The sequence below is a fragment of the Neofelis nebulosa genome, chromosome 9 (genome assembly GCF_028018385.1).
Source record: "Neofelis nebulosa isolate mNeoNeb1 chromosome 9, mNeoNeb1.pri, whole genome shotgun sequence".
In the NCBI taxonomy this organism is placed as follows: domain Eukaryota; kingdom Metazoa; phylum Chordata; class Mammalia; order Carnivora; family Felidae; genus Neofelis; species Neofelis nebulosa.
In genome coordinates, this window is record NC_080790.1 from 129,660,354 (window position 1) to 129,793,190 (window position 132,837).

Consider the following 132,837-nt stretch of genomic DNA (forward strand, 5'->3'; position numbering starts at 1 on the left):
CTGGTGGGTGGCTTAGGGAAGTAGACAAATAGGAAAGAGGTCCCTGCTTTGCGGAGAGCCTAGAGGTAGGAGGAGGGGAGGTCGGGGAGTAAATCTCTTGCTCTTAATTCTAGAAAGAGCAGGGATGTGGAAAGATGTTTGACAGCCAGGGGCGCCCGGGTGGCTCAGTCAGTTAAGCATCCGACTTCAGCTCAGGTCACGATCTCGTGGTTCACGAGTTTGAGCCCCGTATTGGGCTCTATGCGGACAGCTCAGAGCCTGGAACCTGCTTCAGATTCTGTGTCTCCCTCTCTCTGCACCTCCCCCACTCACACTTTGCCTCTGTCTCTCTCTCTTAAAAATAAATAAACATTAACAACAACAAAAACAGATGGCCGATAGCCAGATTCTACCTTCTACAACCAGAGCTCCACAGCCTGGAGAAGTTCCTTCACTTCTCCGTTTCCTTCGTTGTTAGAGAAAGAGAAATTAGATAAAACCAGGGGTGGCCCATAGTTTTTGTAAGAAGGACAAATTGAAAAGTTGGGGCGCCTGGGTGGCGCAGTCGGTTAAGCCTCCGACTTCAGCCAGGTCACGATCTCGCGGTCCGTGAGTTCGAGCCCCGCGTCAGGCTCTGGGCTGATGGCTCGGAGCCTGGAGCCTGTTTCCGATTCTGTGTCTCCCTCTCTCTCTGCCCCTCCCCCGTTCATGCTTTGTCTCTCTCTGTCCCAAAAATAAATAAAAAAAAAAAAAAAAAAAAAAAAAAAAAAAGTCTAGGAATCTGGGTAGATAGCCATCCCATCCCATCCCCCCCTCCTACACATACCTCCTGTCTCTCTTTCGGTTTCTCTCTCATTCAACACATTTTTTTAGAGTTTATTTATTTAATTCGAGAGAGTGTGTGTGTGCAAGCGTGAGCAGGGGAGGGGCAGAGAGAGAGGGAGAGAGAGGATCTCAAGCAGGCTCCAGCACGCAGCCCGATGTGGGGCTTGAGCCCACGAACCGAGAGGTCATGCATGACCTGAGCCGAGATCAAGAGTCTGAGGCCTAACCGACTGAGCCACCCAGGCGCCCCATTCTACAGATATTTTCACCCCATGTACTGGCACACGGAGCTGTGGATGGTGGGGAGTGTGCAGCTTCTTTGTCGTCCGGAAGCTTACAGTGTCGAGGGGGGAGGCAGCTAATAAACCAGTGAACGACCAAATGAACAAGGAACTTCTTCTAATGACGTGGTGTGAAGAAAAACTAGCCAGGACGGGGACGGTCAGCTGTTTCAGACTGGGTGTTCCGGGAAGACATGTATCATATCTGAAATCAAAGAAGTGCTCCCAGCAGAGGGAGAAGCACAGGGAAACCCCCTGGAGGCTCATGTCCCAACGTCAGCTCTACACGCATTCCAATTCTTTCCCTACCACCCTGCACACGAAGTGTCGGGCTCACGTACAAAATTTAATACTTTGTACAGGAAATGAATCAGTTAGGCAAGAAACTGGCACAAGAAACTGTCAAGGCCAGAGGGTAAACATTGTATTTTTAAATGTTTATTTATTTTTGCAGAGGGAAAAAGTGGGAGAGGAGCAAAGAGAGAGAGAAGGGGACAGAGGATCTGAAGCGGGCTCTGTGCTGACAGCAGGGAGCCCGACGCAGGGGCTTGAGCTCACGAACGGCAAGATCGCGACCTGAGTGGAAGTCAGACAACTTAACCGACAGAGCCACCCAGGCGCCCCAATAGTGACTATTTTAGATATGGGGGCCATACGTAGTCTGTCACAACTGCTCTGTTCTGCCACCCTCCCTTGAGGTAGCCACAGACAACTCGTAAACAGACAGGCATGGCTGTGTTTCAGTCAAAAGTTTATTTACAAAGACAGGCGGCCGGCTGGCCATAGTTTGCTAACCCCTGAGTTAGGCTAAAAATATACAGAAAAGTGAGCGGTGAAGGAGGGATCACAGAACAAGGAAGGAGTCCAGGGAAAATAAACCCAAAGATCTGTACTGGCTGGTTTATCACCGCGTAACACATAATAGGAGTACCGTGGAAGGAAACTGAACCACCCGACAAAGAGAAGAAAGACAATTGAGGCTCTGGCAACGCAAGGGAAAAGGGAGCGACAGAGAAGAGTGACAGGTTACACAGAAACACGGAAAAGCCAGGCTGACGGGGGAAGAAAGGCCACACCACAGGAAGGACGTGCCCGTTAGAACATCGAAATGTAGCTTCTTTGATCCTGGCACGTGGCTGAAGAGAGAGCTACTGGAGATTTAGGGCAAGGAGGGACATGACTTCTGTGTCTGCCCGAACCAATGACCAAAACCAACGTCGAGGCAAAATAGATTTTTAAAAAATGTACCACTTAAGGGGCGCCTGGCTGGCTCAGTCAGTTAAGCATCCGACTTCGGCCCATGTCATGATGTCACAGTTCATGGGTTAGAGCCCTGCATCGGGCTCTGTACTGATGGCCCAGAGCCTGCAGCCTGCTTGGGATTCTGTGTCTCCCTCTCTCTCTGCCCCTCCCCTGCTTGCACCCTCTCTCTCTCTCAAAAATAAACATAAAAAAAAAAAAAAGTGGAGGTAATGGAGATTAATAAGAATTTTATCATTTTTTAAATTGTGGTAAAAATATGCATAACGTAAGAGTAAATCTTCACCATTTTTACAATGTGTCTAGTTCAGTAGCACGAGGTATATTCACGGAGGTGTGCGGCCAATTTCCACAACTTCATCTTGCAAAAATGGCATCGTACTATCATCGAACACCACTCCCCCTCACTTCTGAGACTCCAGGTGACCTGCTTATGTCCGTGTACGTGGATTTACATGCAGCCGTGTTCACTGTGGGGCATACGATGTGACAGTGGAAAACGGAAAACAAATTCCATGTCCTTCCCGAGGGAAAGGACTAAATAATGACATTGGTCCACACAGCGGTTACTCCATGTGGCCATTCAAAGGAAGAAGACAGCTACGTTCAACAAAGATTTAATGAGCACCTACTATGTGCCTGGGCCAGTTCTTGGCACTAGGGATAGAGCAAGAACAAAGCAGACTCTACTTGACAGGGGCTACGTTTTAGTGGGTTGACAGTCAATGAGCAAAGAACCAAGAAAAATATGGGATTCAGGGCAAGAAGTCTTGTGGAAGAAAATAAAGGAGACTAGGGAATGAACCATTTTAGCGTGGTGCTCACACAATGCCTCTCCGAGGAAGGGACACTGAGCTTTATTTGAGGAAGCCTTTCAATCACAGAGAAGATATCTCCAAAAAATAGTAGGATAGAGGTGCCGGGGAGGGCTCCATCGGTTAAGCGTCCGACTTCAGCTCAGGTCATGATCTCACGGTTCGTGGGTTCGAGCCCCGCGTCGGGCTCTGTGCTGACGGCTCGGAGCCTGGAGCCTGTTTCAGATTCTGTGTCTCCCTCTCTCTCTGACCCTCCCCCGCTCACGCTCTGTCTCAAAAATAAATAAACATTAAAAAAAATAGTAGGATAAAAAAACAAAAAGTTATTACAAGACAATTTATGTTGTTTTTCTAAGCATACATGTCTTTACCTCCCCATACATACGTGTAGGCAGACAGGCATCAATTATAGACACCAGCCAAACTGCTACCATTCAAGGGGGAGAGATTTAATACTTTTTCAGTGAGCACATACTCATGTATTACTTTTATTAATAAAAATATTTAGGGGCGCCTGGGTGGCTCAGTCGGCTAAGCATCGGACTTTAGCTCAGGTCATGATCTCACAGTTCATGGGTTCAAGCCCCACATCGGGCTCTGTGCTGACAGCTCGGAGCCTGGAGCCTGCCTCGGATTCTGTGTCTCCCACTCTCTCTGCCTCTTCCCTGCTTGCACTCTCTCTCTCTCAAAAATAAATTTAAAAACATTAAAAAATTAAAAAATATATATATGAACCGTGTCTTAAACAAAAGCTATTAAGAGCACATATACAAAAAAGAAGTCGGACCAGAAGTAGCATAGGGGTTCAGAGCATTTACCTTGGGGTAAAAATGACCCCGTGTTCAAATCCCGGCTGTCTCCGGGTGCTAGTTTTGGGACCTCAAGTGAGCAGTGGCTTTGGTGGCTTCTGTTCCCCAGCACTAGGACAGAAGTGGCAGCCAAGGGATTCTGCTCTCCCCAGGGTCATTTGGCAATGTCTGGTGACAATTTTGGTTGTCACAACTGGGGAGGACAGGGTGCTGCTACTGGCCGGTAGAGGGTAGAGGCCAAGGGTGCAGCTAAATTCTCTGCAGTGCACAGAGCACAGCCACGGCCGCCCCCCACACCGTTGCCTGAACAAAGAATGATCCCGCCCCCCACACCGTTACCTGTACAAAGAATGATCCCGCCCCAAATGTTAAGAGCCGAGGGTTGAGAAACCTTGCTCTAGAAAGAGGGACAGTCTCCCCTACAGGGCTGAGGACTAATTGTGTACAATGTGCTGCGTTAGCACAGCCCCTGACACAGGACAAGCATCAATAAATGGGAACTACCATTTTTAGGACTGTACTTCCCCCAAATTAAAAAAAAAATCATGAGTGGGGAGGAAGTGTAGTCACCAGGAATCAACTCTGCCTAATTCCAATTCTGGTGACTCACTGAAAAGGAACCTTGTTTTTTTTTGAACAGCTGTAAGGATCTTTCACAGGGTGTCGGTGCCTGCCACGTAGAAATGACTAGGAAGGGGTCCTAATTCCTCTTGGGTTTTGTTGAGTCTCCCCCCCTCCCCCGCCAGTAGCCCAGGTACATTCCTGCTAAATTAGCCCTTGTGCCTCGGATACTCAGCTCTCTTTCTCCCGTCGGCGTCTCCCTGCGGTTCGAAAACATACTCAGGTTTCTCTTGTTGGAAAACCAAAATAAAACCCTCCTCGAGCGTCACACGCTTCCCTCAGCTACCAGCCTTCTCTTTTCACCCCTTCACATGGGATTTGAGAGATGCCTGCACCCACTGCCGCCTCGCCTTTCTCGGCCCACCCCCTGTGGGACGTCCATCGCCGGCCTCCTCCTTGCTCCCCGTGAGTTTCAGGCCTCATCGTACATCAGGTCTCTGTCGACCACTCGCCCTCATACATCTCTTCCCTTGACTTTCCCATCCAACCCGCTGCTGGTTCCTCCAACCAGTCTGAGTGAGCCCTGCTCACTCACCTTCTTCTTCTCAGCCGGTATAAACGGAGCTCTTCGACGCTTGGGCCTGCTCCTGCTCTACTCGGCACCAAACCAGCTGGCTCCACTCCTAGACCCGCACTCCTCTCCCACACGGGAGACTCCTGATCCATCCTGGTCCCCACTGCGCTTTGCAGTCCCCAGGCTGGAACATGTACAACTGCTTGTTGGCCATTTCGGCTTGGGGGTCTCAAAAACCCCCCGAACTCAACATGCTCACAACTGATCTTGTGGTCTTTCCCGTGAACCTGGTCCAGTTCCAGTGCCCTCGTCCCAGGGAATGGCCTTGCCGTCTACCCAAGTGGGGACGCCGGAGGCCAGGTCACGTTCCCCCAGCTGCCCCCCAGCTCCTCTCCTCCATACTGTCCCCGCGTGACTGCGTGCACTTACCCGATCCCCCTCCTTCTCCTTTGCTTCTCTACAGCACCCATTTTCCCTGCAGCCAGAACCATCTATCAAAATTACTACTGAGGGATGTCTGGGCAGCTCAGTTAAGCATCTGGCTTCAGCCCAGGGCAAGATCTCATGGTTCTTGAGGTGCAGCCCGGCCTCGAGCTCCACACTGGCAGCACGGAGCCTGCTTGAGATTCTCACTCTTTCCTCGCTCCCTGCCCCTCCCCCGCTCACGCTTTCTCTCGCTCTCAAACTTGAAAAAAACAAGATAAAATAAAACTAATGACATCACGCACAGCTCTATCTGCTGGGAACTCTTGAGGCCATTGCTCTAAGGATAAAACCCAATCTCCTTACCTCGGCGCACGAGGCCCCGAAAGGCATTCTGGCTTCATCCACCTTCCAGCCTAGCAGTCCCCAGGGCAGCACTTTACTGTCTGCACCGGCCTGATGCTTTTCTGTTCCTGCAGTTTACTGGGTGACCCCACTTGTCTCCTCTGAGCTCATCAACATCCCCTCGGGAACGCCTTCCACACCTTGTGCTCACGTCCTTTGTAACACTCCTGTGGTTTTTAATTTTAATCCTACCCTCCACGGGGGCGGGGGGAGGGGGGGGCTGTGTGAGGCAAGAGGACAGTAAGCTTTAGGAGGCCACTGACCCTGTCCTTTTTGCTAATCATTATATTCCTAGCACCTGGGCACGGAACTTTATACTCCATAAAGATCAGTGAGTGGTAAACACTCAACAAATAGAAGCTATGATTACAATCTCCAAGCGGAACCAGGCAGGCAGCAAACTGTGGACTGGCCCCAGAGGACCTTCGATCTGGACTCCATCAACTTTCATCCTCTCTGTGCCCAGGTGTCTTGCTCGACTCGATGGGCATCACCTGGGCCAATTCTGGAAAGACATTGTGGGAGGATGCCTGGGCAGCACGGAGGGGTTCGGCGCTTTTGCTCCAACGGCTGAGTCTCGGGGGTCGGGCGGGCAGGTTTTCTCTCGGGAGTACCCAGAGGCCGGGGGAGCAGCGTGTGGAAGTCAAGCTGCTTGAAGGAGCACACAGGAGCTGAACTCCCATGAGAAAAGGAGAAGAAAGGCCCCCGAGAAGCCAAACGGTTCTAGGTAAAGACAGATGACCACCAAGGTTTGGTTCTTGAATATGTATTTTTTACTGAAAAAATCATTCATAAATTAACATACAAAAATGTACAAACACATGAGTAAATAATGTAATGACAAAGGACTATTTCTGTGAAAAGTGTTTTTAAAACATCTTTAGATTTCAGTGCAAAAATGTACCCCTGGCACCTCTTAAAACATAAGAGCAAGCTCAAAAAAAAAAAAAAAAAAAAAATGTAGTGATGGAAGGGTGCTAGCTAGCTACGTTCAATGCCATCGTCAATGGTGAGTGGACACGATCAGTACATGTGGCTGCTGCTCAGCTATTAATGTCTGTGGCAAAGGAGCTGCAACAAAACAGTCCCTGTAATGTCAAAAGAAATATTTTTGCAATAACTCCTCCCCCCCCAGAAAAACCGCGTGAAACGAGAAACCTTTCCCTGCACGCAGCAATCAAAGACGAGACTGATTTAAGGGGTCGCCCGTCAGTAGCCTTAAAGAATTTCAGCTGCCAAAATACTCACAAGGTCACATTTGGTTCTTATTGTTCTTTTTTTTTTTTTTCCTTTTTTTTTTTTAACATGAGACTCTTACACCATTAACAGCTCACGGGCCTGGTTGTATATTTTGCCTTTTATATTTCCGCACGACACTCCCAACTTGGTGGGTAAATGACTCAGCGGCACACGGGCAAAGCGATTTCACGCGATTTCACACTAAGAGAACAAACTCACATGTGATCGCAGACAGTTTCAGTGACCTTACTTCAAGCAGTGAAAAGAGACCTTTCCTCTTGTCCTCAAATCAGCATTTTCTTTTTAAAATCAGGTGTTTCACCTCTTGCCAACATTTTGTTCTCGGTGGCAAAGATGTTCATGAAAAACTTCGAACGAGACCATTTTACGACACTGCTGGGTACACACACATCGTCCTTAACCAAGGATCGGTGTATCCCAGCAAATTCTTCCAAATGACATCATATAGTTGTGTCCCACTGAAAGCGGCTCACGGCCTTCAGTGACGAAGGAGGACAGGAGAAGGACCAGAAGCGTCAAGGCCAGCACACAGGCCTGGGGGAGGGGAGGGCGGAGAAATCTTTATTGCTCTATGCACCAGACTTCAAAAAGGAAAACCAAGTGAGCTCCTGGGTGTGATGTTCCCCCGTGAAGGTCTTTCAAAGCATGAGATGCTCAACATTCTTTTAAAACCTAGGATACAACTTACCAGCATTTTCAAGGGCAACAACCTGCCTTCTCATATGAGCTGATAAGAGCTTTGTAATGCTATTTTCTATATATACCATTCTATCTTCAAAAGAACAAAAAAGCAAGAACAAAAAACAAGGCCCGGCCAATCACTCCCACAGCTTGTGGGGGTCATAAGTCCATGGAACCAACACATGCAACGGAGAAAACCCCCAACCCGCACGCGAATACACAAATATACCCCCTACACACACATTCATGTAAACCATGAAAATTAAGGAAGTTGAAGGCAAACAAGGCAATTAAAAAAAATATGAAGTACTTTTCAGGAAGTACTCCTAATCACGATATATAAATATGTTTTATGGAAAAGGAGAGGAAAAAGACTGGCATTTGTCGGCGTCCTGCAGAAGCCAACAGGAACTCTAACTTGAGGGATTTGGCTCAGGGAAAAACAGAGAGGCACAACTTCGAGGGCAATTTGGAAACTAACTTCAAGAAGTGCATGGGATGTGAACACAGCGCATGGGCTTGGGTCCTTGCATCCTGGAGCTTTATTAGTCTGCTTTGCAAAGCTCTGATCGGGGCTAACCAGGACCCTAGCTAACCCACGGCACACAAGTGTCACCTGCACCCCAGCTGAATTCTTCATTCCATCGCTCATTATTTCTATGTACTAGTTCATAATGTTGACAAACAATCTTTCCAGAAACCCAAACAGGGAAATATTCAGAGGAATCACTGAAGCTAGTTAGTAATTTAGGCACAGATTTCAGGAATTGTGGCCAAGTTCCACAAGAGCAAAAACAAAAAAACAAAAACAAAGAAAAAAAAAAAGAGGAGAAAAGAGGCAGAAAACCCATCCACCCCACCCCATCCCCACCTCTCTCAGTGATGAAAGGATAAACACTAGAGTCCAGAAATCCAGGGGCGTGTGCACAGGGAGGCCCCCGAGGGCTCCTGTTTAGCAGGCGGCTGGATGAGGGCGTGCGTGCCCAACTCGGGAGAGCGCGTCCACAGCAAAAGTCAAGAGCAAAGACTTTCGGAAGAGGAGGATGGGAGGGGGCAGGAGTTAGCTACCAGTGACAGACTGGACCGGCTCGTTCTGTAGGTGACATGCCCTGCATCCTCTCCCTTCCAAAGTGACAGCAATTTGGGAGGGGACATTCTTCCACTTCCCCTGCATTTTTAACGGAGTTCCTGCATTTGCCAACCAAATAAGTGAGCTAATGTAGAAATCCTCGGTTCGAATTGGAGCCAGCTATAAAATTAAATTTAAAAAAGGCATTTTACATGGCTTATTTACAATTATACTTCTTCAAGAAGTGATCGTTATATGTCTATTTATCTTCCCCAATCCCTCCCCCCCCACCCTCAATCCCCACCCAAAGCAGGTAATCTATGTATCTATTTTTTTCCTTTTAAAAAAATGAAACCGAAGAGAACACCAGAGATGGAGAAGAATGGTGTGTGGAGTTTCATTTGCGCTGCCCTGGGGTGGGGCTGCCTCTTTGCTCCAAAGGCCATTCGTAGGAACGGGCTCGGCGGTGGGACCGCAGTGGATCTCAGTTCCGGGTGTAGAGATCCTGGCTGAGACGGGACGCTGGGGCAGGAGACCGGGGGAGCAGAGCAGCAGGACAGACGTCGTCTTGTGGAAATAGAAAGCCAGTCCTCATGAAGGGAGTTCCCAAGCCACAGTGAAGGCGTTTTGTGCGTGGACACTGTTCACATTTTTTTTCCCCCCTCGAACCCTGTGATCCTTCATCAGACACTGTATTTCTACTCTCTTCCTGTGTGGAGCCCCCAGACCTCACACCAGGCTGCCTTCTGGGTGGCGGCGGGTAAAGCACATACAGCCTCTCCTCCTCTCAGTACTCGCTCACCTGAGCCAGCTCGGGCGTCAAGTTGACAGTAATGTTTTTATACAAGGCGTCGTATGTGATGTTTGCAAAGTAGTTCAAGTTGCTGAGGCCGTCCAGCCCTTGCCGTTCTTTGGACTTCCTCAGCAAAGCATACCTGTTGGAGCAGAGAACAGAGGGGTGGCTCTGAGCGAGGGGCTAACCTCCTCCTGGCAGGGGATGGGGCGGGGCAGACACGGGAGGGGACACAACCCAGGGCAGCAACGCTGCGTCCCCTGGCGGGTGACTGGCCCACCCGTGCGGCTGCTCCAGGCCAGACGTTATTATGGGAAACACCTCCTACTTCACGCCAGGTGCTTTCCTTATGACATCATTTCAGTTAACGTACCTGCCCCGTAGCAAATGAAGAAGCCAGGGCTCATGATGTTAAATGACCTGCCGAAGGTAAGGGCAGGGGGCAGGGGAGTGGCAGGTAAGATACTAAAAATCCATCAGATGAGAAGGTCAGGGTCGGCATTCGGTGCCTTCCTGCTCCCATGACAACAGAATGCATGCAGTGAGAACTGATGGTCCAGAGAACAGGCCTCCTCCCAGGTAACGAGACAAAAAGCTACTCCTGGAAAGGCAGAGATGTCCCTCCATCTACATGCCCCAATCAGTCCAGTATGGAAGCTTCTTACCAGAAGCAAAGGTGATAACAAAGCAAGTACAAACGGAATTTCAGGGGCCACCCTTCCGGAACCGGAGCTCGCAGGAAGGGCGCCAGTCTGCTCTGTGGTGTGGGTGTAGGTTACACAGAGACCTTTAACGGGAGTGGATTTTTCTCCAACTCCCTGAAGACCACAGAAGAGACCATGAAGCTTAAGCTGCCAAGTGACCGATTTCCTTAAAAGATCTATGATCAAGTTTTGCACCGATAATCTGATTTCACACAAGCGCCTGCCTCACGGGTAAATGAACATCTCTCCAGGAACTATTCGACAGCCACCAGAACCGGACCTTAGAGAGGAGGTGGGGAGGAAGACAAAGGGTTGCCACATGCTCTGGGACATCTGCAAATGCAAAGTACAGAGGGTATTTGTGAGAAGGATAAACACATTGCACCAACCTTCCAAGAAACTGGACTTCTCCTCGATGGTGATGAGGAATAGATTTGTATTTCCCGGTGTCGCCTTCTGGCCGGCTCACGGAGTAGCCTGCGTTCTGTACTCTGTCCGAGACAAAGAGAATGGGCTTTTAGACCAAATGATCTAGCAGTGCAGGTGTCCACATCTATGCCGAGGCTGAGAAACCCCAAGGTGAACAACAGAACTTCTGCACCTAAATATTCAATTGCCTACCCTCTGGGCAAGCGCGTGGTTGCAGACAAGAGGTCTACAATACAAAAAAAGTTTTGAGAAAGAAAAGAAATTTAAAATTCTCGAGAGTGAGGTGTGCTGCCAGGTCCCCAGGGACAGGTACATCGGTGAGCGTCCCCCAGGGGGTGAGTGCACACGCCCTCTCAGCCGGCTTGTTCGGATCCTATCAAAAATATTTTTCTCACTGGTGGACAAAACACTTTTCCTTTCCACCACCTGCTATGACGCAAGTCAGGAAAGTCAGAGTTGCACTGTGCTTTCCTGGTTGTGAACTTAATTACTCTGCCCAACTCCCCCGTCACCACGGAGGTCAACTCATTTGTAGGACATCCTCTGATCTAGATGTAAAACTTCACAACACTATGGGGACAGCAGCATTTAAGGAGGTATTCGGTTATTTATCCTTACTATGAAAAAGATAGGATTTTGCAAGCTGGGTTTACTGGAAACTTGACGGGCCTGTAAGAAACTATGAACACATGGAGGCAGACTTTGGAGAGCTGTGTAAAATTGACGGTTGTCTTCATATGTCAACACTGCGGGAGAGTATTATTTCAACATCCTCCTCTTGACTCCAAATTACACTCTCCTTTTGATACAGGAAAGTGTGTTCTTACTCTGAGTTGATAAATACATATAGGATGCCTACTGTGTGCCTGGAATTGTGCAGCACACTGGGGGGAACCAGCCCCAGATCCTGCACCCAAGGGGGTTCCTGCTGACCTGGGGACAGTGCCAGCGGAGAACTGACAGATGTCCTGAATTGGAGTTTGACTGGACTCAGGGACCAGTCAACCAGTAGGTTTGTGGCAAAGCTGTTCATCCTCACCGGGTTCCTAAGAAACCCGAATTAATTAAAAGGATGAGATGCCATTTTTATCTCTCAGACTGAGAAAGAATTGTCTGGAGCTCCTCTGTCCGGTATAGCAGCCCGGGCCACACGCGGCTGCTGAAGGGCCGAAATGTGGCAAAACGTAAAAGGTTGTTTATAGCCAATGTTGGCCGTGATGGAACGGTGATGCACCATGGCTTGGACTCTTTCTGCAATCTCTTCTGGAAGAAAATCCTGGCGATTACTATCCAAATTCAAAAGAGCAACTTACCTGACTCTGCCGTTCCACAAGAAGGAATTTAAGCTACAGAAATATCTGCACACGTGAACAAGGATATTCAAAACTGCGAACAACAATGTTCATCGACGGGAGAGGATTAAAATAAATTCTCGTGTATCCACGTAAAGGAATACCATGCCGTTGCTAAAATTAAGGAAGTGGCTCTCTCTGTATTAACGTGGTTGGAGAAGGCATGGGCCTGGGTTATTTACGTAGGAACAGAAAAAAGTGGGGAAAGAAACAGCCTGTTCGAAATCGCTACTTCCTAGGAATGAATGCACCTTTGTATTATGTGAATTTTTACGGGCAAGTATTGCTCTGTAATTAAAAAGCAACACGTAGCTTTCTTTTTTAAAGCCAATTTAGAAAGTAAACAGATACAAGGTAGAAATTCTTTTGCTTCTTTGTTCCTTACTAGGTTACTACTCACTTACTCTGTAAAAAGACTAGTTGATGTACTCAAATACAGCACCGTTCACCCAAACTTGTACAACGCAAGCCTGACCTGATGGTACGGATAAATATGTGTACACACCACTAATATGTGACCTCTGGTTTGGGGAGGTTTCAGTGAAATGTGCCAGGAGTGTAAAATAAATACCAGATTTCAAAGACAGACGGGGGAAAACAGATGAATGTGAAGGGTCTTGTCAACATCTTATACTGATTATATGTTGGAAGGATATTATTTCTGATATATTACGATAAATACACTGTTAACATGTTTTATTAATAAAATAGTGAAATTAATTTCCCGTCTTTTTCTTTTTTAACCTTTTTAAACGTGGCTGCTAGAACACTTCACATTACCTCCGTGGCTTGCACCCTATCCCTCCTGCGTGGCGCTTGTCTGGGGGAGCCTAAGGCAGTGTTTCTAGAAGGCACCGGAAACTGGAAAAGGGGGTACCTGTTCCATAAGTCATCATCTTCTCCACCCCAACCCCAGAAAGCGTTTGGGAAGCCATTGATCTTCCGGAACTGTTCCACCGTTAAGCCGCTCACTCCACCAAAGAACTCGGTGTAAGGAAGCCTGGAAGGAGACGTACAGCTTCAGTCATCTGTGCGTCCAAGGGTGGTTTGTCCCCAGGACAGGCCGCCATCTCACCGGAGAACCACACAACGTGAAACAGCGCTCTCCGCACTGCTGTCCTGACCCATCTGCAACCGTTTCCTTGTGCTGAGGCACGTCGCCCTCCGTAGCTAACTGCATCCTTCTCTAATTGTTTTTTCATAACAGCTTTATTGACACATAATTGGCGTTCCATATAATTCACGCATTTAAAGTACACAACTTCGTCGTTTTGGGACATTCACGGAGTCGTGCCACCACGACCCCAATCCATTCTAACACCTTTCATCACCCCAAAAAAGAAGCCTTGTACCCATCAGTGGCCACTCTCCGTTCCCCCGCCTCCCCTCAACCCTAACCATCACTGTCCTTTCTGTGTCTGCGGCTTTGCCGAATTCTGGGCAAGTCATGGAAATACAATCAGGCCAACACATGGCCTCTGGTAAGTAGCTCCTGCCTCACAGCGGTGCTTTGAGGGTTCATCCACCTGCCAGCGTGTCAGGACTCCCTTCCTGTTTGCTGCCTAATAGCGTACCATGCCGTGGCTGTGCCCCATTTTGTTTATCCCTTCGCCGGCCGATGCACACTGGGTGGAGCTAACTGGGTTTGGCCACCTTTGCATCTCTCAGCATCCTTTCAGATTTGACCTCTTCCAGGGGACGTGATACTCACAGGTACATATACTTGTCCAACTTGGTTGCGAAGTGTCTCGGCATCTGCCCGCATCCATAGTAGTTCCGATCGCTTTCTGGTATATGATCCACATCATGAAAAATAAGACAGTCCCAGTCCAGATCCTTCATTGCTTCTTGAAAACCGACGTTGAAAAGCATGGCTCGATTAAAAGGCTGGGTGCCGACCTAAAAGAAGCAGAACTTTATTTTTCTTTTGCTCCCGGAGCAAACTCTTTGCTGTCCCAGCCCTGCCTAAAGGAGCGCTTACTGAACCCGACGGGGAGGGACCCCTGGGGGCTGGGCCAGCACGCTCATCACTGCCTCACAAGCCACTTGACATCTCGCCCCGGTTTCCTTAGAAATCAGAGGGGTGATGACTCTTTCCCAAGACTGTCCTAAAGGCAGACATTCGACCCATAACAGCATTTGGAAGTCCCATAAAGGGAGGAAAGAACAATACAGCCACTTCTACTCACGGCTCCTTATCCTTATCTTAAGGGGAGTTTCCTGGGTCTGGAGACTGAAGACACCACCCAAGGCAGCTCTGACTCAACCCCCACACAAGGAGCCTTTGTTGAAGGGCACACAGAGTTCCACCCTGGACTCGGGTCTGCCCGTCTCGAGGGACACCTCAAACCCAAACTGCTCTCTCTGCTCTCCCTTTCACCTCTGGGTGGCTCGATCGTCAGATTTCCGTTTCACTGGCTCTGCACTCCAAAGGTGGACTCCAAACTGCTGCCTCAGAACAGAGAGAAGAGGGAAGGAAGGGCCACTCGCCTGTTCAACCACATAAAACGCGAACCGCAGACGCTGGCGCTGGAGCATGGGAATCAGGTGTCTGAGCAGGACTGGGAGGTGCTCGTGGCGGTTCCGGAAAGGGATGAGGATCGCCACCTGGAGAGGGTCACAGCGAGAGAAGCCGCCCCGTGAGTCCCCCCGACTTCTGCTTTGTGGCACGAGGCTGCTGCGGAATCGGGGGACCGGCTCTTGGGCTATTCTGGAAGGCTGCCTTGTCCGCAGCCTCTGCTGAAGGAGCAGCTGTGTTGGCAGGTGGACCCTCGGAAGTAAGGGGACTTTGTCCTCACACACACCATGCTGTGTACATAGTGCACCTGCTGAGTGAGTTCTTTCTAGGCCACAACCCAGAGGAAGACGTTCATCCTCCACCAAGACCTGTCCCACAAACATGTCCATGGATACAGAGGCATACAACTAAAACACGCTCCACAAAACAGTACTTCCCCTTAGAGCGTGCAGCGCACTCTGAGATAGATATATATGTATATATCTATCTCATCTCTTAGTGCTGGTCATACGCCCAGTGATGGGCTGGAAATGCCCGTCTATTCCAGATCTGCCTTGTTCCTTGCAGGACCGGCACAGAAACAGCACTTGAATAAATACTTGTTGAAACACTGGACTCAGGCCGGTGTCATGAGCCAGATCCACACGCTGATGCCTCCTAACTACAGTCATGCAGAAAAACAACCAGAAATTCTCAGTGTCAGGCTGGAGAACTCCGCTCTTGGTCGCACTAAGCTCAGAGTAACAATGCCGAATGAGGCACGTGCAGCCCCGGATTTGTGAAGATGGCTTTTGCTAACATGGCCCAAGAGACCTACCAACCCTCCTCCTTGCTTAGCCAAGACGCCTATAAAGAAGACCAAAGGGTCCCACTCAGCCATGTGGACGACACACACTTCGGAGGCTGCAGCCTGTCCTTAGGGAAACCCACGCCTCCAAAGTGTTTCCATGAACTGCAGATACTTTGCATCGGGCAGTAGGGTGCAAAGCACAGATTATCACGGTCCGTGAATCCCACGGCGACCTGGGATGATGGCCAAGTCCAGGTGGGCCTCCTGGCATCTGGTCTGACTTCACAGCCTACCTTCCATCGAGGCATGCAATCCGAAGGCTTCCAGTGACCTCCGAGCTTGATGGCTGGGTCTTTGGAGAAGATTTCATGGATGTCGTCCATTGCGATTTCACTCATGTTTATGTCTATTGGGCCCTCTGAACAGAGAAAGGGGTGGGGGGGAAGAAAAAGAATTAAGAGGCCAGAAAATGACAGAAGTCTCCCCCCCCTCCCCATGTCCAGGGTTTCACTCTCTAGGGAGGTTCAATGCTTTTTCAGCTGACTGCCATCTTTCACAGTGCTGGGAGGCCCTTCCTCTGCTTTGCAACCCCCTGTATTTCACTTCATCACTATTACTGGGCAAAGCAGTAAGTCAAGAAGTTAAGACTTTAGAGCTTTGGCTCTGCCAATGGAGTGGAAAGAAACTGAGACTGAGTGAATGGCAGCTGAACGTCTCAAAGAGGAAGGAGGAAAGTGGCTGTGCTTGAAGCCTCTCTGAGGGCTCCCGAGGCGAGCACCCACGCACGGCCCCACCACCGATCGGTGATCCCAGGTGATCATGCCCAAACTCAAGACATTCATCTTCTGCTCAGGTCATGATCTCTCGGTTCGTGAGTTCAAGCCCCACATCGTCCAATCCTCTGCAGCCCCCCCTCTCTGCCCCTCCCCCACTTGCACTCTCTCAAAAATAAAACATTAGGGGGAAAAAAAACCCTCTCACTCTTATTTTAATCAGATAAAAAGGCCCGTCAGTCTGCAAAGTCAGGGTGGCTCTACTCACTCATGGAAGGGAGCCTCTCAGGGCAGGTATGGTTTGCAAAGTAGGTGAAGTCTTCGGGAAGAAACGTTGTGGTTTGTAGGAAGGTTTCGCTGTGGTTCAAGTCAAGAGGATAATCTAGAGAGGTAAGAAAAAAAGGCACATGTCCTCAATTCTGCAATTCTCAGAGGCCTACCAGAGAAGTATTTTTCTTAGACAGCATTTTTTTGTTTTGCAGAATTGGGACTCTGGGCTAGCTGTTTACTGCAGCTAAAAATGTGAACACATCAATAAACAGGTTAACAGACGATCTTATGCTAACCGGTGTTTCTATTCTTATTGTTACTACACTTTTATATGCACCTCAGTGTGCAAAGAATTCTAGAACATAATTTAAAAAAAAAAAAAAAAGAAAGAAATGAAACAGTGTCCCCCTCTCATGTCTTATTCTCTACAGGAATTATTTTCACTTCTTTCAGACAACTACTGTGGTATTAACTTCCACTGACAGCTGTTCCAGGAGCTTCTGTTTTAGGTCTGTGGGTTTTGCTCTCTTCCCTCCCTGCCCCCACGACACACACACTCTTTCACCCTCCCATCCCCCAACATATATGATCACTGTGGTTCACAAAATCCTTAGTATGTACACGGAAGGATTTATTCCTCAGATACTATTTGTAGCTAAGAAATGTGGAAGGTTAGGATTCCTTTTCTTTTCCTGCATAATTTTTTCCTGGAGTGACTGTTTCTGTTTGCTTAGTTGTTTTTTTTTTTTTTTTTAAGTTTATTTATTTTGAGAGAGGGACAGAGAGAGCAAGTGAGTGGGGGAGGGGCAGAGAGAGAGAGAGAGAGAGAGAGAGAGAGAGAGAGAATCCCAAGCAGGCTCTGCACTGTCAGCACAGAGCTGGACTTGGGGCTCGAACTCACAAAGGCACTGTCAGCACGGAGGCCAGTGTGGGACTCGAACTCATGAACCGTGAGATCATGACCTGAGCCAGAGTCGGACACCCAACCAACCGAGCCACCAGGTGCCCGTTTGCTTAGTTTCATGTGGTGTCACGACTAAGCCGACACCGTGCCCTTTGCCACCACATTCCCACTTAAGACATTCACAAGCCTCACGTCTTCCCTCAACTCTGTCATCCCAAAGAGGTCCTGCACCTTCCGACCAGTCTGGACTGGCTCCCCGCTGTGCCCGCTGTGCAGATGCTGTCCTGGGGTCTCCCCTCCCCTCTCAGCAGGTGTGGAACCTCACTTTTCCTTGGCTCAATTTCTCCCTCTTTCTCGCTAGAATACATCTCCCTCTGGCTTCCTAAGCAGGGGAATGGAAGTACATCTGTTTCTAGTCTCTCTCCCTTGATCCATAGGCGGGCTGGGCTTACAGAATTCCGGGCTGGACACAATCCTCCCGGAGAACCGGGCAGGTGCTTGACTCCACGCCTCCTGCTGAACCTGGAGCCATTCCAATTCCAGGTCCCTGTAAAGGTGACCGGGAATTGCTTTCCCAGAGTGTGATGAACTTCCTCTGGGGTCAGGAAATGTTACATTTCTATTTTGGGGTCTATTGTCACCCGCTGTGTTGACCATTTGGTGGACCTTTACCGTGTAGAAATTCATGTCCTCCTGTTCTAGAATTTGGGGGCAGGAAGAGTAGTATTTTTTTTTTTTATTTTTTTTTAACGTTTATTTATTTTTGAGACAGAGACAGAGCATGAACGGGGGAGGGGCACAGAGAGAGGGAGACACAGAATCGGAAGCAGGCTCCAGGCTCCGAGCCATCAACCCAGAGCCCGACACGGGGCTCGAACTCATGGACTGCAAGGTCGTGACCTGAGCTGAAGTCAGATGCTTAACAGACTGAGCCACCCAGACACTCCCCGCACCCCCCGCCTGCCTTTTAATGTTTATTTATTTACTTAGAGAGCATGTGTGAGTGGGGGAGGGACAGAGAGAAGGAGAGAGAGAATTCCAAGCAGGCTCTGCCCTGTCAGATCAGAGCCTGATGCAGGGCTTGAACCCATGACCTGTGACATCAAGACCTGAGCTGAAATCAGGAGTTGGACACTTAACCGACTAAGCCCCCCGGGTGTCCCTCTCAACTCTTCTAACTCACCATCTTGCCACTTTTCTGCTCTGCCTTCTAAAAGGTTTCCTCGTTTTACCCAACCCTTCTTTTTAATTATCATTCCTGCTATTTTTTATTTTAACAAGTCCTTTTTACTTCTGAATGTCCATTTCTTACAATATACTTCTTTTCATGTTTGCAATCCCTTTCCCCACACCCTGGAGAACGTATGTGATAGGTATTCTGAGTTTTCTTCTCCCAGCATGGCCTGTTTTCTCCTGATTTGCTGCTGCTTGTCCGTTTTGATTCCTAACACAGTCTTCCTTGGTTATCCGCTTGTATTTCAGAGGGGACTAACCAGCTACCTGGCAGGGCTTGGACTGAGCTTCTGCGTTGCAGAATGTTGTGGCAAGAAGTCTGGTTTGGAAGCCTCCAGCGTCAGTTCCTTAGGGGCTTTCTTCTTGGTCCAATCAGATTCCCCAGAGAACTCTATTCTTTTATAAAGATTTTTTTAAAGCAACCTCTATATCCAACATGGGGCTCGAACTCACAACCCTGAGATCAAGTGTTGCACGCACTTACCAACTGAGCCAGCCAGGTGTCCCTAGAGGACTCTGCTAACCTCCTGGCAGAATGGTTCAGTCCCTGCCACAGGCACATTGGGACTGAGGAGAATAGGGCACCTAAGCCAAGCCAGGTGCCCTCAAGTTGAGGGGCCTCTGTCTTACCACCTCTGAGGGTTATCAAGTCTCTAGTTCTTTGCCAGGATAGGGGAGAATCTGGGTTTCTGACTGCTTTTTAAATAGCCTTCAATCTATCTTTACCTAGGCTGCCACTTTTAGTCTTATCTGCAAAAGTACTTAATATTGCTAATTCCTGAGCTTCTGGGGGATTCTGGGGTCGTTTTCGGCTTTCCCTGCAGCCGCATTATCAGTCAGTTTTCTTGGGTCTTTTGAGCCCTTTATCACTGGTCTGTCTGCTTTCCAACTTCCAAAATTTTTTGCTGTGGTCTCCCTTCTTGTTCTCCTCATTCTTCAGGGTTTATGCCATTCAACACACACACACACACACACACACACACACACACGCACGCACTCTTTACTGTCATTTTAGTGAGGAGGCTTTAGGAGTGTGGAGTTGATGCCTCTTTCCTGGGATCTGTATGAAGGGGGCCCTCCAACTTCTTCTTATTTTTTTTTTACAGAAAAAGAAACCGTGTCTACACAACTGGTACAAGGAGACCTGGCCAGTACATGGGTAACTCTGGGTTAGTGATCTTTCCATTACACTGTACTATTTTTTCAGAGTATTAAAATCTCTCTTACCGATCCTTGGGGATTCATGCAGCTTCTACGAAATTAAAACTTTCTACTCAAACTCACTTTTGTACCTGAGAATTATACAATCTTCAACTCATATTTTTTTTAAAAAACACTGTGAGATGGTTTCCAAGAATCAAACAGTGAGTAAGTACAGGGAACCCTTTTATACAGGCGCAGGGCTGTGTACTCTATAAGCGCTCACAGGACACAACTCAGTGAGCGTTGACTTGAAGAGAACTAAATTTCTTAATAGGGGAGGAAAAGAACAAAATGCTTTCTGTCCTTTTCACTAGCAGCTTTCCTGAAAAACACCAAGCCTGCATCATATCGCCAAAAACAAAGCCAGCACGAACCCTAAAGGCAAAATCACATTTACAACAGAAATGAGTTCAAAAGTCCTCAGCTCATACATGTACACCTGTCCTAAACTGATCCTTTTTGAAAGTATTAACATTTCAAACCTCCAATACTAATCATTACTCTGGATAATCCTGATTTTACTTCTTAATCATGTAGATATATGTAGATATATGTAGATATACATATGTGTGTGTGTTTAAATCTATAAACGATTCTCTTTAAGAAAAGTTTTCATGTGTACTAGAAAATGTGTATTTTGTGATATGTACATGTGCAGAGGGAGAAGCTTCTTCAAAACAGCATCACAGTAACTACATTTGCCTCTCTGAAGGAGAAGAAATTCCCAGGGGCAATGTAATAGCATTTTCATAAGCAAATAATAGTAATAAAACACACACACAGAAGAGAATAATAATTCTGGGCAATGACAGAACCAAGCTTTAGAACTACAGCCTAAACAGGAAAGAAGAAGAAAAAAGATAACAGTTACCATGATGTAGGAGAAGAGACAAGACACTTTCTAAACCTAATGATCCTATAAAGCCCCTTCTACTCTCTTCAAACACTAATAAACCTAGTAGCAACGAGCATGAAACAAACAAGACCAAATCAACATCACTCATTTTTTCCCTTCTGATTACTATATTAATAAACTATTTTTTTTAACCCCCACAAATAAACAACTCCTAAGTAGAAGTAACCTTGCCCTACACCGTGAGGGGGGAAAAGGCCCACAAAAACCTTCATTTCCTCATTTCTAACTTTAAATTTTTTACATAAACATTTAAGTAAAATTTGCTTTCGCACCGGTAGAAACCTTTCAAAGAAGTGGAAGAGGCAGAGGAAATTAGCTGCTCGTGACCTGGTAAAACTATGTAGTTACCGTGGGTGCCCAGTCCTCCTCTCCAGCTGCCCAGAAACGGGAGCTTCCAAATGACAGCTTCTTCCTCTTCCTCTCTTTTTTTGAAGACTTTATTTTTAAGTGACCTCTACACCCAGCATGGGGCTGGAACTCACAACCCCGAGATGAAGGGTCGCACGGTGCTGACTGGGCCAGCCAGGAGCCCCTTCCTCTTCCTCTCTGCTGAATGAGGGAGGGAGCAGCTGGGCGGGAAAACAAGCTGGCTGACTTTCTCTGGCCGAGGCTTTGTGTTTTCAGTCGAATCTGTTTTAAATCAGGACATATTCCTCCAGCAAAGGAGACAGAAAGGCAAAGAAGGTACTGTTTTTGCATTTATAAAACAGGAAAACAGCAGATAGCCTTCGTACCTACAAATTCAGATGGCCTGCTTACTCAACTTTGCTTTCCAGCAGGGCTTCGGCAGCCACATCTGCACATTAGAATCGTCTATGAAGCTTGTAAAAACCCTAATAACACACAGGCTGTTTCCCAGACTGATGAAGTAAGAACCTCTGGGGGAGGGGTGCAGGCACCGGTATTTTTTAAAGCCCCAACCCCTGGGAGTTTCCAGTGTGCACTCAGGTTGGCACGGCTACCCCAGTGTTTAGGAGGGGCAAACGTCTGCCCTCTCCCTTATCTTGCCAAAGCCAGTTGAGCTGGGACTGGGAAATGCTGACCAACAGATCCCAGGAAGAACCACCACTTTCCCCTTCCATTTGAGAAAAGACCAAACACTCCCCCTCTCTGCTTGAAAAATGTGGAAATGTGTATATACTAGCAAGCTGTCATCAGAACAAATATCTGTAAAATACAAAGAATTAGCATTTTTCTCGAGTTAACAGGCCTAAGGATGACCTTGCACCTGCTGGGGGAGTAGACACAAGGAAGACCATGGACTGAGCACCCAAAAACCAGACAGAAAGAGGGGCACCTGGGTGGCTTAGTCGGTTAAGCGTCTGACTCTTGATTTCAGCTCAGGTCATTATCTCGTGGTTCATGAGTTCGAGCCCTGCATCAGGCTCCATGCTGACAGTGTGGAGCCTGCTTGCGATTCTCTCTCTCGTTCTCTCTCTGCCCCTCCCCTGCTCGCATGAGCGCGTGCACTCTCTCTCAAAACAAACAAACTTAAAAAAATTTTCTTTTCCTAAAAAATAAAGAAAAACAACAACCAGAGACAAAGAGGTTAAGAATATCTAGCTCACTGAATCTATTGCACAGTGCCCTGGCAATGACTTTATTCACTTTATTTGCCTATGGCAACAGATCTGTTTCCAAGGATGTGGACAAGAGAACATTTTTCTGAGCACGTGACTATAAAGGGGTTGGGGCTGTAAGTGTGGGAAGGTCTGTGTGCATGTGCGGACACACGTGTGTACAGAGGCAAGAAATCTCCCTCTGGGTAAAAGTTACCAAGTAGAATGGCACCTGCAAACTCATATTTAAGGATGAGAAAGGCCCGGTCCCCCAACCACTCGCCTCATTTATAAAACTAAGTGGGTGGGGACGCCCTGGCTGACTCAGTCAGAGGAGTGTGTGACTCTTGATCTCAGAGTCATGGGTTTAAGCCCCCATATCGGGCATAGAGATCACTAAAAAAGTAATAAATAAACTTAAAAACAATCCTAAGTGGCTAGAAGACATGAACCCAGATGACCCATTCTGATGTCAATGTTCTTTGAGCATCTCCCCTACTGCTCACAGTAAATTCTGCAGGATTCCTGAGGTCACACACACACACGGCACAGAGAAGCCTCCTCTCCAGGTTATTATTACTTCAGGTGTATCTCCTGGCTCACAGTCCTGATCCTGACAAGTGCATTCTTTTTTTTTTTTATTATTTTTTTTTTAATGTTTATTCATTTTTGAGAGAGACAGAGACAGAATGCGAGTGGGTGGGGGCGGAGAGAGAGGGGGATACAGAATCTGAAGCAGGCTCCAGGCCCTGAGCTGTCAGCACAGAGCCTGATGCGGGGCTCGAACTCACAAGCTGTGAGATCATGACCTGAGCCAAAGTCGGACGCCCAACCGACTGAGCCACCCAGGCACCCCTGACAAGTGCATTCTTATTGGACAATCACCACTTTGGCTTTCAAGGATAAAGCCAGCATTATTTAAATGCCACACTAAGCTTTTTGGCTACACTTGGCCTAATGAAAGCCTTTGAAGATGGGCATGGGCCCCAGCACTGTGTCCACGGTGGGGCAGTGGAGCTCGTGGGCCACCTCCGTCCTGCTACCCTAGTCAAGCCCGTGGTGGGAGTGGTCGGGTCAGAAATGACGGTCACCCACTATCTCAGCAGGATCAGGTCGAGAGTGCCCTCTCTGCCTGGCACTGCTTTGAAATGAATAAAAATGGTGGGTTTTCACTGGATACCTTTCCAATGAAATGATATTTCCTCTTTAAAACTCACTCCCCAAGGATGTGCCAGGAACATGGAAGCCAATTAAGATGGTAATCTCAGAATTAGGTTACAACACTTAAAATGTTTTGTTAAATCTATTCACTCACACACTCAAAAACCACTTCCTGAGGGCCTTCTGTGTGCTAGGCGGTGTGCAACGTGCTGGGGCTTCCAGACCAGAGAGGCCGCGAAGGCTGCCGGCATCCGGAGGTCGGCAAGCCCTACCCCACAGCCCCACCGAGCCCTGTATTTTACCTTCTCATCCCTAAAGTGGGAACGCGGCAGTCGCCTTACTGAGTTCCTACGACAAGTCCATGAGGCAGTGCAAGCAAAGTGTCGAGTGCGTAGTAACACAGTCCCTGACAGCTAAAGACTTCCAATTTATAAGGGAAACAGACACCATGGACACAAAATGGGTGACTATTCCCACCAGAGGGATGCTGGGAAGAATTATTTTGGTCTATGACAATTTGAAAATAAACACACGCAAAGTCAAATCACAATGGGTCCCTGGATACGTCTTCCGAGGGCACCACTTGATTTTCAAGTTTCAGGGTGATTAGTGAGATCCTGTGCTTGTAGGAAGGGCAGCTGCCTGTGGCCCTCTAACTTCTGAGAGAGAACAGACTAACTCACCAAATGCCCAGATGGACGTCCCAGTATCATCTAACTTTGGAGAGGCATGGAGACTTGGACCGGATAAATGTCATGACAGCACAAATGTTCCTTTTTTCCTGACTGATTCATCAGGGGGAAGGCTGATGAGTAGTCAAAGGACTCCCTAGTTTCATCACACAACGAAAAGCAGGTTTGGGGCAGGGTTCGGGCAAAGTCACCTGAACAAGTCACTCCAACGCTTCTAAGATTATTTGTGCTACCTGTGCAAAATGGAAGTAACATAAAATCCTGTCCACCTGACAGGATGCTTGAGTCAAGGGTGATGATGTTTGAGCAGATTATTTGCAAAATCTAATGTCATACACGATGAATTAGGAAAGTGTGCTCAGCCTTCTCTCATGCCTTTAGAAACTGTATGGATTCCTCTTCCAGATCTGGTTCAGGGCTCAGGCCAATTGTTTAATGAAACCACAATTTGGCCGAAAGGCTCTGAAAAGCCAATCACTTGCTCTTTGCAAACAAGAAGAAAGGAAGTATTAAAGCTTTGGTTTGCTAACTGTAGTCCTTTGTTGCTAAGTTGGCCAGCAGGCCAGACTGATGATAAACAAGGATGTGGTCAATTCTTTTAAGGATTTCACTTCCCTTTGAGAGGCAATGCTTTCTCCCGAGATCCCAAGCACCACAGAATTTTCATTTGCAGTGTTTGCAAAGCAACTTCACATTCTACAGTGAGCTCTGGACAATCTCAGAACTTAGAGAAGGCTGATTTGGAGGCAAGAATATTTCTTCAACTATACTCATTTTATGATATTGCACTAGGCTTGAGTGAAATTGGTAATAAAGCCACAGGAAAGCACATTGGGTCTCAGTTAAAGAAATACAAAGGCAAATCATAAATGCTTAGCAAAATAAAATCTCGGGGGTGTCTATTTTTTAAATAAAATACATCCCTGGCCAGACAAGAGACGCCTCACGACCGTCCCATTTAACCATCTGGAAATACTTTCTATGTTCAATTTTTGGAGGAGTTAAAAAGAGAGACCAAAAAGACAGCTTTCAAAGGTGAAGAACTTGCTGTGTATAGCCTTTATAAAAATAGTTAGAGTCAAAACCATGATTCAGGAACAAGCTCTTTTCATATACTGTTAGGCAAGCCATCTAACCTCTGTGTTCTTTTTTCCTCTTTATATAATTAGTGCTTGTAAGATAATAAAAGCCACAGGTAAAAGTTCCAAAAGACTGAGAAGGCAGAAATGTTCACTCTTGCGTCCATCACTGCTATCTTTAGCTGAATAGTCTCAAAAGCTTTCTGCAAAGCTGAAGGATTCTGACTACCAAACTCAGCCACATAGCTGGAATTAAACCACAGGATGAAAACCACACCTGACTAGGGAAGATAAACCAGGCAAACTATTGAACATTTCTTCCAGAAGTGGCTGTTAATTTGCGGAGGCTGTCCCAGATGATGTGATTATTATGAAATGGAAATCTGTTAAGTCTCAATTAAAGCACTCATAACCAACGAGGTAAGCAAGTCCTATGGGGCTGGCGAAATTCAAGCACAGTCCAACAGGAAGAACAGAGTTGGAGCAACTCTTCCTGTTTGGCAACCACGGCCAAATTTACTTTGAAAATACCGTGGACCACCACTACGTGCAACTAACGAGACAAAACCAACCCACCAACCAACGATCCAACCAACCCCACAACGTTGAGCCATAAAATGAGCAAGTGTGAGGAAGTCCAACCAAGTTCTGTTTTTCCTTGTTGGCTGTATGGAACATTTTTTGAAATCAAATTCTTTCCAGAAACAACTGTTTTGCTGGTGTCCTAAACATAAGCTTAATTTTAGTCCCCTCTTAGAGGCTGAAAAAAGGGGTCTTAAAAGATATTCTTTACCCCCCCAACCCTGAAAAGTATCAGGAGCAAAACTGGAGTCATCCAGTCACCTTGAGTCTAGTGTTGGCAACACGAAGAAGGATTCATTTTGCAAGAACCTCTTTTTTAGGAAGAAGGGAAGGCTCGGCCAAACCTTCTCTCTTTTACAATGCACTTTTTCTCATCAAAAATAATTATTCGAACCAAATTTACCTCTCTGGGGAGGAGACATTCTAATCAGACCATCTCTTGACTAAAAATATACCTGAGTCATTCACGCTGCTGTTCCTCTTGGCATAAGCACTCCGAACCACCTGCTCATAAACCTGAGCTCCGATGGTTCTCATGTTGTCCCGGATCAGAATGCCTTGAGCCTGCATCATGAAGAGGTAGGTGTTCACTGCAGAAAACAGAAGAGAAGGGGAAAAGAGGTGAATTCAAAAGCCATCATGAAAACAAAACAAAATAAACACACATACTTTGGCTCACTTGCTTTCCTTCTTTAAAAAAGTTTTTTCAGGGGCGCCTGGGTGGCTCAGTTGGTTAAGCATCCAACTCTTGCTTTCAGCTCAGGTCATGATCTCATGGTTCATGGGTTTGGGCCCCACATCGGGCTCTGTGCTGACAGCACGGAGCCTGCTTGGGATTCTGTCTCCCTCTCTCTCTGTCCCTCCCCTGCTCGCTCTCTATCTCTCTCTCAAAAAAACCAAAAAAAACCCCCAAATAAACAAATAAACATTAAAAAAAAAACACAAACAAAAAACCCCCACTTTTTTCAGCTCTGAAACCCCCAAATGCCTTAACTCTATTTTTCATCCTGGGCTCTATGTTCCTAAGACACCAACATTCCTTGGGTAGCTGAGTAGGACTAAGGGGGCATTTCTGTCAATATTCAGCAGCTTGAGGAAAAAAACCCAAACACATAAATTACAAAAATTATATTCCACCAGGTCTTCAAATAGCCAATCGGTATTCTAGCGCTGTGATGATCACAAAACCTTTAATTTAAAGAAGATCTCATCTCGCTTTAAGTTCACCTTCTCAACGCTCACTGGCTATGAAAGGAAACCACTGACCGCTCTGCCTACTGCAAACACTTAGGTCCAGGTCTGGTCTTGGCAACCTTCTGAAAGTGGTGTACTAAGGTCCAGCTACTTTTCTCTGGGGGGTTTGGACAGAAACAGAAGACAGTGAAAGACTGCCAGCAGTCTGACTACCCACCCACCCCAGCCCCGAAGTCCAAAGCAAATGGGAAATGAGCAGGCTGCTTGGTCCGCGTGCAACGGAAACGCACTCCCTTCGTACTACACACGAGTACTGAGCTACGGTGCGGCACGCCCGAGACACGTATGTCAATGACCCTCAATAAGACCAAACCAAAGCAAAAAACATAATCATGACACACGATCATTCGCATTGACTGTCCAATCATCGTCATCTCTGGGGAGTGAGCTCCACTTGCGTTTTCTGCAAGTGTCTCTGAGATGTCAAACTGGGGAGTCACGATCACGCGCGAGCACAGCGCCTGCATTCCCTGTGCAATCTCAACTACCAAGTCGTCCGTTTCCAAGAAATGGTAAGGTTTCAAGACACACATTTGCAAATCTGAACTCCGGCCCGTGCTGGAGACCCTCTGAACACGTGGCTGCCCTCCCACCAAGCCCCAGGCAGGTCCGCTACGTCTGGGCCACTCGGCCTCGATGCACGTGGCCTCGGGCACGAGCCGTGTTTTGTTGACACTGCTTCACCATTATCGTCTCGGTGTCCTGCACACAATGGGCAGTAAATAAGGGCTAAATGGATGAAGCAGAGAAGTCAATTTATTGTATTTCAGGCTACTGTGTTCGCTGCTTGCACTGGTGACGCGAGTGGGGATGGGGACGGACCATCAGGCACAGCTCTCCATGAAAAACCCCAGGTGGCCCGTGTTAAACAGGGACATAAAACACTGCAAAAGATTTCAATGATCCCGAAGGTATATCCGGAGCCAGAAAATAATAAACAAATTAAAAATAAAGTCGATGTTCAGAATGCTTTCGGGAGAAATTAGGTAGTTTCAATGTAGGCCTTGCACCGACAGGAAGACAACCACACATTAACTTCTGGCGTCAGCAGAGAGGAGATCAGAGTGTTTATTCTCTATAGCCAGAGGAGTTACGGCAAAAGATCCCTTCAAATCCTTTAAAAAGTGTAATTCCGTGAAGCCTCTGAAAGCAAGAGTCACATCCCACTTTCTTTTTACAGCAGGTAGACAGCACAATGCCCAGTCACAGGAGGTAGGCAGTCCAGAAATATCCCTAAACAGAAGATGTAAAGTCCATGCAGTAATAAATTTCTAATGTAGTATATACATTATACATATTATATATAACTGCCCTGAAATCTTCCTTCCATCCCCAACATACTACTAAACCAGCTGTCTTCAATAACATAGAAACAAATATTAATTAAACTTTGTGTGTACAGCTGTTAGTTTGTGGGCACTGCAAAAAATCACTGCTTTCCTCTCCCTAAATTTCACAACCTTCTCGGTGCCTGTTACCTCCTACACTGCAAAGGACACTGTTCTTGGCCCCTCTTTTAAATTCTCTCCCTCTCTTTGTTCTGGAATCCCAAGGGCAGGATTCCCTGGGGCAGTTCTCAAACTTTTCCCTGCCCACCACCTTGCAGAGCTACTTGGAGCAACCTCACAGGCGATACCAGTGTGGGGGTCTGAGGACATTTCCAGAACCAGGGCTCTAGGGAAGTGCAGCTACATAATAAATAGTTAAGTTGCATTCACTGAGTGCTTCATTACATAATTCTTTATCTCATTTAATCCTCATAATTATCCTAAGAGGCAAGTAAGAACTATTCAACTTACGGTCAGTTTCTAGACTTCAGGTTCTCTATGCAGCTTCACCAAGGTCAGCTGAGCCACGGACCCGCACAGGTGCACCCATGCTCAGAGGACTGAGCTTTAGGACTTTGCTCTAGCCAACACCTCTCCCTCAAAGATTTCAGGTACCCACGTGGCTTACACGATTCCTGTTAAGGAGCTAGCTTTCCAGTCTTTATCTCCTACACAAAGCTGCCAGATGGATCTTTCTTAATTACAGATTTATCCACACTGCTCCTGCTCAAAAGCCTTCCATCCGGGGGCTTCTGCGCTCCTGTCTACCATGCAAATCTCATTAATCCTTCAATTCCCAGTTACACACTTCTTTAGTCCTCCTCGAATTTCTGTGGTACTGTTACAGATTATCAAAAATCTGCCCTTTGTTTATATTTTGTCTTAGTGTCCTAACAACTGTCTCATGTGTTGGTCTTCCCATTCAAATAACAAATTTACTCAAACCACCTATTAATAAGGCTTTTTCCAATTATCTACAGGAATTAGCACAATGCTGGGGGGAAAAAAAAAAAACAAAACAAGACTGAGGAGATACATTTTGCCAAACAAAAGAAAATAAACACGAATTCACAGACTCAAGATTGGATGAGATTTTGAAAAACACTCCTCAATCAATGAAACCAGAAGCTGGTTCTTTGAAAGAATTAACAAAACTGATAAACCCCTAGCCACTTTGATCAAAAAGAAAAAGGAAAGGACCCAAATAAATAAAATCAAGAATGAAAGAGGAGAGATCACAACCAACACAGCAGAAATAAAAACAATAAGAGAATATTATGAGCAATTATACGCCAATAAAATGGGCAATCTGGAAGAAACGGACAAATTCCTAGAAACATATACACTACCAAAACTGAAACAGGAAGAAATAGAAAATTTGAACAGACCCATAACCAGTAAAGAAATTGAATTAGTAATCAAAAATCTCCCAAAAAACAAGAGTCCAGGGCCAGAGGTTTTCCAAGGAAATTCTACCAAACATTTAAGGAAGAGTTAACACCTATTCTCTTGAAGCTGTTCTAAAAAATAGAAATGGAAGGAAAACTTCCAAACTCTTTCTATGAAGCCAGCATTACCTTGATTCCAAAACCAGACAAGAGACCCCACTAAAAAGGAGAACTATAGACCAATTTCCCTAATGAACATGGATGCAGTAATCCTCAACAAGATAATGGCCAACCGGATCCAACAATACATTAAAAAAATTATTCACCACGACCAAGTGGGATTTATAACTGGGATGCAAAGCTGGTTCAATATCCACAAAACAATTAATGTGACTCATCACATCAATAAAAGAAAGGACAAGAACCATACGATCCTCTCAATAGATGCAAAGAAAAGCATTTGACAAAATACAGCATCCTTGCTTGATAAAAACCCTCAAGAAAGTAAGGATAGAAGGGGCATACCTTGAGGTCATAAAAGTCATATACGAAAGACCCAACACTAATATCATCCTCAATGGGGAAAAACTGAGAGCTTTCCCCCTAAGGCCAGGAACAAGACAGGGATGTCCCCTCTCGCCACTGTTATTCAACATAGTATTGGAAGTCTTAGCCTCAGCAATCAGACAACACAAAGAAATAAAAGGCATCCAAATCGGCCAGGAGGAGGTCAAACTTTCACTCTTCACAGATGACATGATACTCTATATGGAAAACCCAAAAATTCCACCAAAAAATTGCTAGAACTGATTTATGAATTCAGCAGGGTGGCAGTATATAAAATCAATGCACAGAAATCGATTGCATTCCTATTCACCAACAATGAAACAACAGAAAGAGAAATCAAGGAATCGATCCCATTTATAATTGCACCAAAAACCATAAAATACCTAGGAATAAATCTAACCAAAGAGGTGAAAAATCTATACACTGAGAACTATAGAAAGCTTATGAAAGAAATTGAAGAAGACACAAAAAATGGAAAAAGATTCCATTCTCCTGGAGAGGAAGAACAAATATTGTTAAAATGTCCATGCTACCCAAGCAATCTACATATTCAATGCAATCCCTATCAAAGTAACACCAGCATTCCTCACAAAGCTAGAACAAATAATCCTAAAATTTGTATGGAACCAGAAAAGACCCCTAATAGCCAAAGCAATCTTGAAAAAGAAAACCAAAGCAGGAGGCATCACAATCCCAGACTTCAAGCTATACTACAAAGCTGTAATCATCAAGACAGTATGGTACTGGCACAAGAACAGACTCTCAGATCAATGGAACCGAACAGAGAACCCAGAAATGGACCCACAAACGTATGGCCAACTAATCTTTGACAAAGCAGGAAAGAGTATCCAATGGAATAAAGACAGTCTCTTCAGCAAGTGGTGCTGGGAAAACTGGACAGCGACATGCAGAAGAATGAACCTGGACCACATTCTTACACCACACACAAAAATAAACTCAAAATGGATGAAAGACCTCAATGTAAGACAGGAAGCCATCAAAATCCTTGAGGAGAAAGCAGGCAAAAACCTCTTTGATCTTGCCCACAGCAACTTCTTAACTCAACACATCTCTGGAGGCAAGGGAAACAAAAGCCAAAATGAACTATTTCTGCACAGTGAAGGAAACCATCAGCAAAACTAAAAAACAATTGACAGAATGGGAGAAGATATTTGCAAACGACGTATCAGATAATGGGTTAGTATCCAAAATCTATAAAGAACTTATCAAACTCAACACCCAAAAAACAAATCATCTAGTGAAGAAATGGGCAAAAGACATGAATAGACACTTCTCCAAGAAGACATCCAGATGGCCGACTGACACATGAAAAAATGCTCAACTTCACTCCTCATCAGGGAAATACAAATCAAAACCACAATGAGATACCACCTCACACCTGTCAGAATGGCTCACATTAACAACTCAGGCAACAACAGATGTTGGCGAGGATGCAGAGAAAGAGGATCTCTTTTGCACTGCTGGTGGGAATGCAAACTGGTGCAGCTGCTCTGGAAAACAGTATGGAGGTTCCTCAAAAAATTGAAAATGGAACTACCTACAACTCAGCAATTGTACTACTAGGTATTTATCCAAGGGATACAGGCGTGCTGTTTTGAAGGGGCACGTGCACCCCCATGTTTACAGCAGCACTATCGACAATAGCCAAGTATGGAAAGAGCCCAAATGTCCATCGATGGATGAATGTATAAAGAAGATGTGGTGTATATATACACAATGGAGTATTACTTGGCAATCAAAAAGAATGAAATCTTGCCATTTGCAACTACATGGATGGAACTAGAGGGTATTATGCTAAGCAAAATTAGTCACAGAAAGACAAAAATCATATGACTTCACTCATTTGAGGACTTTAAGAGACAAAACAGATGAACACAAGGGAAGGGAAGCAAAAATAATATAAAAACAGGGAGGGGGACAAAACATAGGAGACTCTTAAATATGGAGAGCAAAGAGAGGGTTACTGGAGGGGTTGTGGGAGGAAGGATGGGCTAATTGGGTAGGGGGCATTAGGGTATCTACTCCTGAAATCACTGTTGCACTATATGCTAACTAATTTGGAGGTAAATTTAAAAAATAAAATTATAAAAAAAAAAGAAAAGAAAAACACTCTTCAAGACCACTTAATACTTCCACACCAACCCAAAAGCTGTGCCTTCCAAGAAGACTGAATCAGTATGTAAAACAGAGCCATCTTCAAAGAAAATCCTGCTTTGAGTTGGGTCCAAAATGTTTCCGAATCACTTTTACCCACTGGTAAAATTCACATCTTCGTGAAGTAGATATCATCCTGATTTTTTATTTTAGATAAGGAAGTCAAGTCCTCCAGAAGTCATTTACCCAAGGTCATACAATCAGTGAAGTAAAAAACAGAGACAGGTGAGGTTAGGTATTCTGTAACATTTTGATAAGCTTTTGGGAAAACAGTCCTTCCCAATAATATGGTCTTGATCAACAGTGGCTCAATCACAACTAAAAACAAAACAGAACAAACAAACAAAAAACAAATGAATTTATTTATTAGTATTGTTTTTTTAACCTGATTTAAACTGGCACTCTGTTGTTGAGTCCTCCATTGTGTTAACAAGAATCTACTGAGCGCCTGCTTTCCTGGGTGCTTTTGACAGGCGGTACTAGGTCACTGGGGGCCAAGCATGAGTAAGACAACACAGAGTAAGGTACAGACACAATTAAACAATTATAATGCAGTGTGATAAATGTCAAAATAACATTTACTACAAATTCAGGCATACTGTTAACTTTTTTACACTTTCACAAGAAACCCTAATTATTATCCAGCCCCAGTATCTAGGTTAAGGGATCTCTTATGACCATAAAGCAGTTGAGAAAAATGAGCCCCATTCGGGTGCACACAATTGGAAATTTCCATCCCCATGCCAGTGTAAGCAGCCTTGGGCCATGGCTTTAACTAGAGCGTTTCCGGAAGCAAAGCACTGGGTCTCCTAAACCGGAAGACATACTCTCTCCTCTCCATTAGAATTCCGATCAGCTTCCACATCCTTATGAATCAGGTAAATGATTTTCACTTGAACACACACATTAATAAGTGACTGTGACTCATAAAAATTCCTTACAAGATCTGAAATTCCAGATTAGGAGCAAAATAATTTAAGGAAAAGACAAAATAACAGAATTCTACATATTTAGAGAGTTCATAATTTTTTTAGGCTAAACATGTGTGTCCTTAATGTTGGTTACATCTGGCTTGGTAAGCTAGAAGTAGAAAGAGAAAGCCATTCTTTTTCTGACCGCTCTTGGAGACCTGTGTCTTACCCCCAATACCCAAACACCCCAACACACACACACACACACACACACACACACACACACACACACACTTGCACACCCACAGCCCAATCTGCCTTCCCAGCTTTATTTTCCTAGTTGACACACTACACATTTTCTTCTTTGTCTTGTCTAGGCTACTTCCCTCACTAGAACGTGAGCTCCCTGAGGGCAGGGAGCTATGCCCCTGGTAGCTAGAACAACGTGTCTCGAAAAAGGAAGATGCACAACAAATAATGTAAATAAGTGAATAAATGAGGAGAACAAACAGAAGAATCTTCTGAATGAGGCTGTGCCCAAGGAGGTACAGATACGGGATTCTCAGCCCTTCTCTTATAGTAGCCCTTACTCCTTTATGAGAGAAACCCAAAATGTTCCCCAAACTAACCTGTTCCTAAGAAAAGTTCTGCAATTCCTTTTTACCAACTGAGCAGAGCTGCCAAATTGATTAGTTCTTCCCCCCAAAAATGTTCTCTGGGACTCTCCTTCCTTATGAAGTTGGGTTTTTTTTTTTTCATGCTCCTAATATAACGCACGAGTTAATCAAAACCTTATACATTATTTGTAATAGAAAAACATTGGGAAGAACCTAAATGTGCATCCAAAAAAGATTGGTTGAATACATGACCATACACCTATGTGGATGGACTACTAGGAGGCCATAAAGAAGAGTGAGGAACCATTAAAAATAGCCCCAAACTGGAAAGAACCCACAGGTCTATCTGCAGTAGAACAGATTAAAAATCTGTAGCTCATCTGAATCAGAATCTATACAGCAACCAGAATGAACTACAATTATGTGCGACCACACAGATGGGTCTCTCATACGTCACGTGGAGCAGAGAAACCAAAGGGCGTACATATCATTCCATGCACATGAAGTATAAAGTCAAAAACAGGCACAGCTAGTCTACTGAGTAAGAAGTCAGGAGAACAGGTATCCTTGGAGTGGGCAGTGTGGCCGGAAGGGGGCTTCTGGTAACTTTTTAATTTCTTGGCCTGGGTACTGTTTACATACTGTGTTCATTTTGTGAAACTTTATCAAGCTGTTCACTTATATTGCTTCACTTATTTGTGGATTTCATTAAATGTACCCCCCCCCCAAAAAAAAGAATGAAGACAATCCGTGAACTGAATTTCAGGATATCCTGTTAAATAAATTAAAAAAAAAAAAAAAAAGCAAAGAGAAGTAACAGCATACACATGTGCACATGTGTGATTGTTTCTGATTGTTTAAGTAATAAGGTGAAACTTATACACTTACATTTTTATAGAAAGAAACACATGAAAGGGAAGCCATTATATACCTATCATGTGCCAAGAACTGCCCTCCACTCTGTGGATAAACAGATCACCATAAATAAGATACAGTCCTTGTCACTGTCTGCAGTGCAGGACCCAGGCAAGGAAACCTGTAACTATTCCCGTTTCCAAGGGACAGGAGAGCAGCCACTAAATCCCTCTGTGAGGGCAGGGTCAGGAAAACAGTCTCAAGAAGAGGAGAGTCTGGAAGAGCACTGCATAGGTCTAGGCCAGGAAGAGGGCCCATGAGGACGAAAAAGGACTCGTATTTTTAGTATCTACAACCTAAGTTCCTTAATCAAAGGAAGAAAATTCTTTGGATGAACTGACTAGGGTTCTGACTAGAGTGTGCAGAATCCCACTTGGTTATTAAAAGCTGGGTGTCCAGAAGCACCTGGGTGACTCAGTCAGTTAAGCGTCCGACTTTGGCTCCGGTCATGATCTCACGGTTCGTGGGTTGGAGCCCCATGTCGGGCTCTGTGCTGATAGCTCGGAGCCTGGAGCCTGGAGCCTGTTTCGGATTCTGCGTCTCCCTCTCTCTCTGACCCTCCTTTGCGCGCACGCTCTCTCTCTCAAAAATAAACATTGAAAAAAAAAAAAAAAGTTGGGTGTCTAAATCTTACCAAAGGCCATATTTTTGCTCTACGTGAAGCAGCGGGGGGAATGTCCTGTCTGCCAAAATCTGGGAAGCCAGCAGATGGAGTGAAGATGTCAGGATGGAAAGCTGGGGACTGCTAACACTAACCACACCCGGGGAGAGCTGGCACGGGGGGCAGGCACCTGACAGGCAAAGGTGCCACTTCCCACTGGAGCAGGCTGTCGGACCACGTGTTCTTTCCCTGGATTTACTCACACCGGGCATCTCTGCTCTGACCACCCTACAGACCACACAAATGTGTGACTTATAACAGTGTCAAGGACATTCCAGGAAAACACGGTGACAAATCTATGAACAGATTATACCCCATTAACCCCAATAGGGTTATACCCCATTCAGATGCCCACGCTCTCAATATAAAATGAAGGCCGGTGGGGCGCCTGGGTGGCGCAGTCGGTTAAGCGTCCGACTTCAGCCAGGTCACGATCTCGCGGTCAGTGAGTTCGAGCCCCGCGTCAGGCTCTGGGCTGATGGCTCGGAGCCTGGAGCCTGTTTCCGATTCTGTGTCTCCCTCTCTCTCTGCCCCTGCCCCGTTCATGCTTTGTCTCTCTCTGTCCCAAAAATAAATAAAAAACGTTGAAAAAAAAAAAAAATTAAAAAAATTAAAAAAAATAAAAATAAAATAAAATAAAATAAAATGAAGGCCGGGGAAAGGGAACAGAAGCAGAAAAGGAATTAAAGACAGGAAAACAGGAAGGTTGCTCACTTCCTTTCCCTTCCCCCGTATGTAAGGAACACACACAAGATAACAATGAAAATTAAGGGGAAACAAAGAACAGAGAGGTGTCATAGGAAGTTTGGACTTTGAGTTTTGCCAGAGTATCTGCAAAACCTGCGCCACCTTTTTTGACCAGTATTTTCTGAGAAAAACCAGAACCTGAAAAATAACTGATCTCTACCACCAAAAACAGAGATTACCAGGGTTCACTGCTCCTCACAGAGGAGTTCTGTAAAAGAATGCATTCACTTATTCTCCTTTTTTAAAAGTGTTTTTAATGTCTACTTATTTTTGAGAGAGACAGAGCGCGAGTGGGGGAGGGCAGAGAGAGAGGGAGACAGAATCCAAGGCAGGCTCCAGGCTCCGAGCTGTCAGCACAGAGCCTGAGGTGGGGCTTGAACTCACGAGCTGTGAGATCATGACCTGAGCCGAAGTCAGACACTTAATCAACTGAGCCACCCAGGCGCCCCCGCTTATTCTGGTTATAATATCCATATAATACACACACACACACACACACACACACACACAAGCCCTTACAAAGAGATGGATTCCTAGGAAAAGTCAAGCATTTGTTGAGCCCGTGTGCCAGCACTTTCCTGGATACCTGTGTCTGTCACCTCATTTCCACCTCACACTAAACCAAGGTCGGTTACTACCCTCATTTTGTAGACTGAGGGGACTCAGGCTGGGAAAAGTAACTCAACTGTGTGTAGCCAAGATTTCTCTGTCGCCAGAGCCCAAGTTTTTAACAAATACTATGTTCCAGTTTCTCCGGTTCTCAAATGCCTAGAAATCTCTCGAATGCACACTTACTGTTCCCACGCTTTGCTTACAGATTCCTTTCATCTGGATCCGTAGGGTCAATATCTTACACCTGATTGGCTCCCAATATTACACTTCAGTAGTGGGTGTCCGTGCTCATGATATAGTGTGGTACGTCCCTAAAATTCTATTAAGTTTTGTAAGAATGTACTAAGTTTGAGGCTCTAATGTGAATCCTGAATCTTTGCGTTTCAGATCTACTTAAATACTGGAGGCTTATAGTAGACATTGAGAGATAGAAAGACCCAAGGTGGTTAAGTACACTGTGGCACATATCTAAGAAAGAAAATATAAACTTTTTTTTTAAGATGCAAGGAATTTCTTGAAAATAAATTTAGTCTTTGGCACATCTGTTTTACTGCTCCAGAGCAACTGTGTGGCAATTTTCACACAAAAAGTATTTAAAGAAAACTGGGTGTTATGGGAGGGGAGCATTAAGAGAGTTAGGAATCCCCAAAATTATGGAGGAAAAATTTCAGTCCACAAATCTTTTGCTTTCCTCGTTCTTCCCATGTGAGGCAGAAAAACCACCAAGTCAATTGTAAGTTCCGTTTTTCACCCTCCCTGGTTATTATTCCCACCAATTAAAAAAAAAAAGAGCAAAAAAACCCCAAGTGGTAAAAATTAACAACTATGAAATACTCTGTTAACGTTTCCGCTGCCCTGCTAGTGTATTAGCTGTTAAATTATTAAACTGTACATGAGATTAGAAATGAAAATGCTGCCTAAACAGATATTAACTAGCCAAGCTGCCTAAGGCAATCACTTAAGCTTCAGCTTTGTTCCCCCCAAATTCCTAATAGCACGATTACCAACCTTCAGAGGTACAGACCCGCAAGAGGGGCTCAGCAAACACGGAAGCCCCAGTCCTGCACTGTGTAACCTGCACAGAACCCTGGGTCAGAGAAAACTATGAATGACCCATCTGGCACTGTTCCCATCCAATGCCTGCATCTACCCTGGCTCTGCCTTGGGGGTTAAGTTGCAGAGAAGGTGGAGATGTCACTGGGGGGGGGGGGGGGCGACAGAGCAACACCGCTCTCAGCAGCTGACTCCAGCCAGACAAAGGCTCCGCCCACCTCTTGGGCCTACCCTCCCGGATGACCAGGCAGAACCCCACCTCCTGCTGCGGCTGCCACCTCTCCTGTCTGAATATGCTCCGGTGACACTAAGCTTTAATGGCCCTTTTCACAGTGTTTCCTGATATCATTCCACCCCCAGGATTAGAATGGTCTTGGCTCTTTCCCAAGTGATACATAAACTCTTATCCATGACCCCATACCTGTGAGCATGGCTCTTCCAGCAGGCTGTGGGTATGTGTTACTCTTCCCACCCCCTCCCATCTATGATGTCTGACAAACAGTAGACACTTCACTATTTATTAAATTGATGAATTACAGCTTGGCACAGAGCATGCTGTTATGGCCATTTGGTGGAGGTGACCTGTTTTCTAAAGCTAGATGTACGCTGGTTTTTTTGCAGCCACACTAGAAAGATTCGGCCAGAAAAGGGCACAGTGAGACTTATCCTTGACCAACTTTGCTGCTCTAAGTGTAAATTGGTATAACCCTTTGGAAAAATTACTTGCAGATTCAACGAAGAGCCATAAAAATGCTCCCATCCTCTGCTCTAGCAATTTCAAGCAAACTATTCCAAACCTGAGGGCATTCTACACGCAGGGTCTTTTATTGAATTATTTCTCCAAGCAAAACTTAGAGAACAACTCAAAAACAACAATAAAATAACAGATACGTTAATTGTGATACGTACTCTTGGCAGAACCTATAACTTTACAAGTACAAACTATGAAACCTTATACGCAGAACAAATGTAGAACACCTAACACAGACTATCACCCTTAACCTGAAACAAAGTTCTGTTATATTAGGTAGTTACTGCTGAGGAACGAGCACATGCATGAGGCAAAAGAAGATTAAAAGCAAGTTTACTAACAGGCTTAGGTGTAAACAGTATGTGATCTGATTTTTTCCTTCTATTTTTACAACTTTTCTCTACAACGTGTGTGTGTGTGTGTGTGTGTGTGTGTGTGTGTGTGTGTGTGTAATATGGGGGGAAAAATCAAGGATTCCTCCAGCCAGAGTGAATTTATCTGACAAGAGACATTAATAAACAAAATATACACAATTTCATTCTTTAGTTGTCAGGCTGGCGGGAGCGGTGGTGGGGCGGGTGGAGAAGCAAGCATATAAAGTATGTAGCTGTCATAATTGAATTACCCCCATATCAACATTCTGTTCTAGGAAGGTTGTTAATCACGGCTGCTCAAGTGCTCCCTACCTTGAAGCCCAGAAGAACTTCTTAGAACCAGAAATGTCTGCAGAAACCAAGAATTTACATACTGACAAGGAGTTCTACCTTTCTGTCTTTGGGGAGTAGAGCTTATGTGTACCACACAAATAACAGATATGACGGGAAAGGTTAGAAACCCCTCATAAATATCTTCCTTCTAACGGAAAAGCTGGAGGGGAAGTTCCTGAACTGGGGGGTCCTGGTTTGAGTCCTGTCCCTGGTGGCTCTGTGCCTTCTGGACCTTGGCTGTCCCATCTGTATCATGTTCGTATTGAACTGTATGAGGTTTTCTCAATCTCTTTCCAACCAGGCCACGGCCCCCATCACTGATACACAGGAGAAATGCAGATACAATTATACTAAATGCATTCAAAATACAGAATTATATAATACTGAAAAATTCTGATTCTTCTCCCTTCCCTTGGGACCTTCAGAATCATCGAACTGCTAAGTCTCCTTACCCTTCAAATCTCACGATGGTTAAGTGTGTTGTTTTCTTTCTTCACTTTGGAAAAACTGGCCCACATACACCTCAGATTTACATTTTCTGCCTTCTCTCCTCTTCCTTCCCATAGCTGGTTAGGGTTTGACTGTCCTACACTGTTGGCCTTCATTTCCAGAACATTGTGCTTCAGCCCCCTTCATGGTAAAGCTGGAGAGGGTGCTCGACTGGATGGGAAAGCACATTCCCAGGGCCACCTCCTTCCCCATACACACGGGTCAGGAAATTATAGTGGAACTATCTACAATGAACAAGGGTCATAAAAGGGCTTCTAATTTTCTCTCTCTCTCTCTCTCTCTCTCCTCCCTCCTCTCTTACCACGCTGAAAAATTATATTTTAGTTGTGATTTATAAGAACACAATTCTAGAGCAAAGAGTTGAATTTCTTCACCTCCGAAATGCTATCTGCCTACACCTAAGTTTCCTCTACCCTTTTGCAAATAAGAAACCGGACAAATAGGTGTGTTCAAGGATGTTTATCTCAGTATTATCTATAAAAACAAAACCACAAACCTACCTAAATGTGCAACAAAAGGGACTGGGGACAAAAATTATGGCCAAGTCAACGCCATGGAAAACTGAGCAATCATTATTTCATCTAAACAAGCATACTGTGGGACAGTGTATGTAGTATACCACATTTGTATTAAAGAAAAAGAAACACAGGAAAATACATGCATAAAACAGTGTTACAATTTGCGCATCAAATGTTCACAGTGTCATCTCTGCTCAGTGGAACTATGGGTCATCAGCACTTTCCTTTCTCTGTCACCATGCAGCATTCCCATGGCTGTCAGAAAAACCCTCATATAATAAAGAAGCAACAGTGAAAGTTCTTGCAGCAACCAAATCTGACCACAAATTTCAAGTTTTCCAGAGTTACTGCTACAGCAAATACTCAGCACCCAGGAAGAGACAAGCGGGGAATCAGAAAAGACGGTTTATTTCACACCTGTGCCAGCCGAGTGGTGTCACCTCCAAAGGCTGAGCCCGAACCTCGGCCTTGGCCTTCTCCTAAGGCTGGGATGGTAGGGGGCTGGGAGACAAAAGAATAAGGGGAGGGGGCACTTATGCAGGTGGGTGGTACAGGCAGGAGGCAAGCAAGATTACAGAAGCCAAAAGCATGCAAGGGAGTATCCGCCGTGGACATCTGGCTGGCCCCTTTTATCTTGTATTTACTAGCTTTTCTTCTCATTAGTAAGAATGTCTTTTTCACATAGCACCTATTGAATATCTATGAACACACTCTAGGAATGCTGCCTTTGAATGTGGTTTCTTTCTTTTTCTTTCTCTCTCTCTTTCTTTCTTTCTTTCTTTCTTTCTTTCTTTCTTTCTTTCTTTCTTTTTAATCTATTGATTTTGAGAGAGAGAGAGAGAGAGAGAGAGAGAGAGAAGAGAATGAACCCCAAGCAGGCTCTGTGCTGTCAGCAAAGAGCCCGATGAGGGGCTTGAACCCACGAACCGTTGAGATCAGACCTGAGCTGAAACCAAGAGTCAAACGCTTAACCAACTGAACCACAAGCACCTAGGTGATTGTTTTTTTTAAAACAATCATGCATTTTAATATGGGGAAAAGGGGACACAAAAACACAGCTGAGCTTATGATTTCTCCAACCCCAAACCATTATTCCACCTTCACCTACACCCATGTGATTCCTAATTATCCTAAAATTCTGATCCTTCTAGTTATAACTTCACCAAGCAAGCTTCTTCTGCCCAGTCTACAATCCCAAAGTATTCTTCACATACTCTTCTTTGGTGTCTCTCCTGATCCTCTTTTGGAAAGGAGATTCTTCTCCATGTCCTATGGGGATAATATATTATAATCATATTACTGTTAGCCTGGAAGATTATAACAGACTAATAGGGTTACCCACTCTTTAGGAATTTAAGTGTTTCCAAAAGGCATCATTCTAGCTGACGTTAACACTCACATTGTCAGACACATGAAATCAGAGCCATGATTTCCATAGAAAGGCAAAAATTACCATAGAAAGCCCTTGAAAATGTCTGGACTCTAGGCACAAACACTTAGCAAAGAAAGATCTTCCCTTAACACCCTGTGGGTATGATACCTTCCTCCAGACCAGATGGCTGTCTTTAGCAGACATCAAATTGTAGTCCTAGAAAGGGGTCCTCTGAGCCATGCAGAATGCTGGGCTCAGGTCTCTCATCTATTATACTGTTTTATCTTTCACTTGATCAGACATTAGCACTTCTTTCTGTACCAAGTCCAAAGAAATGGAAGGGCCAACCAAGAATACTCTGGAAAGAGGAATGCATGGTCAAAACTTGGAAGACTGCTCCGGAACATTAAAAAATTCTTCCCACAGATTACTTGATTACAAAGGGCAAAAGGTACAGCTACAATGCAGAATTCAGACAGGGACCACCTGATCAAGGGATCAAAACGGGCATTACTAACATTGGAACAAGCCAACATTACCTTGAGAATATTCTTGGCAGAGACTCATAACCTAAAACTAATCAAGCTTTCAGAACTATCTTCCAGCTTACAAAAATCAGGGGGTTAAAAAACACATCAAATGGACACCAAGCAACTCCAGAATGTAGAACATTCTATAAACCAGTGGCCTGGACTCTTCGAAGTTACTATAATAAGGGATATGGGGAGGGGTGGGACGACTACAGACTGAGACCAAAGAGACATAATCAAATATAGTATGCAATTTGAGGAAGGGTGGCTATAAATTGAGCACCACTGGGGAAATCTGGATATGGTCTGGATATCAAAAGATATTATCAAAGTACTGTTAATTTTCTTAATTGCAATAAAAGTATACAGGAAAATAATAGTATACAGGAACATATCATTTAAAAAAATACTTTTATTTTTGAGAGAGAGACAGAGACAGAGACAGAGCACGAGTGGGGGAAAGGCAGAGACAGAGGGAGACAAAATCTGAAACAGGCTCCAGGCTCCGAGCTGTGATGCAAGGCTCCAACTTGCAAACTGCAAAATCATGACCTGAGCTGAATTTGGAAGCTCAACCGACTGAGCCACCCAGGCACCCTGAAAATATCATTTTTTTAAAGATTTGATTTTTAAACAATCTCTATACCCAACGTGGGGCTTGAACCTACAGCCCCAAGATCGAGTCACATGCTCCACCCACTGAGCCAGCTAGGCACCCCTATCCTTATCATTTTTAAGAGATCCATGCCGATGCATTTAGAGGTTAAATGTCTTGATGTAGCTACAGTTTAATTTCACAGGGCTCAGGGAAAAAGAAAAAAGCCAGAGTTAAAATAAATAAAACAAAAGGTAATAACTGTTGACCCTAGATGAAGGGTAATGTATACATTGTATTATTCTTTAAAAAAAAAAATTTTTTTTAATGTTTATTTATTTTTGAAAGAGACAGAAAGAGACGGTGTGAGCAGAGGAGGGGCAGAGAGAGAGGGAGAATCAGAATCCAAAGCAGGCTCCAGGCTCTGAGTGGTCAGCACAGAGCCCGACACAGGACTCAAACTCACGAACCGTGAGATCAGGACCTGAGCCGAAGCTGGACACTTAACCAACCGAGCCACCCAGTCACCCCTCACTGTATTATTCTTTTAATTTTTCTGTAGGTATTAATTTTTTCAGAATAAAAACCGGGAGGGGGGGTGTCTGATTCTGGACGTATCTAAATTGCCAACAAGATCTAAATTAAAGTATATTAATACTATACGAAGAATCCTGTAAATGGATAAAAAATTGTAATACAGGGAGTAAACACCTAAGTAACGCTCATGTAAGAAGTGAAAACATTCAGCATCTATCCTATACAAAAAATATATTCTTTATTTTGTCTTTGAAACCAACAATTGCATTTACTCTTTACCTATAACTTCATAGGAGAGCTGAGGAGAAATTACAAATAAATTTTCCTGTTGCTTCCTCTATTTATATTTGAATGGCTTTCCACTGCCTCCAAGGTCAAGTTCAAATTCCTCATGCATTGCATGACTTAGGAGAATCCATGAAACTTGGCCTCTGTCTGTGCAATTTCAGACCTTGCCACTCCCCAATCCCACCCTTGATGGACATCAGCAACTCTCTGGAACCAACCAAGATCTCAGACAATGCCGCTCCCTCCTTTTGCCCAGAACTTAGAGACACAAAACCCAAGACGAAGACAAAGCAAAAATTCCCAGGACAAATCAACCATCCAAACAAAAGCAAGTGCTCAGGAAAAGGGAAGGGGAATGAAGATTCCAGTGAACACCAAACCCAGATGTGCTTCCCTCACTCTTTGCAAGTAGTATTCCCGAGCTGGCTTATTTGTAGCTCCTTTTCAAAATTACATTTGCAGGTTTATAGAAAGAAAAGTGACTAATTCCTGAGGTTGGCCTAACTCTCAGGCAAAAATTCGTAGGACTACACACCCTACAATCAAAAAAGAAAAAAAAAATTTTAAGCCTGGGTGGCTCAGTTGATTAAGCATCTGACTCTTGATTTCAGCTTATGTCATGTCATGATCTCACGGTTCGTGAGTCTGAGCCTCACATCGGGCTCTAAGCTGGCAGCAGGATTCTATCTCTCCCTCTCTCTGCTCTTTCCCCGCTGTGTCTCCCTCTTTCAAAATAAATAAACTTAAAAAAAAAAAACAAAAAACTTTATCGGTTAAGAATTAAAACTCAGTATGCCCAAAGACTTTATAAAAACGACCCTCTGCTAACAACCACAGAGCACTGAAATGCCAGAAAAATTAAATTACAGGGCTTTGTAATAGATTCAGCACTTTATTTTTAAATATTAACAAGACTGCCGGAGGGAGTAAGTTTATCAAGGGATAAGAATCCTCGCAGCTCCTAGTTCACTCAGAGGCCAATTAACATTTCCCACCACGCCCAACACCGAGGCGTTCAAAGCGGCTTTAGGGCCCCGTGGGTTTTTCTGCAGGGGCCTCTGACCAATAACCCACTGCAATCAATGCTCTAGGGGCTCAGCGAACAGGAAGCCCAAACCTGAACCATCACAACCTTGTGAGCCGATTTCATGTGCCTGTACTCTGTTTTGCTTCTTTTGCTGTCTGAAGACCCCAAAACCCAATAATGTGGCTCGTTGATTTTTAGTCTCTCTTCTCACCTTGGATTTTTCTTTCCCACAGTTATTTTGAAAATCATCAAATGCCTAACATTCATAAATTGTCAGTAGCCATCTGTGCTTTTCACAAGTAGATCACTGTTTAAAAAGAACAAAATTTTTAGTCCAGACTTTACTTCAACAATCTGGCAAATCATTAAGGGGGTAAGTGAATGATTCCATCTTCAGAGTGGGGTCACTGTACTATGAGGCCACCCTGAAAAAACCCAATTCTTCAACAACTGCAGGTCCTGAGTCTTCTAGTTAGAGAAGGCTCCCCCAACCCCAAATTCAGCTCCCCAAACAAAGCTTCATACTTTCTGGATCCCTGCTCATAAAAAGACCAGTCCACTGATGGGGTAACTGCAAAATTTTTGAGGGGTTAAAAATAATACCAGGTAAAAAAGCAAAAACAAGAACAAGAAGTTCTAAGAAAGCTGTGAACTAAAGAATAGACCGAAAATTCACCTAGAAGGATACCAAAATGATCAAATAACCCCAACTACAACCTTCTACCCAAATGACTCCTCTCAATGGATCCACAAAAAGGTTCTCTTGAAGTGTCTTTTGCTAATTCGTGGTTAGAGCACAACAAACTCAAGAAAATGATGCTCACAGCAGGCCACTAATACCAAGTAATTTTATGAGATTATATCTGTTGTCTGTGCAAATAACTTATTCTGGGAGCAGTAATAAGCAGAGATCAAGTTAAGCTATTGACTGAAGATACTAACCTTGTCAGAGAGAGAGAGACAGAGACAGAGACAGACAGAGAGGGAGAGAGGAGGATGAAAGGAGCACCTGAAGACCCAGCATGATGTAGCTGCCAAATGATCAACTCCCTCTGAAGTCCCGTTGCTCTTACAGACAACACGGTTTGCACCTGGCAGACAGATGTGCCTTGACTGCGGAGGTCCTGCGGTAGGAGGGCTACAGCAGGCATTTAACAAAACCGCTAAGAAGCTGGCTGAAGGGAGGAGAGGCACAACTGGACAGAAGGCAGTGAACAGCTGTCCTGGACCGTTTTGCGGGAGGAAAAGGAAAACCCTGCCCAGCAACTGTCTCACTCTTCAGAAGAACAAGGTTAAATGGCATTCATACTCCATGTTGACGATGACTAGACCTGCGGCCTTCTGGTGAGGAATGTGTTGAATAATGAAGGGGAGTCATTCTGAGGAGCAGAGGATTACTTCTGTGTTCCTCCACCTACAGAAAGGCATTACCATCCCCAAATTATGGGGCTGGGGCATTTGAATACACCCCCTCCCAAGAAGTGCGTGTGCCTTTCTTTTAAGAGGTGCCATCGTTGTGCTGACTTCTTTGCTCCCTGGGGTCTTTCTGCAGCCTTTTCAGAAGCAACTTAGAGTGCCGGCCAGAGGGCACTGCAACCTTCTGATGTTACGTGGGGAGCATGGGCTAGAAAGCCACAGGGCTTCAAAGATGATCAGAACCACACCAAGCTGTCATGGGAAGACGACCCACACTCAAGTCAACTGCTAGCTCTGCCTGAGTACGAGAAGTCTTAAAGTGACCTCCCTCCCCAAAGTCTGGCCCCAAGATAACATGACAGACGCACAGTCTGGTAAAGTGCATGCCACCTCCTTCCACCCGTCGCCCCTGCCCCCGCCGGCACTGCACCTCACTCGTTTCCCAAAGCAGCACTTCCGGGACAGCATCGCCCTTTAAGACACTGCAACTTCAACCGTGGCTGACGTGTACTATTATTTCTCCTTTCTAATCCCCTTTCACACCAGTTACACTGTGAACACTGATCACTGATCCCAAATGCTATAGGTCCATACACTTACTGGCATTCTGTTAAAGTGAGGCTTCTTCGATTCTATCTTTTTCTCACTTCTAAAGTGGACGGTCTGCGTAGGGAAAGAGGGGAGAGTGCTGTTTTATTATGCAGCTGAACGGATGAAACAAAGCTTAAATATAAGCAGAACGCAATACAAAGCAAGAGTTACGCTCTCCAAAATTACATACAGATTTGGTTAATGTGATAAGTGAAATATCTTCTAAGTCATATGTTAGCATGTGCTCTAAAAGATATTTTCTATCACAGGGAGCCTGGCTGGCTCAGCTGAAGGAGCATGCAACTCTTAACCTCAGGGTCGTGAGTTCAAGTCCCACAGTGGATGTAGTAGACATTACTTAAAAATAAATGAATAAAGGGGCGCCTGGATGGCGCAGTCGGTTAAGCATCCGACTTCAGCCAGGTCACGATCTCGCGGTCCGTGAGTTCGAGCCCCGCATCAGGCTCTGTGCTGACGGCTCGGAGCCTGGAGCCTGCTTCCGGTTCTGTGTCTCCCTCTCTCTCTGCCCCTGCCCCGTTCATGCTCTGTCTCTCTCTGTCCCAAAAATAAATAAAAAACGTTGAAAAAAAAAATTTTTTTTTTAAATAAATGAATAAACATCTGGGGCGCCTGGGCAGCTCAGTCAGTTAAGCATCCGACTTCGGCTCAGGTCATGATCTCGCGGTCTGTGAGTTCGAGCCCCGCGTCGGGCTCTGGGCCGACAGCTCAGAGCCTGGAGGCTCCTTCGGATTCTGTGTCTCCCTCTCTGTCTGTTCCTCCCCTGCTCACGCTCTGTCTCTTGCTCTCAAAAATAAATAAACATTAAAATAAATAAATAAATAAACAAATAAATAAATAAATGTTTTTAAAGCTATTTTTCCACCTTATGGCAGAGTCAACAAATTTTATTTCTTTAGAGCAAAGGAGAATGGCAAGGTAGAGAATCAGATGACATTGGAAGTGAGCCTAGATCTCACCCCTCCTGAAACGCCAATCAGATACAGCCTAGGGCTCCTGAGCTAAATTAAAAGATGAAGGTCAACTTGGTTACTAATTTCCCAGAAACAGCCCAAGGGAACCAAGAGAGAAAACCAGAAGCAACCCTGAACTCAAACAGAATTAAATGCACGTCAAAGCATTATTTATAGTCCAGAATAAGTAGATAATAATTTGGCTGGACAAGAGTTTAGGCCTTTTCCTGAGTTGACTAACCTACTGTTCAAAGAATGTAGGTGCCTTCCTATTGTAGCCACAAGCTGGGCACCAGCCGTGAGTCCTTAAGCAGACACACTCAATGGTGTGGACACTGGCTCTGAAAGGCAAGACTTATTATCGGCTGGTCATGAGGTTTTGAAAAAGTCTAGCAATGCATGCTTGATAAGATACATGATCACTGAGCCCTGGAAGCCATCCAAGGGCACACCAGGGCTCTGGGAGGACAAAGTGAGGCAGACAGGTAACAAGGACACGTTCTTTTCAAACTTCTCCTTGCTCAAGCCTTAATTAAGAAGCAAATTAAGATTTAAGGGGTTTCATTTCATTTCAATGAAGTATTATGATTTTCTAATTTTATAGGAAAACAGCTGAGAGTCAATGATTGCTTTGATGCGGCCTAAAAGCTCCCACTAAGCTTGCTCTAAGACCATGGCGATCCTGGGCCTTCGGAAGTACTTCAACACAGATTGTCACTGCTATTACAGCTAACGGGCAAAAATGAAAAGTTCTCACGGTTCATGGCGCCCAAAGCAAAGTCCCCTCCAATCTCCCAGATATATTAATTTCATTCCTTGCCCGCTAGATGATTCCATAAAAGAAAGAAAAGAAAAATTGTAAAACCTAGGGCCAGCCCGAAGACTAACCACAATTCAAAAGGAGAGAACAATGGCTACTTTGATCTTCCTTTTCAACTCCTTGCGGTGCACTGTTTTCAGCACTGCTGGCGTGACTCGATGAGCTTTAGGAAATGACCTGAAAGCTGTACCGGAAACAACTAAACCAGGACTGTGTCCTCAAAACAACCGCTTGCCTCTAATTTTCTTCTCATTTTTTTTTTTTTTTTTTACACAAAGATTTTTTTTTTTTTTTTTGCAATTGCCAGGCTGCAAGTGAAGCTAGAAATTAATTTTCACTCCCCACCCCCCCCCTCATTCTTTGCCACCACAGGGAAGAACATTACCGAGCCTTGTCTAGGAGACTGAATGTTGGTTAAACAAACAACGCCTTGTTCAACACGTTAACTGAGCTTTCAGTGGACTTAACTCCTGAACCCCAAAGGAGGGCCAGGTTCTCCCTCAATGCACTCCCTGCCATGAATACCGCTGTTATCTAGCACAGAGCCAAGAGGTTATTTAGGATATGGCAAATAACACCACAAACGCCTGGAAGCAACAGGCGAACATTACAGGACTTGCCCCCAATCTTAGCAATTTGTTAAATGAGCAAGTTGTAAAGTTATGCTCTCCAAAATACTTCTCATCCCAGTTCCAGAATGATCTACTCTGCCATGATTGCTACCTTTAAGCTGTCACTTTTTGAGGTTTTCTATTTCAAATGAGACAAGCTTGTCCTTTGATTAAAAATGCCACATATAAGGGGCACCTGAGAGGCTCAGTCGGTTAAGCATCTGACTTCAGCTCAGGTCATGGTCTCGCAGTTTGTGAGTTCGAGCCCCGCGTCGGGCTCTGTGCTGACAGCTCAGAGCCTGGGGCCTGTTTCAGATTCTGTGTTTCCCTCTCTCTCTGCCCCTCCCCTGCTCATGCTCTGTCTCTCTCTGTCTCTCAAAAATAAATAAACATAAAACAACTTTTTAAAATAAAAATGAAGTAAAAATAAAAATGCCACATAATATCAAAAATTCATCAAGTCAGGTTAGAGGATAACTCATCCAGCTACTTGATATCACTGTCAGTATTTTACTCGCTGCACCAGTGAGAGTGAGGGTTGCATGGGCCGATGGGGCACTTCTTCAAGTTCTTACAGCTTTCCAGACCCACAGACCCGGAGTGCTCTGGAACACAAGGCTGAGTCACTGAGACCTCTCGAACCCCTTTTCGAAATAGGACTCAAACAAAAAGTTTATGTTAATTATTCAAAAGAGTTAAAAAAAAAAGAATGAAGGCCCTGATAGGCCATGACACAGATGAACCTTGAGGACCTTTTAACCTAAGTGAAATAAGCCAGATAGAAATGCAAATATTGTAGGATTCCACTCATATGAGGGACCTAGAACAGGCAAATTCATTGAGACAGAAAGAAGAAATGGGATTACCAAGGGCCAGAAGAAAGGAGGAGCAGGGAACTGTTGAACAGGTGCAGAGTTTTTGTTCGGGATGAGAAAAAAGTTCCGGGAAGGGACAATGGTGACGGCTGCACAACGTTCTCAGTGAATTGAAGCACTTGACTCTACGCTTACCATGTGTACAATGGTGAATTGTATGCTGTGCGTATTTCATGACAATTTCTAAAAAGCTGTATGTAAGAACTAGAGTTAGTGAGGTTAGAGGTGGTAGAGAGTATGTCGACCCCAAGGGGCACGAAGGTTCCATCCTTAAAGCCCATTTCAGGATGAAAAGAACCACCACTCCAAGCGTAGTGACGCAGTCCAGACAGAGCTACAGCGGCTCCTGCTTTCTCCATCCAGTCTCATGACCCTGAATGCCATTCGCACACTGAAGGCTCCCAGACTGAGATCAGCCGTGACCTCTCCTGGGCACCGACCGGTCTTGTAGGCCAACTGCACCCTTGACAGCCCCACCTGGATGCCTAGCGGTCTTCCCAAGCTTGTCCAAAACCAAATCACCGTCCTCACCTACCACCTGCTCTGCCTGCAGCCTTCCTGTCCTGGTTTAAGGGTGACCGTACCGTCACCTCCCCCCTCAACAGCCATTCTCAACCAGGCGCCCGCGGCGTCCTTCAAGACACAAGTCAACTGATCTCACCCCTCTCTATTCAAAGACCTCCAATGAATCCTCATTTTCTCTGGGAGTAAAGTCCAACTCTGGGCCACAGCTGCTCTCCTAAATCAAGAGTCGGCAAACTTGGGGGCCCAAATCCTGCCCCCCACCTGTTTTTGTAACACGCTATTATCGGAACACCGCCACGCCCGCGCGTTTTGCGTCCGCCACCAAGCTACAAGGTAAAGTAGCTGCCAGCACGGACTGCACAGCCTGGAACAGTCGAGTCTGCCCAGCCCGGCTCCACAAGTGTGTGCCTCTGCCTCCCCTCTGAGGGCAGCTCCGTTTCCTCTCCAACTCACTCACTTTGCTCTAGCCACACTGGCCATGTTGCTGCTCCCAGACACCCTGTGCAAGCGCCCACCTCAAGGCCACTGCCCAAGGGGCTCCCCCCGCCCCCACAACCACTCACCCTCCAGGCGCAACTTTTCACTTCTGAAAGTATTCGGGTCGTCACCTCAGGGAGACCCTCCCAGGCCACACAATGTTTAAAATTGCAACCCTCGGGGCACCTGGGTGGCGCCTCAGTTTTGAGCCTCTGACTTGATTTCGGCTCAGGCTCGAGAGATCGAGCCCCGTGTTGGGCTGCTCGCTGACAGTGCAGAACCGCTTGGAACTCTCTCTGTCCCCCTCTCTCTCTGCCCCTCCCCTGCTCATGCGCAAGTGCTCGCTCTGTCCGTCTCTCAAAACAAATAAACTTAAAAAAAAATTGCAACCCTTGCCCCACAAAAAACACCCATCTGCACTTTCCCTTTTCTGCCTATCCTTCTCCACAGCGCTAATCACTAAATATATATAATTTTCTTTTTTGTCTGACTTGACCCCTACACGCTAGAATATTAGCTCCACGAGGCCAGGGGTTTTTGTGATTTCTATTCGCTTATTGCAGTGCCTAACATACAGTAGCAACCCCAAAAATAAATAAATACTTATAGTTGAAAGAGCGTGTGGTATAGTTAGCAAGCCTAAGGCAAAAATTCACAATTTCTATCTAATGGGGGGGAGGGGTCAAATGATTAACAGAAGAGGGGAAAAATTAGGATTCGTACTTAAAAAGAATCTGAAGACACGATTTTGGCTTATGCTACATTCCAAATATAGACAAATACCTCTAAAGTTAAAGATAAACTTCTCAAAAAAAAAAAAAAAATCAAACACCAGTCTAGAGTTGCAATTAAGTAATAAATACCATATGTGCTCATAATTTGAAACCTGTTTCAAGCTCTAGCTCTCCAATTTACTCATTTCCTACTGAGCTGTATTTTTACTCTTCAAAGTCCACATCTTCATTGATACATATCCTATCCTTCTATTCTTATGTCCTGTTAATACTGCTTTGCCTGTCACCTTCTGAGCCGAAATGACCAGAACTAGGGGGCGGGGGGAGATCCTGTTTGGATGAAGGAGGTTAAAGACGAGGGGTGTTAGCAAATTACACAAACCAACCCGGCGCTGAGAAAACTGACAACTGTAGTTTTTATGAGCAATACGTAAAAGAAGAAAAACGGATCATGCAAAAAAGGTGAAAGATGGAAAGTGGTAGTAAATTCTTTGCCCCACAATCAACGACATCAAGGAAATCTGCTAAGAAATTGGCCTTACGGACAGATAGCTTAATAAATACCATGTTGATATTTACAGCAAGAATAATACACCTGAAATGAACTCAAAAACTAATAATACGTTAGCTTATGTTCAGAGAAAAGCTTAGAAGAATATGCACCAGGCTGCTTAACGGCACTTACTTGGAGGAGGAGGTGGGATTGTGAAGGGCTTTTGATTTTCCAAGATTATGCATTTCTGTAATGTTTTAATTTTCTATACCTTCATATGCTTTTGTCAGAGAAAAATAAAGATAGAAATAATACAGAAGACTGAAAGAAGCTTGTATACAGCAGATAAAAACTCCCAACTAGCAATGATTAATGAAGCAGTTATGTTACAAATAAACTGTTTTGATCTCACAAATAGTTAATGTTCAGATGAGAAGCTACACAGTAGCCGCACACAAAGGTGTTCTGTTCGGCCTATTAGGTATCTTCCGGTTTCCTTTCATCTTTAAACTGTGACTTAGCTGCCAGATAAATAGTTCGTTGGTTCAAAGTATTAACTTTGGGGGCGTCTGGATGGCTCAGTGGGTTGAGGGTCCCAACTTTTGATTTCAGCTCAGGGCATGGTCCCAGGGTCGTGGTGGGATCAAGCTCCACAAGAATCCTGTTTGGGATTCTCTCTCTCTCTCTGTCTCTCTCTCTCTTCCTCTGCCCCTCTCCCCTACTCGCTCCCTCTAATATAACATAACATACATAACAGTATCAACTTTATATGTAAACCACCTGTGGTTAAATCCTAGTTGGCCAAATGACCTTGGGCAAATTACTTAACCATTCCGTGCCTCAGTTTCTTTACCCATAAAAATAGGGGTAACAATATTTGTACCTCATTTAGGATTAAATCAGGTAATATTTGTAAAACACTAAGAAGAAAGCCTAGAACATAATAAGGACTACATTTATTTCAATGTTCGCTGTTATTATTCATCTAGAAAGCCAGATTTCTAGAGTCTCTTGAAATATTGGAAGATCTGGCAAAAACAAGCATGTAATTCCCACCTTGCCTCCCTGATGCAGTCAATCATCAGGTGCTGAGTAGCCCAGTGGCTGTCTCCTTTTAACAGAATACAATCTTTTTAGTTGGCCCTAATCCCCCATTTATGCCCTCTGATCTAGACTGAAAAAGGAAAATACTTTATAAAATCAGAATTTCATGGCTTCTACCCTCCAAGGAGTTACTTTTATTTTTTTTTAATTTTTTTTTTTTACATTTATTTACTTTTGAGAAACAGAGTGAGACAAAGCATGGGGGGGGTGGTGCAGAGAGAAGGAGACACAGAATCCAAAGCAGGCTCCAGGCTCTGAGCAAGCACCTGACGCAGGGCTTGAACCCACAAACTGTGAGATCATGACCTGAGCCGAAGTCGGACGCTCAACCGACTGAGCTACCCGGGCGCCCCAAGGAGTTACTTTCATAGTAATAGAGGCCGCTTTTAGGCAACAGGCTTGAGCAATGGAAACTTGATCAAGGCAAAAGGGCCCACGGTTGACTCCTGACTGAATACAAACTGGACCATCAGGTGACCCACCCCAAAATACCCACAGGCCCTAACTGACCAATGGCCACATCCAGGCACAGCTCCCAAAAGGGGAAATTCCGTATGCCCTCATACCTGCTCCCCTTCCCGCTAGAAATACAGCCCCGGGCCACTGCCTCCTTACAGTCTCTGCTGAGCTGTACCGCCCGTGGCTTCCCTGCAGTGTGTTCAATAAACTTCTCTCTCCTTTGTTTGGCCTCAGCTGAATCCTTTCACTGCCATCACCACTGGCTCCCCGCCCCCCCCCCCCACGGGGTCACCCCGCATCGGACACCACACTAACCAGCCTTCAACATGGAAGTGTCTACGATGGAGCAATGGCGGATCCAATGGCCGTAAAACAGGAGCGCAGCTCAGCGGGTGAGAACTAGACTCCCAAATAAACTATGTGGACTCGAGTGCAAGCTGCGTCACATATTAACTGTGTAAACCTGGTGGTCAAGTTACTTAGAGTCTCTGTACCTCAATTTCCTCACCTAAAAGACAAAGCGAATAATAACTCCTATCTCACTGGGCTAGGAAGACATACAAAGCGCCACGACGGGGCCGTGGATATGATTAACACTCGTGTTAGTTCAAGACGGACTGAAAGGAAAGAAATCGCTAAATTGCACACCTGAAACTAGTATTATGCTGCGTGTTACCTAACTGGAATTTGAAGGTAAAACCTTTTTAAAAATCAAGAAGGAAAAAAAAAAAAGAAAAGAAAGAACAAGCTGGTCCCTGAACTGCCGGAGGCCACGTAGGAAGAACAGAAGTGTAACCGTCAGTATGTGCCACGCACTGTTATTGGTGCTACAACAGAAATCGAGGCATATGTACAGGCCTGAGCGCCACGCTGAAGAGCCACCTGTTCAAACAATTACACCCCAGGAGACAGACAGGAAGCTAAATGGGGTGTGATTAGTCTTTCCCTCAGCTCAGAGGAAGGTCTGAGTCAGGACCCCGTGGTCCTGAACTTCTTACAGTCTCGTGAAGGTTGGAGATAACAGATGTCAGACCCCTAAGTTAGTGATTAGAACAGAGTAGACCTTCAGGAAGTCACAGTTATTATTCTTTTCATATGCCTTCTACTTTAGAGTAACTTTAGATTTACAGAAATAGAGGATTACATTACAACGCGTTCCCAATGATTACTTCTATCCACATTGTTATTCTGATCATAGAGACAGAAATCATCTCTATGCTACTTTTAAAACCCATGACGGCAATGAAGACCGACACTCTGGGAAAATTCTGATTTAAGCACTTTAAATAAATACACCAGACCACATCAGCAGACTGATTTAACAAGTATGTTTAGATGTGTCATGAGATGTGTTTCAAGGCAGATGTGAGTAAGAGGCTACGATGCTCATCACAGATCTAGCAACACCTTACCCAGGCTACCACCTCCCACAGGAGCGTCGCAGGTATGGAAGGGTGGGTACCTCAACTAACCCACAAACCCAGTGGCTTCAAAAGCTCCTCATATGCCCCGCGGGGCCCATCACAACACAGTATTTCCTAACCGACCAGAAAAGGAAAAACTCTATGGCCCAGACAGGCCTGTATTTGAAAGCGGCAGGGACAGCAGTGACTGGGCTCCCAAAGGTCAGACCATCCAGAGTGCTGTGGGCTGGCAAAGGTAGGGGAGAAAAATGCTGGATCTGAGCCTGGATCCAAGCGTTCACTGAACAATTAATTTCCAGGTCCTTTCCTTCATATCTGTTTGACTCCTAGCAGATGCCTATCATAAAGGTAATGTGAAAATATCATTTTGTATTTTACAAAATAGAAATTACAGACTCAGGAGAGACATATCAAGACAGTAGCTAGAAAAGTGGGAAAATAACAGCTATTGTCCCAGAAATCGAACACAATTCGCGTTAACATTCAAACCAACTTTTTTTCTTCTTCTTTTAGACTCACTTTGAAGAGCTCTCAAAAGCTTCCTGTCATAGACCTCTCTGGATAGTTTTTAAAGCCTGTTCTTTAAGAGTAAGAAGAAAGCATCCTCTGAATTGTAGCGTTAAAGCAATTCGTGTGAAATGCTTGCTACAAGATGTAGGTGCAAGAAAAATGGCAGCGTTTGAGCACTGCAGAGGGCTTTTTCTCCTCTTCACCAACGCTGGGGTGAACCCTCTCTGACTCAGCACCTAAAAAGCACCATGGGAAGGGAGTACCACAAAAAGCCATGCATTATTAATACGAGCCTCGGCATTAAAGCAGAGTGATTTGGAAAACAGGAAAATGTCTGCAGCATAACAGAAAGAGTAGCCAGCAGTTCAAATCACTTTTGGTAGTGTCATACCATTCAGAAATGTCCACTCCAAGTCAGTTCTCTTCTTAAGCAGGCTTTTTCTCTTGCAACCCTTAGTTTGAGCTCTAATTTGGATCCCTTTATGTCCTTCCTACCTTGAACTCCAAACGGTTATTTATATTCTCTGGGCAGATTTCTCGGTGTTAATTTGCTCCTGTCGGCTACGTCAGATCACCGTGAGAAGAGATTGCAACCTTCTGCTCTGCAGAAGCCCGAGGAGACGCCACACATAGGCTGGGACGGTCCCCACCACCTAGAAATGGAGAATCTGTCCTCTCAGCTCTAGGACAGGTGCACCAGTGACCTAAACTCTCCATTCACAGCAGGTAAGCGAGTGGTGAACAAACCCACATACTCTTAGTGCCATTTGAAGAGCCCAGGATCTACCATCAAATGATCAGGCAAGAGGGAGGCTGGAAAGCCATCCAATGATGAAAGACAGAGATCTGAGTAACTCAGAGTTCACTTCTCTGGCACTATACACAATTAGGAAAACGACTCCCTCCTCTTAGGTCAGTGCTTTTCAACCAGGGGTGATTCTGATCCCCAGGGGACATGTTGCAGTACTTGGAGACATTTTTGGTGGTCACAGCTCAGGGACCAGTGGGTAAAAAGCCAGGGACGCTGCTAGACCATCTGCAGGGGGCAGGAAAACCCCCAACAGCAAAGGATTGATTATCCAGCCCAAAGCACCAAAAGTGCCTGCAGGGCTACTCCCTGAGAGTATAGGCAAACCAGAGGCAAATCGAGCCCTCCCAAAGCCACGCCCTACCTCTGATGGCTCACTCCCTCAGAGGAGAAATGGGATCAGACCCCACACTATTTGCCTGGCAAATGGAGTGAGCCCACTCTAGAGGATGATGAAACCACACAGGACCACTGTAATTTTTTATATACAACATCCAGTTTTCAATCGAAATTACCAAGCATGCCAAAAGACAGGATCAAATGACTGAATAACAGAAGAAGAACCAGACAACAGGAAAAGGTCCACAGGCGATACAAATATTGGAGTTAATGACTCTTGGGCTTTAACAATAACTGCATCTGGGGTGCCTCATGGCTCAGTCAGTTAAGTGTCTGACTCTTGGGTTTCGGCTCAGGTCACGATCTCACAGGTTCGTGTGATCAAGCCGCATGTCCCGCTCGGTGCTGACAGCATGGATCCTGCTCGGGATTCTCTCTCCCCCTTTCTCTGTCCCTCCTGCACAGACGCGTATGTGTGCATGCTCTCTCTCAAAATAAATAAACTTAAAAAAAAAAACAAAAAAACTACATTCAAGAAAACAGAAAAAAAAGAGAATAAAGATGTGAAGAAAATGGAGAATTTCATCATAAAATTGGACTCTTAAATATCAAGTAAACATTCTAGAACTAAGAAATACAGCAACTGAAATTAAGAAGTTAATAGATGGGTTTAACATCGGATTCGATGCAGCGAAACAGGAAAATTAGCGAACTAGAAGTCAGGGCATAAAAAGTATCCAAACTGAAGTCTGGAGAATAGGAAAGAAGAGAGACATACAGATTTGTACTGAGTGTTAGCCTTAGAAAGTATCTTGGCAAAACACACGTATCCGTTGGATGTGGTATGTAGAAATGAACACAGATGCTAACTGTGATGATTATACAGGGCTTATATTACTTGGGTCATTTCTAGAACAGTAAAATAACCAGAACAGTAATCTTTGTACTCAATGAAGAAAGACACTGAGAGACCCCTAACATAGTAAAGATGAAGAATTCAACGATTCTTACTTTGCTATCAATCTCAAAGTGAAAAACATCAAGGCAGTGGTCAGATTCAAGTGGCTCCATTTCTGCCCCATGGTGACCAGAATCTTACAACATCTTTAAAACCAACATTTTAGGGGCGCCTGGGTGGCGCAGTCGGTTAAGCGTCCGACTTCAACCAGGTCACGATCTCGCGGTCCGTGAGTTCGAGCCCCGCGTCAGGCTCTGGGTTGATGGCTCGGAGCCTGGAGCCTGTTTCCGATTCTGTGTCTCCCTCTCTCTCTGCCCCTTCCCCGTTCATGCTCTGTCTCTCTCTGTCCCAAAAATAAATTAAAAAAAAAAAAAAAAAAAAACCAACATTTTATTATGAAAAATTTCAAACATACAGCAAAATTGAAAGAATTTTATATGTAAACCCATTTCTCACCATCTTGATTCTATTACCTTTCTTAGCAAATATATCCATCTAGCCATCCATCAATTCATCTTATTTTTTTCATGGATTTCCCAGTAAATCGCAGAGATCAGCGAACTGCTCTCTAAATACTTGAGTGTGTCATTAGTAAGAGTTCAATATTTGCATAATTTTTCCCCTTTGGATATAAAGTTTCATGAAATGAGTGTCAATTTGCTGAGTTTTTATGAATGCACACCTGTGTAATCCAAATCCCTATCAAGATAGGAAACATACCATCACCTCTCAAAGTTTCCTAGTTCCTTTCTGGTCAATCCCAATGTTCATTTCCCCCTTCAGGAACAAGTGTTATTTCTAACCCATCCTTTTTCAGAAATGTATTTTGAACAATCTTCAAGTCTATGGGGTGAGGAACCAATCTTAGAAAAGCAATGTTTAAAAACGCCATTTTAATTATAAAATATTAGATGAAAGCACATTCCTGAAGTAAATTTATATGCTTATATATGTAAAGTTAGGAAAAAGTAACCTCTCTAAATTCCTGTAATTCCTTTACATTTAAATACCTTTAAATTCCATGTTAAGTGATATTAATCTAACAGCCAAGTTGCTGCCAGTATCTTTCAATGTAATAATATTTAGCTCCCGAGAAGGCACACTGATTGGTATGCCAATATATGTAGCCTTTATTTAACAACTATTCTTGTTTGCTGAAATTCTATTTTTATTAATTCATGGAAGCACAAAATAGTCTAGGGAAGAATCCTCAGCCACGGATTTCAATTTTATCCATAATTTACATTCCTTGAATACTTGGATTTCCTTTCTGCATATGACCAAAACAAATCTTGCTTGGCAAGAATGGATTGTTCTCTCTGCTGTGAACTATAGTTACCTGGCCTTATCCAGCAACCGGTTAATTTAACATACATTAGCAGACTGCTTGTGCTCTGGTCCTAGAATATTATTTAACAGCAGGTACGAGCTATAACTGATCAAAACAGGGCTTGCTGAGTCAGGCAAAACTTCTTTGAGGATTAATTTATTATTTCAACTTCTGAGACTATTTACAGATGAGGAAATATGAGCCATTCTGATAAAACCAAGGTGTAGCTTCAGACATTACTACTATATAAAAACATACCAAAAATGTCCTTCTATGGCATATGACAAAGTCCACATTTTCATACGGGACTGAAAACCTGACACTCTGCCTCTAGATTATACTTTAACATTTTAAGTTAATATATAAAATCATACATACAATATGAGCTCAATTATGTTTCTGAACAATTACACACACACCAAAAAAAAAAAAAAAAAGACAAGACAAGACAATTCCCAAAATGTGAATAGTAAATTCACTTCAGGTTATGAGATTTTGTGCTGTCTTTCTTTTCTTTATGCTTGGCTGTATTTTCCAAATTTTATACTTTCAGTGCATTACTTTTATAATCCAAAGTAAATAAGAACTACTGGGGAAAATCCCCAAAACCCTGGCAGTAACTAACCTGTAATGATCCCCATCCTATTCTGATTATGGAGCTACAATGCCCTTTGTACGTGTTTTACCTCTGCTGCTCCCCCAAAGATGCACATAACTGGTTTTCGTAACAGCAAAACACCCTGACATCCCACATACCCCATGTCCGTAAGGACAGCACATGGTACTTGAACTGTTTTAAACCTATGCCCCTACAATCATGCTTTCTCACTATCTTCGGTGTATTCCCATCTGCCAAGTTTTTTTGTTTTTTTTTAACTTATTCACTGTAGTCTGCACTATAAAAACAATAGGTGTGTTGAGTGTGCTTTTTCTATTTATACACAAGCCTCTCTCAGCCTCGCCCCCACCAAAAAAAAAAAAAAAAATCCTGCTATTGTCATATCATCATCATCCAATGCCACCTTTATGAAAATCCTTGGTTTAATAACTGGACAAGAAATGAGTTCTAGTCTTGGTATTGCCTGGGAGACTGCATAAATCCTTCACCATCTCTAAAATTCCATTTCCCCACCTGTAATATACAGAGGTCATTCCAGTCATCTTGAATATCCTCTCCCACTCTTTTATGTTGTAATTCTTCCATCCTGTTATGTTCCGTATATGTAGCCTGGTCCGAAAAACACATCTAAGATCAGAATCTCCCAAAATGCAGACTACCAATCACAGTTGTAGCCAACCTTCACTGGGTACACCACTGGCAGGAACCTTGCTAAGGACTCCACTACGAGGCAGGAACTACGACCATCCCGTGAGAATGCTGACGCACACGCGAACAGAATAGTTGGGGAACTTGCCCCAAGTCACAACTCCAGCCAATTGCAGAGTTGGGACATGAGCTCAGAAGGTGTGGCTCTGGAGCTCCACGCAGTTTTTATCTCCTACGTGCAGGCAAATTCCCTCCGTCCTGAACAAAGCAGACACAGTACGTGGGTAACTTGGGTGTCTCTGAAGGTCTGCAAGCCAGATGATTGGGAGACCGACAAACAGATACACAGGGAGAGGAGAGAGAGAGAGAAAGCTAGCTAGCTAGCTTTCTACATCTCTGTTTCAAGGAGTCTAGGAAGTGAGTATAAATATCCTTACTATTCTCATGGTTACACGTCATTAAAAAACAAGCTTACTTTCCTCACCACTTTCAAAAAGCCTGGCTGACAGTATGTTTATTCTCAGATACGATTAGCTCAGCTCCACGGTTAGAGAGCAGTGCAAATGAGGTTACGGTGCCAATTCGACTCCAGGGCAGGCCTGCAGCTTTTCATAAAGAACAACTCTTTGCATAAGGAGTAGCCTGGGGGAAGCTCCCGGTCCCCAAACAGCGACCTCACAAAGGCCTGACACCAGTCACAAGGGAGAGCTGTCACGATGGGGGACAAAGGCACAAAACAATTCATCCCTGCACCTAGAAAATAATTCAAAACCACACGATGGACACCCACTTTCAACTGTTATTAACGATGAGCCACATCACTCCACTCACAGAATAATAACAAGACTGAGACGGGCTGATAAACTGAGTAACCTCTAAGCTGCTCTTCCTTAAAAGCATCAGGTCTTTGTAAAGGACCTTAATATTCACATTCGTTTCCAAAGAGAAGTTAGAAAAGCTGTGATCCTCATTCTTCGAAGTGCCCCTCTGTACGAAGAGCACGGAGTTGTGGCCAGATCAGAGAAGAAGCAGGCTTATCCGGGGTTCACACCTACCACTCCTTTGGGCCCATTCCAGGAATGCCAGCATTTAAGTGGCACTGTTTCCAGGCAGCTAATGGCGTCTATTTTTCTTCTTCCAACTATAACTTTCAAGAGCTTATGCTTCCTCTTCCTAAATCAAAAGGAATCAAAAACAGGGATTGAAAAATTCAGCCTCCTCAAATTTATCCTAATCCTACAGAGGCAGCATCACACAGTCACGAGGATAGGCTCTAGGAAAAAAGCAGGCTTGGATTCAAATTATACTGCTAACCTCTTACAAGTTATGTGACCTTGAACAAATTATTTAACCCCTCCCACCCTTGGTTTCCTCACCTGTAAAACCCGTACATCTCACAGAGGTAGGGCGTTTTAATAGGGTAACACATGCAAAACACCTACAGAGAGGGCTCAGCCAAAGGGGACAGCACCTGCTGCCACTGTCATGGTGGGAGAGGGGAGGATGGGCCACTGAGCTAGAAGGGGAGACACAGAAATGCAAACTACGGACCAAGACCGTCACTTCTGGAAAGCAGGCTTTCTCAAACACTACAGTCCCCATCTATATCACAGGGAAGTCTGAAGAGGGGAGGAAAAAAAAAAAAAGACTCATCAGAATTACGTGGGCTACAGACTTCACCCTCTGGTTAGTTAAAAACGGGCAGCCCGTAGGAAGAAATCAAGAATGATCCTGTGCACCGAGAGACACAGAAAATGATCTAGGTGACATGGCCCCGGGTGAACAATTTTCCCCCCAAAATGTGAATTTACTTAGCAAAAAGTTTTATGTAGACCCCTTCTGAAACAAGTCAATCCTTTTCTTCCAAAACACTTCAGTCCTAAAGCCGTTAGGTGGGACTGAGCTCGGAAGGGGTCTGTGCTGAGGTGTCTGGGGGTGGGGGGAACACAACGCGGGCCACGGATGGAGGCCTGAGCACTGCGGGACGAGGGCTGTCCTGAATGCAGTGTCAGAACCAGGAAGGGTGAAGAGGGCACTCAGCAGAAAGAGGGGGATGCCAGAGTTGGGGTGCCACAGCCCAAGCAGGGCTGAGAGGAGTGTCTGCCCAGGGAGGAGCAAGCAGTCCAGTCCACGGTGTCAGAACCCACGTGGGGCAAAGAGGGCACCCACGCTGGCGGAGAGGCTGGTGCAGAGCATGAGAGCTTAAGTGGGATAAGGACGGAGGAGGAAAGCCCAGCAAAGAGAACTGAACTGTTTGGGGTAAGAAGGATGTCCAAACAGGGACTGGGGATAAAGCAGCAAGGTGCATACAAAGAATTGATCAATTAAGTAAATATATTAAGAAAAACGGGAGCTGGGATTCTCACCGCCAAAGGAAGGAATTACAAATATGGAGAGGGAGAAAACTAGAATGAACCCTGAGGTGTTAGCTGTAAATGGCAGGTAGTGATGTGAAGTCACAACTTTCCATTTACATGCATGTAGAAATATAGATGCCAATGTGGGTATGTGTCCACATACACATATTCCATAGATTTATACACTGAGGCAAGAAGCCTGGACACTCCAATAGCAGTGAGGGCACAAAGGACCTGGATCTTCGCTTCTACATATCGATCCTCCACCAAAAAGAATCAGGATTCTTTGGCGAAAGAGCTGATTCCAGATCTGGGATAAGGAAGGCACAAATGTGCCTAGAACACGTTGTCATGCCAGAAAGTAAAAGAAGTGATTCTGAGCTGAACTATTTTTTTAAATTTTTTATGTTTATTTTTGAGAGAGAGAGAGACAGAGACAGAGACAGAGGACAGAGTGCGAGTGGGGGAGGAGCAGAGAGAGAGGGAAACACAGAATCCGAAGCAGGCTCCAGGCTCCGAGCTGCCAGCACAGAGCCCGACGCGGGGCTCGAACTCACAAACCGAGAGATCATGGCCCGAGTCGAAGTCGAACATGTAATCGACTGAGCCACCCAGGCACCCCATGAACTGAACTGTTAATTATTTTGATATAAAAGACATTATTGGGGCAATTGGCAACACTCTAATGGGGACTCAAGGATTACATGGCCATGAAGTATCAATGTCAATTTTTTTTTAATGCTTATTTATTTTTGAGAGAGAGACAGACACACTGCAAGCGGGGAAGGGGCAGAGAGAGAAGGAGACAGAATCCCAAGCAGGCTCCCAGGCTCTGAGCTGTCAGCACAGAGCACGACGCGGGGCTCGAACCCACAAACCGTAAGATCATGACCCGAGCCGAAGTCAGACGCTTAACTGAATGAGCCACGCAGGCGCCCCCAACAGTTTTGATTGTTGTGTACCTAACTTCATTTTTTCCCCATAAGTTCTACGGCTTTTATTCAACAATTTTGTGTAGCATCGTGTTTTTCAGGAACGCTTAAGTCATGTTATAGCAGAACTAACTGTATTTAATATAACCACCTTAACAAAGAAGAATAAATTGCATGACATCAATGGTATCCCTATTCTGCACCTATAGACGTTAAAAAGAAACAAAGAGGATGGAAAAAGAAAACATCCCATTTAGTTACAACCTAAATTTCCAACAACTCGGAAGCAAAGGAATATCCTGAGTTTTCATTCTGTCTAATGGTTCCACATGGGATCTTCCAACAGGCTAGGGAAGCCCGGTCAGCCTAGAGAAGGCCAAACAAATTAACTTTTTTTTTTTTTAACGTTTATTTATTTTTGAGACAGAGAGAGACAGAGGGTGAGCAGGGGAGGGGCAGAGAGAGAGGGAAACACAGAATCGGAAGCCAGCTCCAGGCTCCAGGCTCCGAGCTGTCAGCCCAGAGCCCGACGCGGGGCTCGAACTCACGGACCGTGAGATCATGACCTGAGCCGAAGTCGGATGCTTAACCAACCAAGCCACCCAGGCGCCCCAAAATTAACTTTAACTACATATCTAATTCCTTTAACTACAGATTTAGAGGGCACGCTGCGTCACACAACTACATTTGAAAAAACAAAGGAAATAACGGCAGTAAAGTATGTGAATGTTTAATGTGGTCGCAGCAACCCACCCTACCCCCTTCGTTTTAAGCTGCTCTGACCTACCTTTGAGTGCCTTCTCAATCATTTCAAGTTTAGTTACTCCTGACAAGCTGGAGAAAACAATACCAGGCTGGAGAAAAATAATCACTAAGTACAACAGCTTTCTGAGAAAGCCTTTCTTTCTGCTTTGTAGAATCCCATCAAAGTAGGAGCCAGATTGAATACTACACTTTCACATTAAATTAGCCACACTGGTATATGAGTTAATGACATATAAAATTCTTCCGCTTAATTTTTATTCGTAATATTTAGGAATGAGATTAAATCAACCTGACACCAAAGGGGCTACAATTTCCTATCTGGTTTTCCATATATCAGTAAACACAGCAAGTATGTTTTCTTTATAGCTCTCCTTTTAAGAACCCCTTGCCAGAAAAAGATCTTTTTTTTTTTTAACGTTTATTTATTTTTGAGAGAGAAAGAGAGAGCACAAGTGGGGGAGGGGCAGAAACAGAATCCCAAGCAGGCTCCAGGCTCGGAGCTGTCAGCCCAGAGCCTGATGTGGGGCTTGAACTCATGACTGTGAGATCATGACCTGAGCCGAACAAAGTCGGGCGCTTAACCGATGCTTAACCAACTGAGCCACCCAGGCACCCCCAGAGATAATCTTATAGCGAGACGTTACGTTTAGTTAGAGTGAGGGAGAGACAGAACTAACCAGGAAAAGATGTTACAGCAAAGAAACTGCAAAAGGGTAATCTAGCACAAAATAGCATTTACTGAATTGCTACCCTTCTCTCCAATCAATTCTCTCAGACTAACAACTCCTAAGGTGCAAAATTTTCAAATATCTGAGTGTGTATAAAGATGAGAAGGAAAACCAAGAGATGAAAACATTTGTGAGGAAAAGATTATGAATAAATTATTGTAATTTCCTTCCTGCATTATTCAAGTGGGTTTAATAGTTTAAAAGTGTTGTTCAACAGCACAAGGGTGGTAACATTTGTGAGACCCTAATTAAATATGATTCATTCTGGAATGTTTCCGGTGACACAAACTCACATAAATAATCTACTGGTACGTTTATTCAGATGTCACAATGAAACGAGTCTGTTTTTCACACACACAAAACAACCCCAAACTGTAGCTTCCGTCTATGCACACTGTTTTACTATTTTATTTATAGAACAATTAAATTAATAAAATAATATTAAAATTAAATTGGTGGCAGTGATGTTTAATTTGTGGATACTGGGGAATGTTACTGAACGCAAACCACAAAACCTATGCCAAAACTAGTCCTAAAAGAGGTATATTTCCCACTTTCCCTTGTAAGCTTGGTACTTCGCTTTGGTCAAAGCTGACATAAAGAGCTACAGAAATCAGCAATACAGTCTCAGAAAATAAGGCCACTGAACCAAGAGAACACAGGTGGAAGACAGGCTAGCAGTTAGTGGTGTGCTCCCAGGGGACCCTAGGGGCCTTCATCATCCTCAGCCATAGCACCTGCTTCTCGAGCTCAGCAGAACCTTCCAGACAACATCACAGGATGAAAAGATTTATCCTTTGCAAACTGACCCTTGTCCTTCTAGCTTTAAATTCTGAGGGTTCAAATAAGAACTGGGTAACAGAAAAAATGAGACCCTCCGGAAACTTTGCTGCAATCAACTGCGTCAGCCCTGGTCTACTACGTACCCCTTCACGGGAATTGGTAACCCTAGCAGGAAGTTCCCCACTTTCCCTTCCCCTCTCTACTCCAATAGAGCACTGTGATCAAGGGGCTGGGGAAGAGGTGGGAACAGTGATTTGTTGAACACCTAACTGGTACCAAGACTTGCAAACATGTGATGATATCCCTCCTTTATTGTCACAATAATCCTGCATTTATGTACCGCTCATCTCCCGTTTTTACATATTAAGAAACACTCATTTGGGCACCTGGATCAGCAAGACATCTAAACAAAAATGAAATCGAATTATCCAAAAGCTTTAAAAATCAGCCTGTCCTTATGTTTTGTTTTGGTTTTGGTTCTTTGTTTGTTGTTTTTTGGAAGGGGGAGTGTTTGGGCCCTTTTACCTTTATAGTTTTCAGAAATACAAAGGTCACATCAAAAAATTACCTTTGTTCATGGCGGTCCAGTATACTATTCACACTGCTTTTGTACAGGTTTGAAATTTTCTGTAATCAAATAATTAAGGGAAAAAAATTATCTCAAACATAAAGCAGACCAAAAAAGTAGCTTCTTACCTACAGTTAACTGCCAAATGAAGTTTGAATAAATGCCAATCTTCTAACCCACACAAATCTTAAGATTTCTCAATACTTAAAACCAGAATGAAGATAAGCCAAGTCAACAATAAAAGAGAAAATCAGGCCAACACCAAAACAAAACATCTCACTTGCCCTATGCCACATACATTCTCTCTCTCTCTCTCTCTCTCTGACACACACACACACACACACACACACACACACACACACACACAGAAGAATGAAGGATTCCAGGGGCGCCTGGGTGGCTCAGTCACTTGGGCATCTGACTTCGGCTCAGGTCATGATCTCACAGTCCATGAGTTCGAGCCCCGCATCAGGCTCTGTGCTGACAGCTCTGAGCCTGGAGCCTGTTTCAGATTCTGTGTCTCCCTCTCTCTCTGCTCCTCCCCTGCTCACGCTCTCTTTCCTTCAAAAATAAATAAACATTAAAGAAAAAATTTTTTAAAAACGAAAAAAAGAATGAAGGATTCCAGTTGCCCCTTCCAGGCAAAGCAAATGATGGGTGCCAGCCTAGCACGATCAGCGCAAGTTTTTATCGAAAACATAATCTTAGCAACAGAGGCAAGGTTATTCCCGCTTTCCATGCACAGAGCACAAGAGACTAGCTACTTCTCAATCACAGACTTGTGCTTCATGCCGTCCGTATGGTCCAGTCTCGGAAGACGCTTTGTCCTCATCTCTCCTGGGATCAAGTAAAGTACAAAACAGTTTCTCATTTCCTACGCGAAAACTACCTCTCAAAATGAAAGATCGGCAAGCAGAGCCAAGACATAAAGGCATAACTTTTATAAGTTTAAAAACACCAAAGTCATTAACCTAGATACTTTTCTAATTAAAAAATTAGAGGGGCGCCTGGGTGGCTCGGTCGGTTAAGCGTCCAACTTCGGCTCAGGTCACGATCTCGCGGTCCATGAGTTCAAGCCCCGCGTCGGGCTCTGTGCTGACAGCTCAGGACCCTGTTTCGGATTCTGTGTCTCCCTCTCTCTCTGACCCTCCCCCGTTCATGCTCTGTCTCTCTCTGTCTCAAAAATAAATAAACGTTAAAAAAAAAATTAAAAAAAAAAAAATTAGAAATGGGGCGCCTGGGTGGTTCTGTCAGTTGAGCATCCAACTCTTGATTTCGGCTCAAGTCGCGATCTCACGGTTCATGACATCAAGCCTTACATCAGGCTCTGCGCTGACAGCACAGAGCCTAAATGGAATTCTCTCTCTCCCTCCCTCTCTCTCTTCCTCCCTCTCTCTGCCCCTCCCCCACTCTTGTTCTTGCACTCTCTCAAAATGAATAAACTTAAAAAAAAATTAGAAACAATGTTCCTAGCAATATATGAGAATCATCGTAGCTGCCCCATCCTAAATCAATCAGGACGGTTTTTCATTGACATGTCAAGTTTACGCACAAGACAAACCATTAATAAATTCATCTGCGACTTCCAATTTCAAAGCATTATCACACACAGACTAGGTAAGACACAAAATGCTTACAAGGGTTAAAATCCTTATTGAATACCAAACGGGCAAAACCTAAAACTACCACTTGTCAGCTGCCCACACACTTAGGCCCACATAAAACCAAACATCTAACTGTGCTGGGCATAATTAATATAAAACCGTGCTCTGTGTCACAGTTCAATTATAATGAACATTTTTACAAATCCATCATGTTTTTATTTGATTCTTTTAGTTCCTCACCCTGAAGTTTTCTTGGTTAGCACGGCAACCTTTAACATTCCCATATGAGCAGGGAACTAGCTAGCTGTACTTTTCAGCACCTCAGATCTGTCCACCTCTCCTTTACTTCCCTAACTTAACAAATAAATAGTGGGGCGTCTGGGTGGCTGGGTGAAGCCTCCGACTTCAGCTCAGGTCATGATCTCGCAGTTCGTGAGTTCGAGCTCCATGTCAGGCTCTAAGCTGTCAGCACAGAGCCTACTTCGGATTCTGTGTTTCCCTCTCTCTCTGCTCCTCCCCTGCTCATTCTCCCTCTGTCTCTCTCTCTGTCTCTCTCAAAAAAATAAACATTAAAAAAACACAAACACATACTGACTGCACACCTTCTGTGTGACAAGACAGTGTTCTAGGCAGGAATACAACAATGAACAAGAAAGGTAAGTCCCATCCATTTAACACTGAATGAGAGAGAGGTCTGAAGATGGGCAGGAGCACAGAAGTCAGCCAGTGAAAAGGAAAAGGAAAGAGTCTAGTCTATGTTGGAGGGACAGGAGAAGAGTGGCATAAATGAGGCTGGAGAGGGAGGTAGAAGGCCTTACAAGTTACGATAGGGAGTCTGAACTTTATTCCAAGAGTAATCAAAGTCACCGAAGGGTAGGAGACAAATTCATTATGTCGAACAAATGCCTCCTGAGCACCTACTCGGTGCCAGACTTGTATTCTAAAACCGACACTCTTCCAGGTGGAAGAGAAGAGGCCTCGGCATGTAAATGTGTCCCTCCTCCACTGGTCCAGAGAGCACTGTTCTTATTGAGAAACATCAGGTCATTGCTTACCACCATCACCATGACTCCATTCAGGAGACACACAGCAGCCACATTCCCTGTAAATGTGACCACCAACCAAAACCAGGCACAACCAATGAGCCCAGTGGGGTAGGAAATCAAATGTGTTTTCAGGAATTTAACTTTTCTGCTGTCTTAAATACCACGGTCTTAAATGTCTTAAATTATATGCACTATTATTTCTGGCAATTAAGGAATGTTAACACCAACTGAACAGCAGTTGAAACTGATCTTCAATTAGACACATCCATCCAGGGGTATCCAATCACTCAAAATTGAAAATTTTTACTACAGGGGAGCTGTAGTCCCTAGCCGAATACTTAAAAAGTAACAGAGCTATGGTGCCTGCCTTATTCATTACCGAACCCCAAAGCCCAGCACACTGCAAGGGTGTAACACAGAGAGTAAATTAATGAAGTTATAGCTCTAGTAGCCAAAGTAGGGAAATGAAAAGCCAAGTTTATGTACTTTTTTTTTCATCACAGAAAAAAAATTTTCTAAGGACCCACCTGTCTTTAATCACCACCATTATCACTCATGTTTACATAAATACATCTGCAGCTGACACCGGGCACAAAACAATAAAATTGCCAAATTTTACCTTGTCAGAGGTACAGGAGTTCAGCAGGTTTTACATATTAGGTTTTCCCTTTTGCTCATTCTTTAGACTCTGTTCGTATTCTGATAATGTTACGAAGTAAACAGGATGAAAAATAAAAAATCCTGTGTTCACACCACACCCCTCCTCATCATGCAGTGACCATCCTGGCAGCGTGTGCCTCACCTCCACCTGCCAGCCTGGCCTGTGCCGTTGACCGGGAGGCATGGGGAAACAGAACGCTCTGGTGAATAAGGAATTACCAATTTTCAACGAATCAGAAGACAAAACAAAAACAAACAAAATGACCCCACATTTCATACCAAACTCAAAACCACGCCTCCATTGTCTTCATTCTAACCACCAGCACCTATTATTAAATAACCAAACGTAAGGGCCTCTGGGTGGTGGCTCAGTCAGTTGACTTTGGCTCAGGTCATGATTTCCCGGTCGGTGGGTTGGAGCCCCGCATCAGGCTCCGTGCTGACAGCTCAGAGCCTTGATCCTGCTTTGGATTCTGTGTCTCCCTCTCTCTCGCACTCTGCTCTCTCAATCTCTCTCAAAAATAAATAAGCATTAAAAAAATAATAACAAAATGTATAAGGTGCTGGTTAATGGAGATTTGGGGTCAACCAAATACCAAGTAAAATTTACTTTTCCCTATCTTAGAAGTCATCAGCCCCTTTCATTTCTGTATGGAAAATAATGAGCCCAGTGTTTCATTAACTATGTTCACCAATCTATAATATTTTCCAAATTTCTCTTCTGTAGCAGATGTTCAATCAGTAATCTGTATTGTCCCCACCACCAAAAATGTGGTATCTCAACACCTGGCCTTGCCTTTACACGGACTTTCAGAGAACCGCGACTCGAAGCAGAAAACGTTTAAGTTATATTTCAGTCCCGCTGGACAAAATAACCAATAAACAAAAAACATCAAATAAGACGTGGATAGTCCCCCTTCCATCAGAAAAAGTCACAGGACTCTTCTAACACTTGAAATACTTAACACAATCCGCACACCGTGTCAAGTTTAGCAGAAAGAGTAACTATTTTAAAGACAGAGTCAGAAGTCAAGCAAGCAGCATCACATTTAAAGAGGTTAAGAGCAAAATAAACCAAAAACCTGTGACTCCTCCTTTCTCAGTAACCAGACCAGTAGTAGCTTGTGCAGGAAATGCACGAAATGCCTTCTGGTAACTTAAGCATTACAAACGCCTATCAGACCTTCACAGGCAGAAAAAGGAATGGGCACGCTGAAGAGAGCAAAAGTTAGCAGTACATTTTTTTAAAGTGCAAACAAAAGGAAAAAAAGAGACAAATTGAACCTCATTAAAATTAAAAACTTTTGCACACCAAAGGTTGCTATCAAGGGTGAAAAGCAGCCCACAGAATGGGAGAAGATATTTGCAAACCACAGATCTGATAACAGCTTAATATTCAGAAAATAGACAGAGCTTCTCACAACTCAACAGACAATCCAATTAAAAAATGGGCAAAGGACCAGAATAGACATTTCTCCAAACAAGATACACAAACGGCCAATAAACCCATGAAAAGATGCTCATTATTTGTCATTAAGGAAATACAAAGCAAAACCACAATGAGCCATCATTTCACACCTAAGATGTTTATACTCAAAAAAAAAAACAAAAACAAAAACAAAAAAAACACCCAAAAATGGAGAATAAGAAGGGCTGCCAGGATGTGGCAAACTGGAACCCTCATACACCGCTGGTAGGAACGTAAAATGGTGCACCCACCGTGGAAAAGTCTGGCCGTTCCTCAAAAAATTAACTAGAATGACCACATCGCTCAGCAATTCCAATCCTAAACATACACCCCAAAGAATTAAAAACAGAGACTCAAGCAGATATTTGTACACTAAAGTTCACAGTGGCATTATTCACATACCCAAAAGGTGGAAATAATCCAAGTGCTCGTCAAAGATGAAAAAACCAAATGGGGTGAATACATACAATGGAATATTCTTCAGTCATAAAAGGAACAAACTTCTGATCATGCCATCACATGGATGAGCCTTGAAAACACTACAGGAGGTGAAACAAACCAGGTACAAAAAGACAGTATTCTAGGATGCCACTTATGTGAAGCATCTAGAAAAGGCAAATTCATAGAGACAGAGAGTAGATTAGGTGGTACCTGGGGCTGAGGAAAGAGGAGAATGAGGAATTACTGTTTACTGGGAACAGAGTTTCCGCTTGAGGTGATGACATTTTTGGAAACGGTGATGGGTGCAAAACTTGTGAATGTAACGAAAGCCACAGGATTACACATTTAAATTACTAAAATACAAGGCAAACTTTATGATGTATATTTTTCTACCACAAAGAAAACAAGTACAAAGTAGTTTGGGGCAAAATGAATGCAAAGCCACTTCAAAACCAGGATTAACAGAAGAAGCAGTCCTTCCCCCAGAGTGAATGCAATCCCACAACGAAAGGCTGATTGATTTACCCGGACGACAGTTTCTTCATTCACGCCATCAAATGCTGAAGTGCATACAACGTGCCAGGCACTATCCTAGACCCCCCAAAAAAATCACAATCCAGAAAACTTCCCCATCAGGACTCTACAGATTATGACGATATGGATAAAGTGAGTTTTTCTTAACAAGTTAAAAGATTAAATGCTTTTATTTAAAATACACAGCTTCATAATAAGTACATCAAAACTCCTAAAACCAGTCTGTTACCATTTTGGCCCACGTGGTTTAATTGAAGTTGCCAATTTGTCACTTTCTTTTTTTTTTTTTTTAATTTTTTTTAATGTTTATTTATTTTTGAGAGGGGGGAGACAGAGTGCTAGTGGGGGAGGGGCAGAGAGAGAGGGAGGCACAGAATCTGAAACAGGCTCCAGGCTCTGAGCTGTCAGCACAGAGTCTGATGCGGGGCTTGAACTCACGAACCGTGAGATCATGACCTGGGCCGAAGTCGGACGCTTAACCGACTGAGCCACTCAGGCGCCCCCCAATTTGTCACTTTCTAAACTGGAATAAAGGACCTTTCTTTCTTTCTTTCTTTCCTCTCTTTCAACAACCCAAACGTGATCACAGCGCAGCATTTAAGAAAATACTATTTTCTGACCTTCAGAAGCCAATGGGCTACCACTCGGAAAATATATACATCACAATCCTGAGTATAATTTAGGCGTGGTGCCTAACAGCAGAACTCCTCAAGATGGGATAATTAGCAGTTCTATGAGGGAAAAAAACAAACAAACAAACAAACAAACAACTCTTGCTTTCCCATCTTTCCCAGCGCATGGTTGTTCAGCAATGAGAACTAAGCAAAAGGTTTAAATGACTATGAATCATAGTTTTGGGACCACCTGGAGGGTGAAGAAAACAGCTCCCCCTTTATGATATTTAAATGTTTTACAGCTCTTTAATAAAAAATAATACACAGTCGTGCTCACTAGCATAGCCTAGATTAATTTAAGTTTTAAAGCACAACACTGAGCTGTCCTACGACCCACGCCTGCTGGTACCTGACGCTCCACAGCATTTTCATCACCATAATTAGGCCACTAATCGCCTCAGAGAACTGTTCATAATTGATGACGGTAACTAAGGTAACTCAGAAACAATGACCAGGTTGCCTTCTAGTCGCTGCAAAGTACCTGGGTATCTGTAACCTGGGAAGGAGCAGGAACAATGCCTACCGTCTAATAATTGCTTACTCAAACCAGCAAAGGGAGGGGAGGGAGGGACACTGGAGAAGAGACAGCATTTTAAATGATTCAGGGTGACTCCCGTGCCTGGGAAAACACTGAATTCAGGGGATCGGCAGGAGGTATGAATGTTCTTCAGGATAAAGCCACAACATAAAAAAGAATTTACTGGGTCAAAATGTGATATTCATTTTCATTTAGCATCCAATTACCTAGAGGACGGAGGACAGAGCAGGAGCTAATGAGTCCGGGGCTATCTCACGCTTGAAAGCAAAAGTGTGATACTAGGGAAAGGACTGATTTAGCAGATTAAAACTTAAAAGGATTTCCCCAAGGACAAAAAAAAAAAAAGGGGGGGGGGAGGTTTTAACATCCCCAAGATATTCCCCATAAAATTCTTTTTAGTTTTTTCCCTTGCCCAAGACAACACACAATTTTTTTTTTCTTTTCCTTGTCACAGTAATTTCAAAGATACAGACTTGAGTGCAAAAATTCTTTTTAGGGCAAAAACTGTCCCAAGACAACAGCACTGCACACAGTGAACTTCTCCATCACCCCAAAGGGGGAACCTGCGCAAACACTTCGCCACCCCAGCAGTGCCACAGAAGCCACGGCTCAGCACCTCACCGAGGGTTAAGCAAGCGGGAAACCCAAATTTTAAAAGATGGGTGCCTTTACGCAACACAAGCCATTATTCCTTCTTCCACATCAAGGTGCCATCCACACTCGCCCAGAATCTTGTAACCTCCGATCTGACAGCATCCCTAGAATCTGTACCACCATCCGTGCCCTCAGTTTACAGACGTGAAGACTGAATAAGGCTTCCTGTCTAGTCATCGGTGATGCCGGACTAGAGCCGCGGTCCTTCCAGCTCCGTGTGGTGCTAGCATCAGACCCTGGAGGACATCTCCCACTTACAAATAATCGTTACAAACCTAGGGAGCTTGGTGTCAAGCTCTGTGCTAAGCCCCTTTACATACTTAATTCCCACCACAACCATGAGAAAGATAGTATCTTCCACTTGGTAGATAAGAAAATTGAAAATAATTTGCCCGGGGGACCTGGCTGGCTCATTGCATAGAGCTTGTGACTCTTGATCTCAGGACTGTGAGTTAGAGCCCCGCTCTGAGCAAGGAGGAAAAGGAGGGAAGGGAGGGAGGGAGGGAGGGGAGAGAAGGGGAGGAGAGGGAGGGAGGGAAGAAACAATGTGCACATTCAGTGTGTTGATTCAAAACCTAGGTCTGGCTGACTTCTAAGCTAATGTTCAGTCCTATTCTCCAGTCCTTACCATGGCTACAGGGTCCTACACAGCCTGACCCCTCCTACATTTCTGAATTCATCTCCTACCACTCTCCCATCACTTAAAAAAATCCAGTCAGGGGCCCCCGGGTGGCTCAGTCGGTTGGGCATCCGACTTCGGCTCAGGTCACGATCTCGCAGTCCGTGAGTTCGAGCCCCTCGTCGGGCTCTGTGCGGACAGCTCGGAGCCTGGAGCCTGCTTCGGATTCTGTGTCTCCCTCTCTCTCTGCCCCTCCCCTGCTCATGCTCTGTCTCTCTCTGTCAAAAATAATTTTGGTTTTTAAATCCAGTCAACCTTCACTCAAACTCATCCCTGCCTCAAGGCTTTTATACGTGCTGGGTGCCCCCATCCCTACCCCGACCACCACCCCCAAACCTGTCAACGATTCATTCTACCCCTCCAAGACAAGTATCACCTCTTCAACAAGGCGTTCCCTAACCACTCAATCTAAAATAGACACTCAGGGGGCACCTGGGTGGCTCAGTCAGTTAAGTGCCTCTTGATCTTGGCTCAGGTCATGATCTCAGGTTGGTAGGATGGAGTCCCACGTTGGGCTCTGTTGGGCTCTGCACTGACAGTGTGGGGACTGCTTGGGATTCGCTCTCTCCCTTCTCTCTGCCCCTCCCCCCACGCGTGGGTGTTCTCACTCTCTTTCAAAATAGCTAAACTTAAAAAAATAAACAAATAAAATACAACAGATACTCCGTCACTCCTACAGCTATCTGAAATCTTCTTGTACATTGGTTGTCTCCTTATTAGGATAAAAGCACCACAAAGGCAAAAACCTCTCACTGAAATAAAAGCGCCAAGATGGCAAAATGTTCTGCCTTATTCATTTCTAGACGACCCAATACCCAAAAGAGCATCAGACCAGAGGAGGCTCTCAAAGGAACCACCAGTTGAATAAAGGAATGAATGCCTTTATTCTACTTTTCCCTAGTTGTTTCTTGTGATTAATCTTATCTTTTCAACCATACTGTATGTGCCTCAGGGATATCTTACAATTCTCACTTTGGGCAAGTTAATGACTCAACTTGGGCTTATACAATCATCTAGAAAGTGAAAGAAGCAGTCAGTCTGGAATTCAGGGGTGCCTGGGTGGCTCAGCTGGATGAGCATCTGACTCTTGATTTCGGCTCAGGTCATGATCCCAGGGTCGTGGGATCAAGCCTTGTGTGGATCCACACTCAGCGTGGAGCCTGCTGGGGATTCTCTCTCTCCCTCCCTCTGTCCCTCTATCCCTCTCAAGCGTGCGCACACTCTCTCTAAAATAAAACATCTTGGGGTGCCTGGGTGGCTCAGTCAGTTAAGCGTCTGACTTCAGCTCAGGTCACGATCTCACGTTCCGTGAGTTCGAGCCCCGCGTCGGGCTCTGGGCCGATGGCTCAGAGCCTGGAGCCTGCTTCCGGTTCTGTGTCTCCCTCTCTCTCTGACCCTCTCCCATTCATGCTCTGTCTCTCTCTGTCTCAAAAATAAATAAACGTTAAAAAAAATTAAATAAATAAATAAATAAAAAATAAATAAAATAAAATAAAACATCTTTTGTATTTAAAAATGTTTAAAAAGAAGCTTAGAATTCAAATATCTCCCACAGCTGGTAACATAACAGGTAGATACTGAAATACTCATTATTGACCCATGGATCTTAAATTCCTTTCATTTTCTCACATAGTTCTACAAAAATACACTTACTGTGCAAAGGCAAGCGCGCTTACTTAGCTGTCATTAGAAACTAAGGAATAACTGGGGCGCCTGGGGGGCTCAGTCAGTTAAGCGGCGACTTCGGCTCAGGTCATGATCTCACGCGGTCTGTGAGTGCGAGCCCCACGTCGGGCTCTGTGCTGACAGCGCGGAGCCCCCTTGGGATTCTGTCTCCCTCTCTCTCTCTCTGCCCCTCTGCCATTCATGCTCTCTCTCAAAAATAAACACTAAAAAACAAAAAGAAGAAAGAGAGAAACTAAGGAACAACTACCCTTACACTAGAAGCATACGCAGGCCCGCCTCTTCTCAAGAGGGCTCCGTTGGCCTCTTTCAAGCCACACCCAACCTGTCTGCTTCTGATTATCCTTTATCTTGACCAGTGTTAAGCTCCAGTTTTCTCTACTTCTTTGACAGGCCTCAGCAGCATCACATTCTTTTACTTCTTGCCTGCTAAAGTTTTGTTTGCTTTAGACGGTTGGATGTGTCCAACAGATCTCCTATGATCAAAAAAGCTCCAAAATTAGAGCAGTCAGTTGCATTTTGGCTTCTATGGTTTGGAATTTCTACTCTCCTGAAGAGTTCCAAAGAGTCTTAGCAACACAGAGACCCTCCTTCCTGGTAATGTATTATATGCTGCTCCCACTGGCCTGTCAAGCTTGGGGTAGGGGGTGGGGGGGTGATGTCAGGATTGGGGCGGGACCATCTACTGGCTACAGTATCAAAGGCCTGGAACCATATCTGATACCGTGTGAATGGCTGCTTCTAAAGATTGTCCAAGATGAGCATATTTTCACTGTTAAAGACATTTCATCTCCAAACCCAGACCTTGTTTCCAACACAGCAAAATGCTGCAGGGGAGACATGAAACATCGCCAAAGTCCTGGTCAAAAATGTGCTGTTCCGTTTTATAACTTCAACCTGTTCCCTAAAGATGGTTTCCTTCTAAGACAACTGACCGGACTCAAAGAAAATATTTGAGTGAGTTGAGTGTGAAAATGAGCATGAGGGGGTGGCGATCTTTAACAGGATGAGGTTTTTTTACTTTTTAAAAAAAAATAATAACCCACATTCCACCATATGTATATCACTCCACAAAAGCTCAAGAACTACATGCACTGTGGCATTTAGGGGGCATTTTCACATAGGGTACAAAAAAACCCCACAAAAAAACAAAAAAATGAGGCTGTTTTCATACCAAACTGGGGGTTCTGAAATTTTCCTATGGTTATTAGAAAAAGTTGCACTTGACTACATAAAACATGTATCTTATCTAAAATCTTAGGCCCAATATTTGTACAGAATATGAATGAATTATCAACTTTCTGTATGTGAAAACATTTCATTAAAAGTTGGTTAAGGGGCGCCTGGGTGGCGCAGTCGGTTAAGCGTCCGACTTCAGCCAGGTCACGATCTCGCGGTCCGTGAGTTCGAGCCCCGCGTCAGGCTCTGGGCTGATGGCTCGGAGCCTGGAGCCTGTTTCCGATTCTGTGTCTCCCTCTCTCTCTGCCCCTCCCCCGTTCATGCTCTGTCTCTCTCTGTCCCAAAAATAAATAAAAAATGTTGAAAAAAAATTTTTTTTTTTTTTAAAATAAAAATAAATAAAAATAAAAAAAAAAAAAAGTTGGTTAAGATGGGGGCACCTGGGTGGCTCGGTCGGTTAAGCGTCTGAGTTCGGCTCAGGTCATGATCTCACGGTCCGTGAGTTCGAGCCCCACAACGGGCTCTGTGCTGACAGCTCAGAGCCTGGGGCCTGTTTCAGATTCTGTGTCTCCCTCTCTCTCTGCCCCTCCCCTGTTCATGCTCTGTCTCTCTCTGTCTCAAAAATAAATAAACGTTAAAAAAAAAAAATTAAAAAAAAAAAAAAGTTGGTTAAGATGAAGTTCTGGTTTTTCAGACAACTTTGGGGTTTTGTCAAGTATAAGATCAGAGAGAATCAAGTGACTTGCTCAAGGTCATTTGGTCAAATCAGGTGGGATTAGCATTACTGGTTCCTGCCTTCCAAAAGCCAACCAAAAATCAAACTCTTCTTGGAACTAAGCAAGCCAAAAGGGAAAAATCGTTCCCCATTTCCTCTCCTCGGTAATCCAAGGACAAACGAAAAATTAGTTTCAATGGCAGAACCTCAATTAATAAAGTTTCGTCAATACATAGATTATTACCTCCAACCATGCACGGCACCTCTCTCAAAATTAGTAACTATTTTACCAATTTGAAAGGTCGGTAACCTCTATACAACCTTCCCATCTAACAGCCCCATAAACTTACTAAGAAGCTTTTAAATCAGCCTTTCCTATGTACACCTATAAATAGTTCACTTCTCTTATCTTCTATAAGATCTGGTCAGACTGCAATATATAGATGTACTCTGAGCTGTTAGATTTTTTTTTTCTTGAAGTTAAAGGATCATAAATAAGTTCAAAGTTTTCTTCAGAACTCTGAAAGGAATAGGGATATTTCACCAGGACGGGTGAAACAGCGATTAAACACACGGGAATCGGTCAGGCTGTGGCGGGGGCAGGGCTAGAGAGGCTCGTACACATTTTGATCACCAGATCAGCTGCTGCTTCAGACATTTCAAATCACCACCTTCATCACATTTTCTGCCCCATCCTTTTCATTTCTACTTTCAACCTGCTGATATAAAACACTACCCTTGAATTAATAACAGAAATGTAATATGCAGTGAAGCCATATTTTGAAATCACTAACTGGACTGGGATAGGGATATTGAAGCAGCTGGGAACTCTTTGTACTTATTACAAGCACCGTGTACTCATATCTAGCAAGGAACAGTCCTCACATCCAATTTTCTAAGTCGAATGGTGCCATTACCCCTATTTCAGATGACCCTCAAGTCCGGGATATTGCCCTTTGCTCTCGGACGAAAGGTCACCAATATTAAAAGCTGGCATGAGAACTCAAAAATACTAAGTTAGTGGGCAGGCTAAAATTGTGGCTGGATTCTATCATATATGAACAACTTTAAAATACTTATAACTAACATTAATTTTCTCTTACCTCAATTTCAATTCAAGTCTACTTATTTCTGAATATAGTTGTAACACACTTTTTGGACTGATGATTTCTCCTTAGGCCTTTGAGCAAAACGTGATCACTGGGTATATAAGGCAAATCAAAAGCAGGACTGGAAAAAATTAAACCCGGAAGGAAATGTAAGTCACTAACACTTTCCATTAAGCCAGAAGTGAGAAATGTCATTATTTGGAAATGAATCAGGTTAAGCTATTATCACACTGCCAATATACAACTGTTTTTGACCTGCAAAAACAGAAATTTCATATGGTTCAACCTAATGTTATTTTCTAAGCTCATTTTAATAACTGTCTCAAATTAAGGTGTTGACAACCCAAGGCCCATAAAACCTTCTATTTCTCCAGATTGCCTTAACCTTTGGAAAGATTTGCCACCCCACTGTCCAAAGCTGGCCATTGGAGAAATTAAGTGTATTAACAGGAAAGCCAAGATTTAGAAAACAAAACAAAACAAAAACAAAAACAAGACCAAAAATCCCACCAAACAGCTGACTATAACTGTGCCTACAAGAACCCTAAAGCCATTCCACATCTTTTGTGCAGTTCACATTCTCCACTAACAGAAGTTGAATCCTGAGAAGATCTGCCCTTTAGAAGACTTCCATTTAAGGAAAAACCAGTGAAAATGTAAGTGCACCGCATCTTTTTCAGTTTTCAATGATACAGGAATCTAAGCATGGTAAATGTTCATCATTTTACACTGGGGTTCCACTGACCTAAAAATTTATTGTTGAGGAATTCTAACTGAGTTGGTGAGTTCTGCTGGAGAATGTGCCTTCTAACCTTTCTAATCTCATGGGTGATCACCATCCCAGTGGGATTATTCTGCTATTTGGATATGGTTGATTTATGTACAAACAACAGAAATAACCTGTCACGGAAAGCGGTTATGGCTGCAAGAATACATCTAGGTCTAAATCTATATCATCTCACACCCATTGTTAGTAAGTCTAATATCTAATATGCTAATGACCTCTTTTCTCAATTAATTCCACTAATTACTCACCTGTTCTCATTCTGCCAAAATTCCTATCTCCTAATCTGATCCATCAGACCACATACTATACTCTCCCAGAGGGATGTTTTTTCCCTAAGATACTTCATAAACTGTTAGGACAATCAGATGCTGCCTGTTCTATCTTTCCAGGTTTCATTTATAGTATACAGCAGCAATATTAACCAGCAGTGAAATACGCTCTTAAAAAAAAAAAAAAATCAGGAGAGAATCTCCTGCTCTATCTGGAAATTTCTCTATTCAGCTAGTTCAGTGTTGACAGGTCAACAGAGAATGGCACTAGGCATTACTACAGTCCTAAAGGGCATGCCCCTAGAGTGAACCCATCAACCCTTTCCTAACATCCAAATGACCCAGACTTTTTATAGCAGAATCTACTCTCCTTGCCCCAGCCCCAACAGCATCTTCTGGTCATTTTTCACCCTGAACTAAAGTTTTCTCTGGAGCGTGTGGTGACACCCTGTCAGTCAAATACATTCTTTAAACCTTCCATCTACTCCCTTCTTTCTCCAAAGTTGCATGTAACTCTTTTTTAAAAAAACACGTACAAAAACTCCCTGTGCATCATAAGTGCTTTAAAAAAGAACTTACCTACTTCCATCCTTAAAACCCTATGAGGCTAGGCTTAGTACTCCCATTTTACAGAGGAGAAAAGCTGAGGCTCAGTACCTTGCCCAAGGTCATAAAGGGCAAGGATTTGAATTCGAGTCTGACCTCGGTGTCCTCTGACCTTAACCCTCATGCTGTATTTCCTTCCAATCTCTTTCTTCATGTCCTTTATGTCTGTCTGCTCTGTGGTCTTACAAAGTCTATGCTTGGGCAGTGTTCAGTTTCTCCCGGGGCTGTCTTGCCTTTAAAGGACATGCCTTCCAGAAGAATGAGTACCCATTCCATTTTTTCTCCATGCTCCTCCTTCCCACCTGGCACCATTTCCCCCAAGGCTCTTATCACATCTCCTCCTCTAGGGCCAATTTACGCGTCCTCTCGGTCCCTGAGCAGGCACCACAGGATACTGAAGGGCCACCTTCTACCCTCAAGGCTACAAGACAGAAGTAAAAGGGTGGAAGGGTCCAGACAGCCCCTCTCCTAAGTCTTCATTCAGGAAGAAACTGCGGCCGAGGACCGGAGGGGGGGGGGGGGGGAGAATTTGGGGAAGGAAAAGAGGTACGGGGCGGAGTAACAAGGGTGTGCCCTTGGGGGTTGGGGGTGGGGAGATGGAGATGGGGAGGAGGCGTGGGACGCTCAGGGTTTAACAGATTGAATGGGAGGGGGGGGTGGACCGCCATAAGGTGGGGGGGGGGGGGGGTGCCACCCGGATAGGAAAGGGGCCACTTGGAGGAGGAGAATGTGTGCGCTGGGGAGGAGAACCTGGAGGTGGATATAACAGGAAAGTGGAGGGAAGAAAGGGTAGGGAGGGGGAGCAGGAAACGGTGGACTCACCCGGGAGGAGAGAGGGGAAGGATGGATGGGAACCGGGAAGGTGGGGCGCCTCGAGACCCCACCACCGAGGCTCGGCGACGAGGGGCGGGAGGGCCGAAAGGGTTCGGGGTCCGCGGAATGCCGGGAACCGGGGCCTCGGGAGACCCCGGGGGAGGAGGAGCGGGAGTTCTCGAGCCGAGCGGCGGGAAGGGGGGCTCGAGGGAGGCAAGGGCGGGAAAGGGGGCGTCCCGGCCCGGGGGCTGGGGGCGAAGGTATCGTCGGGCTCGCCAGGGGATGGAGTAAGGAGGGCCGGGGGTGCGCGGGAGGCAGGCGGGGGCAGTGGGTTCCGGGGCCCGTCGGGGTGCAGAGGGCGGGAACATCCTGGCGTCCCCCGAAGGCCGGGCGTGGGGTCTCCCGAGGGTCGGGTCGGGGTCCCCCGCAATCTTCCGCGGCCAGGCTCCGGGCGGCCTCCGGCCGGGGTCTTCCGAGGGTCGGCGCGCCGTCAGGGTGGGGCGAGGGGTTCCCGAGATTCTCCCCCGCTCCCCGAGGCCGGAGCGGCGCCTCCCCCCCAGGACCCCAGGCTTCCTTCCTACCTATGCCGGGCGCCACATAGACGAAGTAGAGCAGGGAGGACGACAGCGAGAAGAAGAAGAGTGCGGCGAGCAGCGAGCGGCGCGGCAGCCGCAGCAGCCCCCGGCGGACGCGCATTCTGCAGCCGAGCCTGCTCCCGCCGCTCCCCGTCCGCCGCCTCCTGGGCTGCCGCCGCCGCCTGGGCCTCGGCCACCACCTCCCGGGCCTCGCGGGCCGCCGCTCGCCGCCGCCGCCTCGCCGCTCCCAGCCGCCGGCCACCGCGGGCCGGGCCACATAGAGCGGGCGGGGGCCTGAGCGGCCCGGAGCGAGCGCAGCGGCGGAGACGGGGCGGGGCGGGCCGCGGGAGGCGGGCCGGGGGCGGGGCCAGCGCCGCCGGGCACCGTCGCAAAAGACCGGCGCGCGCTCCCTCGCCGCCCGACCCCCCGGTTCGGCTCCCGCGGCGGAGCGGCGGCCCGCAGGGAACGTCGCTAAATGGCGACAGCCCCTCTCCTGGCGCGGCCACCGCCCAGGCTTTCGGGGAGCGTCGCTCAAGTGCCGGTGGGCTCCGCGCAAGGGCGCCCCTAGCCCGGGAGCCAAGGGGCCGTCTGCAATGTCTGACGCTGCTGGTCGCCTACTGCGACAGTGGAGCGGGGATTATAGGCATAAGGAAGGGTTCGGCATACACCTTCACTCATTCATTCATTAATTCACCTCACCATTTATTAAAAGCCAGACATCGGCCATAGACCAGACACTGTTGTTGGTGTTGGGCATGCTACAGAGAACAAAACAGACAAAATCTGTCTTCATGAACTCACGCTCGAAAGCGAGGAGAAAAGGAGACAAATCAGTTCATAGTATCGGGTACTGATAAATGATATGAACAGAATAAAACACGAGAACGTAAGGAAGGCCTCGTTGACCAGGTGACATGGGATGAGACATAAAAGGGTGAACAGCAGGCACAAAGGCCCTGAGGTCAAAAAGCCTCCTCTGTCCCCAGGTTATCCAAACCCAGGATAAAGGTTAGATCTCTAGGCAGGGTCCACATCCCACAGAATCATAAGGAGTGTAATGATAACAATTATCAACGTGAGGACTTGGGTTGAGAGACGCTAGGCTTTACTTATGTCGTTAAACTGCCCCCAGCAGCCCTGCAGTCTGTGCTCTTATAATTGCTATTACACAAATGAGGAAACTGAGGCTCCTAGGGGAAGCAATTCCCCCAAGCCTTGCAGTAGGGGCTCAAATCAAAACTGACCTGTCTCCCAAGGCAGACCTGTGACCACTAGGTGGTAACTTACCTCAACATTACATCTGGCTACTAATTCGCACCCTGCAAGTTGGTATCCTACTCCGTAGGATAATGTGTGTGACCATAACCAAAAGAATGCTTTAAGATCAGCCCCAGGTCAGAAGAACCAGCCCGGCTTCAAGAACCTTCCAGCTGAATTGGAGAGGAAAGTGGTCCTGGTGTAGATACATCTCCCAGGAACTGTGAGGCTGTCTTGGAATCCCAGAAGCAATCAGGAGGGATTCTTTGAGAGTCAACAATAATCCCACTTTCTATTCCTAAGGTAATTTATACTTTTTGCAGTGTCTGAGCCTGTAAGTGAGGGCTCTAGAGCCAGACTGTCTAGGTTCCATGGCTCCTATCTCTTCCATTCTTAGCTGAGTGACTTCAGGCAAGTTGCTTAACCTCTCTGTGCCTCTCAGTAAAATGGCGGATATTATTAGTAACAATTGCATCCAGTTGTTGCGAGGATTTGAGTAATCCATGGCAAACCAGGCACGTAGTAAATGCACGTAGCTCTCACCTAACCAACACCCCTGGAAAATGGGATGGGGCAGAAGAAGCTTAAACAACAAAATTTCTCTGCTTTTCTCGGCAGGGAATTTTGACTCGGATTTGGGTTCAAATCTTGGCTTGGTCTCAGCTAGCTGTGTGACCATAAACAAGTCGTTTACCCCCCAGATTCTATTCATTGCCTACAAAATGGACCCAGTGTTGCCCACCTCTACAGGGACGTGATTCAGAGTTAAGTGAGAGCTGAGTTGAGGCCCTAGACCAGAAATCTCAAACTGGCTGGAATAATCTGACCTGTAACTCCTTTTTGTTTGGCCCACACCACGGCCCCTGCCCCACCATGATCTCGCAGTTCGTGAGTTCAAGCCCCACATAGGGCTCTGGGCTGACAGCTCAGAGCTTGGAACCTACTTCGGATTCTGTGTCTCCCTCCCTCTCTCTCTCTCTCTCTCTCTCTGTCCCTTCCCCACTCTCACTCTGTCTCTCTCTCAAAAATAATAAACGTTAAAAAAAATGAACAATCGGGGCACCTGGGTAACTCAGTCGGTTGGGCATCTGCCTTTGGCTCAGGTGGTGACCTCACGGTTCAAGGGTTGGAGCCTGCATCGGGCTCTGCTCTGTCAGCACAGAGCCTCCTTGGGATTCTCTCTCTCCGTCTCACTCTCTGCCCCTACCCTGCTTGTGCTCTCTCTCTCTTTCTCTCTCTCTCTCAAAATAAATAAATAAACTTTAAAATTTTTTAAAAGAAAGTGAACAATCATACTGTAATATGCTGTAATAGCCAGTACATTCCCAAATTTCCCCAATTGTTTAAGGAATGTCTTTTATAGCTGTTATTTTTTTTCAACAGCATCAAATCAAGACTTACAGATCGCATTTGGAATTATTTCCATAGTATGTACTTACCTACAACCGTCTCTGTACCTTTGTTCACCATTTCTCCCAATATTTTATTTAAAACATTTTTAAACCTATAGGGAAGTTGAGCAAATGGTACAGGAAACACCCAGATATTACCATGCAACGTTTTGTTTAACCGAACCAGTGCTGGATCCGTTGGATTTCCATGGGGGGAAAAAAGACTCTTCACTCCTACCTCACACTATCCACAAAATCAATTCAAGATGGATTGTAAATCTAAATGTGAACGATCACAAAAAAGCTTTTAGATGAAAACAAAGACTATCTTCATGTCCTTGACGTGGGCAGAAATGTGTCAGAGGACACAAACACCAACCAGGAGGGAAAATTGTGATAAATGAGGCTGCATTAAAATAAAAAATTCTCTTCATCAAAAGACACCAGAAATAGAAACAGAAATACATAGCTTATAAAGAACTCATATACAGAATTAAAAAAACTTTCTAATGTTTATTTATTTTTTCAGACACACACACACACACACACACACACGCAGGGGTGAGTGGGGGAGAGATGGAGACACAGAATCTGAAGCGGGCTCCAGGCTCTGAGCTGTCAGCACAGAGCCAGACGCGGAGCTTGAACTCACAAACCACGAGATCATGACCTGAGCTGAAGTCGGACAGTTAACCGACTGAGCCACCCAGGCGCCCCCAGAATTTTTAAAAAACCCACAGACGTATAGAAACAAGACTGACAACCAAATAAGGGGTGGGCGGGGGAAGACTTGAACAGGCATTTCATAAAGGAAGGTATCTAAATGGCTAATAAGCATATGAAAAGGTGCTTAAAGCTCTGAAAAAAGCAGAGGAAATCCACACCTCCAGAGCGTGTGTGGGCCGCTGGTTCTGAGCAAGGGAGGGACAGCTTACAGCCAAGGCTTGAGGGCGCTTCAAAGGGCAGAGCAGTAGGAAAGTGAGGCTGTCAAGCTGACAGAGAAGGAGGAGCAAAGCCGGGAGGCTGAGCGCTCGGTGCCTCTGTCCCTGTGAGTAGGCCGACTTGTGCACTTCTGACCATGCTGCGGCAGGGAGAAAGAGGGTCCAGCCCCCTCGGATGACACAAAATGGGCTTCAATTAGGAAAAGGCTGGTGGAGACCAAGCCCGCTTGAACCAAATGTCTCTACAATTGGATTCCCTTACCATCCACCCCCACCCTCGCCTGGGTGGGCAAGGAGTTCAGCTGTTCCGCTGTGAAAGAGACAGGAAAGCCTCCCTACCCCTGGCCTAGGTTCTGATGACCAATCTCTACCCCTACTACTCCATCTGAAATAACAAGATCTTGAAAAAGATTGGGTTTTTTTTTTTCAACTTCTTTCTTTGATTTTTTTTGGAGCTTGACACTTTTTTAAGTTTATTTCTTTATTTTGAGAGAGAGAAAGGGAGAGCACAGGGGAGGGGCAGAGAGAGAGGGAGACAGAGAATCCCAAGCAGGCTTTGCGCCATCAGCGCTGAGCCAGACGCGGGGCTCGATCTCACAAACCGTGAGATCATGGCCTGAACCAAAATCAAGAAATCAGGATTCTAAAGCTTAACAGACTGAGCCACCCAGGCGCCCCCGGGGTATTTGTGTGTGCATGTACATGTGTGTGTGTGTGTGTATGTGTGTGTGTGTTTCAACCTTCTCATTTCTGAGTTAGGCTTCCAACTCACTCAAATACGCATTCATTCATTATTAATTTCCTATTCAGCCGCTCAAACAAGCTCACTGCATTCTGATCTCTGCTCAAATGTCACCTCTTCTAAGAGACCTTCCCTCTAAAATATCTTCTTCCCCACCCCAGGACTCTCTCTCCCCTTACCCAGCTTTATTTCTCTTCATAGTACTTTTCATTCCCGACATTATATTATACACGTGTGTGTTTGTTCGTTCATTTTCTGTCTCCCCTGTCAGAACATAAGCTCTGTGATCTCAGAGATTCTGTCTCATTCTCTGCTACATACTTGCATCTAGCACGGTGCCCCGCATCCAGCAGGTGCTCAATAATTGTTGGAGGAAAGGTGAAGGAATAGCAGGTGTGCACTAAGCGTGATGGGCAGGTATCCAGGGGCTTTTGCAGCCCAAGGGCAGCACTGACAGGAAAGTAGGTAACTGGTATGAGGTGTAAGGATAGGACCCTTGGGCTAGCAGTCAGGGGAGCTGTTCTGTGAGATTCTAGATGGTCTTTTTTTTTTTTTAACATTTTATTTATTTTTGAGAGACAGAGCATGAGCGGGGGAGGGGCAGAGAGAGAGGGAGACACAGAATCCCAAGCAGGCTCCAGGTTCCGAGCTGTCATCACAGAGCCCAATGTGGGGCTCGAACTCACGGACCATGAGATCATGACCCGAGCCGAAGTCGGTCACTCAGCCAACTGAGCCATCCAGGCGCCCCTCTAGATGGTGTTTGAAAGGGAGTTGAGACAGGCTTGCTGCCTGCCTGATTGGAACAGCCGCTCAGTCCAAGGACAAGGAAAAGACGAGGGGTGAGGCTGGAGGTGGCTTGACCCCATGGCTCAGTAGGGGCCCCTGAATTGAATCGAAAAGACCTGGAGGCCAGCCAGGCCTGCCTCTTCCTTGTTCTCTCCCTGTGATCTGGGCGAGTCTTTTCACCTCTCTGAACCTCCATTTCCACATCTGGTTCCTTCTTCCAGGGTTTCTGGGAGGATTTGAGATAGTACCTATAAAGTGTCTGGATGTAGCAATACTCAATCACTGTTGGTATTCTCACACTTTTTCCTGTGGGCCATAGGGAGCCCTTGAAGGTTTTGGAGGAGGGGAGTGACCTAAAGAAAGGAAGGCCCCTGGAGAAATCCCAGAGAGCACAAGTTGGCCCTCATGTCTGCTCGTCAACACCTAATTAACAGGCTTGCCCAAAGCAAACACATAAAGAAGAGGCTCCACAGCCTAAAGTAAAAGATACCATGCCCCTCCTACCCCCTCATACTTTACTGGAAAAGATTCCAGGAACCCGCCCTGAGGAAGACATTGCATAATCCGTGGACAATAATCACCAGTAGTGTGATAACATCATACACTTCAAACTATCTCAGGTCAAACTCCCAGAGGCGTGAGCAGATAAATATCATTGACTTGTGCATAACTGCTCTCTACGGCCAAGGAGCCCTGGCATTGAGTCCTTCCGACGCCAGGGATGCCTATTGGCCGAGCATTGACTGGGTGGCTCACCCTGGTAAGCTTTAGCCAGGCAGTAGTTAATCAGCCCCTTTCAGAGAAACTGAGGCTCAGAGCAGAAGTGACTATCACTTCCTGCCAGCAGCTCACGGAGCCAGTGTCCTTTGCCACTCTTTTCCCTCTGCCGTAATAATGAACAATGTTCTGCAGAGCTGAGGCCCCACCAGCTGACTTCCAGAGTGAGGAGGAAACTCCCCTCACCCCATCATGATCAAGAAATAAGGGGCGCCTGGGGGGCTCAGTCAGTTAAGCATCCGACTTCAGTTGAGGTCACGATCTTGCGATTCCTGAGTTTGAGCCCCGCATCGGGCTCTGTGCTGACAGCTCAGAGCCTGGAGCCTGCTTTGGATTCTGTGTCGCCCTCTCTCTCTGCCCCTCCCCTGCTCGCATACACTTCTCTGCAACATGCTTTCTCTCAACATTATTTTTATAAGACATGTCCACAGGGAAGCATGTAGCTTGAGTTTATTCATTTTCACGGCTGTGTAGCATTTCACCATATATTGAGGCCTGTTTTTAAGTCCTTTTTCCTGATGGTGTCTATTTAGGTCGTTTCCTCTTTTTTGCTACTACTGGTCCATAGATTCTTAGCTAAAGTTCAAAATCCAAGAAACCTAAAACCTAAAAGCTTTTTCGTAGTTAATTCGCAGCAAGACCTGACCTGACCTGAACATCTTTAGTGGCAAAACTTGACCTCAGTAGACAGAAAGCTGTCTATAATCTTTATCTCACTGTGAATATCTGCATGTTCCCCTGAGGAAACACGTAGATCTTCCTTTACAGAGTAACCCCATCCCTCTCAAGAGGTGTTCTGTAAATATTCAGTGTATGTCTCATATTATCGTTTTTATTTTCATATTATCTTTCAAAATTCTGTGATTTTCAGAATTTCCAAACACATCTGGCCCCAAGGGATTTGGGAAGGGAATGTGGACCCAATTCACACAGTGGTGCAAGGAACAACTGTGGCAGAATGCATTTTCCAAAGATGGTCTCAAAAATATTTTCCATCCTCCTGCTCTTCTAGAACTTTCTTCATTTCCCCCTTCTTTGCAGCTGGGTGGGGTTGTGAGTCATTTGTAGCCAATAAAAACGCGTGGAAAGTGACACTACGCAGCTTCTGACTTGTTGGTGGGGACACACATCTCTGGAACCTCTGGCCACCATGCGTGAGGAAGCCACACAGAGGGGCCACCTATGGGTGCTCTGGTCAACGGCCCCAGTGGGGATCCCAGCCCACGGCGGGCATCAATCACCAGACGTGAGAGAGAACAAACCTTTAATTTTTTTTTTTAACATTTATTTATTTTTGAGACAGAGAGAAAAAGAGCATGAACAGGGGAGGGGCAGAGAAAGAGGGAGACACAGAATCTGAAACAGGCTCCAGGCTCCGAGCTGTCAGCACAGAGCCCGACGCAGGGCTCGAACCCACAGACCACGAGATCATGACCTGAGCCGAAGTCGGACGCTTAACCGACTGAGCCACCCGGCGCCCCGAGAACAAACCTTTAGATATTCCAGCCCCCATCTGTGACCTTCCGGTCTTCTCAGCTGAAGCCCCCCGACATGCTGTCCCCACTGTGCCCTTCCCAAATCCATGAGCATAATAAAATAGTTAACGTTTACACACAAGTCTGGTTTGCTACACAGCAGCAGTAACTCTAACACCACCCTCCTGTGCAATCCTATGCATATGGGCAAGAGTTTCTCCAGAGCACGTACGTGCAAGGGTGGATTTGCACATCTGCTTAACTATTTCTGAATTGCTTTTCAAAATGGGTGTACCCATTTAAACTCCCGGCTGCAGTGAATGAGGGTTCCCGTGACTTCTTGCCTCACCCACAATTGCTATGATCAGACTTTTCCAAGGTTCTGTCCCTCGGCCATGAAACGCCTCTATAGAGACAAAGATATGAGGAACATCCCTTTTAAAAATTCTGCCACTGTCTTTCTATCCTGGACAGGTAGGCCAAAGGCATAACAGGGTTGCGGCCGGGGAGTATTAGCTGATAGAAGTAATTTTCTCATTCAACAAATATTTATCCAGTACCAAACTATGTGCCAGGCACTTTTATAAATGCTAACTGGAAAAGATGATGATGATGATGATGATGATGATGATGATGTCGTCCTGGTACCAGGCATTTATTGACCTTTTATGGTCACTTAACATTCATTCACCTTCTGCAACAGCTCCGATTGCCTTCACCTCTTGCTTTCATTCTGCCTGGTGCTTTGGGGTTGCTGACTCCATTTCTACCTTCAGACTTGTTATGTGAACCAGCCTGGTCAGTCATAACATTGTATTCCTCTGGTAATAGTGACTGGTTTGGAGTTGGGCAGACTGGTCAGAACCAATGAGACTCAACTCCCAGAAATTTAAATTTGTGCCTTTGGAGAAGCCAACCATGTCTTTCACAGTAGACTTTAATATGAAGCGTTGTAAGCCTGGAGCAACGGCAGCCATTTTGTCAGCATGCGAAACCTGGGAATGAAGCTGGTGTATGCAAAGAGACTGATGTAAGCAACAAGGAGAAATTGAGTCCTGATGACATAATTTGAGCCCTGAATCCACTTAGCCCTGGTGGCCATCATTTTACTCCCACTTTGTACCAGCTGAGGTTTTCCTGTTTTGTTTTAACTGAAGTATAACATGAATACAGAAACATACGCGTATCACAGACATACAGCTCTCCTACATAGGGTGACTGTAGACACCTCTAGCAGAGCACTAGTCACAGTGCTTCATATGTGGATATGTGCACAAGGATGTAAGTTCAAGTGTATGTACATATTTAAAGAAGCACTTAAATAGTACTTACTGGGTGTCTGGCACTGTTCTAAGCACTTTATACACAGTTACCTTACAAAAACATCTTGAGGGAGGTACAATCATCCTCATTAGCAGAGAAACTGAAATCTAGAAAGATTAAGGCACGTGACCAAAGTCACAGAGCTGGTTTCTTTCTTTCCTTTTTTTTTTTAAAGAGGTGGGTTTTTGGGGTGCCTGGGTGGCTCAGTGGGTTAAGCATCTGACTTCAGCTCAGGTCATGATCTCACGGTTTGAGGGTGTGAGCCCCGTGTTGGGTTCTGTGCTGACAGCTCAGAGCCCGGAGCCTGCTTCGGATTCTGTGTCTCCCTTTCTCTCTGCCCTTCCCCCGCTCACATTCTGTCTCTCTCTCTTTCAAAAATATACAAACATTAAAAAAAAATTTGTTTTAATCAATAAAGAGGTGGGGTTTTTGTTTTGTTTTATTTTGTTTTAGAGACAGAGCTCAAGAGCATGAGCAGAAAGAGGGGCAGAAGCAGGGAGAGAGAGAGAGAGGGAGAGAGAGAGAGAGAGAGAGAGAGAGAGAGAGAGAGAGAGAGAGAATCTCAAGCAGGCTCCACACTGATCATGGAGTCTGACGCAGGGTTCAATCCCACAACCCTGGGATCATGGCCTGAGACAAAGTCAAGAGTAGGACACTCAACCTACTGATCCACCCATGTGCCCCTCACACAGCCAGTTTCTTATAAATTATATGACAGTTATGGCTAAGTTACACATTTCCTTGAGGGCAAGAGCTGTCTCTTTTCCATCTTTGCAGCCCCAATACCTAAATCAGGGCCTGGCATAATGTAGATCTTGGGTAAATATTGGTTGAATGAATGAATGATGAATGAATGAAAGAAAGAAACTTTATGAATTCAACTGAGTCTGCTGTGAGAAAACTTTAAAACACCCAAAAAATCCAAATATTTAAAAAAGACTCCAGGGTGTTTCTTCTCCCACTAGAGCACAGATAAGCAAACTTCTTTAGTAAAGAGCCAGATAGTAAATGTTTTTGTTTTTGCAGGCCTTACATTCTCTGTCACAACCACTTAATTCTGCTATTGTACAACAGCTAATGTGGCTATGTTCCAATTGAATTTTACTTTCAAAGACAGGCAGTGGGCCAGATTTGGCCCTTGGGTTGTAGTTTGCTAACTCCTGCTCTAGAGAATGAGTCTTTATTTTATCGAAGTATTTGCTGTCGATTACTGCAGTTAGTAAAATCAATCAGTACCTTGATTTTTGCTTTGCTTTAAAAAATTATGTTTAAGCCACTGCCTTCCAGTTTATCCCATTTACTTCCTTCACTATATTAAGCTTCCTAGAACATACTTCTGATCATGTCACTGTATTAATCAAAAAACTTTAGTGGCTCCCTATAGCTTATAGAAAATGGCCTTGGGGCACCTGGGTGGCACAGTCGGTTAAGCGTCCGACTTCAGCCAGGTCACGATCTTGCGGTCTGTGAGTTCGAGCCCCGCGTCAGGCTCTGGGCTGATGGCTCGGGGCCTGGAGCCTGTTTCCGATTCTGTGTCTCCCTCTCTCTCTCTGCCCCTCCCCCGTTCATGCTCTGTCTCTCTCTGTCCCAAAAATAAATAAAAAAAAAAAAAAAAAAAGAAAATGGCCTCTCTTCCTTTGACTTTTAAGACCCCTCCACGATCTGGTCGTGACCCTTTGCAACTCTTCCTTCTCTCCAACAGGTAAGTGGGGGTGTAAACATCTCAAGTTTTATAGTGGGGAGTGTGGTTAGTAACATTCTATGACTGTAGACTGTAGGGCACTCAGTCAACATTCCAGGATTCTACACAGAAGAAGGGGGTTCAGCTAACATTCCTTAAGTCTATACAGATAAGGAAGCTCTATAGACATTCCATAATGATTAGCAAAGAGGCTCTGCAAACACTTGACGATTTTGTAGAGACAGGCATCCTATAAGCAATATATAAGATTCAAGCCATAACAAGTGGCTTTGCAAGCATTCCATGATTCTGTGGACCTGAGGGTGTTCCTCAAAGACAGTTCATAATTTTATAAACAGGAAGGAAAAGATGTTCAAACACCCTCAAATTCCATATACAGGGAGTGTTCTGTAAGCATTTTATGATTTTCTACCCAGGAGGAGACTACAAATATTACTTAATTCCATAGAGAGAATAAGGCTCTGTAGATCTTCCTTGATTTTCCAATGTGCTTTGCAGATAGTTAGCGATCCTTGAGAGGGCTCTGCAAACAATAATTCTACATGGAGGAGAGTGTTTATTCCCTGAACAGTCTTTCTAGGTAGATTCCTATGGTCGATAAAGATTCCATGGTCCTAAACAATAGGAAACTCTGCCTGCGGTTAGTGATGGTACAGATAGGACAGCATTCTGTGAGTATTTCTTCTTTTAATTTTTTTTAAATGTATTTATTTTGAGAGAGAGAGAGAGAGAACAAGAGGGGGAGGGCCAGAGAGAGAAGGAGGGAGAGAATCTCAAGCGGTCTTGATGCTTTCAGCGCAGATCCCCACGGCGGGGCTCAGACCCACAAACTGTGAGATCGTGACCTGAGCCAAAATCAGGAGTCGGACACTTCACCGACTGAGCCACCCAGGCGCCCCTGTGTAAAGAGTTCTTGTTTTCACACAGAGGAGGGGCAGGGAATATAGGCCATGACTGTAAACAAAATGGTATTCTACAAATAACTCTTACGATTCTATACATAGGAGAGAGCTCAACACATTCCCAGATCTTACACAGGTGAAGGGGGTCCAGCAAATACTCCTTGCGGAGTATTTGGTCCTCTACCAAGAGGACCAAGAATCTCTGCGAATATCCCTTGGTGTTACCTATAAGATGATTTGGAAGCAGGTCATGATTTAATACACAGGAGGGTGCTTGGCAAAATCTCGGGGATTTTGTGGGCTCTAGTGGGCTGGGCACATCTGGTCTTACGAAGGAAAGCTGGGGGCTGGGCAGTTTTACCAAAGGACACGAGAGGCCAGAGGCCACAGGCCAGAGTCTCCAATTGTTTCAAGTGCACATAAAAATGTGTTAGACCTAAAAAACAATATTGACTCCAGAATATAAAAAGGAAGCTCCAAAAGTTGAAATTAACTGATGTTTAATTAAAATGTCTACAAAATAGTAAATCAACTAATCAACTGCCTCTGAACTCACGTGATTACATCTCACGTATCTAGTGGGCCATGGGGGTACATTTTCTTATGCTTAATAGGATATGGGTGGGCCTTAAAAACTCAAGACAGAAGCCCAGGAAGATCCTAAAATGGCCCTAGGCTTGGAAGGGGCTGGAAAGTTCATGTGGGAAGGTCAGAGGACTCTCCAAGCCACCTGCTGCCCCTGTCCAGCCTCGTTCCTGAACAGGACACTGACATTCCAAGGCTGGGACTCTCCCAAGAGATGGACCGGGCCCCAAATATCACCGCTGATTAGGGGAAAGGCCGCCCATGTCAGCAACAGGGAAAGCCAATTAGCCAAGGACATTATGTTGTGGCAGGTGTCTGGAAGAATCAGATATTGTCATGGTCTCTCTGTTTCTGTTTCTCCTCCATCATCCCGAGTCCCAGGAGAGGGCTTTGAGCTGGCAGCATTACTTGGAGCAGGGTAATGGGGGCCAGAGCAAGGATCTGTGGCCACAGGTAAGCCCCAGAGTCACAGGCAGAAATGAAGAGTGTTGATCAAAGACAGTGAGGGAAAATCTGAGTCTAAGGTCTTAACATCCCAGAGCCCAGCCATAATCAATCAACCCACGTGACAGCAAATGTAACATTGCCCTGAGCTAGAGGCCACGGGATGGCAGAGGTTATAGCTTTGTTTCTCAGTTTTCTTAACCCATACCCCGTTTCAATGAACATAAAAGCATCTCAGTCTCCTTTGACATCATTTTAGATTATAAAAAAAATGTTTTTTTCTTCGAAAACTCCAAAATGATTAAAGGAACACATAGAAGAATATCTTTATGACTTCGGAGAGAAAGGGATTCCCTAAAATGGCACAAAATGCACAAACTATAAAGGAAAAGATTAATATACTGGAGTACATCAAAATTTCCTCTATGGAAAAAGACCTCACAAAGGGGAAAAACAAGTGACGAGCCAGGAGAAGATACAACCAATGTAACAAAGGAATTAAATCCAGAGTCTATAAGGAACTCTTGTAGATTAATAAGAAAGAAAAGATAGTCATCCCAATGAAAAAAAGCACTAAAGGATTTGAAAAGGCATTTCTTCGAGAATAGAAAGCCCAAAGGGCCATAAACATATGAAAAGAGGCTCCATCTCAAGATTAATCAGGGAAATGCAAATTAAAACCAGAGTCAGACACTGCTTTACGTCCAGAGATTGACAGAAATTCTACTTCTAGGTATGTGCTCCAAAGAAATTCTGGCAAGTGAGCACAAGGAGATATATATACGGGGTGTTCATTACAGCATTGAGTACAAAATTTGCAGACAAACTGAATTTCATTATTAGGGGAACAGGCTAATAAAATACGGTTTCACAGGGGCGCCTGGGAGGCTCAGTCGGTTAAGCATCCGATTTCATCAACTCGGCTCAGGTGACGATCTCACGTTTTATGAGTTCGAGCCCGCGTCGGGCTCTATGCTGGCAGCTTGGAGCCTGCTTGGAATTCTCTCTCTCTCCCCCCACCTCTCTCTCTGCCCCTCCCACCACTCGCGTGCTCTCTCTCTCTCAAAATTAATAAATAAATTTTAAAAATATAATGCTTTTACTAGTGACATGATGGCGTGCTATGCAGCAGTTAAAACGAATAAACTAGAGCTTCTCTGTGTATCAGTGTGAGAAAGCAGCAAGCTACAGAATGAGACACATGGTTGGATAACATTGGACTGAACTGTAAAACATATAAACAACGAAACCATAGATACTATGAGAAAATATGAAAGAGGGCTTTCTAACCATGATTTAAAGTCCAGAAGCCATAAAGGAAAAGATTAATACACTTGACTACATTAAAAGAAAAAACCTTGTGGCAAAAACAAAGTAATAAAGAGAGAAAAGAAACAACCCATCCTATACAAAGTCAAAACACACATGACAAACCACGGAAAAATTCTTGCAGCTCATACCACAAAGAGTTACTTTCCCTCATGTCTGAAGAGCTCTTAGAGGCAGATAAGAAAAATGGACAACAGCCCGATAGAAAAATGAACAAAGGGTGTAAACAGACAGTTTATAAAGAAGGAAACTCAAGTGGCCATTAAACATGAAAAACGGCTCCATTGCCACTATGCTCCATCTGTCACACTGAGAAAGTTCCAGAAGCTTGATAAGACTTCGAGGCCATAGAGCACCTCCATGATTCCCGGTGGGGCATCAACTGGCCCAACCTTTCTGAAGGGCAGTTCAGCAAAGTTTATCAAAATTAAAAATGCGGAGACCTCTTTGATCCAGCAATTCTATTTCCGGGAGTTTGGCAAATAATCCCATGTATGTGTGAGATGACATTTGTATGGAATTACTTATGGAAAGTGTGGGTTACAACAGAAAAAAAAAAAAAAGGAAAACCATTGTCTGTTATGAGGAGACTGGTAGCATAAATTGTGATCCACCAAATCATAGAATATTATGCAATAATAGGAAAAAGAATAATGATGTTCCCTACACATTGATACGGAAAAGTGTTAAAGTAACACTGATTGCTGTGTGGAAAAGCTACTGTGACAGTATCCACCTTGCATAAAAACAGTAGGAAAACAAACATGTGTGTGTTTGTATTTGTTTATGCATGCAAAAAGAAACTCCAGGGGCGCTTGGGTGGCTCAAACAGTTAAGGGTCTGCTTTCAGCTCAGGTCACGATCTCATGGTTCGTGGGTTCGAGCCCCGTGTCAGGCTCTGTGCTGACAGCTCAGAGCCTGGAGCCTGCTTCGGATTCTGTGTTTGCCTCTCTCTCTGCCCCTCCCCTAGACATGCTCTCTCTCTCTCTCTCTCTCTCTCTCTCTCTCTGTCTCTCTTTCAAAAATAAACATTAAAAAAAAAAGTAACTCCAAATGAACACATAAGAAATTAAAACACTAGTTACCTGTTGCAGGGGGAGGGGGACATATGAATTATCATCCACTTAGGGATTAAACGTAAAAACAATGAAAATACACATTACACACACACACACACACACACACCTAAATCAGTTTGTTTCTTCTCCACTTAAAAGCCTCCCAGAGCTGTCCCCTGACATCACAATAAAATCCAACACCTGACTGTGAGGCCTCCCAGCCTTGCATGATCAAGTACCAGCCTTTCCCTCCCAGCCCATCTGTTCACCTTTCCTCACCTCCTTCTACCTAGATGCTCATACAGTTGTGTGTCTCAAAAAACCAGCAGGTATGAAAAGGCATCCGCAAATCGGAACACTTACATGCAGCTGGTGGGAATGTAAAATGGTGCTGCCGCTTTGGAAAACATTGTGGCAGTTACTCAAGATGGTGAAACATAGTTACCATATGACCCAGCAATTTCACCCGGAGGTATATATACAAAAGAATGGAAAACACACATCCAGGAATGCCTAGGTGGCTCAGCCTGTTAAGCATCTGACACTTGATACTGGCTCAGGTCTTGATTTCAGGGTCATGAGTTCAAGCCCCGCATTGGGGTCCTCACTGGGTGTGGTGCCCACTTAAAAAAAAAACAAAACAAAAAAACCCAAAAATGTGTCCACACAAAAACTTGTACACAAATGTTCATAGCAGCATTAGTCATGCATTAGTCATACGGCTCCAGAGTGGAAACCTTCAGTGCAAATTACTAAGTGAAAAAGCCAATCGGAAAAGGCTGTATACTGTATGATTCCAATTATATGACATTCCAGGAAAGGCAAGACTATGGAGACAATATAAAGATGAGTGGTTGCCAGGGGTGAGGAGAGGGGGAGATGAAGAGAGCACAGAGAATTTTTAGGGCAGTGAGAATACTCTGTATGTTAACGATGGATATACGCCATTTCACATTTGTCCAAACCCATAGAATGTATAACTCCAAGAGTGAATGTTTAACTGTAAGGTAAACTGGGGACTGTGAATGACTATGATGGGTCAGTATAGATTCATCCTAATAGCAGAGGCTGTGCATGAGATGGGGCAGGGGGTATATGGGAAGTCTCTACCTCCCTTTCAATTTTGTTGTAAGCCTGAAACTGCTCTTAAGAGAACGCGATCTTAGGGCACCTGGCTGCCTCAGTGGGTGCAACATGCAACTCTTGATCTCAGGGTTGTGAGTTTGAGCCTCATGTTGGGTGTAGAGATCACTTAAAAATAAAATTAAAAAAACAACAAGATCTTAAGAGTGCACGCACACACACACACACACACATACACACACACTTACCCCAAGACAGAAAAAGACATGTATATGTTTAACGTTTATTCATTTTTGAGAGAGAGAGAGAGAGCATGAGCAGGGGAGGGGCAGAGAGAGAGAGGGAGACACAGAATCTGAAGAAGGCTCCAGGCTCTGAGCTGTCAGCAAAAAGCCTGACGCGGGGCTTGAACTCACAAACCGCGAGATCATGACATGAGCCACTCAGGGGCCCTGAAAAAGACATAATTAAACAAAAAATTATTGAATGAGTTATTGATGGAAGTGAAACTGAAGGCCACCTGTAGCCAAACCAGATGGCAAGCCAGGAGGAGCAAAGTGCCAGTCCGAAAGACCGAGTGAGGGAGGGAAAGGCAAATCCCAGTGTGCCCTTCCTTCTCCACCACCCCCCACCCCACTTCCCCGCCCTCCACCTCTCCTGCCCACATACACGCCTTTTCTCTGAAACCCTTCTCACCCTCCTAGGCTCACATACACCTACACCTACACACCTGCCAGCCTCAACTCAGACTTCACCTCCACCAGGAAGCTTCTGTGATAGAGGTTACAGCTCACACTAGAGCCCAGGGGAGGGACCAAGGTGGTGAGTCGGGGCAGCAGGGAGGAGGTCAGTGTGGCTGGAGTGGAGCTGGGGGGAGCTGGAGGAAAGAGATCAGAGGTAATCTGATCAGGGAGGGTGATCACAGAAGACCTTATGGATCATAGTAAGGCTTTTACTCGAATGAGGTGGGAGCCACGGGTATTTTGAGGGACACCGGCTGGCTTAGGATTCCTTTGCTTCTGGAGAGTGGTTGGTGACAGCAGAAGCAAGAAGCAACACCCTCAATCAGAATTGGGGCGCCTGGGTGGCTCAGTCAGTTAAGCGTCCGACTTCGGCTCAGGTCACGATCTCGCGGTTCGTGAGTTCAAGCCCACGTCGGGCTCTGTGCTGACAGCTCAGAGCCTGGAGCCTGCTTCCGATTCTGTGTCTCCCTCTCTCTCTGCCCTTCCCCCCATTTGCAATCCTTGTGTGTATCTCTCTCTCTCTCAAAACTAAACAAACATTAAAAAATAAAAATAAAAAAATGCAGGTAAGTGTAAAAAATGTCTTTAATGATCACCCTGTGCCATCTGCTAGCATCTTTATCCAAAGCACCCATTCCCACGACCTACCACCACCCGCTGGAACAAAACCCCCAAGAGGGCAGGGAGTTGGGTCCATTGTATCCGTAGCTGAGGTCCCAGTGTAAGGATAGTGCCTGGCACAGAGTAAGTGCTCAATAAACACCTGCTCAAAGAATAAGCGATATTCTGCAATCCTTCCTCTCTCCATGTCAGGGTAATTGCTATTATCAATTTGACTTTTTTTTTTTTTATTCCAAGTTAGTTATTGCATATGCAGTAGTTTCCCTCAGTTTGGCTTTTTTTTTTTTTTTTTTTTTTTTACCCATCCAGACCAGCATCATCCGATAGAATGTACTAAAGTGATGGAGATATTCTATACCTGCACCGTCCAATATGCTAGCCGCTAGCCACTGGCCACATGAAGCTACCGAGCCCTTGAAGGGTGGCTGATACCACTGAGGAGCTGAATTTTAAATTTTAGTTAATTTTAATGACTTTACATTTAAATGTAAATAGCTGCCCGTGGCTAGTGACAGCTGTAGCAGACTACTGCTCTTCAGGATGGGTTTCCTGTGCATTTGCACATGTACGTTACCGATAGACGGCTTTGCATTTTTGTGTTTTGCGTAAGTTTTCAGGCTTTTTGTATCCTTCTGCTTCTTGGTTTTTGTTTTTTGTGTTTTTCTGGCTGAACACTAGATTTTAGAAGTTTTTCCTATCAGGCCACACAGCTCTGCTGCACTCTCTTTTAACTGCTGCACAGGATTCTATAGTGTGGATGTGCCATAATTGGTTCAGCCATTTCCTACTGAGAGATATTTAGATGGTTTTCAATCCGTCACTATTAAAAGTCACACTGCAATGAATATTACTATCCATATCTTCCTGGGCATAAAAATGACCTTTCTCTTTTGAAAATTGACAATAATAGTTATTGTTGTAATAATAACTGCTTGTACTTATTCAGCCTTTATTATATGCCAGGCATTGTACTGAACCTTTTCCTTGTATTAAATGATTCAAATCCTATTTCAGTCTGATAAGGGAGGTTTTGTTATTCTCTCTGCAGTACAGATGCAGAAACTGGGCACAGAGAGGTTCAGTAATTTTCCCAAAGTCACACAGCCAGGAAATGGCAGAGCCAGGATGTGAGCTCAAGGAGTTGCCTCCAGAGTTGCACATCCAGTCTCAGTTTTCCTAGCCCCTGCAAACTACTCTGCAAAGGGTAGGGAGGTAGTGCCAGTGTCCACACAGCCACGGGTCCTTCCCACCAGGGTGAAATGTCATCCTAGGGATCTCTTTTCTGGGGTGAGACCCTGGGATCCTCATTCTAGGGTCAGTCACACATCCCTGGAAACTGGAAACCTGGCGGGGCCACGCTGCTATCTGGGTCTGTCTGGGCAGCAGCAAACTCCTGCTGATACGTCCTGTGTCTTCCTCCCGGGCTGGTGTGAGCTCCGAGCGGTATGGAGACAACAGCAAGAGAGAGACAGTGCTAGCAGCCGGCAGACTTATGCAATCCGGTGATACAGGCCGACTGGCTGATTGGAAACAAACAGGAAAGGAGTCAGGCAGAGCTTCCTGGAATCCAGGTCTAGGAGCTGCCGAAAGCAGGCCTCTTCTCTTAGGAACAATTGAATGTCACTGGGGTAACTGGACTCTGCTGGCAACAGAGGCCTCCTGCCCACGGCCTCACAGAGCGGCCTGTGTGAGCCCGGCCGGGCTCCAGAGGGAAAAAGGGCCTGGCAAAGTGCCCTGTGAGGCCATCTGAGGAGACACTGCAGTCTCTCATGCTGGACCGGCCTCTGCTGTAGCCAGGCTGACGGGCCACAGGCGTGGGGATTCCCAGGGCGAGTCTCAGGCACAGAGACAGCTCGCGGGGAGGGCCCTAGCCCAGTGGCCAGGCCCTGAGCTCAGGAGGCAGGACGCCTGAAAAGCAGAGACAGTAGGTATCCATCCGCTCTTTATGTGAGAACCGCTGTTATCGTGCCAAACACAGGGCAGGAAGCGCAGTGGCTTCAGACATTTCTGGAACCGGCGTCTGAAAAGTCACCTGGAATTGTGGCATCTGTGTTCTGTGTTCCTTTACCACTCTGCCCACAGATTCCTTCATCTCTGCTCTCTGCTTCTCCTCCCTCTCTCTCTCCTTCCCCAAGCCCATGACCAAATATGGCTGCCTCACAGCACCTGAGGGTGCACCCATCCCGTAAGCAACAGCTCACGGAAATCACTAGATCATAACCCCAAAATCTCAGGAGAGAGGATCCAGTTGGCTCAGTTAATCAGGTCCCCGTCCTTATCCAGTCAACTCCGGCTGGAGGGTAGGGTTGTGCAGGTGTAAGCATGACTCCCTAGGGTGCCCACACCTGTTCCAAAGAGAGGGGTCACCATGGACCGGCCCAACCCCACGTAATGTGTCCGTGATGCTCTGTACCTGAAGGAGACAATCCACAGAGAGATGGGAGCCAAGTTGCAGAAGCTGTGCCAGCAGCCAGGAATTTGTTTCCTCGGGACGAGACCGAGTCCTGCCTCTGGGGAAAGGCTGAGGCTGCTTGCCAGAGCACAGGACCCAGCTGTTGGGTGGGGCTCTGCAGGGCCCGGAGGAGCATCCTACCAGAGCCTCATTCCGGCAGGAAGCCACAAGAACATCTGCAGGAAACCGAAATCATGACAATATAAAATGGTGCTACGAGTAATCCTTAGTCAGGGGTACTGCAGGCTTCGGGCAGGTATTGTACATGCTTCACATTTTTAATCCTCACGAGGGTACAATAGATTAGGTCTCATGCTTATTTACAGAACACTTGTCGAATGACTTAGCACTAACTGATCACTTGTCTCCTTTGTCCATTTAGTCCTTCACTCACTCCGTGAACGGATATTTAACGGAAGTCAACTCTATACCAGACATATGTGTGTTGCTGGGTGTTGGGGCCACAGTGGAGAGCAAAAATGATCCTGCCCTCACAAAGGCTGGAGCCTCTGAAGGACCGATAGCCACTAAGTAGCCACAGAGGGAAGGGAACAGCATCCTAGCACAGGGAAGAACATGTGCTAAGGCCCCGTAGGGGGAGGGAGGGTGTGAGGCAGCAGGAATGCTGTTAGACTAATGTAAACCAGGTAGACAGAGAAACAAGCGATTTACGACAGCTAACTCTCTGAGCCCTTACGATCCCGTGAGATTGTTTTTAATCTTACTTTGAGAGGAAGAAGAGAGGGTGAGAGAGAAAGAGAGAAAGAATCCCAGGCAGGCTACACACACCGTCAGCACAGTGCCCAGCGTGGGGCTCGATCTTACGAACCATGAGATCATGGCCTGAGCCCAAATCACGAGTCAGACCCTTAACTGATGAGCCACCCAAGCATCTCAATCCTGTGAGATTTTTTAAAATATCACTTTGAAGATGAGGAAACTGGGGCACAGAGAAGGTGAGTAACTTGCCCAAGAACACACAGCTCCATCAGCAGTGGGAGAACCGGGGTTAGAACCCAGGCCTCTTCGACTGGAATCCCAAGCGGCTCTAATCTTTAGTAAAGAAGGAGACATTCATCCAGTGGGAGCAGGTGTGTAGGACTATTTTTATTTGCAGCTGTAGCCACAGGATTTGTGGTTTCCATAACAGAGGGGAGAAGAGTGCATACAGCCTTTCTCAGCCACGGACAGGAATCCTTTCAGGCCCTTATTGATATTCGGCTGCAGGAGATGCCACAGGGAGACACGCAGACGAGCCAGCCCAGGGAGAGGAAGTGAGGAGACCGGCATTTATCCTGGAGGGGCCCGTTTCCCTTTCCGTTAGGGGAGAGTCCGTTAGAATGGAAGGAGCTTGGACTCTGCAGCCGGGCCAGCCAGCGTCTGTTTCAAATGACAGCCCCTGCCACCCACATGCTGTGTGGCCTTAGGCGAGTTACATCAGATCCTCCATTTATTTCCTTGTACAAGCAGGATAAAAGGACCCCAAAAAAGTAAGCCTCTCTGTCTCTCTTCCTTCCCTATCCCACTTCACCCAGGCCCCCCACCCCAGAATGTATGCATCATTGCTAGGTTCATATGTCACCTTCCAGATAAATTTTAAACCAGAGATACATGGATAGATAGATGATAGATAGATAGCTAGATAGCTGTACACCTATATATAATATATAGGGGCGCCTGGGGGGCTCAGTCAGTTGAGCGTCCAACTTTGGCTCAGGTCATGATCTCACAGCTTGTGAGTTCAAGCCCTGCGTCGGGCTCTGTGCTGACAGCTCGGAGCCCGGAGCCTGCTTTGGATTCTGTGTCTCCCTCTCTTTCTACGCCTAACCCTCCCTTACTGAACACCTGGTTGCTCAATCCCAAAGGCTCATTAGAATCACTCTCGATTTCTCTCTTTCACTCACTTGTTACATCCCGTCCAACAACCAGTCCTGCCTGGCTTTCCTGTAAACCCAGAGGTAGATCTGCCAAGAAGTGGATGAAGCATGAGTTCAGCACCCCTCAACTGGACAGCCCTTTCAGTGTGGGCACAGCGTCTTGTGATTCTGTAACACCTGCCAAGGGAAGGTGTTAGAACTACAGCCATCAAGACCACTGTCTCTCCAGCTCCCCTCCCCCCGCCCATTCCCTACCTCAGTGTCAGGTGACATGGGAGAGCCTTGGGCACTTGGACGGATCCGCTAAAAAAAGCTGAACTGGGGAGTCCACTCAGTGGGGTTTAGTGGACGTGATCACGAAGCTGTCCGTCTCTTTTAAGCACAGTGGAGGTATGGCCTGCCGTCCTGGCATAGCAGTGGCGTTCGGGACACTCTTATAGCCCACGTACCGACTCACCTAATACAGAGACACAAAGGTGCAGGGACAGATGTCATACCTCTAAGGAGGATGCAGCAGAGGGACAGAAAGAATCTGGATCTTCGACGATATCATTACTTTACCAAATGAACCAACTCTGAAAGTGTTCTATGAAAAGTCATACATTTGTACGTTAGATATTGGTTTTTTGGGATTTTTTTTTGTTTGTTTTTTAATTAAAAAAAATTTTTTTACATTTATTTTTGAGAGACAGAGCACAAGTGGGGGAGGGGCAGAGAGAAAGGGAGACACAGAATCCGAAGCAGGCTCCAGGCTCTGAGCCGTCAGCACAGAGCCCCACGGGGGGCTTGAACCCACCAACCGTGAGATCATGACCTGAGCTGAAGTCGGACGCCTAACCGACTGAGCCACCCAGGAGCCCTGGTTGGATAGTGTTTTGTACTTAGAGCCAAATCATCTCAATAGATACAATGATATATGCTTATATACATCTAAGGTTTACCTGGAAGGGGATGTGCAAAACCGGAATCCCTAGATGCCTCCTGGGATGGGGACAGGAGTCAGTGGGAAGCGGATGAGAGGGAGACTCACGTTTCCCGGATATTTTTATTCTACTTGAATTTCGTTTACTTTGGGTCAGCTTTTCCTATCTCAAGAACTAGAAAATAAAACTTCAAAAGTCGGTGGAACACTTGAATTTTACATTTCTTTTAGTGTATGAAATAAATAAATTTAATCTGACAAGACTGGTCCTTGCTGAAATAGTCTCCAAGAGGCTGTTAGGATGGTGAAAGAAGAAATGTTGACAAGTTCAGTTACTTAAGGGTCAGAAGGTGATCTGGGACCCAGCACGCAAAGCTCAAGGGACATTCAGAATTTTTCCCGCCTGCTTTCCCGCCACTGAGCAGCTCAGCCAACCCAGCCTGATGTTCCCAAGGATTTCCAGGAAACTAACACCGGCCACACCCCTGGGAAGTTCTTTTGGATGACTGTTTCAAATGCATCAGGCTCCTTCCTTTTTAAAGACAGTAGAGAAAATGTTGCTGACTAGCCAAGGAACCTGGAAGATGGTTTTGCCATCTGTTTTAGAAGTCAAGGGGTGGAATTTTTTTTCAAGGTCACACAAAGTCAATAGATGCCAGCCAGGAGGGAGTCATCAAGGATTTCCCCGTCTGCCTGTGTGTACTTGGCCCCTTCATGTTCCCGGTTTGCCCAGGGTTCCTTATCTCCTCCAAGAGGCTTCCCTGATTTTCAATGTTAGCAAGGGGAGGACCTGTATGAAAAAATGACCCTGACATTCAAAGTCCATGAGTCCAGAGAACAGCTGCATTCTATAGCCCCTTTTGTGGAGATTTACAGTGCATAATAGATGAAAGTCTCTGGAAAGTTCTGTTGTAAAGAAAACCACTTAAAAAAATTTTTTTTTCCTCATCAATAAAATGAGGATACTAAAAGGACCCATCTCACGGAGTTGTCATGAGGATTGAGAGCACAAGTCCACAACCTCTTATCAGAAATCAGTGTTTCAAAATTTAGATACTTCTAGATTTTAGAAAAGCCATGTTGTCTATGTTCCACATATTTTAGAGCCATCCCATAATCAAACATATTGATATGAAACATATGAATACGGATTCACATGAAAAGGGTTTGACAAGATTATAAATAACCTCAGATCAGCTCAGGGTTTGCTCCCAAATGAGTTTGGGGTGCCAAATTTGTGGGAAACTGTTGGTTTTCACAAATGTAGATAAAGGAATGGGGGCTTAGAACAAAAATAATTACTAACATTTATTGAGCATTTGTTTGTTTATTCATTTATTTATTTTAAAGATTTTCTTTTTAAACAATCTCAACACCCAGCGTGGGGCTCCAACTCAGAACCCCGAGATCAAGAGTCACATGCTCCACCAACCGAGCCAGCCAGGCTCTCCCTTGAGCATTTATTTGAGTCAGGCAATGTTCCGAGCACTTCACATTTAACGAAGTGAATCCACAGGACCCCAAGTGATAGATAGATACTATTGTATCGCCCCATTAGGCAGAGGAGAAGACTGAGGCATACAGGGGCTAAGGAACTCACTCAAGCAGCAGAGCTGGGATTAAATGAGATTATGAATACGAATGGTTTATCACAGTGCCCGGCACATAATCACCATTCCATCAATGGTGGCTATTTTTACCTTACTAATATCATCCTCATCGATGGTGGAAGAATTATGATTGATTCTCATCTTCTTCTCTGCACATATGTGAAATTTCCCATTTTGCTATAATGAAAATATTCTATGTGTGAGAAAAAATGTTTTTCTAAAGGTGAAACTCAATTTCTGAATTGAGCCTAATCTCTCAATGGTTCTTCTGATTCCTTCTGTCAAACTTGATGCTGCCCCTGGGCAGAAATGGATTGGTCACCTCAAATTTGACTTCTTTGGGCATAGCCAGGCCAGACACTGGGCACCCTATGACAGTCCTGGAGGGGCACAGCTTCAAGAACTTGCTAGTTGCCTGTGAAGAGCGCAGCGAGCTGACAGCCTCCAGCTGCAACGTCTTAAGGATCTGTCTCAACTTTCAAGCCAAGGCCATGATCTTCCTGAGTTGCCCCAGGTCAATGACTGAGTATGGCGGGACACCAGGGCTGGCCATCTTGCCCAGCGTGGGGCTCCTCTAACCAACAATCTTTGCTCCGGAGCCCCCCGTGGAGTTGACAAGGACTTTGCGGACCTGCATTGAAGTGAGGCCCCCTTGATCAATTCTGTTTTCTCTCATATTTATTTTTCACAAGCAGAACACCTCTCCTACCTTCTACAAACCTCACTCCGTCTGACACACTGCCCCTTGCTACCCCAGAGGCATTCCCACCCCGCTTCCACATCTTCCCTGCCCAGAGAACCTTGATTTGGGGCCCAGCTAAGGGGTAGAAATCCCTTGATCTTTGGAGGGTGGCTGGCTCTCCAGCCCCAGCAGATAAATCATGACCCATCTTAAGTAAAAGTGCACATTCTCCTTAAGCAATGATTGGTCCAGAATGGGCATATGATCCGGCTCTCAGCCAATGAAAGGTCAGGGGAAATCTGAGGATCCACTTCATTAATAATATAGAGCTTCAAGGGGGTGAAAGCCTTTTGTCCCCCCATCCCTTCCTTCCTGCTTTGATCGGTGTCCTGTGATCAAACGTTCTATGATGCAGCAGTAGCTGGGATGGGCATGAGTCTGAGGCCAAAAGCCAACCACTGGAGATGATGTAGCGGAAAGATAAGCCTGGGTCCTTGACACATCAAAACAACTTTGGAGCTGCCGACCTCCAGACATTTTGTTATAAAGGATAATTCCACCTCTTCTTCGGTTAAGCCACGGTCAGTCAGGCATGCTGTCACCTGCAGTTGAAAATATCGTAACCGGTGCGGTCACTTTCCCCATGCTCTATTGCCCAGATTGCCTGGGGAAATAGAAGGAAAGGAAGGAGAAGGAAGGAAACCAAAGTTAGCAAACCCTCGAAGATGCAGGGCTCAGGGTTGCCGTAGAGGTATTTGGACTTTTGCTGGAAGGGTGACATCAGAAAATCCTCCCATCTCCAACTTGCTAACACCTCTGTATGACACGTCCCTCCCCCTGCTTCAAATCCTTCCATGACTTCCCTTGCTCCTAGGACAGAGTTCAAACTCCTTGTTATAAAGACCTGCAAGGACCCTGGCATCGCCCTGACCCTCTTTATCTCATACTTAGGCTCCAGTCAGACTGATCTACTTTTAGCCCTCCAATATCCGATTTCACCTCTAGGCATTTGCATGTGCTAATTCTTCTGCTCTTTCCCCATTTCAACTGGCTCTCTCTTTACTATTTAGGTCTCAGCTCAAACGTTGTCTACTCCAGGAAGACTTCCTTGATTTCTAGACCGGATCCAGTAAACCCTTGCATCTCTCATTGTACCTTATGTTTGCTTCTATTAAAACACTCACTAAGGGGTGCCTGGCTGGCTCAAGTTGGAAGAGCATGCGACTCTTGATGCCAGGGTTGTGAGTTCGAGCCCCATAACGGGTGTAGAGATTATGAAAACAAATGAACTTAAAAAAAGAAACACTTGTCAGACCAGTTTTGTAGTTGTTCTGTTCTCATGATTGGAGAACTTGTCTTTGCTTTCCACTATTCCACTCCTAGCTAGTCCTGCTGGCCAAAAGCTGTCTTAGGCCCAGGCAGACTCACAGAGGTAACTACTTCCCGTAGATCTCTCCATTAACTCCCTACAGAGCCTGACGTGGGGCTTGAACTCACGGACCGAGAGATCACGACCCGAGCTGAAGTCGGACGCTCAACCAACAGAGCCACCCAGGCGCCCCAAGAAATATTGTTTTTTAAAAAAGAGAGTGAGACAAGGGGGTGGGGAGAGTATTATTCAAAAATTTCAAAGTCACACAAGACAAAGAAAGACTGATGCTCCAGATGAAAGGAAATTAAAGAGACATGACAACTAAATGCAATATCTGACCCTAAACGGACTGGTTCTTGTGCTGGAGGAGAAAAAACACTTTAGGACATTTTTGGATCAATTAGCAAAATTGTATATTATTGTATATAATTGTATATTATTGGAATTAGTAAAATTTGTATATTATTGGAATGCAAATGGTAGAAAAGGTAGATTAAAGATTTTTTATCAATAATTTTAAAGTGTGAAGGTTGAGGGGCGCCTGGCTGGCTCCGTTGGGTGGAGCACGTGACTCTTGATCTCGGACTCTTGAGTTCAAGCCCCACATTGGGCGTAGAGATTACTTAAAAATAAAACGTTAAAAGGAGCGCCTGGGTGGCTCAGTCGGTTAAGCGTCTGACTCTTGATTTCAGCTCAGTTCATGGTCTCACAGTTTGTGGGATCGAACCCCGTGTCACACAGCCTGCTCGGGATTTTTCTCTCTCCCTCTCTCTCTGCCCCCTCCTGCTCATGCTTTCTCTTAGGTGTTCTTTGTCCCATTTTTATTCATCCAACTCTTCTGTAGGTTTGATATTATTAACAAATAAAAAAAAATTCAACACAAAAATTACAACGTTAGAGGCCAAACTCCTAGGTTAGCCCCGTCTTAGCCTCTACATGGTAAACGCTTGCACAGGGCTTCAGGAAACCTTCAGACTAACAAGGAAGTTTACACAATTCAGCCCAGAGTGGTGGGGTCCTGATGAATTATTAATGCTTATTCAGCTGCAAGAGCCTCACGAGGAAAGAGTCAAAGAGGAAAGTGGGAGAAGCCTGACCGGCTGTAGGAGCAGAACAATCTCAGAGAAGTGGCAGCCTTTTTTGTTCTGCCTTCTGTGCTTTAAACGTCTAAAGTCTGCAGGTGGATCCGTTAGGGCACGTTTGGGCTGCAGGTAACCTGACACTCAGGAGAGCCTTAAATGTCGATCTTTATTATCTCAGGTAACAATAAGTCAGTAAGTAAAATGTTTTGGGACTGGGAAGTTCGGCATCTCAGTATTAGGGCAACGGGCCAGTTTCTCGAGGATTCCCTCGGCCATTCCCTTAGAGTCTCAAAGTAAGTGTTGTAGCTCCAAAAGTCACGTCCTAGTACAACCATGTCCAAAGAATGGAGGAATATATGTATGAAAGAAAAGGGGTTGGGGAGAAAACTTGTCTCTTTTAACAGAAAGGAGAATCCTACCCAGAAGCCCTCAGCACACTACCCCTGCTGCCTCGTTGGCCAGGATTGGGTCCCATGCTTACCCCAAGACTAGGTCAAAGGGAGACAGGATTCCCATGCTGGCTTAGACCAAACAGAATTCATCCGCTGGGCCTTGCACGCTGCTCCTTGGTCCCGCAAAATTCGGTTCTGATGGCCAGGAAGAAGGGAAAAGAAGCAATCAACAGAGCCTGCTTTATGGTTTTGGTTATTTCCTGAGTAGGAGCCTAATATTCTCCTTTTGTGATCTGAACCAAAGAATAACTTGGAGCCACAAGGGTGCCAAGAAGCCCAGAGCCCTCAAGATACATGGCCTACACCAGGGACTCCACACTGACCACAACCGGCCTTGCCTGTCCAGAATTCATTCCCCCATGTTTGCACACACCGATCAGTACTTCTTCAGGGAACCTCCTCTCCCTGTGTCCAGGTGGGGCCATCCCTACCCCAACAGGCATGTGACCAGACCTGCACAATCTGAATGTCACCTTCCTTTGGTGACAGTGACTGGTTCAGAGACAGACCATGTCCTAAGTTAGTCCAATCCGAGTGGATGCTGGAACTACAGTAGGGTTTTCAGGAAATGACCCTCCTTTTCCCACCGGACTTGTACCCAGCAGAATGCAGGCCTGGAGCCCCACTTGCCATCTTGTCAAGTGGAGTCTGACAACGGAGCCAACGCACTGAAGAGAAAAGGCAAGAGATGGCAAGAGACTGTCTGGCGACCTCATCTGAGTTCGTGAATCCAGCTAGGCCTAAAGCCAGAACTCTTCGGTTACTTCAGCCAGTCCTTTTTCAGTTACTTCAGCCAATAAACTGCCTCTTTTGCATAAGCCAGTTTCAAAAGGGTTTTCTTCACTTAAACAAAGGAGTCCTAAGTTTCTTAACCTTTGGAGAAGCGTGTTTGAAAGACAAATTCCCGGGTCTGGTCCTCAAAGGTTATGACTGAGTCCCCCCCGGGGCTGGGGCCTGAGACTCCACTTTGGAACGAGGTCCTCCAAGGCCCCCCTCGAAGGTGGTCCTGCTCACCACAATCTGAGACTCTAGGACCTTGGGGAAGGACGGCCTGTTTTCCTAACTGGGGGTAAAAGGAAACCCAGATCTTTCGATCACAAAGTCCAGCTACCTTCTTGGCACAGAGTCGGGGAAATACCTTTCATTCTTTCCCAATGACTCTGGAGTTGAGGAAATGAAAAGTAGTTGATTTCTCAAACAGGTTATTCCGCCACCTTAAACGTTGGTAACTCCCCTTGCTCCACGATGTTGCTAAAGCAACTCAGAACACTCAGGCAAGAACGATTTCCCGGCCAAACCCAGGGACTGCAAACCCTGTCACTCGAGGGGCCAGATAGGGAGGGCAAACCCGAGGAGCTATGGGAAATAGGCCTGCCTGTGGGGAGCAGGAGAGCTCAGGATGGACCAGGCTAATAAACGGCACTTAAAATTATACACTGCGCTGGAACCAGGGATGCACTAAGGCCACCTGGATCTGATTTCGCTTCCTCAGCTCAGCACCAGTATCCTCTGAGGCGGCTTCATCCTCAGAGAACACCGGCCCCCAACCTAACATCCCAAGAGTTTGGGGACCGCAGCAGAAAAAGGTTCATGTTCCCAATCGTCTCGGTGGAAGTCCAGGAAGAAGCTGTCATTGGCCTGGTTGGGGGTCACGTGACGACCCCTGAACCAATCGCTGTAGCCAAAGAGGTATGGTGGTGTGATTGGTCAGCTCCGAGTCATGTGCCCATCCCTGGAGTTGGGGGATGGGGTCAGTCTCGTTTTAACCGCATAGACAGAGACCCGGAAGTGGGGGAGAGAGTCGCGTGCCTTAGCTTGGGTTCCCGGACGAGGAGACCCTGACACAAAGATCTCGAGTACAAGTAGATTACTTGGGAGACGATCCCAGGTGGCACCATTTGGAGCTTGAGGGAATGAGACAGGGAAAAGAAGGCAGTCGATGGAGGGTGTGTTTTCACCCAAGTTACTACTACAGTCAATCGGAGCTTAATCCCATCGGGGAACTCTGGGAGCCAGCATAGAACGTAAGCCTCAGAGTTACCCCATTTTAGGGTTGAAAGCGCTAAGAGGTTTAGCTACCAGCGCCTGTCGATCCTTGTTGGAGAGCTGCTCCCACTGGCGTTAACTGCCAATTGCATAATTTTAAGTATGCAAGAGCAAACTGGTCCCTGGTGACCTAAGAAAGTCCTCGAACATGGACTGTTAGAACAGCGGCTAGGTCAGGAGATTGGAAATGGGCAGTTCGAGCAGAGTGACCAGCCACCCCAGTTGGGGACAAGAAGGGTTCTGGTCAATGGTAAAACCCGACTGCAGGATTTGTGGCCAATCCCACGTCGCCTGAGACCCCAACTCCAGTTTAAGAAGTTTATCCTCTGTACTGTCTCCTCTTCCTAACAACCTTCTCTTTCCCTGGATTAACTCCTCTTTGGCTAAAAGACGGCCGGGGCTTCTGCCTATGCTCTGTCCTGGTTGTTGGACCTCCTCGGCCCCCAGCTGTGCCCTGCCTCCTGGGAACCCCAGTGATGCCAGAAGCTCTGTCCAGCTCCCCAAATCCCCCATGTCCTACCATTTTGTTTTTCGATCATCTCAGCCCTGGGAGTCCAGGGCTTGCAGAGCTAAAAATGAAGAATCAGAGTAGAGAAGGCACGTGCCGGTGTTTCTCACAGAAACAAAGTCAGGACTCAAACTCCTGGCCCAGGTGTTTCCCTCTGTACCCCTCAAAATCCTTAGTGTCTGTCATTCAGCTAACTAGACATTTCTCCAGAGCTGAGATAAAATCCTCCCACATGCCCCTGTGCTCAGCAGGGGGCAGAGGGCATGGCGTGTAATGTGGTCTCAAGAAACACTCTGCAAAATACCTCTAGGGTCCTCTTCCCTCTAGCTCCCAAATGATCTCAGGGACTACTGCTCGACTTGTCCAAACACAAGTTATCCCTTCCGTTCCCCAAGCCTGTCCCCCACCACCCCAGACAGCTGGAGGTGGCTTTTAGTGTTTGTTTATTTATTTAGTTATTTTGGAGAGAGAGAGGCAGAGAGCAAGCAGGGGAGGGGCAGAGAGGGAGACAGGAGACAGAATCCCAAGCAGGTTCTGTGCTGCCAGCACAGAGCCCAATGCGGGGCTTGAACTTGCAAACAATGAGATTTTGACCTGAGCTGAAATCAAGAGTCAGAAGCCCAGCCGACTGAAGTACTCAGGCTCCCCTGGAGGTGGCTTTTACCCCAATAACAACAGGATCCTGGAGAAACCTTACATCTGCACTATCGACATTTGGGGACAAATGACATTGGGGGGTATCCTGTCCTGTGCCCTGGGGGATGTGGACCAGCATCGTTTGGCCTCCACCTACTAGATGCCCCCACTATTGTGATGATCACAAATGTCCCTGACACTGCCAGATGTCCCCTAGGAGACAAAGTCACCGCTGGTTGAGGACCACTGATAGAGACCATGGATGTTTCCTGACTATTCTATGAAGGATAGCCATAAGCAACTGAGAAAATACGGTCATTTTCATCGAGCTGTAGATACCATCTACGTAACAACCTCAAGCCCGTCACACAAACGCAGCTTGCAGTGAAGGCTCTGGCAACCGCTGCCCGCCAGTTGGCTTCTCCCAGTGGGTCACACACAGATTCTGGCACCGGGGCCACCAGCCGCCTCCTCCCCACCCCAACACACGCGCAGCACACACAGAACAATGGAGCCCTCTTTGGCTCTCTGAGCTACTCCACACACCCACTTAGCTCTATTTTCCTGCGCCGGAGAAGGTCTCTAGGTTGTGGGCAACTGTGTTTATGCTAAGGCAATAGAATGGTCTCCCTGGCCTCCAACTTCATGGCCCATTAATACATTTAACCTGAGTTTTTTGACCTTGGCACTATTGACACTTAGGGCTGGATAATTCTCTGTTGTAGGGGGCCATCCTGTGCCCTGAAGGATGTCCGGCAGCATCCTTGGCCTGTACCCACCAGATGCCAGGAGCACCCTCCCCCCATTATGACAACCAACAATGTTTCTAGACATTACTGCGTGTCGTTTGGGTTACAAATTCACCCCCAGTTGAGACCCCTTGTCAATCTGTCCTGCAAACGCTAAGGTTCATAATATCACCATCCCTTTACGGATGAAGAAACCAGGGTATGGATAGGAAGGGATAGACAGGAAGACTTGCCTAAGCGGTAAAGGGCAAAGTCAAGGATTAGCGTTAATGTCCCAAACCAGTGATTACCAAATTCTCCAACTGATAAAAGCCTCGTTAACCGAAGTCCCAGACCCACCCAGACCCAGTGCCTCTGAACTTTTAGGGATGCAGCGGGCAGTTCTGTATTTCCCAGCTATACAAGCCAGACATCAGCAACCCCCAGAAAACAGCAGTTCTCAATATGCCACGGTTCCCGTCCTCCGTCCTTACAGCTTTTCTCCTCATATGCACCCCCAATGTGTTGACATTACCTTGCTTATCAAACAAAACCTGCTTCTAATGTAATCACTCATACATATTCCAAATGGGATTAGCTGGATTAGCAAACTGAGTTAATAACTGTCACTCATTGAGTGCCTATGAAAAAGTCAAAGGTGACCCCAAACAGAGAATGAAGCCAACAGTGTGTCAAAGCACCGTTACTCTAACTTCTGCTGTATGTTGGGCCTTTTAGCTGGGTTATTATTTTTTTTAATGTTTATTTCTGACAGAGAGAGAGAGAGAGAGTGAGTGGGGGAGGGACAGAGAGAGAGGGAGACACAGACTCCGAAGCGGGCTCCGGGCTCTGAGCTGTCAGCACAGAGCCTGATGCGGGGCTCGAACTCGTGAGCCGCGAGGTCATGACCTGAGCCAAAGTTGGACACCCAATACCGACTGAGCCACCCAGGCACCCCTTAGCTGGGTTATTTTTAAGGCCCACAGCAAACACTGGAATGTAAGAACCATTCTCATTTTAAAGAAGAAACTGAGGCACAAAACTTTAAGTGAGATCGAGCCCAAAGCCACATACAAAGTGAGAAAAATGTCATTACCTGCCTAAACCCACCACTGGCAAGTAGATGTTATGGCATTATCGTGATTCACTTAGGCTCTATAGGATTTACATGTATATGTGCACTCAGACACAGAAAATTCTGGCTGGAGACAGGCTCAGCCTTCCTCTTAAACACATGGCCATCCAGTGTTCCCCACCCTCAAATTGAGGTTCTGTAGGCAAGAAAGAAGGGGCAGGATGGTTATCAGATAGGTACCCATCAGTGTCTCCCTCCTTTTATAGATGGGAAAGGCCCCACAGCGAGTTAATTGGCAAGACTGGACCTCGAGCTCCAGTCTGGGCCAGCAGACTCTCTGCACTGTTCCAAATGAGGACTGAGTATCTGCTGGAGGCTGTTTCCTGGGGAACAGCAACCAGCCACTGGCCACAGGGACACACAGGAGCCCCCCTCCCCTGACAGCCCCCCCCCCCCAGAGACTCTGCCCAGAATCCACCTACTTAAGGAACAGAAGGTGACCCTTTGGTCACTAGGGAACTCCTTGTCCACGTGAAGCCCTGTGAGTCATTCTCCAAGGCTCCAAAAGGACTTCCAGACAGGGGCCCATCCCAGAAAGAAATAAAACGTTGGCTCAAGGCCCAGACTTTCAGGGAAACCAGCTGGCTCACTGGGGTGGGGGCAAGGGGAGGGTCACCTTGAACTGAAGCCTAGAAAAGAACTGTTTTCTTATTCAATAATTTGCGCATCAACTATAGTTATGCCTTTATTCCTTTATTCAACACATATTATTGAGAGGGGCAAGGTAACTCCTTATACCCTTTTGAATTGTATGCGTTTGGTATTACAAAAAGCACACACTCCTTTGTTCAGCTTTGTTTTTAGTTAATTTTTAATAACAAGTGATACATAAGCACATTCTCCTTGTAACCAGCATGAGACAAGGTAACTCACACCGTGACTCACAGGTAGTCTCTTTCCAGACTTCTTTTGTGCATATCCATGCAGATCCACAGAAAAGTTTTGAATTGTTTTGTGTGTGTTTGCATGTACGCTATCATGAATTCGTTTGTAACAAAAAAAAAAAACAAAAACAATGAAAATAGAATTTATTGAGATGCTATTATGTGCCAGGCCCATCTAGGTGCTAGAGATACCGCAGTAAACAAGGTACAGCTGCTCTGTGAGTCTAGCGGGAGATAGAGCCAAACAAAGCGATCGTTACAGTACAATCTAATAAGTGCAAAGAAAGTGGAGAAAAAGGGTCGCTTGTGAAAGTCCAAAAGGGTACCCACTCCAGCCCAGGGTGTGTTCGGGTCCAGAGAGTATTCGTCGGGTGACAGAATACCCACTAACTAGTGGAAAAATATAAAGTGAAAAAAAAAAGAAAGAAAGGGAGGGCAATTCACTGGTTTATGAGAAATCGTGACATACAATTGCCTTCACACATGACTGGATCCAGGGGCTCAAATGATGTCAAAATCCACACCTCTGTTTCCTTCATCTCTCTCGTTCTCTCTCTCCACCTTTCAGCTCTGGTTTCCTCTGTTTTGGATCTACTTTCAGACAGGCTTTCTGCACTTGTTGGCAAAGATGGCCAGCGGCAATTCCAAGCCAACTCAAGCGTTCTTTGTTGCAGGAATACATGCCCATCCAGGAACCAATCACCCGTGGCCAGGGGGATGGGATATGCTGATTGGCCAGGCTCACCCAAAGAGCTGGGGGTGGGGGAGCTCATACCGGAACCCTATAGATAAGTGTAGGGGCCGGAGTGGTTCCCCAATGGGAAAGTGAGATGCTGTTTTCTGATCCAGAGGAAATCAACGTTGCAAGGTCAAGGTAAAAGATCCCCACTACTGAAAGTTTCCAGGAGAAGTTGACTTCTAAGCCGACAGGGAGAAAAGAAGCAGAAAGGGAGCATCTGGTAGAGGAAACAGCGTGTACGAAGTTGTGGAGAACATTGCTTGTTCCAGAAATTGTGAGTGATTTGGTGTGACCCGTGGGTACTGTGGGAGGAGGGAGAGGAAGTGATGAGGTCAGAGAGAAAGACGGGATGCCTTGGGGGGGGGGGGGAGGGGACTGCAATTTTAGCCGGGCCCCTCCCCTCCACCTCTCCACCCCCATCCCAGTCCCAGGACCATGACTCAGTCATGGGGTATTCACACTCCCCGGCTTCAAGTTTGGCACAGCTTCTATATCTTGAAAATGTGTCATCCATCAGCAGACCACATCGCCCCATTGATCCACTCTGGGGGTTCCTGAATGTCAGCTGATTGTCACAGATTAGACAACAACTCTTCCAGAGTTTCGTAAGGCAAAGGAACTCCAACTTGAAAATCAAGGGAGGATTAATACATACGACACAAGGCGGATGCATAGCACACAGATGTTCACGCAAATTTTTTGTTCAGTTGGAAAGAGGAGAATCACATTATAAGCAGGTCTACAACCGCCTTTTTTTTTTTTTAAGTTTATTTATTTATTTTGAGAGAGAGAGCACAAACAGGGGAGGGGCATAGAGAGAGGGAGAGAGAGAATCCCAAGGAGGCTCCAGGCTGTCAGCATGGAACCTAGCACAGAGCTTGATCCCATGAACCGTGAGATCATGACCTGAGCCGAAATCAAGAGCCGACTGCGCAACAGACTGAACCACCCAGGTGCCCCTGCAACCACCTTTCACTGAGCTGTCCCTAACAGCTCAGGCTTCTTTCCTCCTCAGGAGAACCTTATGAGGGAAACGCTTTGGCTGTCTCCACTTCCCAGATGAGAGCAGGATTGAGGAGACTTGCCCCAAATCTCACATGCATGAGCTCTCTGCATCCCCAATTTATAAATGGGAAAACCGAAGCCCAGAGAATTGAAACAACTTGCCAGAGTCATACAGCAACATATGCTGCTGTGAGGAATGAAAAATGGCGCAGCCTCTGGAAAACAGTTTGGCGTTTCCTGCAAAGGTGAAACATAGCATTACTAACCATAGCACCCAGCAACCCCACTCCCAGGTGCAAACCCAAGAATGGAAAACGTATGTCCACGCAAAAACATGCGCGTGTAGCTTTGGAGCGGTGTTATCGTAGCCAGAAGTAGAAACAAGCCAAAATGTTCAACAGCTGATGAATGAATTTCAAAAAATGTGGTCTACAGCCCCTCTGGAAAACAGTATGGAGGTTCCTCAAAAAACTAAAAATAGAACTACCCTATGACCCAGCAATTGCACTATTAGGTATTTATCCAAGAGTTTTGAAGGGGCACATGCACCCCAACATTTATGGCAGCACTATCAACAGTCACCACAGTATGGGAATGTCCAAAGAGCCAAAGTGTGGAGCCCAAATGTCCATCGACGGATGAATGGATAAAGAAGATGTGGTGTGTATGTGTGTGTGTGTGTGTGTGTGTGTGTGTGTGTGTGTGTGTGTATAATGGAGTATTTCTTGGTGATCAAAAAGAATGAAATCTTGCCATTTGCAACTACGTGGATGGAACTGGAGGGGGTTATGCTAAGCAAAATTAGTCAGAGAAAGACAAATATCATATGACTTCACTCATGTGGAATTGAAGACACAAAACAGATGAACGTAAGGGAAGGGAAGCAAAAAGAATGTAAAAACAGGGAGGGGGACAAAACATAAGAGACTCTTAAATACAGAGAACAAACTGAGGGTCGCTGGCGGGGTGTTGGGTGGGGGGATGGGCTAGATGGGTAAGTATCATAAGGAAGACACTTGTTGGGATGAGCACTGGGTGTTATACATAGGGGATGAATCACTGGAATCCACTCCTGAAATCATTATTGTACCAGATGTTAACTAACGTGGATGTAAATTAAAAAATAAATTTTTAAAAATCCAAAAAAGTAATATAAATACATAAATGAATGAATGAATAAAGTGGTCTATTCATAAGAGATACATGTTACAACATGGATGGATGTGAAGGAAAGACCCAAAGAAGCACGTATTCTATGATTCCGTTTATATGAAATGTCCAGAATGGGCAAATCTCGAGAGATGGAAAGTAAATTAGTGATTGCCTGGGGCTGGGCTGGGGGGTTGGAGGGAAATGGGGAGTTACTGATGATGATGGTTTGGGGTGATGGTGAGTGTCTGTGGGATCCAGAGCCAACGGCCAAGAAAGAATTCTCGAAGACGTCTTTGGTGCAAAAAGTGATTTTATTAAAGCACGGGGACAGGATCCGTGGGCAGAAAGAGCTGCCCCAGACCCTGCAGAGAGACTGGTTATATGCTTGGGAGTTGGGGGAGGTAAAGTCCAGGGGAAGTTTCCAAAGAGATTTTCATGTGCTAAAGAAGACTCGAGGCTATGTTTCCCTCTGGCAAATCATTACGTTTTACTCTGCCCGCCTCCAGTGTTTGTCAATGGGCTGTAGGTGGTAAGGAAATTTAATTTTATCTGCCATTTCCTTCTGCCTTTGTTTCCCACATCAACTGATAATGGTGCGAGGTTTCTCTTTAGGGTGATGATGAAAATGCTCTTTGTGGGGTGATGGCTGTGCAGCTCTGCATATATAAAAAACCACTGAAGAGTGCACTTGACATGGGTGAACTGGATTGTATGCGAATGATACCTCAATAAGGCTGTTAAAGAAACAAGTGTGACAGGAAGGGCTATGGTTATGACCACGGCCCCTGTTTGAGTATCTGCTACTATGTACTTGATCAACAAAAGGGGAAAGAGGTAGAACGGAAAAGCTCACAGACATTTCAGGTTTGGCTACATCCAGGAGCTCCAGAAAGGTCAATGGGCCTTGTCATGCTCAGATCTGCCTCGGTTGCCTTTCCTTTCAAAGAGAAGGCCTTGGTCACCCCAGGCTGCCTCACTCTTAAACATCCCCCCCACCCTGGGAAGTACTGCACAGCTTCAGTAAAGGTTTGGGGGAGGGTTCTCATTGGCCTGGCAGGGATCACCTTTGAACTACTCACTATGACCAGGACAATTTGTTGCTCTGAGGGCCTGGGGCTAGGTGACACTATCCATCCTAGAGTCAAAAAGTATGGTCAGCCGCACTCAGACCACATGGTCAGAAGTGGGGGCAAGAGGGTCCCCAAAAGATGATTGGGGTTCTGGGCAGGTGCAAGCCACAGATGCCCACAGTACTGCGGGATCATGGACCCACAACCCAGGTTTGACTCCTGCTTCCTCCACTTGTGAGCTCTGTGACCTTGGCAAAGTACTAAACCTTTCAATGCCTCACTACCTATAAAATGGAGTTAACAGTCCTGTGTCCCTCACAGGCCCGTTCTGAGGTATAAATGAGATGAATTCAGTGACGTGCTTACAGGGGTGCCTCCCACACGATGAGCAGTCATTACAGTATCTGTTACTATCACACACGCACTGCTAAGCCATCTCCGGTTACCCATGTCACTTTGGGGGACAGCAGGAAAGCAGATACTAAAAATATCAATCAAGTAGGAGTTTGAAGGCAACCTTGAAGACAGAGGAAGAGACAACCCTGAAACTTCATGGGTGACTGGCTCAAGAATGTCCACGGCGCCTTGACCTCCCCCAGCAGAGTATCTGTCATTGTTCTGTAATTGCTCAACCCCATCCCTGGAAGCTCCCTCTCTGACTCTCGGTGGTGATGGGCTCTGAAGTTCATGCAGTTTCAGAAAAAGAATACAAAGCTGTAAATATGAAATAAGAAAGTATTTATTGACAAAGAGAAAAATAGCTCGTCTCGAGTTATTGGACACTTGGAGAGTCAGGACCCTTTCTTCTGAGATCTCTTTAGGCAATTTTTAGAGAAGTGCTTCCTGACTGTACCCTAGCTGCCCTTCAGTGACCCCAGAACATTCTAGAACTCTTAACACCTCCCAGTACCGGTAAATCGTGGTAAACCTGCCTTTGGGCCCAATAACGATTTTCAATAGATGTCTGTTGAATGACTAATTGGTCAAATAGCTACACCCTGGATTTTCACAATGGACAATGCACACCCACAGGGCTAAGAGCCATATGCTTTTTTATTTCCTTCCTTTATTCTTTCACTTAAACAATGAAAAGTTTTTGCGAAATCTCCTCTCCTTAAAGGCAAAGGTCCTGCCCGATTGACTTCAAGGTCTTTGAAATGAGACTGACCTGGGTTATAACTTCTGATTCTGGTGAATCACCTGCCTTCTCTGAGCCTCAGGTTCCTCCTCCAAGCAATGGGCCTCATTGAAAGGAAGAAATGGGAATCATCTCAAGCATGTAATTGACTTCACACACTCCCTAGAACAAGTGTCTAATAAAGTAACTTCTGTTACATTTCACTTTTTACTGGTTTATTTGGCTAGGTCATATCTCTAAAAAGTACAAAAGGTTGAAAAGTGGGTTCTCTTCTTCCTTGTTCCTTTCCTCACCCATTTCCCCTCCTCCGACACAACCACTATTATGGGTTGCAAAAAATAGTTACAAATTTACAGAAACGTTACAAGAATAATTTTAAGACTTCCAGTATACCCTTTACCCAGATTCACCAATTAAAAAAAAATTTTTTTTAATGTTTATGTATTTTTGAGAAAGAGAGAGAGAGCAACGGAGCACAAGCAGGGGAGGGGCAGAGAGAGAGGGAGACACAGAATCCCAAGAAGGCTTCAGGCTCTGAGCTGTCAGCACAGAGCCCGACGCGGGGCTCGAACTCACAGACTGCGAGATCATGACCTGAGCTCGGCTGCTTAACTGACCGAGCGACCCAGGCACCCTTCCCCCGATTCACCAATTTTTAAAATATTTTGCCATGTTTGTTTTATCATCCTCTCTTTCTTCATGTGAATATTTGTATTCATTATTAATATTTATTTTCCTGAAGCATTTGAGAATAGATTACATACATTATGCACCATTTACCCCTTAAAATTTCAGCACATACTTCCTAAAACAGGATATTATTTTCTGTAACTAAGTAAGCATGGTTACCAAATTCAGGAAACTTACTTTGATACAATACTTTAATCTACCAGCCATACTCCCGTTTTGTCATCTATTGCAGTAATGTCCTTTAACATCATTATTTCCCTCTAGGACAGGACCCAGCTCAAGACCATGTTTTGCACTTAGTTATTACATCTCTTTAGTTTCCTCTAATCTGGAATGATTCCTCAGCCTTTCTTTGTCTTCTGTGACGTTAACATTTTTGAAGATTACAGCCCCGTATTGCATAGAATGTTCCTCACTGTGGATTTGTCTGCTTAACATTGCTTTGTAACAAATTACCCCAAATTCCTACAGGACAGGAATTCAGAGTCCTGTATTCAGAAAGAGCATGGTGGTGAAGCCTGTAATAATAAGAGACTTATTCATTCACCTGTCTGTTGATGCTGGCTGCTAGCTGGGCTTTAGCTAGGCTCTTGGTCTGGACATCCACACAGGGCATCTCCGTGTGTCCTGAGCTTCCTCACAATATGGTGGCTGGGATGAAAAGACGAGCATCCAAGTAAGAGAGAGAGAATGGAGGAAGCCACATTGCCTTTTATGACCTAGTCTTGGAGGTCATGCACTGGCTCTTTGACTGTTTTCTATTAGTCGAAGAAACTACTCTGTTCTGCATAGGTTCAAGGGCAGGGAACGTGGACTCCACTTCTGGAGGAGGTATGCCAATGTCACTTTATAAGCAAAGCATTTGGGGTGCAATAAATATTGGTGTGACCATCTTTGGAAAACACAGTCTGTTCCAGTTTGATTCAGGTTATGCATCCCCGGCTGAAATATGGTTTAAGTGGTTTGTATTTTTTCTCAGGGAGTCACATGGGGAGCGACATAATGCCCCTCTCCTCTCCTTGATGATGTTGGTTTTGACGTTGATTTTGAAGGCATAGTTCTCCTTAAAACTGATACACAATCTGATTAGGGGACACGCGAACACCAATGAAATATTTTGTTCCTCATAAATTTCTCTGAGCTCTCAGATGAAGCATTCATTGATAATTTTTGCCTGAATCAGTCTGGGATGGTTTTAAAATATTATGTATATTTTTGTTCACATAAATCTACACATTCCTCCACTTTTGTTTGTTTTGTTTTCTTGTAAAGATTTATCTTGGAGTATATCCCATCGTGGTACAGTCGTTCCCAAGGTTAGCTTTCATTTTAACAACGATGGGTAAGTATACTTTTAGCGATGGTTGCTCATGCTACTTTGCTGCTTTTCCTCATGTCTCTGACCTTGATCATGTTGGATGTGCCCCACACCTCAGTCCTCAGGCATCTTCTCCTTCTGTTTCCTGGCTCGAAATAGCACCTCAACACTGACATCCTGGATGTATGTCTTCAGCCAAGACCTCCACATCCACGCCAACCTCAATCTCTTTGGTACCACCTTCAAAACACATCCATTATCAACACTTCTCTGCTTGACACCATTTCGAGCCAAACCACTCTCATTTCTCATCGGGATTGTTCCAGCAGCCTCCTTACTGGTCTCCTTGCTTTTTTCTTAATAACTTACTCTCAAACCAGTAGCTGAAGTTAAGATAGAATCAGACCACGTCCCTTCCATGCTGAAATCCCTCTAATAGCTGCCATCTCACTCAGAGGAAAAGCTGAAATCCTCCCCTTGGCCCACAAAGACCCGAGGAATCTGCACCCTGCAACTTCTCTGACTTCAGCTCCCTGCTCTCTTCTCTTGCTAGAAAGTTCTTTCTTCACATCCTCACATGGCCCATACTCTCTCCTTCTTCAAGTCTGTGCTTAAACATCACCTCCTCAAGGAGGCATTCCTGAACAAAAGTTGCAGTCCCACCCCAACCCGACTATGTCTTGCTTTCCATATCCCCATCTCTGCTTAATTTTTCTCCATAGCTCTGGTCACCATCTAAACCTTCGTTAACAAATCAGCTCTGAGAGAGCAGGGACCACCTCTGCTTCAACACAGAGACGCCCCCAGTACCAAGCACAGTGCCTGGTAAGTTGATATTTATTGGTTCAGTTGATATTTATTTCATGGATGAATAAATGAATGAAGCACCTTTGTACCAAACACAAACGTGCCTACAGCCACATGCTTATTGGGTACCCAAAAAGGGTTTGAATTAATGCAATAAAGAATGGACAGCACTAATCCCACTTGTGAGATCAGTGATCTCACTGCTGTTCACAGTGACTTATTGAAATTTCCCTCTCTAAACAAGTCTGTCCCACAGTGCAGGGGCTGATGATCCGGGCAGTCAGGCTGGCTGGCACCAGACTGGACCCGGATGTGGTAATCAGGCCACATCACAGGGGGAAGGGGAATTTTGTGGCCAGAGGCTCCAGGGGTGGGAGCCAAGTTGGGTATTCGGGGAAGCTGACGCCTGTACCTCAGGATGAAACAGAAACTGCCCACTAACGGCTTCTGATACACCACAGATACTTTCTGGAGGAAACTCTTTATTGAAATGTAACATACACACAGAAAAACGCACACCTAAGTGACATTTGCACAAAGGCAACACACTAGGGTAACAGCCCCTAGACAAAGGAACAGAACGTTCCTGGTCCCTTAGAAGCCCCTTTCCAGTCTCTGCCACCACCCTCACCAGTAACCATGACCCTGATTTCCAACACCAATGATTATTTTTGCCTGTTTCTGAACTTCCCATAATGGCATCATACAGCACATAATTCTTTTGTATATCACGCCTTTGCACCACAGTATGTTTGCAGCAACAAACTTTCGACCTCACCTCTTCCTCCACAAGCTCAAAGTGGGGGTGGAAACCTAATAACTTTGCTTGGCTGGTTTCGGTGCACCAAGCCATTCCTTGGAGCCTCAAAGCCATTACGTGGCTGCAATCGTCATTGTTTCCATTTCACAGATGAGAGGACTAAGGCACAGAGAGCTTAAACAATCTGTTCAGCTACCAAGTGAAGAGTCTACATTTGAACTCAGGTCTGTCTGATCTCTGAGGTCATTTTCTTACCCACCATGCATGTTTCTTATTGATAAAATGACCGTTTATTGAACACTCTACCTGGGCTGAACATTGTTCTTGAGCTTAATTTGATTTTCCCAGGCCCTGAATGAGTAATATACCTTTCTCCTTGCTTGACAGATGACGATGAAGCCAGGATTCAGAGAGGTAAGTAACTTCTCCCAGGCCATACAGTCTAGAAAGGCAGGACAATAAAGATTTAAACTTGACTATATTGACTCCAAAGTCCAGTGCAGGGTGGTATCGGTGCCCAGCATGGATGAGCATCTTTCAAATACACCTACTGAGTTTTTCAAAGAAGGGACAGTAACAATAGCAGTTACCTTTTGTAGGGTTTCTCTGAGTCAGATGCTTTGGGTCAAGATTACAAATGATCCCCAGTACGTTCCTGCCTTCTCGCCACTATTAACAAAGGGTGTTTAGCTGGACACATGGCTTCCCACGGCTTCACCACATATCCCAGCCTTCTTTGCAGTGAGGTGGAGCCACGTGACTAAGTTACAGCCAATGGGAAGCTCTTCTCCCACACAGCCGCAAGACCAGCTTCCGGGTCCTACCTTTCCCGAAGAATGGTCGCTGCTCTTCCTTCCACTGTACCCCTTCCCTCTGGCTGAGATGACAGCCATAGTAGTGGGGAGCCATCCCGGACCTTGTAGATGAGGATGCCTCTTTAGGGATGAAAGAGGGCAAGGTGAAGGAAGCCCGGGGTCCCGCCCCGTGGAGCCGTGCCTTCCTGGCCCTGGAGCACTGACACCCACACAGTTCCAAGAAAGATTAAAAAAAGAAATTAAGGGGCACCTGGGGGGCTCAGTCGGTGGAGCGTCCGACTTCAACTCAGGTCATGATCTCGCAGTTCGTGAGTTCGAGCCCCACGTCGGGCTCTGTGCTGACAGCTCGGAGTCTGGAGCTCATGCTCTGTGTCTCGCATTGTCTCAAAAATAAATAAACGTTAATTTTTTTTTTTTTAACGGCTGAAGAAAGGAGGAGGAGAAGGAGAGGAATACACAACAGAGGCTTTATGTGGTCTGCAAAGCCTGAAATATTTACTATTTGACTCTTCACAGAAAAAGTTTGTCACCCCCTGCATTACACCATTTTTTTAACCTCTCAGTTTCTCTGCCTAGGAAATGAGGGTGTAGGCATTTAACAAAAGCAGGGACATAGGTATCAGAGTCACATAAGGCATGAATTGAGAGAAGCAGCTGGGTTGGGAGGGCGCTAAAGAGGTTATGGTTAAACAGATGCTGTTTATTGAGAAGCCACTGGCTTCTAGAGAAAAGATAGGTTAAGACAGAAGCAGGGTTGCTGCTGTCAGAAAGAGTGACCTTTGGGCAGGGGATGTGGTTCTCATCTCTGCACAGGGTGCGATGGGGGTGTTGGACGACATCTGTCCTCTTGGTTTTATCTACTCAGAATCAAGCCCTTGTCCTCTGGTAACAGCACCCTGATTTTCCTGGGACCCCCCTTCTCTACTCCCTGTCTCTGGGAGGCATATGGGATGAACTCCATCCTTGGCTCCAGGGAGGCCAGGTGCCCTAAGCTGGCCAATGAACATGGCATCCCTGTGCCCACAGGGATTGGTTCGGGGATGGGCATGCATCCCACGTGGACCAATGAGCCAGCCCTCGGGTTCTGGAATCACTGGCATTGCCTTGTTTTTCTTTCTGCTGTTCTAGAAGGGTGTGACGAGGGCCTGCAGCTCAAAAGTGAGAGACTCAGCTCCTATAACTGACGAACCCCTGAATCTAGCTAGCTGTACCTGAAGCCAGCGTATCCTTGGACATGTTATTCTCCAGGAGCCCATATGGCTCTGTTTTGGTTTACATCACCCTGGCAGATGATGTTGGTCCTCTGCCCACATCCCCCCTTGGCATTCATCGTTGTGAGGCTCAAAGACCTAATGGTTGCCAGTCCCCAACCCCTGTGCTCTCTGTCTGAGGGCTTTGTCCCCATGTGCATTTAGCACAAACAGGTCTAGAATGTATTTAGCACAAACAGGTCGGAGGGTTCACCCTCCCCTGAGAGCAGCCTTAACCAATGACTGGCAGGAGTTGGTGGATAAATACCCCTACTCTCTGGAGCCTAAGGTGGAAGATTCTGAGGACTCTTCTACTCCGAATCCTGGGGTTCCACAGTGGGGTTGAGCCTCCGTCGCCCAGAGTGACTACCTGCTCAGTAACTTCCTTCACATTGCCTTCTTTCTCTTCCCTTTCTCACTTCCTGCGTCCCCCCCCCCCCCCCCCCAGGGATCCTCCTTGGGATCATCTCTTAAATAAATTACACACAAATCCTTGACTCGGATCGGCTTCTGTGAGAACCCAACCTGAGCGCTTCCCAAGATCGGTTTTCTGTCACTCACAGACAAAAGTGCTCTGGCTGACATAGGGTTCAAGCATTCTTTGAACATATTTGCATCATAACTATATTTTTCCAACCTGCTGTTCAGCTGACAAGCAGCGCGTGCACTGGCCCACTGGTGTACAAAGCAGGAAGGGCCCCAAGAAGAGAAACCCCACTTGGGCTGGACCTGGGACAGCTCGGTGATCCACCCTGCCTGTTCCCTCCTTCCCACACTTCAGCCTTTCCCGGAGAGCATTCATTCTGAGGCTCCATCCGGCTCTCCCGCCCGCCCTGGGGAGACAGTCCAGCCTGCTCGTCAGACTCTCTTTAATCTGTAAGACCTCACTGTTCCGTCCTGCCAGTGATAAGACAGTCTACGCAGTCTTCCTGTCCCTGACCTTTGAAGGAACAGTGTGCATCCAGGGCCTGTGACGTTACCTCTGGGCATAAAAGCAATAGGAACAGGAAGACTCCTAAGAGGTCACCATTCATTCATTCATTCATTCATTCGATGAGTATTTATTGAGTGCTTGGGCAAGGCGTTCTGAATTGAAGACAGTAGAGTTAATTGGAACCTGCTTTAGGAGAAAAGGACTTGCTAAAGGTTTTAGGTAGCACCCTAGATGCTCAACAACCACAAACGGTGCCGGCAGAAGCACCCGATCCAGGAGAAACACCTTCACTGCTGAACTCTTCCAACAGAAATGTTGCCAGTGCTCCTGCCACCTCAGCTCAGGACTTAGGGAGGTGAGGATTGGCTGATAGCACCCCCCCACACACACTATTCCCTAGAAAGACCAGACACTTCTAGCACTGTGCTTGCCTGAAAATGCCACCACTTGGCATCCCACAGCTTGTTTTTGCCTCTAAGGCTCACCAGGGGAACCTGGGCCACAGAAGTCACTCCTATTGCAAGGACTTCTGGGAAAGGTTTTTTGTTGTTGGTTTTGTTTATTTAGTTTTCATTTTTATGTTTGTTTGTTTGTTTGTTTGTTTGTTTGTTTCTGTGTTACTTTCTAGCCTTTACTGTGTAGGAAGCAACCTTAGAAAGGAATTGGGGTAGAGTAGGCAGGCAGGTCTGTAATGCCTGCCGTAGGCCCACAACAGTGATGAAGTCAGGAAAGTTCTCTGCTTTCCAAGAGCTCACGGTTGACAGGGGGAAACCAACACTGATGAAGTAATTCGAGAAGGGGAAAGCATTACTTCAGGGAAATTTTCGAAAATTATGGGAGCATAGACCAGGGGGACTTAACCCATTCCAGCAGGGCCTCCTGAAAGAGGTGTCATTGTATGTGACTTGCGAAGGTGCTTAGAGGCTAACCAGGTAAAAGAGCAGGAGGGTACAGCGTTTTAGGCAAGGGGAAATGTCACGTGCAAAGGCCCAGTGGCAGAGAAGGTGAGGGTTTGGGGAGGGATAGAGAGAAGGCCAGGTGGCTGGAGGACAGAGAACAGGGGTAAATGGGGAAGGAGACAGAAGGGTGAGAAGAAAACAGATCCTGACTTTGTAGTCCATGTTGAGTTCAACTGTCTCCTGAGGACAATGGTGACCTACCAAAGACACATGAGCGGGGCAGTGACATAATAACAACTAATATCTATTGAACACTTATTCGGTGATAGACCTTTTTCTAAGCACTTAACAAGTACCACTTAGTGTCTATTTGCAATGATCCTAAAGACCAGGCTCTACAGAACAAGAGTGAGTTTCTCAGAACTCATTTCTCACCTATGCACCGTGGGGGTAATGAGAGAACTTGCCACAAAGGGTTATCACGAGGATTACACCAAGTGGCACATGGGAAACTACGTACGTGTTAGCCTTTTCAACTAGTATTCTCGTCGTACACATGAAACAGCGGAAGCCCTGGGAGATGAATCAACTCGCCTGATGTCACACAGCCGATAAGCACCGGAACGTTCAGAACAGTAGAGGAGAGGCGGCCTGGTGGGGATGGAGAAGCCACATCTTTATCCATCCTGGGAGCGATGGGAACTGGGGACCGCCCCTCGGGGTCCGCAAGGTCAGCGTTCGTTCTGATTGGTTGGTGCCTGGGTCAAGCCACTTGTTAAACCTTTCAGGATGGCCCCTGCTATTGCTATATATATCGATATCGATAGAGATAGAGATAAAGATAGGGATATAGATAGATATATAATATTGTGTTGTGGCTTTAACAACCACATAAATAGTACTAGACTAAGGGTTTAGTTCTGAAAATTTCTCACTCGACAGTGTAAAGACCTATTTAGATCTAGATTATTCATTTTTACTGCTCACTGGTATTCCTTTATGGGAGTATGTCACTGTTGATTTACCCACTGATGTCCATCCAGTTGGTTCCACTGTTGGCCAACTACGGGTGAAGCCACCACACCCATTTTCACGTATGCTGGAGCTCCTCTGGGGTGGATACCTGCTGGTCACAGGGTACCTGCATTTTGGAGAGTATGGAAAGTTCCCATTTCCCCACTTCCTCACCAATAATAATATACCAGCACCATATATGGCACTCATTATGTGCCAGGCACTTTCTTGGCATTTAACATGAAAGAACTCACGGAACCCTCCCGCGAAACTTTGAGGTAAAAACAATTACCATCCCCATTTGATAGATGGAGAAATGGAGGCACAGAGTGTTGGAGTGACTAGCCCCAAATCACTCAGCTAGGAAAGACAGAGCTCAATACGAACCCAGAGAGGCCGGTTCCAGAACCTGAACTGTTAACCACTGTTCTGTACTTTGGTATTTTCTGATTTTTCAAAGTGTTGTCTCTGGCTGTGAAACATCAGAAAGTATTTGAACTAGCATTGCCTACTTTGGACAGACCTTGAGGCTCTTTCCATCCATTTGTTGGCCAGTTAGGTGTCCTCTTTGGAAAAACGCCTCTTTTTTTAGCTTTGGCTGCCCCTGAATTTCTGATCTTCAAAGCAAATGCTCCTGGAGTCCAGGACTCTAGGCAGAGCCTGCCTGGCACAGGGTAGGTACTTGGTAAAAATATACCAGACTGGACTGGCAGTCTCTCACCCACCTTTCCTCCCAGAAGCCTGATGGTGATCAATAACACTTCTGCTTATATTACTGGCCCATCATGTTTGTGCTGGACACACGAAGAGCTCCCTGGCTCCCAATCCATTTTCTCCTCTGTGACCTGACTCTAGTTTACCTCCCTGAACTCACTCATCTCCTTGTTTCTCATGAACCCTGTTGGCCATCATCCTGTCCCTTTAGCTGGCCAACTTCACTCCCACCTCAGGGCCTTTGCACATGTTCCCATGGCAACTCCATCTCATCCTTCAGGCCTCAGTTCAAATACCACCTCCTCAGAGAGGCTTTCCTGACTACCCTTTTTTTTTTTTAATTTTTTTTTTTTTAACGTTTATTTATTTTTGAGACAGAGAGAGACAGAGCATGAACGGGGGAGGGTCAGAGAGAGAGGGAGACACAGAATCGGAAACAGGCTCCAGGCTCTGAGCGGTCAGCACAGAGCCCGACGCGGGGCTCGAATTCACGGACCGCGAGATCGTGACCTGAGCCGAAGTCGGACGCTTAACCGACTGAGCCACCCAGGCGCCCCTGACTACCCTTTTTCGAGGAAACAGAGGCATGAAAAGATTGAGCATAATGGCCAATAATTATACAGCTGGACTATGGGTAAGATTTTTGAATTTTGTTATCTTATTGTGTGCCTGTATTCCCAATTCGTTCTGATTTCTAATTTAAAATTAACTAAGAGCCAATCCTGAGAGAGGACAAATGAGCTTCTGAAGCTCATTTTGCCAATTCCTCTGGCTCAACACTCCAGTGAGATTGAAATAAGATCCCAGCATTTTGCCACCTCCAGGATTTCCTTCCTCCCCACTCCCACCCCCCGACCACCTGACCATTGTCTGCCCTTGGCTCTGAATCATAAACCTAAAAGTAAAGCCTCAGATCCCAAAGCTTATCTGCTAAACAGTCTACCTCCCCTTTAGAGGTTTCTGACCAGCAAAATGGGGATAATAAAAGGACTTACTTCCAGGCTAGTATGAGGATTCAGTGTCATGGTGCTTAAAAAGCAACCAGCAGAAGGAAAGCTACTACCGTGTTGGAAATTACTGTGTGATAAGTTCGGAATCAGACAAATCCTGGCTCAGAGCCCAGCTTGCTGTGTTACCTTGGGCAACTCACTTGATCTCTCTGAGCCTCAGTGTCCCCATCTGTGAAATGACAATTTTATTTCATCATTAATTTTTTTTAATGCACGGAACATTCTTTTTTTAAGTTTCATTTATTTATTTTGAGAGAGAGAGCACAAACAGGGGAGGGGCACAGAGAGAGAGGGAGAGAGAGAATCCCAAGCAAGCTCTGGGCTGTCAGGCAGAGCCCAACATGGGGCTCGATCCCATAAACTGTGAGATCATGACCTGAGCTGAAATCAAGGGTCAGACACTTAACCGATTGAGCCACCCAATGCCCCTGAAATAAAGATTTAAAAAATCCATACTGAGCCCATTGGAATGTCTTTTGCTAGAAAGAAGAAGCTAATAAATTCACAGTGTCCTAGCCAGAGTAGGTTATCCCGCCCCCCGCCAGCCCCCTTGAGGATATTCAGCTTAGGCCAATGAAAGACAGTTAGTTAGATAGCCTAGTGCTATCATCCAGGACCCAGGCTCTTTCCATCTCTCTGTTCTGCGGACCAGGTTGGTTCTCCTTGTGATCACAGGGTGACTATGAGTCATCAGGGTCCCAGCCTTTCATGTCCAGTAGCAAAATCGTTTTACTTCCAGACCCTCTGTTGGAAGAGCGAGGGAGAACGTTCCTGGCAAACATCTCTCACTTTTCATTGGCCAGATTGGGGTTACATGCTCATTTTTTAACCAGTCTCGGGTACAGGGATGCAATTCCTATGATTGGCTCAGACTAACTGGGCCCAGGCCTGTGGCTGGGCGGGAATGGATGTCAAGGGGTCAACTGCACTGTCCATCAAACCTGCCTCAAAGTGTGGCAGGGGGAATGAAATGAGATCGTGCTTGCAAAGCTTAGAGCACACTAGATACTCAATAAACAGTAGTCCTTATTACTGTAATTATCAACATCGTCATCATTGGGGGCTCTGGCAACAGGCAGATTTCAATTAAATGGTTTCTCCGCCTCTTAGCATGGCCTGATAAAAGTTGCCG

At 45.5% G+C, this 132,837-nt stretch overlaps 1 protein-coding gene and 2 long non-coding RNA genes across 8 annotated transcripts; all 3 read right to left on the bottom strand.

Annotated features, from left to right (window-relative positions):
• Positions 1-6,682: 6,682 nt before the first annotated feature.
• B4GALT5 (beta-1,4-galactosyltransferase 5) lies at positions 6,683-83,132 on the bottom strand. 2 transcript variants are annotated; one of them, XM_058685914.1, is made up of 9 exons: positions 82,849-83,132; positions 26,356-26,490; positions 16,570-16,683; positions 15,822-15,946; positions 14,711-14,827; positions 13,932-14,119; positions 13,098-13,220; positions 10,829-10,930; positions 6,683-9,877 (listed from the first exon to the last, which is right to left on the bottom strand). In XM_058685914.1, the coding sequence occupies exons 1-9, from the start codon at positions 82,961-82,963 to the stop codon at positions 9,730-9,732; spliced, it is 1,167 nt and encodes a 388-aa protein (XP_058541897.1). In that variant the 5' UTR covers positions 82,964-83,132; the 3' UTR covers positions 6,683-9,729. The 2 variants fall into 2 exon arrangements, with proteins under 2 accessions (XP_058541897.1, XP_058541898.1); XM_058685915.1 differs by lacking the exon at positions 82,849-83,132 and adding an exon at positions 27,167-27,186.
• Positions 60,230-67,802, bottom strand: LOC131485906 (uncharacterized). 3 transcript variants are annotated; one of them, XR_009249067.1, is made up of 3 exons: positions 66,809-67,802; positions 61,731-61,848; positions 60,230-60,636 (listed from the first exon to the last, which is right to left on the bottom strand). It is a non-coding gene; the product is annotated as an uncharacterized LOC131485906 (long non-coding RNA). The 3 variants fall into 3 exon arrangements; XR_009249068.1 differs by lacking the exon at positions 66,809-67,802 and adding an exon at positions 62,227-63,454; XR_009249066.1 differs by lacking the exon at positions 66,809-67,802 and having other exon boundaries at positions 61,731-64,351.
• An 18,821-nt stretch (positions 83,133-101,953) lies between the features above and the next one.
• On the bottom strand, positions 101,954-112,762 carry LOC131485907 (uncharacterized). 3 transcript variants are annotated; one of them, XR_009249069.1, is made up of 5 exons: positions 111,592-112,762; positions 110,483-110,588; positions 104,589-104,790; positions 104,361-104,510; positions 101,954-102,632 (listed from the first exon to the last, which is right to left on the bottom strand). It is a non-coding gene; the product is annotated as an uncharacterized LOC131485907 (long non-coding RNA). The 3 variants fall into 3 exon arrangements; XR_009249070.1 differs by lacking the exons at positions 101,954-102,632; positions 104,361-104,510; positions 104,589-104,790 and adding an exon at positions 107,757-108,211 and having other exon boundaries at positions 111,592-112,565; XR_009249071.1 differs by lacking the exons at positions 101,954-102,632; positions 104,361-104,510; positions 104,589-104,790 and adding an exon at positions 109,914-110,323 and having other exon boundaries at positions 111,592-112,567.
• Between the last annotated feature and the right edge of the window lie 20,075 nt (positions 112,763-132,837).

What these genes read in the sequence shown, in the direction of transcription:
- B4GALT5 (XM_058685914.1), bottom strand. Translation starts at nt 82,963, where the DNA reads ATGCGCGTCCGCCGGGGGCTGCTGCGGCTGCCGCGCCGCTCGCTGCTC. An exon ending in CTATGTGGCGCCCGGCATAG is followed by an intron (nt 26,491 to 82,848) that starts GTAGGAAGGAAG and finishes TGTTTTCTGCAG; the next exon opens with TGAACACCTACCTCTTCATG. An exon ending in CAGCAGCGTGAATGACTCAG is followed by an intron (nt 16,684 to 26,355) that starts GTATATTTTTAG and finishes TTACCTCTCTAG; the next exon opens with ATTATCCTCTTGACTTGAAC.